The sequence below is a fragment of the Pristiophorus japonicus genome, chromosome 15, assembly GCF_044704955.1.
Source record: "Pristiophorus japonicus isolate sPriJap1 chromosome 15, sPriJap1.hap1, whole genome shotgun sequence".
Classification (NCBI taxonomy): Eukaryota; Metazoa; Chordata; class Chondrichthyes; family Pristiophoridae; genus Pristiophorus; species Pristiophorus japonicus.
Genome location: NC_091991.1, coordinates 25,461,194 through 25,605,372, shown reverse-complemented (window position 1 = coordinate 25,605,372; position 144,179 = coordinate 25,461,194). Strand labels below are relative to the sequence as shown.

The 144,179-nt window shown below is 44.7% G+C and overlaps 1 protein-coding gene across 8 annotated transcripts; it reads left to right on the top strand.

The window, feature by feature from the left end:
• Nucleotides 1-57,003: 57,003 nt before the first annotated feature.
• On the top strand, nt 57,004-137,871 carry slc38a4 (solute carrier family 38 member 4). Of its 8 annotated transcripts, none has more exons than XM_070900246.1 (18): nt 57,004-57,099; nt 73,697-73,778; nt 98,237-98,347; nt 103,788-104,024; nt 106,883-106,976; nt 107,130-107,245; nt 112,583-112,656; nt 112,946-113,038; nt 114,936-115,017; nt 117,587-117,669; nt 118,769-118,827; nt 119,664-119,948; nt 120,036-120,115; nt 120,447-120,547; nt 120,789-120,913; nt 132,223-132,367; nt 133,837-133,934; nt 136,163-137,871. In XM_070900246.1, the coding sequence occupies exons 4-18, from the start codon at nt 103,906-103,908 to the stop codon at nt 136,262-136,264; spliced, it is 1,656 nt and encodes a 551-aa protein (XP_070756347.1). In that variant the 5' UTR covers nt 57,004-57,099; nt 73,697-73,778; nt 98,237-98,347; nt 103,788-103,905; the 3' UTR covers nt 136,265-137,871. The 8 variants fall into 8 exon arrangements, with proteins under 8 accessions (XP_070756347.1, XP_070756351.1, XP_070756349.1 ...); XM_070900248.1 differs by lacking the exon at nt 57,004-57,099 and adding an exon at nt 64,197-64,263; XM_070900250.1 differs by lacking the exon at nt 73,697-73,778.
• Nucleotides 137,872-144,179: the final 6,308 nt, after the last annotated feature.

Genomic DNA, 144,179 nt, shown 5'->3' with positions numbered 1-144,179 from the left:
ACGTTGACCGCTTTTCCGCCCCGTAGGGGAAATTGCCCCGTGGGAGCGCGGCTGCCACCAGTCGGTGCCCCGACAGCTTTGCAAGGTGGGAAACTGCTAGTGGCTGGGCGGTGCGGCCACCCTTAGAGGGGAGGGTGCACCGCCGTGGCCACCATTTTGTTTTAATTGTCGGCTGGCTCTGCTGTCGGCCCGACAATGGTGGCGCTGGCCCGGTCGAACACCTCCCTGGTGGTGCAGTGGGCTCCATGGAGGCCTCACTCGGCCTCGCAGCGTCCCTCTCCTTTAAGTGAAGGAAAGGGACATTGCAACACGTCAACGCAACGTGGCATGTCCGCGTCGCGTTGACATCACCGCTGCGCTGACGTGGATATGTCTGAAATGGATATATTTGTTATGGTGCTTGCCGCTGTTGGAATGAGTGACACAGGATTGTGGGCGGTGCTTACTTGAGGCTGTATAATGTGTGTGAACACATTCTTCTCTCTTGCATACGGAGAAGCAGAAGAGGAACTTACTTTACAAAATTTGCAGGAAGACTTAGCTTGAAACATTACTGTGCATGCTAAGACATTGCAGTGCATTACGATGAATTGTTGGACTAAGAAGATCACATTAGCTGTGATATAGGCAGGTGCCTTTACTTTCCCTCTTCCCCAGTCCTTCTATTGTCTTCTCGCCAATAATCTTGATGGAGTGATTATTTGCACGAACAAGTTTTAAGTTGTTCTGCGCATGCGCACTGTATGCGGGCAGAGCCTAAACACCATCCCAGAGGGGGGAGAAGACAGGGAATCAGAGAGGAAGAGAGCAGAGGTGCTCGGCGAGTGGGAGAAAAAAGGTCAGGAGTTCGGGGGGACGGTGGGGAGAAGGTCAGCAGCCACTGTTCTGGCCACCTGAGCAGTACATTGACATCTTCCTGCAGTCTGCAGCTTTCTTCTTCATTATCAACTACTCAGCCTATTTTAGTGTCATTTGCAAACTTCTTAATCATACCCCCAACATTCAAGTCCAAGTAATTGATATATACCACAAAAAGCAAGGGACCCAGCAATGAGCTCTGCGGAACCCCACTGGATATAGCCTTCCGATCACAAAAACACTCATCATCTATTACCCTTTGCTTCCTGCCTCCAAGCCAATTTTGGATCCAACTTGCCACTTTGCCCTGGATCCCATGGGCTTTTACTTTCATGACCAGTCTGCCATGTGGGACCTTCTCAAAAGCTTTACTAAAATCCATATACATTTCATCATACACACTGCCCTCATCGACCCTCCTGGTTGCCTCCTCGAAAAATTCAATCAAGTTAGTCAGCCACAAACTTCCCTTAATAAATCTATGCTGACTGTCCTTGATTTATCCTGTCCCTCAGGATTTTTTCCAATAACGTTCCCAACACTGAGGTTAGGTTGACTGGCCTGTAATTACTCGGTCTATCCCTTTCTCTCTTTTTAAACAAAGATATAAAATTAGCAGTCCTCCAGTCCTCTGGCAGCACATCTGCAGCCAGAGAGGACTGGAAAATGATGATCAGCGCCTCTGCTATTTCCTCTTTTTCTTCTCTTAGCAACCTGGGATACATTTCATCCGGGCCTGGGGATTTATCCTCTTTCAAAGCTGCTAAGCCCCTTAATTCTTCCTCTCTCACTATGTTACTTCGTCTAATATTTCACACTCCTCCTCCCTCATTGCAAAGTCTGCATCGCCCCTCTCTTTTGAAAACATATGCAGAATATTCATTGAGAATCATACCCACATCTTCTGCCTCCACACACAGATTTCCTGTATAGTCTCTAATAGCCCCACTTTTTCTCTAGTTATCCTCTTGCTCAATGTACAGAGAGAACTGTGGGGATGGGGGAAGAACGTGATCCAGGTCTCTAAAGCGGGTGACGACAGCGAGAACACGATCCCGATGGGAAGACGGGGATGATCCAGATGGGATGATGGATCACGTACTCCCCCACTTTGTTGTACATAGACCTTCCAACTGTATCCCCACAGGTTTTACACCCACATCACGTTCTCCCTCTCCTCCCCCCAGACCTGGATCATGCTCTTGACCATGAACAGCAGTGAGTTGATTTCTCGGCATGACCGGCGTGTGTGCAGCAAGTGACATAATTGGACTGGACAAAAGTCGGAAGTCATGAAATTGTCACTATTCACTTTGTACCCAATAAACCTGATAACAATCGGTGACCCACACACAATCAGTCCTGACCCACTGTCAAATAAAAACATTTTCCCATCCGACCAAACGCGCCCACTGACCCATTGAAAAATTTCCCCTAGGAGCTGTAAAAGAGCAAAGGGATTTAGATGTGTATGTACACAAATCACTAAAAGCTAATGCACAGGTACAAAATTAATCCAAAAGGCTAATGAAATATCGGCCTTTATCTCAAGAGGGTTGGTATAGGAAGTAGCTTCATTTATCATAGCCCTTGGTAAGACCCCGATCTGTAATGCTGTGTCCACTTTCTTTCTTTCATTCTTTCTTTTCCTTTCTTTTTCTTTCTAGATTTCTTGCTTTTTTTCTTTCTTTCTTTCTTTCCTTACCTCCACATCCCTTACAAGCCAAGAGTGTAGCCTGCATCTGGGCCTTTGAGCATCTCAAGAGTCCTTTATTGGACCACAATAACAGGTGGCTAAAGGACTGGTGTGGGAAAGAGGGGTTCCTTTTCATGGGACACAGGCAAGCACCACTTCTGGGACAGGAAGGAGCTGTACCGACAGGCTCCACCTGAACCGCGATGGGACCGTGTCCGAGCAGAAATAATAAATAGGGAGGTGACAAAGGCTTTAAACTAGTAAGATGGGGAGAGGGATCTACAAGAAACATAACCAGCCAAAATATAAACAAAACAGGAAAAGAGAGCATAGGAAAGAATTTCTTAAGGGACGACACTGATGGCAAGTGAATAAATAGAGTTATAGAACAGGAGTCTAAAAAGATGGCTAAACAAAAAGTGAGAGGAAATCCTATTAAAAACGAGTTAAACTGCAATGTACACGGTGTCAGTAATAAAACAGAGGAGCTGCAGGCAATCATGCATTGCGAGGAACCAGACATAGTAGGGATAAGAAGATAAGAATTTGGAACAGGAGTAGGTCATCTAGCTCCTCGAGCCTGCTCCGCCATTCAACAAGATCATGGCCGTGGACTCAGCTCCACTTACCCGCCCGCTCCCCGTAACCCTTAATTCCCTTATTGGTTAAAAATTTAGCTATCTGTGATTTGAATACATTCAATGAGCTAGCCTCAACTGCTTCCTTGGGCATAGAATTCCACAGATTCACAACCCTCTGGGAGAAGAAATTCCTTCTCAACTCGGTTTTAAATTGGCTCCCCTGTATTTTGAGGCTGTGCCCCCTAGTTCTAGTCTCCCCGACCAGTGGAAACAACCTCTCTGCCTCTATCTTGTCTATCCCTTTCATTATTTTAAATGTTTTTATAAGATCACCCCTCATCTTTCTGAACTCCAACGAGTAAAGACCCAGTCTATTCAATCTATCATCATAAGGTAACCCCCTCATCTCCGGAATCAGCCTAGTGAATCGTCTCTGTACCCCATCCAAAGCTAGTATATCCTTCCTGAAGTAAGGTGACCAAAACTGCACGCAGTACTCCAGGTGTGGCCTCACCAATACCCTATACAGTTGCAGCAGGACCTCCCTGCTCTTGTACTCCATCCCTCTCGCAATGAAGGCCAACATTCCATTTGCCTTCCTGATTACCTGCTGCACCTGCAAACTAACTTTTTGGGATTCATGCACAAGGACCCTCAGGTCCCTCAGCACCCCGCAGCATGTTGTAATTTCTTCCCATTCAAATAATATTCCCTTTTACTGTTTTTTTTCCAAGGTGGATGACCTCACATTTTCCGACATTGTATTCCATCTGCGAAACCTTGGCCCATTCGCTTAACCTATCTAAATCTCTTTGCAGCCTCTCTGTGTCCTCTACACAACCTGCTTTCACACTAATCTTTGTGTTATCTGCAAATTTTGTTACACTACACTCTGTCCCTTCTTCCAGGTAATCTATGTATATTGTAAACAGTTGTGGTCCCAGCACCGATCCCTGTGGCACACCACTAACCACCGATTTCCAACCCGAAAAGGACCCATTTATCCCGACTCTCTGCTTTCTGTCCGCCAGCCAATTCTCTATCCATGCCAATTCTCTATACATTTCCTCTGACTCCGCGTACTTTTATCTTCTGCAGTAACCTTTTGTGTGGCACCTTATCGAATGCCTTTTGGAAATCTAAATACATCACATCCATCGGTACACCTCTATCCACCATGCTCGTTATATCCTCAAAGAATTCCAGTAAATTAGTTAAACATGATTTCCCCTTCATGAATCCATGCTGCGTCTGCTTGATTGCACTATTCCTATCTAGATGTCCTGCTATTTCTTCCTGAATGATAGTTTCAAGCATTTTCCCCACTACAGATGTTAAATTAACCGGCCTATAGTTACCTGCCTTTTGTCTGCCCCCTTTTTTAAACAGAGGCGGTACATTAGCTGCTTTCCAATCCGCTGGTACCTCTCCAGAGTCCAGAGAATTTTGGTAGATTATAACGAATGCATCTGCTATAATTTCCGCCATCTCTTTTAATACCCTGGGATGTATTTCATCAGGACCATGGGACTTGTCTACCTTGAGTCCCATTAGCCTGTCCAGCACTACCCCCCGAGTGATAGTGATTATCTCAAGGTCCTCCCTTCCCACATTCCCGTGACCAGCAATTTTTCACATGGTTTTTGTGTCTTCCACTTTGAAGACCGAAGCAAAATAATTGTTTAAGGTCTCAGTCATTTCCACATTTCCCATTATTAAATCCCTCTTCTCATCTTCTAAGGGACCAACATTTACTTTAGTCACTCTTTTCCGTTTTATATATCGGTAAAAGCTTTTACGATCTCTTTTTATGTTTTGTGCAAGTTTACTTTCGTAATCTATCTTTCCTTTCTTTATTGCTTTCTTAGTCATTCTTTGCTGTCATTTAAAATTTTCCCAATCTTCTAGTTTCCCACTAACCTTGGCCACATTATACGCGTTGGTTTTTATTTTGATACTCTCCTTTATTTCCTTGGTTATCCACAGCTGGTTATCCCTTCTCTTACCGCCCTTCTTTTTCACTGGAATATATTTTTGTTGAGCACTATGAAAGAGCTCCTTAAAAGTCCTCCACTGTTTCTCAATTGTGCCACCGTTTAGTCTGTGTTTCCAGTCTACTTTAGCCAACTCTGCCCTCATCCCACTGTAGTCCCTTTTGTTTAAGCATAGTATGCTCATTTGAGACACTACTTCCTCACCCTCAATCTGTATTACAAATTCAACCATATTATGATCACTCATTCCGAGAGGATCTTTTACTAGGAGATCGTTTATTATTCCTGTCTCATTACACAGGACTAGATCTAAGATAGCTTGCTCCTTTGTAGGTTCTGTAACATACTGTTCCAAGAAACAATCCCATATGCATTCTATGAATTCCTCCTCAAGGTTACCCCATGCGATTTGATTTGACCAATCGATATGTAGGTTAAAATCCCCCATGATTACTGCCATTCCTTTTTCACATGCCTCCATTATTCCCTTGATTATTGCCCGCCCCACCGTGAAGTTATTATTTGGGGGCCTATAAACGACGCCCACCAGTGACTTTTTCCCCTTACTATCTCTAATCTCCACCCACAATGATTCAACATTTTGTTCATTAGAGCCAATATCGTCTCTCACAACTGCCCTGATATCATCCTTTATTAACAGAGCTACCCCACCTCCTTTCCCTTCTTGTCTATCTTTCCCAATTGTCAGATACCCCCGTATGTTTAATTCCTAGTCTTGGCCACCCTGCAACCACGTTTCTGTAATGGCCACCAAATCATACCCATTTGTAATGATTTTTGCCGTCAACTCATTTACTTTATTTCGAATGCTGCGTGCGTTTAGGTAGAGTGTTTTAATACTAGTTTTTAAACCATGATTTTTAGTTTTGACCCCTCCTGCAGCCCCTTTATATTCATACATATTGTCCCTTCCTATCACCTTGTGGTTTACACTTGCCCCAGTGCTACTCTGCTCTGTTGCCTCCTGCCTTTTGCATTCTTTCTTGGGGTCCTGTTCATCTGAGCTCTCACCCACTCTAACTAGCTCAGAGACCTCTCCTGGGTTCCGAATACTCCTTGCATTGAGGCACTGAGCTTTCATGCTTGCCTTTTTATTACACTTTGACCCTTTAGAATTTTGCTGTACAGTGGCCCTTTTTGTTTTTTGCCTTGGGTTTCTCTGCCCTCCACTTTTACTCATCTCCTTTCTGTCTTTTGCTTTTGTCTCCATTTTGTTTCCCTCTGTCTCCCTGCATTGGTTCCCATCCCCCTGCCATATTAGTTTAACTCCTCCCAAACAGCACTAGCAAACACTCCCCCTAGGACATTGATTCCGATCCTGCCCAGGTGCAGACCGTCCGGTTTGTACTGGTCCCACCTCCCCCAGAACCAGTTCCAATGCCCCAGGAATTTGAATCCTTCCCTGCTGCACCATTGCTCAAGCCACGTATTCATCTGAGCTATCCTGCGATTCCTACTCTGACTAGCTCGTGGCACTGGTAGCAATCCTGAGATTACTACTTTTGAGGTCCTACGTTTTAATTTAGCTCCTAGCTCCTTAAATTCGTCTCGTAGGACCTCATCCCTTTTTTTTACCTATATCGTTGGTACCAATGTGCACCACGACAACTGGCTGTTCACCCTCCCTTTTCAAAATGTCCTGCACCCGCTCCGAGACATCCTTGACCCTTGCACCAGGGAGGCAACATACCATCCTGGAGTCTCGGTTGCGGCCGCAGAAACGCCTATCTATTCCCCTTACAATCGAATCCCCTATCACTATTGCTCTCCCATTCTTTTTCCTGCCCTCCTGTGCAGCAGAGCCAGCCACGGTGCCATGAACATGGCTGCTGCTGCCCTCCCCTGATGAGTCATCCTCCTCAACAGTACTCAAAGCGGTGTATCTGTTTTGCAGGGGGATGACTGCAGGGGACTCCTGCACTACCTTCCTTGCACTGCTCTTCCTGCTGGTCTTCCATTCCCTATCTGGCTGTGGACCCTTCACCTGCGGTAAGACCAACTCGCTACACGTGCTACTCATGTCATTCTCAGCATCATGGATGCTCCAGAGTAAATCCACCCTCAGCTCCAATTCAGCAATGCGGACCATCAGGAGCTGGAGGTGGATACATTTCCCGCACAGGTAGTTGTCAGGGACACCGGAAGTGTCCCTGAGTTCCCACATGGTACAGGAGGAGCATATCACGTGACCGAGCTCTCCTGCCATGACTTAACCCTTAGATGCACTTAAATTGGCAACAACAATGCTAAAGTTTACTCACTGTTATAGAAGAGAAAAAAGAAAAATTACTCACCAATCACCAGCCAATCACTTACCCCCTTGGCTGTGACATCACCTTTCTGTTTCTTTCTACTTCTTTTTTGCCTTCTCCCTGTAGCTGCACAAGCTCCGCCTCTCCACGCACCTCCCAACTGCCGCCACATTGGGCCTTTTATAGGCCTCTCGCCGACCCCGGACTCACGCCTCTCCACGCACCTCCCGACTGTCGCCACATTGGGCCTTTTATAGGCCTCTCGCCGACCCTGGACTCACGCCTCTCCACGCACCTCCTGACTGCCGCCGCGTTGGGCCTTTTATTGACCTCTCGCCGACCCCGGACTCACGTCTCTCCACGCACCTCCGACGCTTACTGAGACATGGCTACAGAAAAATTAGGACAGGGAATTAAACATTGCAGGATATAACATATTTAGAAAAGATAGAGCGGGGAAAAGGGGAGGTGGAATAGCTGCACTTATTAGGGATAACAATGGCAGTAGAAAAAAGAGAAGCAGCTATCAGCAAGAGAAAAATAGAATCCATATCGATAGAGATAAAAGATAATAAAGGATCAATCACATTGATACAGACCACCCAATAGTGGAAGGGAGGTGGAGGAAGAAATATGCAGAAAAATTAGGGAAATGAGTGAAAAACATAAAATAATAATCATGGGAGATTTCAACTACCCCGATATTAATTGGACAGAAGAAGTAGGTAAAGGGGATAAGGGAATTAAGTTCCTACAATGTGTATATGACTCTTTTCTAACCCAATATGTAAAAAGCCCAACAAGAGAGGATTCGCTATTGCATCTAATAATGGGGAATGAACCAGAGCAGATAAGAGAAGTAAAAGTAGTCAGAACATCTGGGCAATAGTGACCATAACATAATATACTTTAAGATGATAATTGAGAAGGATATAAGTATGACAAAAACTAGGGTAATAGATTGGAGTAAAGTTGATTTTGAGGGGCTGACAATAGAACTTGGGAAAATAAAATGGGCAACAATATTGGCAAACAACAATGTAGAACAGCAATGGGAAACATTTAAAATGGTTTCAATACAGTGCAGGAACAATATATTCTGCTAAAAGGAAAGACCAAACTAAACACTAATGAAACCCCATGGATAAATAAAGCCATAAGGGAACAATTGAGGGTAAGGAAAGATGCATACATTAAGTACATAGATAGCAGGGGAATGCCTGATAAGCAAGAATATGAAGGGCGGATTTTCCGCTCCGGTCCGCCTTAGTTTTTGCCCCGGAGGGGCAGCAATGGCGACAGTGAGCTCTTCTGGGTGGGCGACCAGCTTCCAGCGCTCCGCCGGGGTTTTCGGGAACGGTTTCAGTGGGGCATTGCGGCCCGGAAGAGGCGAGCCGGTGTGCAACGACCCTGGTTGTGACACCAGCTCAATTTTTGAGTCCCACCCGACCCATAGCGCTACTCAAGTAAGTGTGATTGGTTTTTCTTTTATTTATTTTGCAATTTATGTTGTGGGGGCGTGGGCTATGAATTGGGAATGTTTTTGGTCTTTTTTTTCAGGTTTTTTTCTCTCCTCGGGCCTCTCTTGGAGCGCTCCCAGGCTGGCTGTTTAGCTCGGAATTTTCGCTTGCTCAGCCGGCCTAGTGCCCTAAGAGAGGTGTGCAATGTCTCCCTTACCGCTCCACCTCACACTCAGGACCCAGCTGCCCAATTTTGCTGACTGAGGCATAAACTTTTTCCAGGTGGTATCAGGACTGCCCCACCGCCATTAACGCCCCGAAATCCTAAAAGCCGAAAATCCAGCCCAAAGACATTAGGAGAACAATTAGGAAGGCAAAGAGGAACTATGAAATTACATTTTCAAGAAACAAAAAACAAAATAGTAAAATATTTTACAGGCACATCAATAAAAAAGGACAGTTGGGATGGGAATAGGGCCATTAAGGGATAGACAGGATAATACCACAGGCAACGATAGAGAGATGGCAGAAATATTAACTAATTATTTTGCTTCAGTACAGGTGCAACATCCTGAATCCGGAACTCTGAAAACCGGAATTGTCAAAAAAAAGGGACGTTTTGTGCATAGCTGATGTAGTCGTCCAGAATCCAGAATTATTGTCTGAAAACCAGACATTTTTGAGGCAAAACACAAAATTCAGTATGGTTTCGGTCGAGGATTCTGGGTTTCAGACAAGAAAATCAAGTCTGAAATCCGTACGCCTCGACAGAATCTGTGCCGGATTTTGGGTTTTGCCAGATTTCGGACCTCGTTACTCAAAACCCGTCATGGATTCGGTCGAGTATTCCATATTTCAGACTGTTGATTTTCTTGTCTTAAATCCGGAATAACTCAAAATCTGGAATGGACTCGGTCCCGAAGATTCCAGATTTCAAACGTTGTACCTGTATTTATCAGGGAGATTGAACAGGCAGACATGACATTGGATGATAAGATTAGTAATGAGATAAGTACATTTAAAATAAAAACAGGAGATATATTAAAAAAACTAATCAAACTCAAAGAGGATAAAACCCCTGGTCCGGATGGACTGCATCCACGCATTTTAAAAGAAACTAGGGAAGAGATAATAGTGGCATTATTACACATATTTGATCATTTGATAGAAAAAGGTGTAGTGCCAGAGGATTTACGGATAGCGAATTTAATACCTATATTTAAGAAGGGGATAGAACATGTCCAAGGAATTGTAGACTGCAGCTTAACATTGGTGGTAGGAAATATAATGGAGTCCTACTAAAGGTCAAAGAACATCTAGAAACCAAAAATATAATAATGAATAGACTTTGGATCAGTTCCTATGGATTAGAGGGTAGCTAATGTAACCCCACTTTTTAAAAAAGAAGGGAGAGAGAAAACAGGGAATTATAGACCGGTTAGCCTGACATCAGTAGTGGGGAAAATGTTGGAATCAATTATTAAAGATGAAATAGCAGCGCATTTGGAAAGCAGTGACAGGATCAGTCCAAGTCAGCATGGATTTATGAAAGGGGAATCATGCTTGACAAATCTTCTAGAATTTTTTGAGGATGTAACTAGTAGAGTGGACAAGGGAGATCCAGTGGATGTGGTGTATTAGGACTTTCAAAAGGCTTTTGACAAGGTCCCATACAAGAGATTAGTGTGCAAAATTAAAGCACATGGTATTGGGGGTAATGTATTGACGTGGATAGAGAACTGGTTGGCAGACAGGAAGCAAAGAGTAGGAATAAACAGGTCCTTTTCAGAATGACAGGCAGTGACTAGTGGGGTACCGCAAGGTTCAGTGCTGACACCACAGCTATTTACAATATACATTAATGATTTAGACAAAGGAATTGAATGTAATATCTCCAAGTTTGCAGATGACAGTAAGCTGGGTGGCAGTGCGAGCTGTGAGGAGGATGCTAAGAGGCTGCAGGGTGACTTGGACAGGTAATTGAATGGGCAAATGCATGACAGATACAGTATAATGTAGATAAATGTGAGGTTATCCACTTTGGTGGCAAAAACAGGAAGGCAGAATATGATCTGAATGGTGACAGATTAGGAAAAAGGGAGGTGCAACAAGACCTGGGTGTCATGGTACATCAGTCATTGAAAGTTGGCATGCATATACAACAGGTGGTGAAGAAGGCAAATGGCATGTTGGCTTTCATAGCGAGAAGATTTGAGTATAGGAACAGGGAGGTCTTACTGCAGTTGTAGAGGGCCTTGGTGAGGCCACACCTTGAATATTGTGTACAGTTTTGGTCTCCTAATCTGAGGAAGGACATTCTTGCTATTCAGGGAGTACAGCAAAGATTCACCAGACTGATTCCCGGGATGGCAGGACTGACATATGAAGAAAGATTGGATCGACTAGGCTTATAGTCACTGGAATTTAGAAGAATGAGAGGGGATCTCATAGAAACATATAAAATTCTGACGGGATTGAACAGGTTAGATGCAGGAAGAATGTTCCCGATGTTGGGGAAGTCCAGAACCAGGGTCTAAGGATAAGGGGTAAGCCATTTAGGACCGAGATGAGGAGAAACTTCTTCACTCAGAGAATTGTGAACCTGTGGAATTCTCTACCACAGAAAGTTGTTGAGGCCAGTTCGTTAGATATATTCAAAAGGGAGTTAGATGTGGCCCTTAAGGCTAAAGGGATCAAGAGGTGTGGAGAGAAAGCAGGAATGGGGTACTGAAGTTGCATGAATGGTGGTGCAGGCTTGAAGGGCCGAATGGCCTACTCCTGCACCTATTTTCTATGTTTCTATGTTTCAGCATGGATTTCAAAAGGGAAAGTCTTGTTTCACTAACCTCATTGAATTTTTTGAAGAGGTAACAGAGAGAGTAGACAATGATAATGCAGTAGATGTAATTTATCTAGATTTTCAAAAGGCCTTCGAGAAGGTACTCTATAATAGACTGATGAACAAGGTCAGAGAATGCGGAGTCAGGGGACAAGTAGCAGGGGATAGCTAGTTGGCTTCAAGTCAGAAAACAGAGAGTAGGGGAGTAAAAGGTAGTTATTAACAGTGGCAGAAGGTAGGCTGTGTTGTTCCACAAGGATCAGTGATGGGACGACTGTTCACAATTTATATTAACAATTCTGGGCTGGATTTTCGGTCTTCTGCTGCCCCTGTTAGCACCGCAGAAGGGCGGCAATGGTGACGGTAAGCAATGGCGGGCGGCCAGCTTCCAGCGTCCTGCCGGTACATTCAGTGCCTGTTTCAAGGGGCACGGTGCAGTACCGCCCGGAAGTGGTGAGCCCCTAGTTGTAACACCAGCTCTATTTTTTGGCTGCCGCCCGACCTGTAGAGCTCCGTAGAACACCCTGTTGGGAACGCTTGTGGAAGCTGATGTTGCCAGCTGTAGTGGCCGCAGTGAGGTAAGTACTGCTGACCTCAGGTAAGTGTGATTTTTTTATTTTTGTGATTTATGTTGTGGTGATGTGAGTTATGTATTGGGATTGTTTTTGTTAAGTTTTTTTCAGGTTCCCCCACCCCGAGGCCTTTCTTATGTCGCTCCGAGGCCGGCTGTGTAGCTCAGGATTTCCGCTTGTTCAGCCAGCCTAGTGCCCTAAAAGAGGTGTGCAACGCCTCCCTTAATGCTCCGCTCCAAACCCTGGGCCCTGGCGCAAAATTTACCGCTCCGCCCGGGACAATACCGCGACCGAATTTAGAATCAAAAACACAATTTCTAAATTTGCAAATTGTTATATCTCGAATAAAGCAATGTAACTGAGTACTGTAGGTGTGAGTAAGTGTGACTTCTGTCTCTTTATTCTAACTCCAGAGTGCTTAAAAACAGTGCTCCCAAGTGATGCTGGGATCCCTTGAGACTCCAACAGATACACCCTCTGGTGGCAGTAGAATACTGGTTACATAGGGTTGCATACATAACACAAATGACACCAAATTGGGAGTGATAATCAATACTGAGGAGGAATGCAACAAATTACAGGATGTTAATAAACTTGCAGATTGGCCAAATTATTTGCAAATGAAGTTCAACACAGATAAATGTGAGGTATTACATTTTGGTCGGAAGAATAAAGAAGTCACTTATTACTTGGAGGGTGCGAGTCTAGGTGGGGTAGAAGAACAAAGGGATTTCAGAGTACAAATACACAAGTCACTAAAAGTTGCGACACAGGCTAGCAGCGTCATTAAAAAAAAGCAAACCAAGCACTAGGGTTTATTTCTAGAGGTATAAAATTGAAAAGTAGGGAAGTTATGCTAAACCTGTATCGAACCTTGGTTAGACTACACTTCGAGTACTGCGTACAGTTCTGGTCGTCATATTATAAAAAGGATATAGAGGCACTGGAGAGGATGCAGAGAAGAAATGCGAGGGTATACATATCAGAAAAGGATGAACAGGCTTGGTCTCTTTTCTCTTGAAGAAGACCTAATAGAGGTCTTAAAAATTATGAAAAGTTTTGATAGAGTGGATGCAGATAGAATTTTTCCACTTGTGGGGAAGAGCATAACTAGAGGCCATCAATATAAGATAGTCACCAAGAAATCCAGTCGGGAATTCAGAAGAAATTTCTTTACCCAAAGAGTGGTGAGAATGTGGAACTCACTACTATAGGGAATGGTTGAAGCGAATAGTCTAGAAGCATTTAAAGGGAGGCTAGACAAGCATATGAGGGAGAAGGAAATAGGGGGTTATGCTGATAGATTTAGATGAGGAAAGATGGGAGGAGGCTCGAGTGGAGCATAAATGCCAACTGGCATGGACTGGTTGAGCCGAAGGACCTGTTTCTGTGCCATATATCCGATATATCCTGTATAACAATAGCCACATAGCTCCTGATATTGCCCGTTTTACACAGTCAGAAGTACCCCCATTGATTTTAATAATATGCAGCTGATTAAAACAATCTGGAAAGATGATCATTTCTTTTAATGTCTACTCCCTTATTATATTATGTGGCTTTTAAGGAACAACAAAATTAATTAGGAAAGTAAATATCAATCACTTTTCTGTTGAATACTTGTTCTACAAATTGGCATGGAATACAACGTGGGTTTTATTGTCAAAGGATTCTATCATCTATAACTTAGATCTTTAGATCACATGGTTGGCAAAATGACAAGTGGTATGAGTCAACTGACAACTCCTTCAATCACTAGGGTCATTCCACGAATTGTTTGATGAGGCATCATGCCCCTTCTTGAAGACAGCTTGTCAACCACATCACAGGCATGTATTAATCCATGGATGACTATACAAGGTTCTCATTCACATTCTGCCAGGAATGTTTTGTTACTATGGACAAGTAGCTTAGTGCATAAGCATGTGCCAGACCACTGTTTCTTGGTTCCCATGGGATGGACTTTCCCCTTATGATCACTGGGCGATTGCCCATCTACCGCCCAAATAGGCAGGCTATTGCCCATTTTACCTTAAAAGTGGAAAGTTGGGCCGGAACATCGCCCAAAGATCGCAAACCCAACTTTCGGCACACAAGAATTTCACATCGCCGAGGTGATCACCCAGCACAATTTTCACCACATCGCCCACACATCACCATGCCGATCGCTCGCCGAGAAGGTCGCTGTAGATTGCTGGAGAAAAGCTGCTCCCGACTGGCACATTTCGGCAGGACCCGGCACTACAGACGCCATTTTGAACATCGGAGGAACTGAGAGGCTGCTTGAAAAAGGGGCTTATGAGGAGAATTACTTTATGAGTTATTTTAAGGGTCTTACTGACTCTTTCTCAGTGGATGGGTTGCGTACCAGGTACCAAATGGATCTGCACTTTCGACCCCAAGAAGCTTCCAATGCCTGGCTCGAATTAAGAAGGGAATTTGCTTAGAAGCTGGGTGCATGTGGTGTCGTCGACGGACGAAAGTGTTCGGATGTCGTCCCAGTTCCAACGGATTTTCCCCAGCTAGGTTCTGCCAAACAATGTGGGGCCATCCCCTGGCACAATCCACAGGGAATTCATGTACTGCTCCATCACAGGAGACTTTGACTTCAGCACTGCCAATTACAGGGATTAGTTCCTTTGTGTAAGTCCTTAGTTTAGTGTGAATGGGGCTGAGCTTGGGCCTATGTGCCTTCTTTCCCCACAATCTGTCGAAGGCCGTTTTACTCATTATGGACTGACTTGCCCCTGTGTCCAGCTCCATAGACACTGGAATACGATTCAGTTCAACTTTCAACATTATTGGCAGGCATTTCATCGTGAACGTGTGTAGCCCGTACACCTCTGCCTTCTCCGTACGAGTTTCCAATTCCGTCTGATCCACTGTGGATTGATCTTCCTCTGCAACGTGGTGGTTTGCAGGATTTGTAGGGTTTGCAGCTCGCCTGCACATTCATTGGAGGTGTCCCATTGTTCTGCAACCATTGCACACATAAGTGCTAAAACGGCATTGATGGGGCTGATGATCATCTCCACAGTGCCTCGCAATAACAGATGATGGCGGACTCTGGGTCAATTGAGGTCAGGCCACAGCAGCCGGCGTGTACGTTCTGCCCTGTACATTTCTACTCAAAACTGACATTACTTTATGCACAGTACTGGCTGAAACTTCTTTGTTCTGTGAAATCTACTTGGTGTTGTCGCTGGTGGACATCAATGCCTGGGCTATCGTTATGGCTTTACTCAGATTCGGAGTTTCTGCAGTCAACAGTTTGCGAAGGAATGTCTTATCTCCGATGCCCAGGACAAAAAAGTCTCTGAGCATTTGTTCTAGGAATCCCTCAAACTCACAATGTCCTGCAAGGCGCCTTAGTTCAGCGACATAGGTCACCACTTCCAGGCCCTCCGATCGTTGACACGTGTAGAACCGATGTCTCACCATCAAAACACTTTCCTTAGGATTTAGGTGCTCCCGGACTGGCGTACATAGTTCTTCGTAGGATTTCTCCGTTGGTTTTGCCGGGGCCAGGAGATTCTTTATGAGGTCATAGGTTGTTGTTCCACAGACAGTTAGGAGGATCGCCCTTCGTTTGGTCGCGTTCTCGTCCCCTTCCAGCTCGTTGGCCATGAAGTATTGGTCCAATCTCTCCATGAAGGCTTCCCAATCGTCCCCCTCTGAGAACTTCTCCAGGATGCCGACTGTTCTTTGCATTTCTGCGTGGTTGTTCATTTCCTCGTCGTCAATTGTTACAGTCATAATAAATGGTCAGACTGTATAATGAGCAAGTGTGACCTTAGCTCCTTTATTAAGGTTCCAGTGTGCAGGTATCTCGTGGGTGGCCTGCTTATATACTGTGCTCCAAAGGGATGCTGGGATCCCTTGGGACCAACAGGTAGGCCCTCTGGTGGTCAAGTGTGATGCAGGTTACAAGGGGTTAAATATGTTGTGTTCCCAACACAGATGAGACTGCACACAGGGAGGTTAAAGTAACAGTGACCTCAGTCTTTATTAAGACACTCCAGAGTGAGGAACATGCCGTGGGGCCGGCTTATATATAGTGCTCCCAAGCTGGGGTCCCTTGGGACTTCAAGGGATGCACTCCCTGTTGGCGGAACATGGGAGTGCATGCTTTACAGATACACAACATCACTCCCCGCCAAAAGTCAAAGTGAGAACTATTTACAAGGTGAGGCGGTCGGGTGCCTTTCTTTCCCTGGTGGACCGCCTCGGTAGAAATGTCTATTCTGGTGTGTTGGCTGTGCCCTCGCTGGGCTGGCATGTTGTTGGCCCTGCAGGGCTGCTGGGTGAGCCTGGCCTTGCTGGGCTGTTGGATGTGATGGGTTCGATTTCCTGGTCCGGGGTGGTGTTGTTGATCCTTTGGGTGTGTGTTGTGGGCTCGACAAAGGTGGTGTCTGCTGTGGGTTGTTCAGGGCAGTCTGTGAACCGCAGCCTTGTTGGTTCCAGGTGCTTTCTACAAATTTGTCCATTGTCTAGTTTGACTACAAACACCCTACTCCCTTCTTTAGCTATCACCGTGCCTGTGACCCACTTGGGACCATGTCCATAGTTTAGCACATACACAGGGTCATTCAGACCAATTTCCCGTGACACAGTGGCGCGACCATCGTTTACATTTCATTGCTGCCGCCTGTTCTCTACCTGATCATGCAGGTTGGGGTGAACCAGCAAGAGTCTGATTTTAAGTGTCCTTTTCATGAGTAGCTCAGCCGGGGGCACCCCTGTGAGCGAGTGGGGTCTCTTGCGGTAGCTGAGCAGTACTTGGGACAGGCGGGTTTGGAGTGAGCCTTCTGTGACTCGTTTAAGGCTCTGTTTGATTGTTTGTACTGCCTGCTCTGCCTGCCCATTGGAGGCTGGTTTAAAAGGACCGAGGTGACATGTTTGATCCCATTGCGGGTCATGAATTCTTTAAATTCGATACTGGTGAAACATGGCCCATTGTCACTGACCAGTATGTCAGGCAGGCCATGGGTGGCAAACATGGCCCTCAGGCTTTCAATGGTGGCGGTGGCGGTGCTTCCCGACATTATTTCACATTCAATCCATTTTGAAAAAGCATCCACCACCACCAGGAACATTTTACCGAGAAACGGGCCCGCATAGTCGACATGGATCCTTGACCATGATCTGGAGGGCCAGGACCACAAACTTAGTGGTGCCTCTCTGGGCGCGTTGCTCAACTGAGCACACACGCTGCATTGCCGTTCACAGGACTCTAAGTCAGAATCGATACCGGGCCACCACACGTGTGATCTGGCTATCGTTTTCATCATTACTATACCTGGGTGTGTGCTGTGGAGATCGGAGATGAACGTCTCCCTGCCCTTTTTGGGTAGCACTACGCAGTTACCCCACAACAGACAGTCTGCCTGAATGGACAGCTCGTCCTTTCGCCGCTGGAACGGCTTGATTAGCTCTTGCATTTCAACAGGGATGCTGGCCCAGTTCCCATGCAGTACACATTTTTTTACTAGGGACAGTAGCGGATCTTGGCTCGTCCAAGTCCTAATCTGGCAGGCCGTGACAGGTGATTTATCATTTTCAAACACTTCCATGATCATCAACAAGTCTGCGGACTGCGCCACCATCAACAAGTTTGCAGGCTGCGCCATTTCCGCCCCCGTGGTGGATAATGGTAGCCGACTGAGAGCAGCTGCACAGTTCTCGGTGCCTGGCCTCTGGCGGATGGTATAGTTATACGCTGATAGCGCGAGTGACCAACTTTGTATGCGGGCTGAGGCATTAGTATTTATCCCCTTGTTTTCAGCGAACAGGGATATGAGGGGATTGTGATCGGTTTCCAGCTCAAATTTGAGCCCAAACAGGTACTGATGCATTTTCTTTACCCTGAGCACACACGCAAATGCCTCTTTCTCAATCATGCTGTAGGCCCTCTCAGCCTTAGACAAGCTCCTGGAAGCATAGGCGACAGGTTGCAACTTCCCCGCAACATTAGCTTGTTGTAATACACACCCGACTCTGTACGACAATGCATCACATGCTAGCACGAGTCTTTTACACGGGTAAGACAATACAAGCAGCTTGTTGGAGCATAAAATGTTTCTGGCTTTCTCAAAAGCAATTACTTGTTTTTTTCCCCATACCCAGTTCTCACCTTTACGCAATAACACATGTACGGGCTCTAAGAGGGTGCTTAACCCCGATAGGAAGTTACCAAAATAGTTGAGGAGTCCCAGGAACGACCGCAGCTCCGTGACATTCTGTGGCCTGGGCGCATTCCTGATAGCCTCTGTCTTGGCGTCTGTGGGCCGAATGTCATCCGCCGCAATCTTTCTCCCCAAAAACCCCACTTCTGTTGCCATGAAGACGCATTTCGACCTCTTCAGGCGCAGCCCTACGCAATCCAGTCACTGGAGGACCTCTTCCAGGTTTTGTAGGTGCGCGACGATGTCCTGACCCGTGACCAATCTTGAAAAAACCACCATGCGTGGTACCGACTTGAGTAGGCTCTCCATGTTTCTCTGGAAGATTGCTGCAGCTAACCGAATTCCAAACGGATATCTGTTGTAGATGAACAGTCCCTTGTGCGTGTTGATGCAGGTGAGGCCCTTCAAAGACTCCTCCAGCTCCTGCGTCATGTAGGCCGAAATCAGGTCGAGCTTGGTGAACGTCTTGCCTCCTGCCAGCGTCGCAAATAGGGCGTCTGCCTTAGGTAGCGGGTATCGGTCCTGTAGCGAGAAACGATTAATAGTTACTTTCTAATCACCGCAAATCCTGACCGTGTCATCACTTTTGTGTACTGGAACAATTGGGCTGGCCCATTTGCTGAATTCCACTGGGGAGATGATGCCCTCGCGTTGCAGCCTGTCCAGCTCGATTTCCACTCTCTCCCTTATCATGTGAGGTACTGCTCACGCCTTGTGGTGAATGGGTTGTGCCTCTGGGACCAAGTGGATCTGCACCTTCGCCCCGGAAAAGTTTCCAATGCCGAGCTCAAAAAGGGAAGGAAATTTGTTAAGAACCTGGGTACATGAGGCCTCATTGACATGTGATAGTGTTCGGATGTCATCCCAGTTCCAGCGGATTTTGCCCAGCCAGTTTCTTCCAAGCAGTGTGGGGCCATCACCCGGGACAATCCAGAGTGGCAGTTCGTGCACTGTGCCCTCGTAGATGACCTTGATCATGGTGCTGCCCAAGACAGTGATAAGCTCTTTGGTGTACATTCTCAGTTTCTTGTGGATGGGGCTCAGGGCTGGTCTGAGTGCCTTGTTGCACCACAGTCTCTCAAACATCTTTTTACTCATGATGGATTGGCTAGTGCCAGTGTCCAGCTCCATGGCTATGGGTAAGACATTCAATTTTACATTTAGCATTATAGGTGGACATTTCATCAAAAATGTGTGCACAGCATGTACTTCAGCATCTGCCTCCTCTCTCTGAGGCTCGAAATTGCTTTGATCCACCATGGACCGATCTTCCTCTGCCACGTAGTGGTTAGCAGGTTTTGTTGGAGGTGCCCCATTGTTCCACAGCTCTTGCAAACATATCCTTTGAAGTGGCATAAATAGGCTGAATGGAAGCCTCCACAACGCCAACAAGGTGTGAATGCCTTGCATTCATCCTTTGTTGGGGACTCTGAGTCATCTGGGTCACCTGAGGCCTGCTGGCAGTTGCAGACTCGTGGTTTCTGCCCTGTACATTTCTGCTCGTAAACACAGTTCCAGTTAATTTATGAACATTGCTAGCACTTGTGTGCTGAGAAATTTTTTTGGTGTTATCACTGGTAGACATAAACGCCTGTGCTATCGCAATGGCCTTACTGAAGGTCGGTGTCTCTACAGTCAAAAGTTTTCGTAGGATGGTCTCGTGGCCAATGCCCAGTACAAAAAAGTCTCTGAGCATTTGCTCCAGGTAGCCATCAAACTCACATTGTCCTGCAAGTCGCCTTAGCTCGGCGACGTAGCTCGCCACTTCCTGACCTTCAGATCGCTGGCACGTGTAGAACCGATACCTCGCCATCAGCATGCTCTCCCTCGGGTTAAGATGCTCCCGAACCAGTGTACACAGCTCCTCATACGACTTATCTGTGGGTTTCACTGGGGCCAGAAGATTCTTCATGAGGCTGTAGGTCGGTGAGGAGGACCGCTCTCCTTTTTGCAGCGCTTCCTCCTCCGTCCAGCTCGTTGGCTACAAAGTACTGGTCTAGCCATTCGACATAGGCTTCCCAGTCCTCACCCTCCAAGAACTTCTCCGGATGCCCACAGTTTGCTGCATCTTTGCGTTGAATTCGTATACTCGTTGCCAGTTGTTGTGTTCCTAACACAGATGAGACTGCACACAGGGAGGTTAAAGTAACAGTGACCTCAGTCTTTATTCAGACACTCCAGAGTGAGGAACAGGCCTTAGGGGCCAGCTTATATACAGTGCTCCCAAGGGTTGCTGGGATCCCTTGGGACTTCAGGGGCTGCACTCCCGGTGGCGGAACATGGGATTTCATGCTTTATCGATGCACAACAAAACACATAACAGTTATAACAAAGATCGTGTTTCGAATCTAATGCTTGACACAAACATCGCGACTACAATCTCCATGAAGGTCCTACAGAAGTGGTGGGAATCAGGATAGCTGGTGAGCTCGGCAATGACAGGAGCTAATGTCCCAAAGTGTCCCAGAGCAGACACTGAGCCAAGGCAGCTCTTCCCCAGTCCAGGCTGGGTCACGGTGTAAGTGACAGCAGCCGGAGAGACTGACACAGTCCGGTTAAAGGTGACCGGACCCCTCAGTGCTCAGTTGTGCCCAACCACCAATGTAATCCAAAAGGAGACGGTGCCAAAATTAGACTTAAAGGGCGCAGGTTCAGAATCCTGTCCAGATCTTAGCAGAAAATCTATGCAAGAATAGCCAGCTTACTTTCAATCCGGCAGATTTACACATTCTGTTGATTATTCCAATTTAAAATCTATTTTTTACTTTCTCTTGCCAAAGCAACCAGGCTGTTCCAGTACTTGAGGCATTGGTCGGATCCACTCGCCTCGTGGGATGACAAGGACACCACATCGGCGATCTCAGACATTTTCCTGTATGCCCGGGGTGGAAGTTTCCCACACCCACCCCGGGTTAATTGGCCCCACCTCGAGGGGGGGGTGCACCACCTAGACGAGGGCCTCATTCGCTTCGTCCGAAAAGGGCTTTGCCCTCCTTCTCCCCTCCACATCCTGTCTACTCTCTGGCGACACGATGTCGGACATTTTCTGCTTTATATTTCTCTCTCTTTCATTCTTTCTCTCTCCTCTCTGTCTCTCCTCTCCTCTCTCTCTCTTTCTCCCTCCCCTTGCCTTCTGCACATGCCTGAATGACCCCTGACCTCGCGAATCACGGGAAACCTTCTTTGCATAAAAAAAACACACACGCAGAAAGGCCATTGCTAGGGACGCCTTGCCTTCCACATTGCTGGGGCCCATTTCACATCGCTAAGGCCCAATCCACATCGCTGAACTGTCGCTGAGCTATCGACGGTAAAAAAAGCCGAAAGTTGGGATCCGAAAAATGGACGATCTTCCAGCGATCCTGAGAGCTGAAATATCGCTAAGGCTGGAACATCGCCCATTTTTTGGGCCCTAGCGATCAAAGTGGAAAGTCGAGCCCCGTATCTTAATCAAGTGCACTAGAATAAATACCCTTAACATGGTGACAAGCTAATATACATCATAGCTTCCCTTTTTATAGATAATTACAACACTGCCAACATGACCCAAGATGTGGCAAAATTCATAATGAGTGCTATGTTATGGCTATATAGCAATGATAAAAAGAAAGTAAGACTTGGATTTATATAGTGCCTTTCATGACCACCGGACATCTCAAAGCACTTTACAGCCAATGAAGTACTTTTGGAGTGTAGTCACTGTTGTAATGTAGGACATTTCACTGTACCATTTCACTGAAGCATTTAACCAGCTAAAAATCAGTGACAGTGGAGATGTTGAACATATTTCTGCCAGTTGATTATTGACTCCCAGCCTGGATTAGGTCTCGCACTAGGACCTCAACCCCCGGAGAGATGACACCTGAGTTTGCATAGCCCCATCACCATGCTGCAGCCCGCTAGGCCCCGGTGCAACACCCAGTGCAGACCCCTGTCCTACCTCAGCTAGATCAGACCACGCACTCCCAGTATCTGAGCTGGCGCATGTGGGTGGAAGCAGTGACGCGTTGGTGCTAATAGTGTCCTCCTCTTACCCTTCCTCATCAGTCAGTTCCCCAAAAGGTGGAGTGCACTCCACATTATCACCAGGCCTTCACCCCTCATTGTCATCACTGCTCTCATTTGACATCTGTGTTATGTTGTCAAGGGTCTCATTGAGGCCTGGCACTGTGTGCTTGGTGTTGCATCACTCCCCACTGTGCCGGGTGTGCTGACACTCGGTCTCTCTTTTGCAAGCATAAATGGGAGAATGGCTGCCATGAGGGAGTGGTAGGAGATTGACACATGGAGGCTGCAACTAGCAGACTTCCAGAAGGAAAGGCACAGTAGGCGCTGGTGCATTCAGGGAGAGAGAGCATTAAAGGAGGGCCTTCACTTACCTACATCGGCATCAGCAGTACCATGGTCCACAGGGAAGGCACCGTGTCCCCCCACAAGCGCCTTGACCCTTTCCTCCTAGAGTATGAGGACCTGGATCTCTGCCTCGCCACTACCAGTCATCCTCTGCTCCATGCGATTGTGAGCCAGATTGGCCTGCAAAACAAAGAATGGTTGGTGAGTACCACTGTGTTGATGCTTCAGAAATGAATGCATAAGTGTTTGTCCCTGACATGCAGTTGTAAGTGTGAGATGAAAGGGAGCCTCCATTGCGAGAACACACACATGGAAGCGTCAATAATGAAATGCCGCTTCAGTGACTAAACAGTGAAGATGGGAAATAAGAGAATGTTGAAGGAGAGGCTCGCAGATGCAAGGTCAGCAGTTGGTGGAACAAGTGCTCACTTTCATAAGACGGATTATATCACGCAAACGTTTTCTGCACTGCATCGCAGTCTGGTTATGAATGGAGGTCCCTGAAACCTCCCTAGCAATCTCCATCCATGCATTGGTGAAGACTGCATGAGTGGATCTCCCCATGTCCGGATAAATGAGTCTCCTCCTGCCCTCAACAGCCTGCATAAAGGTCTCCAGCTCTGCATCCCTTAATCTGCTTGCCTTCCTTGGTCCATGAGCGCCAGCCATCCTGCAACCCAACTCCTTCCCTCCTCAGGGCCTAGCTGCAAACCCTGGCCTTTAAGAAAGCCAGGGAACAGCTGGCTCATTATCTACACATTAGCACAATGATGAATTTCTCCGTGGGGATCCCGCTTCAATCAAGGCACACACACCACCACAAACTGCCGATTCCAGCTGCTCCTTACCGCCATTATTTTCATTTTTTTCGGTGAATTTCGATGGGGGGGGGGCACCGCAAAAATTGCGGCGGTAATGGCATGAAAAGTCAGGAGGTGTACCCGGTTTGTGACGGCCCTGAATATCAGCCCCTTGGTCTCCTTATTTAAGGAGGGATATACTTGCATTGGAAACAGTTCAGAGAAGGTTCACAAGGTTGATTCCTGAGATGAAGGGGTTGCCTTATGAAGAAAGGTTGAGCAGGTTGGGCCTATACTCATTGGAGTTTAGAAGAATGAGAGGTGATCTTATTGAAACATATAAGATTCTGAGGGGACTTGACAGGGTAGGTGCAGAGAGGATGTTTCCCCTCGTGGGGGACTCTAGAACTAGCGGGCATAGTTTCAGAATAAGGGGTGGCCCATTTAAAACGGAAATGAGAAGGAATTCCTTCTCTCAGTGTCTTGAATCTTTGGAATTCTCTATCCCATGGCACTGTGGAGGGTGGGTCATTGAATATATTTAAGGTGGAGATAGACAGATTTTTGAATGATAAGGGAGTCACGGGTTATGGGGAACGAGCAGGGAAGTGAACTTGAAGCCAAGATCAGATCAGCCATGATCCTACTGAATGGGAGAGCAGGCTCGAGGGGCCAAATGCTGCTCTTATTTCTTATGTTCTTATGTTATTACGCACTGCAAATTCCGACCCTGTAGCTTTAAATGACAGAGCAGCTTGTACAATCTGTCTGTTTTATTCTTCATGTTTCTGTTGTCCATAACACTTATGCAATAACAAAAAACATTTTCTCTCTGTCTCGTTAGGCTTCAGGAAATGAGATTATTTCTTTCTCGTGCGGACTAAGAGTTATGAATGTCTTGTGTTATGCAGCTCCAGCAGATATTCACTGAGGGTTCAAGAAATATTTTAAAATAAAGGCCATTAAGGAGGCAAATTCAGTTAAAGCACCTAACATCTCAGTGAAACCACTTCTGTTGACTTTGTAAACATCGCACAGTACCAGTGTCATACTGACTATGCTTATCGCTATTGTTTGAACGGTAGAATATCACCATTGTTTGTGGAGCAGAATTCTTTCAACACAGAAGCATTTCATTGCTTCAGAAAACCTACAAAGTCTATTGTTTGCCATTAGATGTCTGTGCATATATGTGCAACTTAGCCATTTAATTGTGTCAGCTGTGGCTCAGCGGGTAGCAATCTTGCCTCTGAGTTAGAAGGTTGTGGGTTCAGGGTCCAGTCCAGTGCTGAGGGAACACTGCACTGTCGGAGGCACTGCCTTTCTTACATTACAACAATGACTACACTCCAAAAGTACTTCATTGGCTGTAAAGTGCTTTGAGCTGTCTGGTGGGTGTGAAAGGCACTATATAAATCCAAATCTTTCTTTCTTTAGCATGCTTAACTGTACTTTGTGACCTTTTGAGGATTGCAGTAGCATTTTTGTGTCAAATAAAAATATAAGATTGCAATTTTTAGTTAAGCCTGAAGCTATCTCCTCTCCCACTCACACCAGGGATTTTCCTGCAACCCTTCCCAATCACCATGGGAACTCTCACTATAAATATAAGTCTTTCAAGTCATTCTTTCTTTCTCCTTCCCCAAGGTCTGTAACCCCCTTTTCCCTCAACAGGTTCCATTTCAGAACCCTCCTACACCATGGTAATTATCCTTCTCTGTACTTGCCCCCACCTCACTAAGAATGCTCTTTCTCTCTTCCTTATCCTTAAATAGGATTTCCCTCTACCTCTATCTCTAGCCACCCTCCAAGTGTCTCTCTCACTTTCGCTTCCTCCTCCCCTGAACAGGGTCACTTTACCTTTCCATTACCCCACACCACCTCTTCTTCCCTTGGTCAGCACTGCTGGAAAGAAAGAAAAGAAAGAAAGAAAGAAAGCAAGCAAGAAAGCAAGAAAGAAAGAAAGAAAGAAAACTTACATTTATATAGCGCCTTTCACAACCACCGGACATCGCAAAGCGCTTTACAACCAATGAAGTACTTTTGAAGTGTAGTCACTGTTGTAATGTAAGAAACATGTAAATTGTAATATGTTGGACTCCGGACATGCACATATGACTTTTCTTGCCTTTTTCTCCTTCACTTCTCCTTCACTTTCTGTGCACGTTTACATTTTCTATATTTCTTTTTTTTACCTTCCCCCTTTCTTGCTCTTCTATTTACCTCTTTATTCGAATTGTACCTGCAACATTGTTCCCCTACCTTCTGCAGAATTACATTACCAAATGGCAGGTGGGGGGAAGTTTGGCAAAAAAAGACAAGCAAAGACATAAATGGTACAAATCACTGAAGGATTTGGAGAAAATGGTAGCTCAGTGGGAGATGTTCCTAGGGATTGCAGTCCTCAGGATCAGGGTGAATAATCAGACAAATTCCAGCAGATGAACTTGTGCGTATGATTGGGGCGAGATGGTCACAAGGTGACTTCTGGGAATTCCTTTGGTTAAGAAAGTTATGGAAGTTCCTAGGAATTGTAATCCTGGGGCACCAATGTGCAAACTTGGTATTAATTAAGCCTGGGTGTTTTCCATTTGACTGGAAGGAGCGTGTACCTAAAATCCAGGATATTCACAGATCCAGCAGTATGCATGATCCTGTTTGTGGAGTGGCGGAGAGAAAGTTTTTGGATCCATGTTTAGGGGTAAATTTGTCGTGTTTTATTTATTTGTTTTGTGGTAACATTCATTTTTTAGTAACATAGATTGGAATGGTTGAGGAACTGTCTTGGTGACTATATCTCACAGACCATTTTTTCATAGAATGTGATTGGAGAGGGATGTGAGCTGGAGGAGAAAGTTTTGTGTTATATAATCAGTGAATATCAAAAGTATAATAATGGTAAAAAATATTTCCCATTAGAAAAAAGAAAAACACAAAGACCAACACTTAACCAATGGGGAAGAAGGATTTGGACAGACAGATTCAATAGTTATGATGTAGATAATGCTCACAACAGACACAAGAAATTCTATTATAAAGATTTCCATGTTTTTTTTTTAATTGACTTGAAAGGTTAGCTTAAGGACTGCCGTTTGGTTCAGTGGATAAATGCACCATGTGAGGTGACACTGAACGATATAGAGCACGAAGCTCCTGGGTTCAATGCTCTCAACCATGGGAGCGCTGATTGGTCTCTATGTCCTTAGGTTAGGAGGAGATAAATTAGCAAGAGTTCCCATTCCTGAGCACTACTTAGTGATGCCTAGCTAGCAAACATATTTTGGAAGTTAGGTTAAGACAGATTTTGAGGTAGCTGCAATGTCTTCTATGAACAAATAAACTGCCAACTCACTGTATCGGTTTCCAAATGAAGGATGACTGCTTGGGAAAGGTACAGGAGGACCTCCCTGGGACTTGGTCTGTGATTCCTTATTCAGTGTCTTTAGGAGATGACTTTGGGGAAACAAAAAAGCAGTGTAAGTATTTCAATTCATTATATAGGTTGAACTTCCCTTATCCGGAACTCTCGGGAACGGGCCTGTTCTGGATAAGGGATTTTTCTGGGCCAGGGTTAGTCATATTAAATTGAATGGTACAGGTACTGAGCAAGGAGATATTGGGGCTGGCTGGCTTGGGGCTGGGAGTGCAGCAGAGAGATTATGGTGGGGGGAGGGGGCGATGGATCACGGGGTCAGGCCAGCGATTGCGGGAGTTGGCAGCGAGGAAGGACATCAATTTGTTCAATTTATTCATGTCGGAGTTCTGCGCGTGCGCCACCCGGTGGCTGGAAATGGTCCCGGACCAGGGGTGGTTCCAGATAAGGGAGTTCTGGATAAGGGAGGTTCAATCTGTATCATTTTTTTGTGGTGCAGTTATTTCCAACATTATATATATAATACATTAAAAATTTTATATTTGCATGCATTTCTTACATCACCATTTTTCCATTATAAATTCTAATATCCACATTTATAATGGAAACTGTTTTTAGGATTTAAAATATTAACCAAGGCCTCGTCTAACCACTCAGGTGGGCATAAAAGATCGCATGGCACTAATTCGAATAAGAGCAGGAAAGCTCTCCCAATGTTGTAGCCAATATTAATCCTTCAACCAACATCACTAAAATAAATTATCTGGTTGTTTATCTCATTGCTGGTTGTGGGACCTTACTGTGCACAAATTGACTACACGACAAAAGTAAGTAATTCACAGTGAAGTGCTTTGGGACAGCCTGAGGATCAGAGGTGGAGCAACTATAATTATAACCCAGTGCTAGAAATGTACAAAATCATTTATCAAATCACTGCTGATTACTATATTAGTTTGATGAAGAAGGAAATTATTATTTCAATTTTGGATTTTCCCAATGCTCTGAGCGCACTTCATTCTGCCCACATAACCACACATGTTCTGCTGTGAATTTTAGGTCCTCTCTGACATACATCCTATCAACGTCTAGGTGACACTTGATGTAAGGAATATCATGACGGATGTTTGTGCCATGTAGTTAGAAGCATTTGTCGCTTTATTATCATTGTCAATTCAGGACTAACTAAAGAAACTGAGTAACGGATGGGTACCAGAAAAGATCTATTGATCTATCTATGTCATTTTTAATACATCTCTTTTTGGCAAGTGCTATACTCTTGAATCAATTACAAAGTTCCAAAGCTGTACACACGATAAGAATAATGGAGCATGCAGATAATAACAGATCACACAGATAAAAAACTGCATTTTAATATTTAGATTTCAAATGAGCATAATCGAGTCATTGGAACTTATGTTTTGTTTGATGTATCCTGAACTATATGTGAATACTGCATGGAATTAATCTTGATCTGCCTGAGGGTTGATGAATGATGGAATTAGATGAACACAATTATAAACAGCAACAAGATTATGTAACTTACAGTAATGTACATTATGAATCCTCTGTAATAGACAAAAAACATTTGTCAATGGATGGTCTCATTTTCATGTATTTTTTGGAGAAATGCCATTGTTACCTCTAGGCTTGACTATTCCAACACACTCCTAGCTGGTCTTCCACATTCTACCCTACATAAGCTTGAGGTGATCCAAACCTCGGCAGCCCATGTCCTAACTCGCACCAAGTCTCGCTGACCTACATTGGCTCCTGGTTAAGCAACGCATCAATTTCAAAATTCTCATCCTTGTTTTCAAATCCCTCCGTGGCCTCGCCCCTTCCTATCTCTGTAATCTCCTCCTGCCCCACAACCCTCCGAGATATCTGCGCTTCTCTAATACTGCCCTCTCAAGCACCGCTGATTATAAATGCTCAACCATTGGAGGCTGTGTCTTCATCTTTCCTGTAACTCTTGGGGAAATGCCACTGTTACCTCTAGACTTGACTGTTCCAACACACTCCTGGCTGGCCTCCCATGTTCCACCCTACATAAACTTAAGGTGATCCAAAACCCAGCAGCCCATGTCTTAACTCGCACCAAGTCCCGTTCATCCATCAACCCTGTGCTCACTGACCTACATTGGCTCCTGGTTAAGCAACGACTCAATTTCAAAATTCACATCCTTGTTTTCAAATTCCTTCAGGGCCTTGCCCCTCCCTATCTCTGTAATCTCCTCCAGTCTTCAGCTGTCTAGGACCTAAGCTCTAGAATTCACTCCCTAAACCTCTCTTTCCTCCTTTAAGACGCCCCTTAAAACCTATCTCTTTGTCCAAGCTTTTGTTTGTCTGCCCTTATTGCTCCTTATGTGGCTCAGTGTCAAATTGTTTTCTTGTAATACTCCTGTGAAGTGCCTTGGGATATTTTACTACATTAAAGGCATTATATAAATACAACGTTATTGTTGACGTTGAAATACCAAGCACCCTCAGTAAACTTGAGCTCATCCAAAACTCTGCTGCCCATATCCCAACTCGCACCAAGTCCCGTTCACCCATCACCACTGTGTTCGCTGACCTACAATGGCTGTTGGTCCGGCAACATCTTCATTTTAAAATCCTGATCCATGTTTTCAAAACCCTCCTGGCCTTGCTCTTCCCTATCTCTGTAACCTCCTCCCGCTCTACAATCCTCCTAGATATCTGCATCCTCTAGTTCTGGCCTCTTGTGCACCACTGATTTTAATTGCTCCACTATTAGTGGTCCTCCCTTCAGCTGCCTAGGCCCTAAGCTCTGGAATTCCATCACTAAATTTCTCCGCCTCGCTCCCTCACTCTTCTTTAAGACGCTCCTTAAAGCCTATGGGGGCGAAACTGTCGCTTTTTATAGTCCCGTTAGCGCTTCCGGGGGGTGGGGGGGCGTTAACATTGCGGAGGAAACATTTTGCCCTGGGGTGGGAGGGGTACTACCATCTCCCTGGAAATTGCCCGTGAGTTTGCAGAGGCACTGTCATGGCAGCGCCGCGCCTCGCAGTTAGCGCCCCAGGCCGCCGCGCAACCGGAAATGATGTAATCACTGTTATGTATGTAAACATTACCAATGTGTAAGACTTGCCACCAGGGGGCGCACCTGTGAGAGACCTAAGGGTCAGCTGCAACCCTGGGCAAGCAGGTATAAAAGGCAGTCTACCATGCTGCTTCTGGAGTTACATTAATGTAACTCTGGAGTTACAGTAAAGAGACCAAGGTCACAACAGTTTGAGCTTGCAATATACAGTCTTGTGGAGTTATTCTGAACATAACAATTGGCGACAAGTAACAGATCACGAACTTTCACGCGATTATGGCTGCTGTTGGCATTCTTGAGAGATTTGTTGAGGGTGATGATTGGGAAGCCTTTGTTGAGCGTCTTGACCAGTATTTCGAGGCCAACGAGCTGGATAAAGAAGAAACCGCAGGGCGATTCTCCTCACCGTTTGCGGGTCCACGATTTATGGCCTCATCAAGAATCTGCTAGCACCAATGAAACCAACGGAGAAGACATATGAAGAGTTGTGAACGCTGGTTCGGGAACACTCAAGCCGAAGGAGAGCATTGTGATGGCCAGGTATCGCTTTTATACACACCATCGCTCTGAGGGCCAGGACGTGGCGAGCTATGTCGCCGACCTAAGATGCCTTGCGGGACAAAGCATATTTGCTGGATTTTTGGGGGAAGTGTTGCAGGACTTTTTCTTGCTTGGAATCCCTAGATCTGAGCAAGGCCATCACGATAGCCCAGGCTTTCATGTCCACGAACGATAACACTAAACAGATATCATTGCAGCATCGAAGCTCACTGACAAGTACTGTGCATAAAATTATGCCTTCAGTAGGCAGAACTGTACATGGCAGGGCCTACATGCCCGCAGAGGTCAGACTAGGATGACTCAGAGTCCGCCGTGGGCGTGAATGCGAATCCATTAACACCATGTTGGCGCTACGGGGGTAATCATCGAGCCCATCAATGTCGATTCAAGCACTATGTGTGCAAGGACTGTGGAACAATGGGGCACCTCCAGCGAATGTGCAGACGTGCTGCGACTCACCATGTGGCAGAGTCGGCAGAAGATGACCGATCCAGAGCGGATCATGCTGAATGAGTAAAAGAGGCAAGTCAACCCGAGGCTGAAGAGGAAGTGTATGGGGTACACATCTTCCTCACCAAAAGCCCTCCGATAATGTTAAAAATAAAATTAAATGGCATTCCAGTTTCCGTGGAATTGGACACGGGGGCAAGTCAGTCAATTATGAGCCAGAGAAACTGTGGGGCAACAAGGCACAAAGGCCAAAACTAAGCCCGATCCACACCAAGCTGCGCACTTACACCAAAGAGCTCATACCAGTCATTGGCAGTGCGGCAATGAAAGTATCGTTTGATGGAGCTGTGCATGATTTACCATTATGAATTGTACCAGGCGATGGCCCAATGCTGTTCAGCAGAAGCTGGCTTGGAAAGATCTGATGGCACTGGTACGACATCAAAGCACTGTCTTCGGTGGATGATGCCTCGTGCACCCAAGTGCTAAACAAATTCCTGTCATAATTCGAGCCAGGCATCGGCAACTTCACAGGCGCCAAAATGCAGATCCCTGATGCACGACCCGTTCATCACAAGGCACGAGCGGTTCCATACATTATGCGAGAAGAGAAAGTCAAGATCAAGCTGGACAGAGGAGATCATATCGCCAGTCGCGTTCAACGAGTGGGCCAGTCCAGTTGTTCCAGTGTTGAAAAGCAATGGGACGGTCAGAATCTGCGGGGACTACAAGGTAACGATCAACCGAGTCTCGTTATAGGACTAGTATCCACAACCCAAAGCGGATGACCTTTTCGCCACGCTAGCGGGGGGGAAGTCATTCACCAAGCTGGATCTAACCTCTGTTTACATGACACAGGAGCTGGCTGAACCTTCGAAAAAATTGACATGCATCAACACGCACAGAGGACTGTTCATATACCACAGATGCCCCTTTGGGATTTGCTTGGCTGCAGCCATCTTCCAGAGGAACATGGAGAGTCTGCTGAAATCGGTTCCGCGCACCGTGGTGTTTCAAGACGACATCTTGATCACTGGCGCAACACCACCGAACACTTGCAAAACCTAGAAGAAGTTCTCAAGTGACTGGACAGTGTGGGACTCAGGCTGAAATGCTCCAAGTGTGTTTTCCTGGCACCAGAGGTCGAATTTCTGGGGAGAAAGATTGCGGCGGACGGCATCAGACCCATGAACTCCAAGACGGAGGCCATCAAGAACGCACCCAGACCACAGAATGTGACGGAGCTGCATTCGTTCCTGGGACTCCTCAACTATTTTGATAACTTTCTACCAGCACTTTGCTGGAGCCTTTGCATTTATTGCTACACTAGGGTGACGACTGAGTTTGGGGTAAATCTCAAGAGACAGCCTTTAACGAAGCCAGAAACCTGCTATGTTCGAACAAGTTACTTGTATTGTATGACCCGTGTAAACGTTTAGTACTAGCTTGTGATGCATCTTCGTACGGGGTCGGTTATGTGTTACAGCAAGCCAATGTGTCAGGCAAACTGCAACCGGTTGCATATGCGTCCAGAAGCTTACCTAAGGCTGAAAGAGCCTACAGTATGGTTGAGAAAGAAGCATTAGCATGCGTTTACGGGGTTAAGAAAATGCACCAATACCTATTTGGACTCCGGTTTGAGCTCGATACCGCCCACAAGCCACTCATTTCGCTGTTCTCAGAAAGCAAAGGTATTAACAACAATGCTTGTCTCGCATCCAAAGATGGGCACTAACGTTATCTGCGTATGACTAAGCCGCCACTGAGAACTGTGCTGATGCCCTCAGTCGGCTACCAATGCCCACCACCGGGGTGGAAATGGCGCAACCCGCAGACTTGCTTCTTGTTAATGGATGCTTTTGAGAGCGAGGGGTCTCCCGTCACAGCTCGCCAGATCGGACCTGGACTAGCCTGGACCCTGTGCTATCACTAGTAAAAAGCTGCCTCCTCAATGGGAACTTGTCAGCAGTCCCAGGGGAAATGCAAGACAAAATTAAGCCATTCCACCGACGCAAGGATGAAATGTCCATCCATTCGAACTGTCTCCAAAAGGGGAATCGGGTAGTTTTGCCAAAAAAAGGCAGGGAAACATTTATACATGACCTTCACAATACCCACCCAGGCATAGTCACGTTTGGCGGCCCGGTATAGACTCGGAATTGGAGTCATGCGTACACCAATGTAACACTTGCTCACAGTTGAGCAATGCACCACTGAGTCTGTGGTCATGGCCGTCCAAACCGTGGTCCAGGGTCCACGTCGATTTCGCTGGCCCCTTTCTAGTAAATATGTTCCTTGTAGCAGTGGACGCTACTCTAAATGGATTGAATGTATAATAATGTCGTCATGTATGCACACTGCCACCATTGAAAGCCTCCGGGCCATGTTCGCCACCCATGGTTTGCCCGATATCCTTCTTAGTGACAATAGACCGTGCTTCACCAGCTCGGAATTTAACGAGTTCATGACCCGCAATGGCATCAAGTATGTCAGGTCTGCGCCGTTTCAGCCCGCATCCAATGGTCAAGCAGAACGGGCAGTCCAAACCATCAAGCAGAGCATGAAATGCATGATTGGCGGTTCCCTGCAGACCCAGTTATCTCGGATCTTGCTCAGCTACCGCACGCGACCCCACTCGCTTACCGGGATTCCCCCTGCAGAATTGCTAATGAAGAGAGCACTCAAAATCAGGCTCTCCTTAGTCCACCTGGATCTCAATGATCATATAGAAACCTGGCGTCACCGGCATAACATGTACCATGATCGCGCAGCTGTATCGCGTGACATTGAGGTTAATGACCCTGTGGTTGTTCTTAATTACGGTCATGGTCCCAAATGGGTTGCTGGCACTGTGTTAGCCAAGGAGGGAATACAGTGTTTGTTGTCAAACTTTTGAATGGTCAAACATGCAGAAAGCACTTGAATCAGACCAAACTGCAGTTCACTGACAACCAAGAACAGTTTGAAGAGGACATTACCATCAATGATCCACCCACACACACCCAACCAGCAATCGACCTCACGGTCAACCACGAGGATGAACCCATCATGCCCGACAGTCCGATCAGACCAGCCACACCACAGTGCAGCAATGATCCGACCGACTCACCCATGCCAGGACTTCAACTCAGGCGATCAACCCGGGAACGCAGAGTCCCGGATCGCCTCAACGTGTAAATAACTTGTATCTAAGACTTTGGGGGGGGAATGATGTTATGTATGTAAGTATTACCAATGAGTAAGACTTGCCACCAGGGGCCACACATGTGGGAGACCCAAGGGTCACCTGCACACGCTGGGCAAGCAGGTATAAAAGGCGGACTACCATGCTGCTTCCTCACTTTGGAGTTACATTAAAGAGACCAATATCACAACAGTTTGAGCTTACAATACACAGTCTTGTGAAGTTATTCTGAACATAACAATCGGCGTGCATGGTGATCCCTCACCAACCCTAGCAACCCTTAATGTCCCGTGGAGGAAATTGCCCTGCGGGCCATGAGACTAGCGCAGGCAGATGTCAACCTAGCTTTGCGGGTCGCAAAGCTGGCCAACATCTGCTCTCGGGGCACTCCTTAAAGGGGAGGGCGCCGGGCGCAGAAAGTCCCAGCCCCCCCCCAAAAGATTAGCACCCCCAATCGGAACGCAGGGCAATTTCGACCCCTATCTCTTTGACCAAACTTTTTGTAACCTGTCCTAATATCTCCTTATATCCCCTGACGAAGGGTCGTCGACCTGAAACGTTAACTCTGCTTTTCCCTCCAAAGATGCTGCCTGATCCACTGAAATTTCCAGCATTTTCTGTTTTTATTTTAGATTCCAGCATCCACGGTATTTTGCTTTTCTAATATCTCCTTATATGGCTCGGTGTCAAATTTTGTCTGACAACACTCCTATGTAATTTATGTTTTACAATGTTAAAGGCACTATATAAATGCAATTTGTTGTTATTGTTGAAATAAACACAACCCTTTGGCAACCAAGAGCAGCTACAGGAAACAAGAGTTGTTTAAAAGACTGCAAAGAAAGGAGGTAACAACCATGAAGAACATGAGCGTAATCATGGCATCATTATGTTATGTCAAAAGCTCAATAATACTGTGCCATTCTTGTCGTCACAATTTAGTTTTATATTATTTAAATTCCCTGCAAAATAACTTTTGATCCGGTCCCTGTGATTAAATCATAAATACTTTACCCCACCCTTCTCGAATTGCATGGTATTACTCTAAAGCATGCAATATTAAACACGTTGGTTCCTGCTCAGTGATCCAGAATAATGTGCCATTATGGAAATGAAAGGGAGGATTGAAAGCAAGTTTTCATGTTGGCAACACTGATGTGGGAAAATGGAAGTATAAAAGTCTAAAATATAGTACAGGACATAAACATCTTTTGCACTGAAAAAGATATAAAACAAACTAATGCCAATGCATTTTTGTTAACATAGGTCCATGTTGCTCATCTAAAAACAAAATTCCTACATGCTGGCAATCTATGAAACTATTGAGGAAATAAATTTCAAAAATTGTGAGGCAATTTTAACCCTACTCACTCAGCAGAAACCTAGCAGGTGAGCAATTAAAATCACCCAGGCTTTTTTTTTAATTTCAAAATATACTTTATTCATAAAACAAATCTGTACAGTACATTCAAAGGCAGTTCAATACTGTTAGCTGCGGTCAGCATTCCCATACACTATTATTTGAGTGCTGACGGCAGTTCCGTTCATTACATTTCCTTGTTTTCCAGTTCAAGTGCAACTCGGTCGAATACAGGATACCTTGTAGTACATGCAAACAAATTACATTTCATGTGTCACTAAACAGTACACAGAATGGGTGACGGTACATTTACATTTTTTTTTCCTTTTCAACATGCATTTTGCAACAGACCTTGCATTATACATGGCACTACATAGGTGTTTACAGATCATGGTGCTCCATGTACACAAAAAGTAAATTACAAATACAGCCAGAGGGGGGTTTTGTACTGATTCCTGCAGAAGGGGGGGGGGATGTTTTTTTTTTTTGAAATTCGTAGCCAATCGTTCCAATTCTTTGTCAAATCACAAACGCCAGAGGTCACCTTGCACACGCCAAGGATCACTCTGCGCCAATGCTCTTAGCCAAAAGGCCTAGAGCCACTGCACCGTTCCTGGAAGTACTGCAATACCAGGTTCGTGCCATGGAGGTGGATGGGTCAGGTCCCCCACACACCTCCGTGGGCTTTAAACTGTGGCACAATATTTGCAATTTTAAGCTACTCCCCTAACAGGCAGCAAGGACACGAGCCTGGAGCCAACAGCGTCCTTCTTTACATATGCATGTTGTGGCCCAATGACTTCATTGAGACCCAATTGTAATTTTAACTCAGGCCTAAGTAGAGAATGTACCTGGATTTAAAATTGGGGCCAATTTTTCAGTGACTGGGTTTTTATAAAATCACTAAACTAGGTGCTTATTCAGATGAAAGGATGGTTTGGCCAATCAGAGCTCCAAACTTTTAGATTTCTGTTAGATTGTTAATTCAGAGCCTGTTGACTGCCTATTGCATAATATTGCAAGGCACAAAGCAAGATCAGCTTAAGTCGGCTATGCCTTGTCTTGAGAGCTATAATAACATTAACAGAATAGGAAATGTCAAACTAAAAAAAAATGCAAACAGTCATAAATTAAGTAATTGCATTGTAATTTGTTTTTCACAATCCTTACCCAAAGAAGCTAAACTAATGATTAAATTGCTAACTTATAAGAAAATAAAGTGAGCTTCATATCTTTGTTAACTCTTAAAGTTCTGAGTGTGACATTTGCTGCATGAAGGAGATGGAGTATCACATTTAACAACCGGTGAGGTGCTAAGTAGTCCTTTGGCTATGGTCAGCCTTAACTCAATGGAACCAATAATGCAGTCCTGACACAACATTGCTGCTGTGTGCTTATCATGCATTAGGAGCAACAGGCTTGCCTCACCTGATAATACTAATCAGCTAATTTAACTATATTGATGGCACTCCCAGTGCTTTAACGTAAGAGCCATTGGGATCACGCAGAGAGCGAGGTTGGGATTTCCTGTGAAAGTAACTCTTCTAGGCCTGCTCGCATCCCTCAAATTGTGCTTCTGCTTGGTGTCGCAAATGGCTGGGGCAGAACAATTCTATTCAGTGATGTGGCATTGGAGACCCTACGACAGGAGATCCAGCAGTGAAGGGTGGCCCTATTTCGAAGCAGAGGGAGACAAAGGGTTTAATTAAGAGGGGGGAAAATAGAGTACGAGAGGAAGCTTGCCGGAAACATAAAAAATGACTGCGAAAGCTTCTATAGATATGTGAAGAGAAAAAGATTAGTGAAGACAAACGTAGGTATCTTGCAGTCGGATTCGGGTGAATTTATAATGGGGAACAAAGAAATGGCAGACCAATTGAACAAGTACTTTGGTTCTGTCTTCACAAAGGAAGACACAAATAACCTTCCGGATGTACTAGGGGTCAGAAAGTCAAGTGAGAAGGAGGAACTGAAGGATATCCTTATTAGGCGGGAAGTTGTGTTCGGGAAATTGACGGGATTGAAGGCCGATAAATCCCCAGGGCCTGATAGTCTGCATCCCAGAGTACTTAAGAAAGTGGCCCTAGAAATAGTGGATCCATTGGTGATCATTTACCAACAGTCGATAGACTCTGGATCAGTTCCTATGGACTGGAGGGTTGCTAATGTAACACCACTTTTTAAAAAAGGAGGGAGAGAGAAAACGGGTAATTATAGACCAGTTAGCCTGACATCAATAGTGGGGAAAATGTTGGAATCAATCATTAAGGATGAAATAGCAGCACATTTGGAAAGCAGCGATAGGATTGGTCCAAGTCAGCATAGATTTATGAAGGGGAAATCATGCTTGTCAAATCTTCTGGAATTTTTTGAGGATGAAACTAGTAGAGTGGACTCGGGAGAACCAGTGGATGTGGTGCATTTGGACTTTCAAACGGCTTTTGACAAGGTCCCACACAAGAGATTGGTGTGCAAAATAAAAGCACATGGTATTGGGGGTAATGTACTGATGTGGATAGAGAACTGGTTGGCAGACAGGAAGCAGAGAGTCAGGATTAACGGGTTCTTTTCAGAATGGCAGGCAGTGACTCCAGTAGATTGCCGCAGGGCTCAGTGCTGGGACCCCAGCTCTTTACAATATATATTAATAATTTAGGTTATGGAATTGAGTGTAATACCTCCAAGCTTGCAGATGACACTAAACTGGGTGGCGGTGTGAGCTGTGAGGGGGACGCTAAGAGGCTGCAGGGTGATTTGGACACATTAGGCGAGTGGGCAAATATATGGCAGATGCAGTATAATGTGGATAAATGTGAAGTTATCCAGTTTGGGGGCAAAAACACGAAGGCAGAATATTATCTGAATGGCATCAGATTAGGGAAAGGGGAGGTGCAGCGAGACCTGGGTGTCATAGTTCATCAATCATTGAAGGTTGGCATGCAGGTACAGCAGGCGGTGAAGAAGGCAAATGGTATGTTGGCCTTCATAGCTAGGGGATTTGAGTATAGGAGCAGGGAAGTCTAATTGCAGTTGTACAGGGCCTTGGTGAGGCCCCACCTGGAATATTGTGTTCAGTTTTGGTCTCCGAATCTGAGGAAGGACGTTCTTGCTATTGAGGGAGTGCAGCAAAGGTTCAACGGACTGATTCCCAGGATGGCAGGGCTGACATATGAGGAGAGACTGGATCGACTGGGCCTGTATTCATGGGAGTCTAGAAGCATGAGAGGAGATCTCATAGAAACATATAAAATTCTAACGGGACTGGACAGGTTAGATGCAGGAAGAATGTTCCCGATGTTGGGGAATTCCAGAGCCAGGGGACACAGTCTAAGAATAAGCGGTAAGCCATTTAGGACTGATTGACGAGGAACTTCTTCACTCAAAGAGTTGTTAACCTGTGGAATTCCCTACTGCAGAGAGCTGTTGATGCCAGTTCATTGGATATATTCAAGAGGGAGTTAGATATGGCCCTTATGGCTAAAGGGATCAAGGGGTATGGAGAGAAAGCAGGATAGGGGTACTGAAGGAATGATCAGCCATGATCTTATTGAATGGTGGTGCAGGCTCGAAGGGCCGGATGGCCTACTCCTGCACCTATTTTCTATGTTTTTATGTTTCTATTCGGCCCTTCAAGCCTGCACCACCACTCAATATGATCATGGCTGATCATTCACGTCAGTTCCCCTTTCCTGCTTTCTCTCCATACCTCTTGACCCCTTTAGCCATAAGGGCCATATCTAACTCCCTCTTGAATATATCCAATGAACTGACATCAACAATTCTTTGCGGTAGAGAATTCCACAGGTTAACAACTCTCTGAGTGAAGAAGTTTCTCCTCATCTCAGCCCTAAATGGCTTACCCCTTATCCTTAAACTCTGTCCCCTGGTTCTGGACTTCCCCAACATCGGAAACATTCTTCCTACATCTAACCTGTCCAGTCCCGCCAGAATTTTATATGTTTCTATTAGAGCCCCTCTCATCCTTCTAAACTCCAGTGAATACAGGCACAGACGACCCAGTCTCTCCTCATATGTCAGTCGTGCCATCCCGGGAATCAGTCTGGTGAACCTTCGCTGCACTCCCTCAATAGCAAGAACGTCCTTCCTCAGATTAGGAGACCAAAACTGAACACAATATTCCAGGTGAGGCCTCACCAAGGCCCTGTACAACTGCAGTAAGATCTCCTTGTTCCGATACTCAAATCCCCTAGATATGAAGGCCATCATCCCATTTGCCTTCTTCACCACCTGCTGTACCTGCACGCCAACTTTCAATGACTGATGTACCATGACACCCAGGTCCCGTTGCACCTCCCCTTTTCATAATATGCTGCCATTCAGATAATATTCTGCCTTCATGTTTTTGCCACCAAAGTGGATAACCTCACATTTATCCATATTATATTGCATCTGCCATGCATTTGCCCACTCATCTAACCTGTCCAAATCACCCTGCAGCCTCTTAGCATCCTCCACACAGCTCACACCACCACCCAGTTTAGTGTCATCTGCAAACTTGGAGATATTACACTCAACTCCTTCATCTAAATCATTGATGTATATTGTAAATAGCTGGGGTCCCAGCACTGAGCCCTGCGGCACCCCACTAGCCAGTGCCTGCCATTCTGAAAAGGATCCGTTATCCCGACTCTCTGCTTCCTGTCTGCCAACCAGTTCTCTATCCACATCAGTACATTACCACCAATACCATGTGCTTTAATGTTGCACACCAATCTCTTGTGTGGGACCTTGTCAAAAGCCTTTTGAAAATTCAAATACATCACATCCACTGGTTCTCCCTTGTCCACTCTACTAGTTACATCCTCAAAAAATTCTAGAAGATTTCTCAAGAAAGATTTCCCCTTCATAAATCCATGCTGACTTGAACCAATCCTGTTACTGCTTTCCAAATGCGCTGCTATTTCATCTGTAATAATTGATTCCAACATTTTCCCCACTACTGATGTCAGGCTGACCGGTCTATAGTTACCCGTTTTCTCTCTCCCTCCTTTTTTAAAAAGTGGTGTTACATTAGCTATCCTCCAGTCCATAGGAACTGATCCAGAGTCGATAGACTGTTGGGAAATGATCACCAATGCATCCACTATTTCTAGGGCCACTTCCTTAAGTACTCTGGGATGCAGACTATCAGGCCCTGGGGATTTATCGGCCTTCAATCCCATCAATTTCCCTAACACAATTTCCCGCCTAATAAGGGTTTCCTTCAGTTCCTCCTTCTCACTAAACCCTCGGTCCCCTAGTATTTCTGGAAGGTTATTTGTGTCTTCCTTCGTGAAGACAGAACCAAAATATTTGTTCAACTGGTCTGCCATTTCTTTGTTCGCCATTATAAATTCACCTGATTATGACTGTAAGGGACCTACATTTGTTTTCATTCATCTTTTTCTCTTCACATATCTATAGAAGCTCTTGCAGTCAGTTTTTATGTTCCCAGCAAGCTTCCTCTCATACTCTATTTTCCCCCTCATAATTAAACCCTTTGTCCTCCTCTGCTGATTTTTAAATTTCTCCTAGTCCTCAGGTTTGCTGCTTTTTCTGGCCAATTTATATGCCTCTTCCTTGGATTTAACACTATCCTTAATTTATCTTGTTCGCCACGGTTGAGCCACCTTTCCCGTTTTAGTTTTACTCCAGACAGGGATGTACAATTGTTGAAGTTCATCCATGTGATCTTTAAATGTTTGCCATTGCCTATCCACCGTCAACCCTTTAAGTATCATTCGCCAGTCTACTCTAGCCAATTCACATCTCATATCATCTTTTATCTTTCCTTAAGTTCAGGACCCTAGTCTCTGAATTAACTGTGTCACTCTCCATCCTAATAAAGAATTCTACCATATTATGGTCACTCTTCCCCAAGGGGCCTCGTACAACAAGATTGCTAATTAGTCCTTTCTCATTACACATCAGCCAGTCTTGGATGGCCAGGTACCTCTAGTTGGTTCCTCGATATATTGGTCTAGAAAACCATCCCTAATACACTCCAGGAAATCCTCCTCCACCGTACTGCTACCAGTTTGGTTAGCCCAATCTATATGTAGATTAAAGTCGCCCATGATAACTGCTGTACCTTTATTGCATGCATCCCTAATTTCTTGTTTGATGGTGTCCTCAACCTCACTACTACTGTTTGGTGGTCTGTACACAACTCCCACTAGCAGTTCCACCCATATAGATTCCACATCATCCAAGCTTGTCTTTCCTTACTATTGTGTTAATTTCCTCTTTAACCAGCAATGCTACCCCACCTCCTTTTCCTTTCTGTCTTACCTTCCTGAATGCTGAAAACCCCTGGATGTTGAGTTCCCAGCCTCGGTCACCCTGGAGCCATGTCTCCGTGATGTCAATTATATCATATTCTTTCATTGCTGCCTGCGCAGTTAATTCATCCACCTTATTACGAATATTCCTCGCATTGAGTTCAGGTAAGTGTGCTAACATGTGGTAACATTTTAATATGGTGTTTTGCAATGCATCTTTATTGCTTTTCACTGTAAGTTTGGTGAATCATCACCAAGGGAGAATCCAATAGACTTTTATTTTCATAAATGCATAGTCATGCTTACATTTTTCCATGCCATAATGTTGCCATTACTAATTGATAAACAAGTGACAAATACATTACCAGCACAAGGTTCTTAATTGCTGCACATTTACAAACTTGCACAAGGTGGCTAGTGTTCCGGGAACCCGAGTGGCACAAGTCTTCTCTCACATTCCTCTTTCCAACATATACCCCTTATATCCGCTCGCGGAAAAGAGCAGCAATTACAGGAGACAGTGCATGCAGACCAGGGGAGAATCACCAAAGCTGTCAGCTTTGACTCCTTTTGAGGAGTGGCATTCATGGAGATTCTGGGTATTGAAGCAATAAAACAAGTATTGGAGAGTTGGGTTGGAGTCTCAAACCCAATGGAAGAATTTATTTATTTTTCATTCTTGTCTCCTTATTTACTAACGTTCATTCACTCACTCTCCCATACACAGGTCGATATTATAAGAACAGGAGGAGGCCATTCAGCCGCTCGAGCCTGTTCCGCCATTCAATGAGATCAAGGCTGATCTGCGGCCTGACTCTATGGGCCCAAGTTTCCACAAGAAACAAAACGGGCGCCCCTCTGAGCTGGGCACCCATTTTTCGCGCCTAAAACGGCGCCTAAAAAAATCCTCGGTATTCTCCACCTACTTACAGGTCCTCTGGCCCTCGGCGCAGTCAGCAGAGCTGTGGGGGGGGGGGCGGAGCCAGGTCCCGGCGCTGAAAACAGTGCCGGGAACTCTGCACATGCGCGCTACAGTCGGCACGTAAGTGCAGTAGCTCCAGGCACCGAACTGTGTGGGAGGGGCGCGAAGCACGCAGCCCCTAGCCCTGGCTGAATGGCCTCACTGGGGCTGCGTGAATAAGGCTCCTCCCACGGCCAGCTCCTGCTCCCCGCCCCTGACAAGACCCGACACCGCTCCCCTCGCCCCCCCCCCCGCCGACCAGACCCGACCCGACCCCCGCTTCCCCCCCCCCCCCCGCCGACCAGACACCCGGTCCCCCCCCTCCCCTCCCCGCCGACCAGACCCGACCCAACACCCGCTCCCCCCGCCCTGACCCGACACCCGCTCCCCCCCCGCCCCGCCCCGACCCGACCCGAGACCCGACACCCGCTCCCCCCCCCGACTGACCCGACCCGCGCTCCTGTTCCCGACCCCCCCCTCTCTCTCCCCCCCCCCACCGCCCCCCGCCCCGACCCGAGACCCGCTCCCCCCCCCCCCGCCCCGACCCGAGACCCGCTCCCCCCCCCCCCCCGGACTGACCCGACCCGACCCGCACTCCTGTTCCCCGACCCAACCCGCCGCCCCCCCCCCTCTCTCTCCCCCTCACCCCCCCGCTCTCTCTCTCTCCCTCCCTCCCCTCTCTCTCTCTCCCTCCCTCCCCTCTCTCTCTCCCTCCCTCCCCTCTCTCTCCCTCCCTCCCCCCTCTCTCTCTCTCCCTCCCGCTCTCTCTCTCTCTCTCTCTCTCCCTCCCTCTCTGTCTCTCCCTCCCTCTCTGTCTCTCCCTCCCTCTCTCTCTCTCTCTCTCTCTCCCCCTCCCTCCCCCCCCTCTCTCCCTCCCTCCCCTCTCTCTCTCTCCCTCCCCCCCCTCTCTCTCTCTCTCCCTCCCCCCCCCCCCTCTCTCTCTCCCTCCCTCTATCTCTCTCTCTCTCTCTCTCTCTCTCTCCCCCTCCCGCTCAGCGGCACGAACGGCTGCAGAATTCTCCCTGGCTGAAGCACTTTCACACAGGTAGGAAGATGGTTTATTTAATCTTTTCTTGGCTTATAAATGTTTATTCAGGTTGGATTTATTTGTGTAATATATGTAGAAGTATAAATAAGGATTTATTGTCGAATTTAATGAGTTCCCTTCCCCCCCCTCCCCCCCACCTCGTTCTGGACGCCTAATTTGTAACCTGCGCCTGATTTTTTAATGTGTAGAACAGGTTTTTTCAGTTCTACAAAAAATCTTCACTGGCTCCATTCTACTTTAGTTTGGAGTACATTTTCACTGTGGAAACTTTCAAATCAGGCGTCAGTGGCCGGACACGCCCCCTTTTGAAGAAAAAAATTCTGTTCTAAACTAGAACTGTTCTACCTAACTCGAACTGCAGAAAAAAAAATGTGGAGAATTGCGATTTCTAAAATAGTCCGTTCTCCACCAGTTGCTCCTAAAAATCAGGCGCGAATCATGTGGAAACTTGGGCCCTATATACCTGCCTTTAGCCCAAAATACCTTTGGTTAACAAAAAGCTATCAATCTCAGATTTCAAATTAACATTTAATCTTGCACTAATTGACATTTGTGGAAGAGAGTTCCAAACTTCTACCACCCTTTGTGTGTAGAAGTGTTTCCTAATTTCACTCCTGAAAGGTCTGGCTCTAATTTTTAGACTATGCCCCCTAGTTCTAATATCCCCAACCAGCAGAAATAGTTTCTCTCTATCTACTCTATCTGTCCCCCTTAATATCCTGAAAACTTCGATCAGATCACCCCTCGGGAATACAACCCTAATTTGTATAATCTCTCTTTGTAACTTAACCCTTGAATTACGGGTATCATCCTGGTAAATCAACACTGCACTCCCTCCATAACATATCAATAATGGCCTGGATTTTGCAATGGTAATGATGGTGAAACTGTTAGCGTTCTTCATCATTATCCCTCTGAAACTGAACGTAACTTCAGGAATTAGCACATGCACAGATCAATGCGAAAATCCTGAAGTTGCGGTCAGTCATTCCCTGCTTCTCCACAGGCTGTACTGCAGAACACCCCAGAGCCGGCAATCACTGAAATCAGTTGAACTGATGAAAACTTCCCCTTTTCCGCTCTAATATTGCTGTTAAAACAAAACTTAAAAAGTTACGTCTCGTTGAATGAATTTAAAGGGTTATGGGGAGCGGGCAGGGAAGTGAAGCTGAGTCCACGATCAGATCAGCCATGATCTTATTGAATGGCGGAGCAGACTCGAGGGGCCAAATGGCCTACATCTGTTCATATCTCTTATGTTCTTATGAAATAGGTGTAACTAGGGTTTTAATGATGTATTGGCTGCTGAACAACCATTTTGGCCTTGAAAAACCAATTTTAGATTTGTGTACAATGTTCCCTTTGATTATTTTTGTGCGTGGTCCATTTAACTGGCTGCACAGCCAGTTTACATTTTTGTGCATGAGCGGTTTCTTCCATTGATAAGCCGGCGATCAGCCTGTGTTGGACCTCCAGACCGGTATGCGGCTGCGCAGCTTAGCGGGAACATTTTTTGTGGACTGTCAAATTTCTCCAATATGATAAAAATTACTAGATATTTTAAAGTTTGTCTATAGCTCAGCTTCTACCTTAACCCCATGTCTATGTCCCAATCTTTATTTTGCTCCTTGTTAAAAAAAAAATTAAAGTTAATGATAAAAGCTGCTTTTTATTTTTTGGTTTGCTGCCTGTAAGAATTCTGCAATGGAATTGGCTGCTTAGACAGCTTGATGGCATCACTGCTGTTGTACACTGGAGATTCTCTATAGACAGCGCTATAACCAAATTAACATTGCGAAAGCTAAAGATTTCACCACAGAGTTTGTAAGATCTTTGTGAGCAGCTTTCTTCGAGGTCAGTGGCAACCGCCGTCGCCTCGTCACTGACTACAAATTCCGGGCCAGTGTAAAATATTGCAATGTGTTGTCATATAAACTATGTACCTAGGGGAATCTCATTGCAAATGTGGTAAAGTATGTTCTCCTTCATCACTACATGCCTGACTGAGTCCTATGTTGCTTCCTACAAAAGCAAGCATCATCACAGATGTATGCACTCTGTTGGGGTGAGTTATTGAATTCCCAGAGGGAGTGCTTAGTGAGGAGAAAGTGCAGGTGGAATTACAGAAGAACCAGTTCAGGTTTCTGTAAAGCCTAGGGACCCTGATCTTGCAGCGTCTGTGTACAAACATAATTTGGTAGCTCAACATCAGCACGTCATGGAGTCATTCACAAGTATGTCATGCAGCCTCTACAGTATGGTGCATCCACATAAGACTCCACAACCCATACCAGTGATGTACTGCACCACTGCCTGACAAGTTGCAGACTATCAACGGTGTTGTGTCCTTAGATGCTCTAATAATGATGCCATGAGGCAATATGTTGTACTTGAACTGTAGTGACCTTAGTCCTTTATTTGTTAACTCCAGAATGAGGATCACACCTAGGCCAGGCACACCTGTACAGGTAACCTACAAGTCTCCCACTGCTGTGCCCTCTGGTGGCACACCTTGTGATAGTACCAACAGTAGCCATGTAGGATACATGACACAAAGAAAACATGGCCACTCCAGGGTCCTCTTTAACAGAGTACCCACTGGCCAATGTCACATCTAAACCAGGAATACTCTGACTGGTACTCTACATATCTTTGGTTCCAACTTACAGCAGTCTGTCTTTTCTGGATATGATAAAGATGGGAGGAAGATTGCCAAGAAAAGTGTGAATAGGTGGCTGGCAAGCTGCTGTGAAAATAATGATGCTACTTTCATTGACAACTATGAATGTTTCCAGAATAAAAGTACTGGTGCAAAATTGATGGATCAAACCTTAAGACAGCTGGAACAATGAGGCTTGTAAGGAACATTGAGACAGCTATCAAAAATTATTTAAATTGGATGGGTGGGAGGAGGAAAATGACTGCCGAATAAGACTAATTATAGTATGGAAGACAGACATCAGGCAAGTATTGTAGTGTCCTTACACACGACTATAAATTCACACGAGGCATATTCTGCAGACAAGGTCACTCTGTAGCGGCTCCAACAATGTGCTTACGTTCAGCAGAAAGTTCCCGAAGTAGTTCAAGAGTCCCAGAAATGAACGCAACTCCGATGTGTTGCCGGGCCTGGGCGCATGACGAATCGCCTCCGTTTTGGATTCAGTCGGCCGGATCCCGTCTGCGGCAACCCTCCTGCCCAAAAACTCAACCTCTGGGGCCAAAAACACACACTTGGACTTCTTTAGTCGCAGGCCTACCCGGTCCAGTCGGCGTAGCACCTCCTCCAGGTTGTGGAGGTGTTCCTCGGTGTCTCGACCCGTGATAAGGATATCGTCCTGAAATACGATTGTTCCAGGGATGGATTTGAGCAGGCTTTCCATGTTCCTTTGAAAGATAGCGGCCGCTGAACGAATGCCAAATGGACACCTGTTGTAGACAAGCAGCCCCTTGTGCGTGGTGATGGTGGTCAGTAGCTTGGATTCTTCAGCCATGTAGGCTGAAGTGAGGTCCAACTTGGTGAACAGCTTGCCGCCTGCCAGCGTGGCAAAAAGATCCTCCGCTCTCGGAAGTGGGTATTGGTTTTGTAGTGACACTCGGTTGATAGTGGCCTTGTAGTCGCCACAGATCCTGACCGAGCCATCTGTTTTCGGGACAGGGACGATGGGGCTTGCCCAGTGACTGAATTCAATGGGCGAAATTATGCCCTCTTTTAGCAACCTGTCCAACTCACTCTTAATTTTCTCCCGCATCACATACGGCACAGCTCTGGCTTTGTAGTGCACTGCTCTGGCGTCCGGGGTGATGCGTATCACTACTTTGGTACCTTTGAAAGTCCCGACACCAGGTTGAAATAGTGACTCAAATTTCTGTAGGACCTGTGAGCATGAACTTCGCTCCACAGATGAAATGGCGTGCACATCCCCCCATTTCCAGTTCATCTCGGCTAGCCAGCTCCTCCCAAAAAGCGCGGGACCATTTCCCGGGACAATCCAGAGTGGCAGCTGGTTCTCTGATCCATTATGTGTGACCACCAACATTGCACTGCCTAGCACTGGGATGATCTCTTTGGTGTACATCCGTAATTGTGTGTCAATGTGTTCTAGTTTGGGTTTGCTAGCTCTGAGTGGCCATAGTTTCTCGAATTGTTGGACATCATATGTGACTGGCTGGCCCCTGTGTCCAGCTCCATGCGTACCGGGATGCCATTTAATAGGACTTTCATCATCATAGGTGGCGTTTTGGTATATGAGCTGTGGATGTTTGCCAAATGAACCCGCTGGACTTCAGCGTCCATTGCTTTGTCCCAAGCATCAACCAACCTTGCAGACCCCTCTTGTGGTTCATCTGCCTCGTAAATTAGCCTCGCTGTGGGCTTCCTGCACATTCTGGCTAAATGACCACTGAAGTTACAATTTCTACAGATAAATTGTTGAAACCTACAGGTTTTTGCGGCATGTCTGCCCCCGCACCTCCAGCATGAGCTGAGATTGTTGTGAACAAAGGAGCTGTTACCAGGCATTCCTCTCTGATTGTCTCTTTGATTACTCTTGAGCACTCTGTTAGTGGGTGTCAATGGCCACATCCCAGGATGCATTGTCCACTGTGATGGTGCAAATGTCCGTTCAACCTGCCATTGTCTCTGTTGAGGACCCACTCTAGAGTCTGTTGCTGCCTGGGTGGTGTCGAATTGCCCTTGCCTGCCTGCAGGGTTCTGAGTCACATTTACAATGTTAACTCCCTGATCCATCACCACGTTGGAAGCAGAGTTACGTGTGTATATTATCTTAGTTTCCTCCTCCCTCACCATGAAGGTCTGAGCCATCAACGCCGCCGCTTCCAAGGTCAAGTCCTTGGTCTCAATTAGCTTTCTGAAAATCCCGGCATGACCAATGAAGAAATCCCTTAACATTACCCCCCTGCAGGCGTCTGTGAACTTACAGAGGCTGGCCAAGTGCCGAAGGTCCACAATGAAATCCGGTATGCCCTGTCCTTCCCGACGTCGGTGTGTATAGAATCGGTGTCGGGCCATGTGTGTACTGCTCGCCGGTTTGAGGTGCTCACCGATCAGTTTGCTGAGTTCTTCAAAGGTTTTGTCTGCCGACTTCTCGGGTGCGAGCAGGTCTTTCATCAGCGTGTACGTCTTAGGTCCACAGCTGGTCAGTAGATGCGCCCTTCGCTTGTCAGCCGCTGCATCTCCCAGCCAGTCCTTCGTGACAAAGCTCTGCTGGAGCCTCTCAACGAAATCGTCCCAGTCCTCACCAACACAGTACCGTTCCTCTGTTCTACCAGTGGCCATTCTCGTGAGTCATTGATTCCCGTTTCTTGTCGCCAAATGTAGTGTCCTTACACACTACTATAAATTCACACGAGGCACATTCTGCAGAGCAGGTCACTCTCTGACCCGAAACTTTATTCACAGGACCAAGAAGAAGTGACCCTGCGTGGGACTCCCTTTATATACCTGGATGACCAGGTGGGGAGTGTCTCCCACAAGTTCACTCCCTGTGGTCAAGGTGTGTATTTCTTAAGTGTATACAGTATGCAGTGTTGTTACATGAAGGTTACAGGTTACAGTTACATGAAGGTTACATACATGACAAGTATGAACACAATAACTCAGGTAGAACTACAGTAGCCAGATACAACAAGAACAACAATAGTTTGTATTCATATAGCACCTTTAATGTAGTAAAATATCCTGAGGCGCTTCACAGGAACGTAATCAAACAAAAATTTGACACCGAGCCACACAAGGAGATATTAGGGCCGATGACCAAAACCTTGCTCAAAGAGATAGGTTTTAAGGAATGTCTTAAAGGAGGAAAGAGAGGTAGTTCAGCTGGAGGAGATTACAGAGATAGGGAGGGGTGAACCATGGTGGGATTTGAAAACACAGATGAGAATTTTAAAATCGAGGCGCTGCTTAACCAGGAGCCAATGTAGGTCAGTGAGCACAGAGGTGATGGGTGAATGAGACTTGGTGCGAGTTAGGACACATGCATCAGAGTTTTGGATCACCTTAAGTTTATGAGGTTAGAACATGGGAAGCCAGGAGTGTGTTGGAATAGTCAAGTCTAGAGGTAACAAAGGCATTTCCGCAAGAAATACAAGAAAATGAGACCATCCATTGACATGTATGTTTTTTGTCTATTACAGGGGCGGAGTTGGGCGATGTTATGGAGGTGGAAATAGGCAGTCTTAGACATGGTGTGGATATGTGGTTGGAAGCTCATTTTAGGATCAAATATGACACCTGAGGAGTGAAATTGCCCTGTGCCCCGATTGGGAACCAGTGGATGTGGTGTACAGGGTATTTGGATTTTCAGAAAGCATTCGATAAGGTGCCACACAATAGGTTATTAAACAAAATTAGGGCTCATGGGATTGGGAGTAATATACTAGCATGGATTAAGGATTGGTTAACGGACAGAAAACAGAGAGTGGAATAAACGGGTCATTTTCGGGTTGGCAGGCTATAACTAGTGGGGTGCCGCAAGGATCGTGCTTGGGCCTCAGCTATTCACAATCTATATCAATGATTTGGATGAGGGGACCAAATGTAATACATCCAAGTTTGCAAATGATGCAAAGTTAGGTGGGAATGTACGTTGTGAGGAGGATGCAAAGAGGCTTCCAGGGGATAAAGACATGCTAATTGAGTGGGCAAGAACATGGCAAATGGAATATAATGTAGAGAAATGTGAAGTTATCCACTTTGGTAGGAAAAATAGAAAAGCAGAGCATTTTCTAAATGGTGAGAGATTGGGAAATTCAAAGGGACCTGGGTGTACATGAATCACTGAAAGTTAACATGCAGGTACAGTAAGCAATTAAGAAAGCAAATGGTATGTTGTCATTTATTACAAGAGGATTTGAGTATGAGTAAAGATGTCTTACCGCAATTATATAGGGCCCTGGTGAGATCACTCCTGGAATATTGTGTACTCCTTACCTAAGGAAGGATATACTTGCCATAGAGGGAGTGCATCAAAGATTCACCAGACTGATTCCTGGGATGAGGTCATTGTCCTACGAGGAAAGATTGAGTAGACTAGGCCTACATTCTCCAGGGTTCAGAAGAATGCGAGGTGGTCTCATTGAAACATACAAAAGTCTTACAGGGATTGACAGGGTAGATGCAGGAAGGATGTTTCCCCTGGCAGAGGAGTCTACAAATAGGGGTCAAAATCTCAGAATAAGGGGTCAGCATTTAGGACTGAGAGGAAGAGAAATTTCTTCACTCAGAGAGTTGTGAATCTTTGGAATTCTCTACCCCGGAAGGCTGTGGAAGCTCAGTCATTGAGTATATTCAAGACAGAGAGCGATAGATTTTTGGATATTAGGGGAATAAAGGGATATTGGGGATAGTGCAAGAAAGTGGAGTTGAGGTAGAAGATCAGCCATGATCCCATTGAATGGCAAAGCAGGCTCAATGGGCCAAATGGCCTATTCCTGCTCCTATTTCTTATGTTCTTATGAGACAAAAGGCAATGTGAAAACAAGGAAGTTATCTTAATGAGACTTGAATCAACCAAATATAAATTGGGCAAAACTAAAGCAAAATACTGCGGATGCTGGAATCTGAATTAAAAACAGAGAATGCTGGAAATCTCAGCGGGTCAGGCAGCATCTGTGGAGAGAAAAACAGAGTTACTCAAGAACTGCCGAATATTCGAAAAGAGCACATTTTTAAGCACTGAAATATAAATTGGGAATACTGATGGTTTAGTTCAGATTGCTAAATATAATTCATTCATGTAATTAATGGCCCAGTCAGTTAGCAAAGCTATGAGAGGCAATTCTCATCTTGACAGTGTAATGATCCAGTTAGCAAGCAGGAAATGGAAGTTTAGCATTTTTGAGATAATGACCTGGAATTTGCGGTAGTAATGACGGTAAAACTGACAGCAACTTTTGCCATCCGCATATGTGCAGTTTCCCACATTACAACAGTGATTTCACGCCAAATGTACTTCATTGGCTGTAAAGCACTTTTGAGACGTCCGGTGGTCGTGAAAGACACTATATAAATCCAAATCTTTCTTTTTTTAAATGCGGAAATTTTGAAGTTGCTGTCAGTGGTAACCTGCTCCTCCACAGGGGGCTCTGTTGCAATCTTCACAGATGCAAACAACACAGAATCAGTGATTTGATGGGCACACCAACTTTTTACACACTATTCTTGCTGTAAAAACCAATGACAAAGTTAGGTGTTGTTGAATGAGGCATAACTGAGTTTTTAACAGCATACTAAGTCCTAATTACTGCTGAACAAACTCTTTGGTCCTGAAAAACTAAGGGCTAGAAATTCGATTAATTTGCACTTTCCGTTAGCAGCCCCAGGGGGCGCTAACAGGGCGCAAATGCCTTACCACCTGGGCGCGACGCTGCCAACGACTCCCACCATATTCAGCAGTTTAGCAGTGGCGCTAAGGCGTTGCGCCTCGATCTCTGCCATGCGCATCGCATCGTTAGCGCCTCGGCCCCAAAACTGGCTTTTGCCCCCTGAAGCAGCGCAGGGCAAGAACAGCGGCAGCTTCAGGGGATGCGTATCAGGTGGCCGGCCACTACCGGGGTAAAAATTAAAGGGGAGGTGGCTGGGTGCAAAAGGAAAAACTTACCTTTCTGTTGGCACTCCTCATGCAGTTTCTTTACGGGGTTGTGGCCACGATCACTCAGCCCGGCACTCTGCTCCCCAGTGGTCCAGGTAGGTGCCTTTTTCTTTTGCAGAGTCGGCAGCATGGGCCCTTCCTTTTCATTGAGGGAAGAGCCCCTCGGACACAGTAGCGCTACGCAGCCAAATACATAGCGCTGCTGAGGCATCTGCCCTGTTAGCACCCCAGGAAGGAAGTAGAGCACTTGATTTTGCACTCCCCTTTCTTCTTGGGGCGGTAACCTGAATTTACCGAGCGGGGCGGGACTTCCACACCTGCTGCTAAGTTTCACGGCTCCCGGATGTTACCACCCCAAAACAGGACGATAATGAATTTCACTCCTTAATTTTATAAGTGTGGTGTGTCATTCCTTAATTTTTTTAAAGTTTGTTTATGATATTTCAGCTTCTATCTTAATCCCATGTCTATGTCCCAATCTTTATTTTGTTTTCTGTAAAATGATTAAAAAGTAATGATAATTAGTGCTTTTTACTTCCTGGTTTGCTGGCTGTAATATTTCTTCAATCTGAGTGGCTGCTCAGTGTGCTTGATCACCTCACTGTTCCTGGTCAATGGTAGATTCCCTATAGATGGCGCCAGATAGAAAGTCAGGCCGGAAAAAGGGAAACCGATGCCACAGAGCTCGCTAAAGCTTTCTAGGCAGCATTCTTCGAGGTCTGACTGCCACTGACCGCAAAATACGGGCCAATTATAATACATTGCAATGTTATGCCATATAAGCTATGTATCTAGGGGAGTCTTATTGCCACAGTTGTAAAGTATGTTACCCTTCATCCCCTACAAGCCGGACCATAGTGACCACAAGATTATTAAGCTTCACATGATCTGGGATTCAGAGTTAGCAAAAGCCTGCAGCCAAGTATATAATTTCAGAAGGACTTAAACGAGGAGCAACTTGATCAAATTGTTTGGGGAAGAGACATTCAAGAACACCTTTTCATATTTCCATGTTCAATTTTTCAGTTATATTGCAACAATTTTCATTTCAACATAAACATATCCTAGATCTTTTTGAAGCACCTATTTAGAACCCTACAGCAGCTTTGAGTATCGGCATTGCACACACTAATCCAAGCTCCGTATATCTTTGTGCTAGTTGTATGCCTAATGGTAGAATTGCCCACCTTGTTTGTTCACATGTTTGTGACTAGTTAACAAGTTTGAGTGCAGGACATCAGTACTATTTAAATGTTGTTCATTGGCAAGTAGACATGTTGCCCTTGCTACATGCAATTGGTTGTGGTCTACAGATGCATTTTCAAGGCACATTTTTATGCAGGGGTAAATCAAAAATTGCTTCAACTCCATGCTAACAAGCCTGGTATAACTATTATCTGCACTTTGGTACAATAAAGAGGTAGAATTACATTTGTGATTAATAATAGAAAAGAAATATACTTGTTTTTGAAAACAATGAAATATTTATAGCTCTTTGAATTAACATTTCTAAGAATAAATGCTGAACTCTCAGTTTAAAAATAAATCCCCTTCATGTTTTTATAACCTAGGCAAAGGAAATCCGAAAGTTACTGTCGAGCTATATAAATCCAAGTGTGTAAATGTAAATGGATAAAGTGTTATATTATGTGCTTCTGTCAGTGGAGAAAGTCTTTTTTTTATTTTAGAACCATACTTTGGGAACTAACTACTCAGTAGCTGTTAAACAAGAATCGTAACATAAAAAGGCTGAACAATTCCTGAACTGATCCTTAAAAAGGGATACGCAGGGTTGGGGATCCCTATATATCAAATGCCGTTCACATTATTAAATAACTACATCATAGTATAATTCTGTCTCTAGATCTCAAAGGATGGACAGAAAATTAAAATACATTTTCAGCAGATATTTAAGCTGTACAGTCCAAGTATATCTTATCATACGGTTTAATATTAAAAGCACCTCAAACACATTTTTTCAAATACAATATTGCATTTGTACAAAAATTAACCAAAAAATTAAAAGAAACACTTCTGAAGGTTTACACTCTCGCTGATATGTTTCTATTTATTGGTTATCACTAAATCATTGATATTCAAAACTATCCATCAAATTGTTCTTTTTACATATACTATTGGTCTACAACAATACTTAGGCAGTTGAAGATCAGTCACCAAGACATTGGTATTAAATGTTCATACAAGTTATTAAATGCAATATTTGTGCAATTCAAAAATGTTCACTATTACCTTCAGAGTCTTCTCTGCCAGCATTGTGCACTGAGTAATAGTATCTAGCTAGCATAAAGTGCACTGAACCTGCCACAATTTGGTTGCACTATCTATTCTCATTGCATATTGAAGGACAGCGCAATCCATTGGCGTGCCAATGTACACCACCACACAGTGCAGGAATGCAGTTTCATTCCCCTTTTCTCTGATTTCCCAACCTTAGTTAAGACTTATAGCGAGGCACAGAGTAGAGGTCAGCTGTTTCTTCATCGGAGAAAAAAAGTGAGGGTGAGTTGACACTGCATCATTCTCATAAACTTCCCAGCAGCTGGTTCCAGAGCAGCATTGACTCAAGTCTGAAGTCTGGTTGAATGCTGTCTATGGTTGGTGCATAGCCTGGAGAAACCTGAATAAGAGGGGAAATCATTAGAAAAAACAAATACATAGAAGTTACAACAAAGCTATTCAGCCCAAATAGTCTGTTTTTACCCTCCGTGCGAGCAAATAGTCCTACTTGCATTAACCCATGCTGTTCCTGTTTCCCTCTGGTGCCTTTTCCTTCATTGTCCTATCCAATCTAATCTTGAAGGTTGACATTGGGCCGGAATTTGCTGCCCCTACAGGTTTTCGCATTCGCAGTGCATGCGCGAAAACCCAGAACTTGTGATCTGACAAACTGTAGACATCTCTGGGAAAAGGGCATCCACGGGCTATTTGTCCACTCCTGCCTGGCAAATGCCCATGAAATTCTTATGCCTGATACCATAAGGCCTTCCTTTACCATTGTAAGAGTTTAAAAAATCATAAGAATAAAATGTTATCAATCATTTATACATTACAAACCTGTGCAATAGTGTAAGTTTATTTTTAGCTCCATTGAAACATGTACATTTATTTTTCAAAAAATTAAACTTTTGTTTTAAATATTTAATTGCCATTTTAATTCATTTTACATGATCCCATGGTACATGGGCCTCTACCCGCAGATACCCAGAGAGGCCTAGGACCGCGAATCTCCGTACCTCCCGGACCGTCGGGTACATGGGCATTTTATTTGCGGATCGGAAGCATTTCCCGCGGGAAGCCTCCGACCTCAAATTTAGACCCGTAGTTTTTGCCTCAGCCACTAACCCTGGTAGGGAGTTCCACAGCCACCCAGCTCTGTGTGTGAAGAAGATTCTCTCGCGCTCTGTTCCAAATCTCTATGGTCCCTCGATTTAGACTCCTCGGGGTTGATTTTAATTTTTGGGCGTCCGACCGGCTGGATGTGCCGGCGGCCTGCCTGTTCCAGGCAATAAAAGCCTTAGAGCCATTTTGAGACCCCGGCCTCATTCCAGTGGAACTGGCGAGCTACGGTCTCCAAATGGGCATCCTGATGCAGCTCGCCAGATTCAGGCCGGACCGACAGCAAGGTAAGTCCGGGGACTGGGACTGTCACAGTTGCGGAGGGGTGTTGAGCCAGGGGCAGCAGTGGTCCAGATTATCTGTCGAGGGGCCTGCCTGCTTTTCGCATCCTAATCATTCTCTCGGCACTTACACTCTTTAGAAAGTTAAGCTGCACCCCATAATCTCTGGGTTCAACAGCATTATAGACGAATTAAAAAGTAGATGTTTATTAAAACTATAGGATTAAGGGAACTGGTTTTAGTCACATATAAGGAGAGTTTTTTTTGCACTTTTACTATCTATGAGCATCTTTATAAAAGCGGAGCCTGGAACAGTTCCCCAGTCTACATGTAAAAGCAGAAAAAGCACAAAGAAGTTGCTCTCCCAAAACAAAATGGAGTGATAACAAAAAATGTGAAAGTGCTTCTTCTCTGGTTGTCAGGAGGAAGGGAAGCTGCGTTCAGAGCAATGAGATTGAGACAGACAAGAGGCTGGGAGGCAGTTTCAAAGGCAAAGATTCAGAGGGAGATAGCAGGCGATACCAAACCCATGATGTAGGTACATATTGTGTGCCTAATCACGTACACTCGACTAGCAATCTGATGGCTAAATCTGTTTCTTTTTATAATCCGCAATGACATGAATTGCATCTCTGAAAAGGTTTGCCAAAACACTTCAGGGAAGGCAGTACTCCTTTAAGAATGTCACACCAATTAAGATTGCATTTGAAGCGTGGATGGTGCGCCTGGCCCTTTGTGTATAGTTTGCCTTGGATTGCTCCGTCCTGATTGGCGGCTCCCGAGGTCGGGGCGTGGCCTGTCATTCATGAAACATGAAACTGTTTGCATGCTTGGTTCACATGGTGGAAATTTCCACTATCTCCCCTTTACTGTTAAATGCAGAGGATCCCCCTCTGAAATTACAATTCACTGTTGCTCCCGCTTTGTTACTTGATTCACGTTGCAATTTAAAGGTGGGTTTGTTAAAAAAAAACAGCTTATTAATAAAAAACAGTAAATAACATTTAAATTGCGTTTGTCGGTGTATTGTAATAAAACTTAAATGGTTTCAAACTACGTTTTATATTTTAAGCGGCAAGATGGGTTTGGCTTTTTGTTGTTTTAAATGCACCCGCTGCTTGCTTTAGCGGATAGGTTCTTATTATAGTAAAAATATATGTAAGTGGGTACTTAAAGATTGCAAATATCTGGAAATATGAACGGTTGGTGAAATAAATGCGGAAATATGTGCGGGAATATTAAGTCAACACTGTATTTGCATTGGGTATAACCTTGTAGGGAGGGGGCAATGGAAATTATCTTTGTACAATCAGACTGCTTTAAAAGTTCATTCACTTTATAGTTTCTGTTTTATTCCGTGTGTGTGTAAAGAGCGATTGAACGGTGTTTTTATTAACCGTGGCAAGCCTTTTGTATTGATTTCTGCCAAAGCCGTTTTATTTGCTAAAATGTTGCTTTACTGTAATTGCTGCTACAATATTTCCTTTTTAACTGCACGGTGCCTGAGTTTTTACCAATTTACTGGCCTCGTGTGCCCAAGTGGGAATTGTTTATTGTTGTATCAGGTTAAAAGTGTGTATGTGTGTGTGGGGTGGGGTGGAAGGAAGGCTGTGAATTGTGGATTTTTTAAAAAACTGTAATGGAATGTCTTGAGTCTGGAAATGAACGGGATTGTGCGCGTTGTTTTGTTGCATATTGCATCCTGATTAAGTGAATGTATCTGGCTGCAGATACCGCTGCATCTTGCAAGGCGCTGCGATGTGATGTTTTGAGTCCTCTCGCCGGTTTATGGGTAGCCGTTGGCCACCAAGCAACCCACATTCTACCCGGAGGGTCCCGGGCCTCTCTATCCGGGTGCAGGAGGCAGCGGGTTAAACCGCAGCGCTCAGCACATCCCACCTCCTCCCCCTCGAAAGGCTCTGGCCAGCTCCGCAGTGGTTACATTGGGGAGGGAGAGGGAATTTGCATCCTCCCCTTCTGGGATAGGCTGGACGATGGTAAGGGATTGAACCCTCTTTCCCCCCCCCCCCCCACTTCCAAGATCCCTTAACCTGGGGGGGGGGGGGGTGTTCAATCCCTTACCGTTGTGGGCACCATAGACACCGCCTCGCCACAGAAGGTGGGAGAGGAGATGCAGAGGCTGCGAGGAAGGAAGGGGGGGATCCTTGTCCTGCTTTAAGAACATAAGAATTAGAATAAGACTCCTCGAGCCTGCTCCCCTACTCATTAAGATCATGGCTGATCTTGTACCTCAACTCCACTTTTCCGCCCGATCCCCATATCCTTCAGTCCAAAAATCTATCGATCTCAGCCTTGAATATACCCAACGACTGAGCATCCACAGCCCTTTGGGGTAGAGAATTCCAAAGATTCACAGCCCTCTGAGTGAAGAAACTTCTCAACTCAGTCTTGAATGGCCGACCCTTTATCCTGAGACTGTGACCCCCCTGGTTCTAGACTCTCCAGCCAGGGGAAACAACCTCTCGGCGTCTACCCTGTCAATCCACCTCAGAATCTTATTCTGTTTCAATGAGATCACTTCTCATTCTTCTGAACTCCAGAGCGTATTGGCCCAATCTACTCAATCTCTCCTCATAGGACAACCCTCTCATCCCAGGGCTCAATCTAGTGAACCTTCGCTGCACCGCTTCTAAGGCAAGTATGTCCTCCTTCAGATAAGGAGACCAGGACTTTCCTAGCCCCTCCCCCTCCTTCATGTTCCAGCCTTTTAATTGGAGTTCCTCCCGCCTCACCCCCCACCTGAGGCCAGATGACAGTCCAGGCTCATGTTCCCTGTCCTCGGCAGTCCCCTTCTTGTTTAGCATCCCCTGGTTGCAGGTACCCATTGTATGTTCACCAGGCACTGCGGTGTAAATTCAGTCCTTCTGTAACCTTTTACTGATGGAGTATTGACCCTTTTCTCCCCTCATGCTTCAAGACGGATTTTCTTCCAGACAGAAAGATTACAAATTGAACCAGGTTATAGGTTTCAACTCAAGATTTGCTAAATTTAGGGAGGGCAAGGGGAGACATTCCTATCCAGTGATTTCCCCCCACTCCACGATTTGAGCACATAATCTAGGCTGACATTTCAGTATATTAATGGGGAAGTGCTGCATTGTTGCTGTTGCTGGCTTTCAGATGAGACATACCAAAAGCTGTCTACTAGTTCAGGTGGATGTAAAAGATCTTATGGCACGATTCATACAAGAGCAGGAGAATTCTCCTTTCCTGGCCAACATATATCTCCCGACCAAAACAGATTAAATTGGTTATTTATCTCATTGCTGTTTGTCAGACCTTGCTGTGTGAAAATTGGCTGCCGTATTTTGTCTAGATAATGACACTTCGAAAATAATTAATTGGCTGTGAAGTAATTTAGGGCGCCCTTAGAATTTGAACAGTGCTATATAAATGCAAGTTCTGTTAGTCTGCTGAAAAGTGCATGTGTGTGGATGTTGGGTGAGAACAGCTTAGGCTTGGCTGTGAACCACCTATCCCCCCCTCTCCCCACACCCCCACTCCCCTGCCCCCCTTTCCTCACCCTCACATTAAGCACCGTGTTGACACTGCCTAATAGACTTTATAAGCTGCCAGGAGGATCCTGCATTAGCTGCCCTTGCAAGGACCTCTAGGAATCTTCATGGCCCCTCCTCCCAACCGCAACACTCCAGATGTGACAGCAGAAACATCAAGCTTGCGATTGGCACCAGTGATTGTAACTTGGAATCCTTTTGGAAAGATGAGAATTGCATGGTATCCATTGGCCTAAAAATGAAGGCCATCCACTTGGGTAAAATACTGGAGTGCCTGTAGAACTATAACTCAGTAAGATTCAGTGCCTTTGTTGTGGGGAGTGGAGAAGTGAATTAATAGTTTGAATTGTATTTCAATTTAACTGTAGATGAAAATAACAGTTACTATATGCTTCAGTTTAGAGGTCGATGTTGTCTTTATGTATGGGTAAAGTTGTCCGAGTACAATAGGTCAAATGTAGGATTAATATAAGCATGTGTGAAATGCTGTTGAAGTGTAACTACCCTCTCCATCACACAGACTGCCAACTTCCACCTCCGTAACATCAACCGCCTTTGCCCCAACTCAGTTTGTCTGCCACTAAAACCCTGCTAGATGCCTTTGTCTCCGACAGACTCGATTACTTCAATGCTCTCATTGATGGCCTCCCACCCTACACCTTTCACTGCAGTTCAATGAAAACTCTGCTGCTCGTAAATTATCCTACACCACGTCCTGTTTACCTATCCACCCCCCATCCTCACTGACTTACATTGGCTCCCATTCCTTAAATTTAAAATGACCGCACTTGTTAAATTTGTTTATGGCCTTGCTTCTCTCTATCTCTGTAACCTCCTCCAGCCCCTACCTTCACCTTATCTTTGGCATAATTATCTGAGCTGCAGAAGTCCCACTCTCTGAAATTCTCTCTCTAAACCACTCCACCTCACCATCTCCCTTTTCTTTAAGCCTCCTTAAAGCCCATCTCTTTGAACAAAGTGCTTGGCCATTGAATTTATTGAACTTCTTAATCTCTGCTTATTTGGCTGGGCATTCATTCACTCTACTTCTCTGTGAAGTGCATTTGGACATTTTCTTCCCCATTAAAGGCACTGTATAAATACAAGTTGTTATTGTATGCTCTTACAATTGCTGCAAACAATTCTGTGACATTTGTCGTTCTGAAATATGAAAATGTATTTTCAGTGGTGCAGCAAGTTGATTCCCCAATGTGCTGCACTGCTGAATATTAAGACATGAGTCTGGCACACTGAGTTGCGAGTTATGCACTTGGTTGGAGGTGCAGACCAGAGGCCAGACACTGCCAGCTGGAGAAAGGGAAAATTGGAGGGTGCGTTACCCTGCTCACTGTTGCACCACTGTCTAGTTGGCTTAAGAATAACATTGGCACAAGATAAGTCAAACCTGTTATCAATGTGAATAACTTAAAAAAAAATGCACTTGGCAAAATAAGGTATTTTCAATCCTTTCCTATTCTGTATCACTTTTTATCGGTTATGCATGCTGATTTAAAAAAAATGACACCTGTTATATTCCAACTTTGAATCTAGCTGCTGCTGAGAATTGAGTAATTGTGCCATGTTGCCAGAGGGCCATGCATTTTATTTTATTTTTTGTAAGGTTCACAGTCCTAAAATTAGTTAATGCTTTACATTTAAAAAAAAATTAAATCATATGTAATTTTTAAGCCCCAATTTTAACACGGGGAGTTGTGGTGAGCGCTGGGCTTGCCCTGACTTGCCAATGTTTGGTACAACCCATTTCATCTCCAGGACACCATTTAAATAAACCAGGCCCAATGTCCACCCAAACAGTGACATGAGGTGGCCACTGGCAGGAGTGGTCCTCAGCACTAAAGTAGTTGAGTCGGAGCGAGGCCAGAAGCACTTGCAGCCAGGGGCGAGGAGGAGAATCCTTCCGCCTCATGAGGACACCTGAAAAGAAAATAAATTCACTTTCTCGGCACTCTTCTGGACCTGCTGCTCCTTAGCGCCAGCCTCACTGAAGACTAGCTAAAATGGCATTGGAGGTCTGAATGACATCAGCAGATGTTACCTGTTGCATTTCAATGAGGCTCCGCCTGCCTCTCACATTGCGTAAAATGCATCTCTGACAAGCGGGGTGGGGGAGGGCGGAGGTGCAACATGGACTTGGTTCTTGCCACGCTGCCAATATTTTAACCCTTCGCAAGTCCTTTTCTCGATGGGTGCAGGGGTTTAAAATCAGGGCTTCAGTCAATTACAAGGACCAGATGATGTGCTGCGCATTTAAAGCCAAATGGGCCACAATGTTTTTCATCAAACTTATTCACACTTTACCAAGAAATGTACAGCCTGAACATTGTGTGATAAAATGGGCCAATTAATGATTTGTTCTTGTATATAAACAGTTGTAAAATGTAGCGAACATAAACCAAATTCAATGTGTCCTATCCATGTACATATTGTTGGAAAAATGGTGGTACGTGAGATTCAGCATTAAACAAACCCCTCATCTGCCTTTCCCGGTGATTCAGGAGGAGATGAAAGAACCCATGGCACTATTGAAGAAGAGCAGGTGATTCCCCAAGTGTCATGGCCAAAATTCCTTCCTCAACCAGAACATCAAAATTAAATTAACTGATTGATGTTCATCAAATTTTATTTCTAATTTAAAAAAGAGCTCACTAGTATTTAATTAACACCTTTATTTGAGCAATAATCCAATGGGCTAATAAACAAATGAAGCTAGAGTTTTTGATTTGCATTTTATTTAAAGTTTGTACTTCAAAAGTGAGTGATGCATTGCAGTCCGAGAAAATATCTGAAAATTTATTCTAACGTAACATTTGTGTGTAACGTTCTCCAAACCATAGTGAGACAAATGGGTAAATAAAGTCATTGATTTCCTTTAATAGGAAAGCTGTTTAAGGTCAGTCATGAGATGGTTTATTGAATGTGCATATTGGTTACAAATGAGGCGATCAGCTACAACATTTGTGTGCTGGATCTCAACCTGATTCCCGGGATGGCGGGACTGACCTATCAAGAAAGACTGGATCAACTGGGCTTGTATTCACTGGAGTTCAGAAGAATGAGAGGGGACCTCATAGAAACATATAAAATTCTGACGGGGTTAGACAGGTTAGATGCAGGAAGAATGTTCCCAATGTTGGGGAAGTCCAGAACCAGAGGTCACAGTCTAAGGATAAGGGGTAAGCCATTTAGGACCGAGATGCGGAGGAACTTCTTCACCCAGAGAGTGATGAACCTGTGGAATTCTCTACCACAGAAAGTTGTTGAGGCCAATTCACTAAATATATTCAAAAAGGAGTTAGATGAGGTCCTTACTACTAGGGGGATCAAGGGGTATGGCGAGAAAGCAGGAATGGGGTACTGAAGTTGAATGTTCAGCCATGAACTCATTGAATGGCGGTGCAGGCTAGAAGGGCCGAATGGCCTACTCCTGCACCTATTTTCTATGTTTCTAATGCTGGGAGTAGATAGGTGCACACGTTAATGGAATTCACTGTATTAAAAATAAATCAAAATATAAGTTGCAGTACAAATATTCTACAGTGACTTCCAGAAATGACAGGAAAAACGTCATTCAACCCATCAGGCCTGTGCCAGTGACAGTTCTTACTGGTCCTCCAAGCTCCACAGTACTCCTGACAGCCACTGATGGCTTCGATCAGATGCCCTGCTGTCCTCCACACCCCCCGCCCCACCCTTACACCAATGGATTTACCCTGAGGGCTACTGTCAGCGAGGCAGGTGTCCCAAAATTGCACGCATCCATTGGGCGAGCTGCCTGAGTAGGCCTGATTTTTGGATGAGGTCCAAGGCAATCCTCGGACCTCCCATCTTCAGTTTAAAAATGGCCTACAGGAATTTCTAGACCTAAAATTGAATAGATTTTAAAAGTGCACATGAAATAATCTCATTGTTTTGGTTGAATTAGGATAAGATCGAGCAATAATTCCAACAACAACAACAACTTGTATTTATATAGTGCCTTTACCATAGTGAAATGTCTCAAGGCACTTCACAGGAGTATTGTGAGACAACAACAAAAAATTTGACACTGAGCCACATAAGGAGAAATTAGGGTGGTGACCAAAACAACCAAAAATATAAATAAAATATATACAGATCTCTTCCCAAGATTACCAGGACAGCCATTTGAGTTTGGTTTCTAAATAGTAGACAATTGGCATTGCGCTACAATGGCTATTTTTAAAAATGTTAAAAAAATGTCACTAAGTTGTACACCTTTAGTTTTAAAGGGCCGTGGCCAATTTTTATGCACACTGCTCATTTTAATTGTGGGAATTCTTTTTGCAGATCATGCTATAAATATTCACAAATGCTCGCTACAGTATGTCACTTTGGGAAATAGAATTACATTTTATAGAGCAAACTCTTCTGATATATCTATTATTGAAAAGCTGTTTGGACGTGTATGTGTTGACAGACAACAGTGACTTTGATTGCAAGGCAAGATGCACAAAGTAAATCAATGTTCCCTGTCTTTTTTTGAGGGGCTGTGCAGCTCATTCAAATTTTCGCATATGCACAACTTCTTGCTTTGAAAAGCTGGTGAGTAGCCTGCACGGGACCTCCAGACCGCTGTGCAGTTTAGCGGGAATGTTGCTTGCAATGATGGTGGGGGTGGGGTTTGCATTGCCTAGGCAACAATCATTATGTGCAAATTGTGAAGCTTTACATTTAAAATACTCTTCTGTTTGTTTTTTCCTTTTGTGTAAATAGCAAAGTGAACAGCAGAGACTTTTAGTAAGTTGTCAAACAAGTTTCAACGTGTGAAAGTAAGAAATGATTGTAGGAAATGCCCCTGTCAAACACCAAACATTTCCAGCTTTGAATTTAAAAATCTAATACTGTACAAGAGATGCAGTTTTTGCTGCAATCTTTATCCTTCGAGAGACATTAAAATTATTCTTTACGAGGAAAGAAACAACTCGGAGAAGCTCCTAATGTTCCTATCATTGTTCTGTGAGAGGTTGCCAGACATGGTGCTTGTTAGATGCTGATAACTGAATGCTGGGACAAAATATACAAAGTTATTTACTATCAGAATGTTTGGAAATTGAGTCAAAGGTGATTGGAATGCATGGAATTTGTAACCAGCTTGTAAAAGGTTTAATGGTGATTGATACTTAGTTTTCCTAACTACCTGTTCAAGCGACTAAGCTAGTTTGAAGCAGTAACCTCGTTAGGTTGCATGTAAAAATTGGCTAAGTGAAAATAATATACAGCAGAAAATTGCATTTGAGGTTAAAGGTGTCTTACTTTTTTAACTAGAGAATCAAAATAGACAAGGTATCTGGAAAAGTCGTGGAAGTTAAGGCTGCTTTGGCGAGTGCAGATTGTGGATGAGTAGAGATAAGTGATACAGTGGGTAGAATGTGTGTTCGAGTTGTCTGCACAACCCCTCGACCAGTGGGAAGGCAAAACCAAATAGGGAAGGTGAACCTGATCTATAGAAATGCAGAAAACTGAGAAGTGGAGCCAGTGGTATGCTATCTAAAATGTGCACATGTAATCAGGAGATGGTATGAGTGTGTGATTGCTTGAGGAGAGCACTAGGGAAAGGCAGATGGAAGTTGTAACTATGCACATTCCCCAGCAGCAGCACACTCGTTTATCAGCATCGAAGCACTGACCACACTTGACCAGTTCCGTTGGGCGGGCCACATCGTCCGCATGCCCGACACAAGACTCCCAAAGCAAACGCTCGACTCTGAACTCCTACATGGCAAGCGAGCCCCAGGTGGGCAGAGGAAACGTTTCAAGGACACCCTCAAAGCCTCCTTGATAAAGTGCAACATCCCTATCGGCACCGGGAAATCCCTGGCCCAAGACCCGCCCTAAGTGGAGAAAGAGCACCCGGGAGGGCGCTGAGTGCCTCGAGTCTCTTCGCCGAGAGCATGCAGAAAACAAGCAGAGACAGCGGAAAGTGTGTGCGGCAAACCAGTCCCACCCACCCTTTCCTTCAACCACTGTCTGCCCCACCTGTGACAGAGACTGTAATTCCCGTATTGGACTGTAGTCACCTGAGAACTCACTTAGAGTGGAAGCAAGTCTGCCTCGATTTCGAGGGACTGCCTATGACGATGATGATGACGGAAGTAAAGTTTACCAAATGTTCTACATTTATCACAACAGTATGCTCCTTTTACAATTTTTTTTACGTTCCTTCCTATTTTATTGGGAAAAAAAACTAGAGGAAAGAATCAAACTCACTACCCTAATTTTATGTTGCAGCACAGATCCCACCCAAACATAGGATTTAACTGTTAAAATAACGTAAATTCTGACGGAAATTTGTATAAAGAAAGAAAGACTTGGATTTATATAGCGCCTTTCATGACCACCAGACATCCCAAAGCTCTTTACAGCCAATGAAGTCCTTTTGGAGTGTAATCACTGTTGTAATGTAGGAAACGTGGCAGCCAACTTATACACAGACAACTTCCACAAACAGCAATGTGATAATGACCAGATAATCATTTTTTGTTATGCTGATTGAGGGATAAATATTGGCCAGGACACTGGGGATAACTTCCCTGCTCTTCTTTGAAATAGTGCCATGGGACTTTATACGTCCATGTGATAGAGCAGACATAGAAACATACAAAATAGGCGCAGGAGCAGGCTATTTGGCCCTTCGAGTCTGCACCGCCATTGAATTTTATCATGGCTGATCATGCAACTTCAGTACCCCACTCCCGCCTTCTCTCCATACTCCCTGATCCCCTTAGCTGTAAGGGCCACATCTAACTCCCTCTTGAATATATCCAACGAACTGGACTCAACAACTTTCTGTGGTAGAGAATTTCACAGGTTCACCACTCTCTGGGTGAAAAGTTTTCGCCTCATCTCGGTCCTAATATGACTTACTCATTATCCTTAGACTGTGACCTCTGGTTCTGGACTTCCCCAACATCGAGAACATTCTTCCTGCATCTAACCTGTCCAGTCCCATCATAATTTTATATGTTTCTATGAGATCCCCTCTCATTCTTCTAAATTCCAATGAGTATAAGCCTAGCCGATCCAGTCTTTCTTCATATGTCAGTCCTGCCATCCCGGGAATTAGTCTGGTGAACCTTCACTGCACTCCCTCAATAGCAAGAATGTCCTTCCTCAAATTAGGAGACCAAAACTGTATGCAATATTCAAGGTGTGGTCTCACCAAGGCCCTGTACAACTGCAGTAAGACCTCCCTGCTCCTATACTCAAATCTTCTCGCTATGAATGCCAGCATACCTTTAGTGACTGATGTACCATGACACCCAGGTATAGTTGCACCTCCCCTTTTCCTAATCTGTCACCATTCAGATAATAATCTGCCTTCTGTTTTTGCCACCAAAGTGGATAACCTCATATTTATCCACATTATGCTGCATCTGCCATGCATTTGCCCATTCACCTAACCTGTCCAAGTCACCCTGCAGCCTCTTAGCATCCTCCTCACAGCTCACACTGCCACCCAGCTTAGTGTCATCTGCAAACTTGGAGATATTACATTCAATTCCTTCGTCTAAATCATTAACGTATATTGTAAATAGCTAGGGTCCCAGCACTGAACCTTGCGGCACCCCACTAGTCACTGCCTGCCACTCTGAAAAGGACACGTTTATTTCTACTCTTTGCTTCCTGTCTGCCAACCAGTTCTCTTTCCACGTCAGTACATTACCCCCAATACCATGTGCCTTAATTTTGCACACTAATCTCTTGTGTGGGACCTTGTCAAAAGCCTTTTGAAAGTCCAAATACACCACATCCACTGGTTCTCCCTTATCCATTCTACATCCTCAAAACGTTTCCTCCAAAAGACAGAAAGGGATATGTTTTTCAAAACATTTTACAATGGTCATATACATTTACTCTTGATCCCCTCCTATTCCTCAGCTACCTGCTACTCCTCAACTACATCAATCGAAGGCATGGTGTCAGGTTCTACATGTATGCTGACCCAGCTCCACCTCTCCACCATCCCTCTCGACCCCTCTATTGCCTCTGTGTTGTCAGCATTCTTGTATGGTCTTGGATGAACCAAAGTTATCACCATTTAAACACTGGCCACTGTCTTAGGCCGAACCTATCCGTTCATAATCTCTGCGTCCTATTTGACCCCAAAACTGAGTATCCAATCCCATCACAAAGACTGTCTAGCTCTACTTTTGTAACATCGCCCTTCTCTGCTCCTGCCTCAACCCATCTGCTGCTGAAACCCTCATTCATGCTTCTGTCATCTCCAGATTTGACTATTGCAATGCTCTCCTGGTCGGCTCTCCCACCCTCCAAAAACTTGAGCTCATTGAAAACCCTGCTGCCCGTATCTAAGCCTGCAACAAGCCCCATCACCCCTGTGCTCACTGACCTAGATTGGCTTGTGGTTCCCCCAGTGCCTCCAATATAAAATTCTCATCCTCGTGCTCAAATCCCTTCATGACCTCACCCTTCCCTATCTCTGAAACCTCCACCAGCTCTACAAACCTCGGAGAACTCCTCATTCCTCCAAATCTGGCCTCATTGGCCCACCGTTTGTGGCCGTGCCTTCAGCTGTCTCGGCCCTAAGCTCTGAAATCCCTTCCCTAAACCTCGCCACCTCTCTTCCTTTTAAGATGCTCCTTAAAACATAACTCTCACCTGTCCTAATATTTCCTTATGTGGCTCAGTGACAAATTTTGTCTGATAACGCTCCTGTGAAGCACCTTGGGACATTTTACCAGGTTAGAATCACGTTGCTGTTATTGTACCATTCATTCCAAAAGTAGTTGTTCTAATCTACTGAGTCTCGGTTCAGCTTGTAGAACCCATTCAACTTGCCCATAATAGGATCCCAGAACTATCACTCCTACAAAGCAGATGGGTTTGAATTTCCACTATGAAGGGACGAGCTTGAACTTCCACTGCAACAACTGCATGTTTAGATATTGAAATGGGCTCCATGGCTGACCTCGCCACAAAATAAATATCAGAAGTGTGATAAGCAAGAAGAATGGCTAGTTTCATTGCTTGATGGTCAGGAACTGTTGAATAAATACCAGGCCGGTCTTCAGCTTTCATAATTTTAACAGGGGTGGCACCCAGGCCACAAACTACCCCGATGGTAATCTAATTGCCCTCATCAAATTCACGTCATTGAGATACTCAGTGAAATTAAAAATATGGGTAAAGATGAGTTTGATCAGTATTATGCATGTAGTTGTGAGTAGATAGTATATGTAGAAGGCTGCTTGCAGCAACACTATCATTTATATAATATGGATTCATCAATTTAAAATTGTAGCTGAGAGTGAGGAGAGGATAAGAGAAATGTCTTTGCTCCGAGTTGTTTGGAGCATGGAGTGTATTCCAGCAGGGAGTAGTTGAGGCAAAGATTATTGTATCTTTTAAGGGCGACGTTCGAATCAGAGGGAGATGCAGAGCAGTGGAATTAGTTTTGGATTGGTCTAGCAAAGAGCTGGCATAGACTCAAATGGGCTGAATGGTGTCCGTCTGTGCTGTGTAATAATATATCTTCCCCTCCATCAATCTGAGTATTTACATAGAAATATATTACGTAGCATTTGTAACAAGATAGATGAGTTGACGGTACAAATTGAGACAAATGGGTATGATCTGATAGCCATTACAGAGTCGTGGTTGCAAGATGACCATGACTGGGAATTAAATATTCAGGGGTACTTGACAATCTGGAAGGACAGACAGAAAGGAAAAGGAGGTGGGGTAGCTCTATTGATAAAGGATGGAATCACTGCAATAGTAAGAAACAATATTGGTTCAAATGATAAGGGTGTTGAAACAGTTTGGGTGAAGATAAGGAACAATAAGGGGAACAAGTCACTGGTGGGCGTAGTCTATAGGCCCCCTAACAGTAGCGCCTCTGTTGGTCGGAGAATAAAACAGGAAATAGTGGGGGTTTGTAAAAAGGGAACAGCAATAATCATGGGTGATTTTAACCTCCATATTGATTGGACAAATCAAATTGGTCAGGGTAGCCTCGAGGAGGAGTTCATAGCGTGCGTAAGGGACGGGTTCCTTGAGCAGTATGTAACGGAACCAACCAGGAGGCAGGCTATCTTAGATCTGGTCCTGTGTAATGAGACAGGATTAATAAACAATCTCCTAGTAAAGGATCCCCTCAGAATGAGTGATCATAGCATGATTGAATTTCAAATTTAGATGGAGGATGAGAAAGTTGGATCTCCAACCAGCGTACCAAGCTTAAATAAAGGAGACTATGAAGGTATGAGGGCAGTGTTGGGTAAAGTGGACTGGGAAAATAGATTAAAGTGTAGGATGGTTGATGAACAGTGGTGCAGATTTAAGGAGATATTTCACAACTCAAGAAAAATATATTCCAGTGAGGAGGAAAGGGTGTAAGAGAAAAGATAGCCATCCGTGGCTAACTAAAGAAATAAAGGATGGTATCCAATTAAAAACAAGGGCATACAAAGTGGCCAAAAGTAGTGGGAGGACAAAAGACTGGGAAGCTTTTAAAAACCAGCAAAGAACGACTAAAAAAGTGATTAAGAAAGGGAAGATAGATGATGAAAGTAAACTAGCACAGAATATAAAAACAGATGGCGTGTTTCTACAGGTATATAAAAAGGAAAAGGGTGGTTAAAATAAATGTTGGTCCCTTAAGAGGTTGAGACCGGGGAATTAGTAATGTGGAACATGGAGATGGCAGAAACTCTGAACAAATATTTTGTATCAGTCTTTACGGTAGAGGACACTAACAATATTCCGACAGTGGATATCTAGGGGCTATAGAGGGGGAGGAACTTATTAACACAATCACAATCACTAAGGAGGTGGTATTCAGTAAGATAATGGGACTAAAGGCAGAAAAATCCCCTGGACCTGATGGCTTGCAAGCTAGGGTCTTAAGAGAAGTAGCAGCAGGGATTGTGGATGCATTGGCTGTAATTTACCAAAATTCCCTGGATTCTGGGGAGGTCCCAGCAGATTGGAAAACTGCAAATGTAACAGCCTTATTTAAAAAAGGAGGCAGACCAAAAGCAGGAAACTATAGACCAGTTAGCCTAACATCTGTGGTTGGGAAAATGTTGGAGTCCATTATTAAAGAAGCAGTAGCAGGACATTTGGATGAGCAAAATTCGGTCAGGCAGAGTCAGCATGGATTTCTGAAGGGGAAGTCCTGTTTGGCAAATTTGCTCGAGTTTTTTGAGGATGTAACGAACAGGGTGGATAAAGGGGAACCAGTGGATATGATGTATTTGAACTTCCAAAATGCATTTGACAAGGTGCCATATAAAAGGTTACTGCACAAGATAAAAGTTCACGGGGTGGGGGGTAATATATTAGCATGGATAGAGGATTGGCTAACTAACAGAGAACAGAAAGTCAGGATAAATGGTTCATGCTCTGGTTGGCAACCTTAACTAGTGGGGTGCCGCAGGGATCAGTGCTGGGACCCCAACTATTTACAATCTATATTAATGACTTGGAAGAAGGGACTGAGTGTAACGTAGTCAAGTTTGCTGATGATACAAAGATGGGAGGAAAAGCAATGTGTGAGGAGGACACACAAAATCTGCAAAAGGACATACAGGCTAAGGTGAGTGGGCAAAAATTTGGCAGATGGAGTATAATGTTGGAAAGCGTGAGGTCATGCACTTTGCAAGAAAAAAAATCAAAGAGCAAGTTATTATTTAAATGGAGAAAGATTGCAAAGTGCCGCAATACAGCGGGACCTGGGGGTACTTGTGCATGAAACAAAAAAGGATAGTATGCAGGCACAGCAAGTGATCAGGAAGGCCAATGGTATCTTGGCCTTTATTGCAAAGGGGATGGAGTATAAAAGCAGGGAAGTTTTACTACAGCTATATAAGGTATCGGTGAGGCCACACCTGGAATACTGCGTGCAGTTTTGGTTTCTATATTTACGAAAGGAAGTACTTGCTTTGGAGGCAGTTCAGAGAAGGTTCACTAGGTTGATTCCGGGGATGAGGGGGTTGACTTATGGGGAAAGGTTGAGTAGGTTGGGCCTCTACTCATTGGAATTCAGAAGAATGAGAGGTGATCTTATCGAAACATATAAGATTATGAGGGGGCTTGACAAGGTGAATGCAGAGAGGATGTTTCCACTAATGGGGGAGACTAGAACTAGAGGGCACGATCTTAGAATAAGGGGCCGCCCATTTAAAACAGAGATGAGGAGAAATTTCTTAGAGGGTTGTAAATCTGGAATTCGCTGCCCAGAGAGCTGTGGAAGCTGGGAAATTTAAGACAGAAATATACAGTTTCTTAAACAATAAGGGGTTATGGGGAGCGGGCGGGGAAGTGGAGTTGAGTCCATGATCAGATCAGCCATGATCTTATTGAATGGCGGAGCAGGCTGGAGCGGCCGTATGGCCTACTCCTGTTCCTATTTTCTTATGTTCTTATAATATACAGCACAGAAATAAAGAAAAAAATAAGAAAGACATGCATTTATGTAGTGCCTTTCATGACCACCAGACGTCTCAATGCTTTACAGCCAATTAAGTACTTTTGGAGTGTAGTCACTGTTGTAATGTGGGAAACACGGCAGGCATTTTCCACACAGCAAACTCCCACAAACAGCAATGTGATAATGGCCAGATAATCTGCTTTTATTATGGGATTGAGGGATAAATATTGGCCAGGTAACCGAGGATATCTCCTCTGCTCTTCTTTGAATTATTGCCATGAGAGAGCAGACGGGGCCTCGGTTTAACGTCTCATCTGAAAGACGGCATCTCCGACAGTGCAGCACTCCCTCAGCACTGCACTGGAGTGTCAGCCTAGATATATGTGCTCATGTCCCTGGAGTGTGACTTGAACCCATAACCTTCTGACTCAGAGGCAAGTGTGCCACAGCTGACAGTAATGGACTATTCGGCCCAATAGGTTCATACCGATGTTTGTGCTCCACACGAGCCTCCTCTCACCCCTTTTCATCTAACCCTATCAGCATAACCCTCTATTCCTTTCTCCCTCTTGTGTTTATCTAGCTTCCCGTTATCTTATATTAGTCAGATTAACATTCAGATTCTCCTGGAATAGTACAGCAACCCCCTAATCTTTAATGCTTTGAAATGACACTTTGCAAACACAAACGTAAATGGGTTAATGTGTTGGTTAAAATAGTAAAAGTATTTCATATGCCTTAGCGTTACAAAACATCCAACACCTGCTTCATCCAGTCATCTCTGAATTTAGCAGGTTCCTTACACCCATGAGCAACTCAAGTTAAAACATTTAAAGGAGATTTTCCATTTTATTAACCAATTGAGTCTAGGAAACAAACCACACCGGCCTTCTCGTCATTTCGATAAGCATCTGCCCACAGAGGGTATCTATCACTTCTGAAGCTAATGCCCTGCGAATGTGTCAAAATCGGCACCCTTTCCTCCAGCCCCCCTCACACACTCAGGGGTTTCAGAAGCCTGCTTCATCGTTCCTATATTCCCTTATTCAGAACTACTAATACTGTTACCAAATCAGCAGACGAATGCCAATATAATATACACACTCCGTATAAAGTCAAACTGCAAACATTGGCTAAAGGGAGAGCTAAAAGTCCCAAACATGTCAGCCCATGCATCTCGGAAAACTACAAAAGAAACAGGAAAATCAAGAAAACGAACCTGCCATAAAATACTCTAAAGCATCAAGAACATCCCCAGCTAGGACTTAAGGCAAATCCTCCTGTTTATAACTAACACTCTAATTCAGACGTCCCCTTAACACTTATCTTAGCATTCCAAGAAATAAGCAGAACTTTCTGGACTTACGTAGCCCCTTGCTATACGAGTAAACATTTGAGAGTGAGGAAAGACAGCTGTGTGTCTTATATTCCCACCCAGGTGCCATTCCCCCTGCAATAAGCTGGTAAACCGACACCTTCAGCAAATCTTTAGGTTAGAAGGCAGTACTGCTCCAACGGCACCAACGTACAGAAAGTAACCCCGGTCTCATATCAGTCTCTCTGTTTCTTCATCTTCTCCAGCTTCCACGTGTGGTTTATTAGCGACGGCCGTAGTCTTTCATGGATAACTGACGGTGTGAGATTAGACCCAATAGATGCACAGGTGAGCCAGTTAAAACTGTTCTTTTCCAAATTGAATACTTTAGAAAAGCCTGGTGAGAGAAAGGCTTTCTTCCTTTCGTGTATATGAGCTGCCCCTTATCCCTGGCAGCTTCTTTCAAGGGACACGCAGAATCTTTGTAATCGGAGACTCCATTGTTCCCACATGATCAGGGCCACTTTTGCTCAGCGCTTTCCTGCTACCTTTTGACAACTTTTCTTCGCCACCCAGCCTGTGGTCCTGTTTGATCTCTTTCGGGGGCAGGGGGGGGTGGAGGGGCAGGAGCAAATTGCTTTTTGAACACAAAGAGGGGAGTCCCAAGGTTTTTCAAATAGCTCGGAAGTCATTAGCTTTTTAAGATTAGAGGTCTAAAACTCATCCTCCTGCTTTTGTACAAATTTACCACCGCAGATATAAACCGAGCCGAGTCAAACTTGTTGCTAACTAGCTGGAAGTAGTCCTCCCCCCTTGGTGCCAATTTAGTTGGGAGGCACCACTCGAGTCCTGAGTTTTATATTTTTTAATTAAGGAAAATACAGTTAGCAAAATAGCTTGTCAACTAAAAACAGAAAGAGTCAGTCAACATTACAGGTCTAAGACACTTCCTCAGTGATCACCGCAATAAAAAGACTTATTTTCAGTTGGTTACTGAGAAACCTAACCTATTTATAAATTAAACTACACAACTCCATTTTCCAAATATAAACTTACTGTTCATTTTTTATTTTTGAAATAGATCTACTCTGTGTGCTGAGCCTAAGAAATGAGAGGAACTGTTAGCTTATAAATGGCCCTTTGAATTTGCTATTCAAAGAAATAACAACAATAAGTTGCATTTATAAAGCACCTTTAACGTAGTGAAACATTGCAAGGCACTTCACAGGAGTATTATGAGATAAAAATTTGACATCGAGCTGCATAAGTAGAAATTAGCGCAGGTGACCCTTGGTCAAAGAGGTATGCTTTAAGGAGCATCTTGAAGGAGGAAAGCGAGGCGGAGAGGTTTAGGCAGGGAGTTCTAGAGCTTGGGGCCGAGGCAACAGAAACTCTTTTGAGTTTATCTGTGGAAACATAAAACATTAAACGGTGCCACCCGACCTGGGTGACACTCCAGACATTTACAAGGCCCTTTTTTTTTCCCCCTTTTTTGTGTTTTTTTTTTTGTGTTTTTTCTTTTTTTTTTGGTTTTTTTTTTGGGCACGAAAATCACAATTTTTCCCCAGTGCCCCCTATAAAAGGGAAGGGGACACTAAAAGCACCGGCAATTAAAACAAATTAACTTTAAAACGTAAAATCAAATTAAAATTTGGTTGCCGGGCGTGATGATGCACTCCAGTCCCTCCGGTGCCCACCTCTCGCGGAAGGCCGCGAGCGTAACGGTGGACACCGCGTGCTCCATCTCCAAGGACACCCTGGACCGGATGTAAGAGCGGAAGAGAGGCAGGCAGTCAGGTTGAACGACCCCCTCGACCGCCCGCTGCCTGGACCGGCTGATGGCACCCTTGGCCGTGCCCAGGAGCAGTCCTACGAGGAGGCCTTCGGACCGACCCGCTCCCCTCCGCACAGGGTGCCCAAAGATCAGGAGAGTGGGACTGAAGTGCAGCCAGAATTTCAGGAGCAGCCCCTTCAAATAGTGGAACAGGGGCTGCAACCTCGTGCATTCAATAAAAACATGGAACACGGACTCCTCCAGACCGCAGAAATTGCAGGCGGCCTGGGAGTCCGTGAACCGGCTTAAAAATTTATTGCACGGCACTGCTCCGTGCACCACCCTCCAGGCCAAGTCCCCGATGAATAGTGGGAGGACCCCTGCGTAGAGTGCCCTCCATCGGGGACCCCCGCCTCCTCCGGACGGCAAGATGGTACGCCATGGCGTGTCCGGACGGCCGGCGAGGATGGCAAAGTTGAGGGTGTGCAGGAGCAGCCCGTACAGGAAACCCCTCCGCGCGGAACTGAAAGGCACGGAGGGGATTTCCCCGAGGCGGCTCAAGTTGTGAGGCGCCGGCCCCCGAGGGAGGTTCCGGGGTTTGGCGCCGATGAGGAATTCCGTCCGGACGGGGGTCAGTTCGGACGGGATCTCCCCACGTGCTTGAGCCTCCTCGATACACCTAACGGAGTCAGGGCCCAGAGCTGTTTTTAGCGACTCGATGGCTTCGGCCGCGCGGCGGACGTTGGCAGAATTTAGGCGCCGCGCCAGCGTGACTGGCGCCATCCAGCCCGCTCCTCCGCCATCGAGCAGGTCCCTGACCCTGGTCACCTCACCAGCCACAGCCCTCTCTTCCGACCGCCACATAAAACCTCGGCCGTGGAGGTACGGATTCCCGAGCAGCGGCTCCTGCAGGACGGCCGCCACTCCAGCCGGTGGAGAGCTGCGCTTGGTGGAGACTTTGTTCCAGACCCTGATGAGTTCCCTGTAAAAGACAGGCAGCTCCCGGAGGGCGGTCCTGGCACCCCCCAAGTTCACAAACAGGAGCTGCGTGTCATAATTGAGGTCGAGCTGCTGGCGGAAGAAATACCTCGCCAGAGCACACCACCTAGGAGGGGGCTCGACGTAAAGGTATCTCTGCAGGGTCTGAAGACGGAAAGTCGCGAGCTGGGCGCTGACGCACACCAACGACTGACCGCCCTCCTCAAGCGGGAGACTCAAGACCGCGACAGAGACCCAGTGCTTCCTGTTGTTCCAGAAGAAGTCCACCAGCTTCTTCTGTATCTTGGCGACAAACGCAGGGGGAGGGGTCAAAGTGACCAGCCGGTACCACAGCATTGCGGCCACCAGCTGGTTTATGACTAGCGCTCGACCCCTGTAGGACAGCACTCGGAGCAGTCCTGTCCAGCGCCCTAGGCGAGCGGCGACCTTGGCCTCCAGCTCCTGCCAGTTCGCCGGCCAGGCTTCCTCGTCGGGGCTAAGGTAGACTCCCAGATAGAGGAGATGGGTCGTGCTCCAGGCAAAAGGCCTGAGCTCCTCCGGCAGGGAGTCCACCCGCCACTGACCCACCAGGAGTCCGGAACATTTCTCCCAGTTGATCCTGGCGGAGGACGCGGCCGAGTAAATCTCCTGGCACTCACGCATCCTCCGCAGGTCAGCGGGATCCTCTACCGCGAGGAGCACGTCATCGGCGTAAGCCGAGAGGACGACCTCCACGCCCGGCCCTTGCAGAGCCAGTCCCGTCAACCTCGTCCGCAAGAGGCGCAGGAAAGGCTCCACGCAAACGGCGTATAACTGGCCGGACATGGGGCATCCCTGGCGCACCCCTCTCCTAAAGCGAAGGGGCGCCGTCAAGGACCCGTTAACCTTAATCAGACACTCCGCGGCGGCGTACAAAAGTCGGATCCGGGCGACGAAATGCGTCCCGAACCCGAAAGCGCGCAGAGTTCCGAGCAGATAGTCGTGATCCACCCTGTCGAACGCCTTCTCTTGGTCGAGGGATAGGAAGGCGACCGACAGACCAGCCTCCTGGGAACAATGGATGAGGTCCCGGACCAGATGGATGTTGTCGTGGATTGTCCGGCCCGGGACCGTGTATGACTGGTCGGGGTGGATCATGTGGTCCAGCACGGCACCAAGGCGAGCAGACATCGCCCTGGCGAAGATTTTGTAGTCCGTGCTGAGGAGGGAGACCGGGCGCCAGTTCTTAAGGAGGCGGAGATCGCCCTTCTTAGGCAGCAGGACGATGACTGCCCTGCGCCAAGAGAGGGGCATCTCCCCGGTCGCCAGACTTTCCCCCAGGACCCGCGCGTAGTCGCTCCCCAGGACGTCCCAGAACGCCCTGTGGAACTCCACGGTCAGCCCGTCCAGCCCCGGGGATTTTCCCCTCGAGAGCCGGGCGAGGGCACCGGTCAGCTCCGCCAGGCTTAGCGGAGCTTCCAGATTTTCGGCGCCCTCCGGGCCGACCTTCGGCAGGTCCTCCCACAAAACTCTACGCGCTTCCTCGCTGGACGGATCCGGAGAGAACAGAGCCCCGTAATATTCACGGACCCTGTTGTTGACGCCCTCCGGATCCGAGACGAGAGAGCCGTCGTCGGCCAGCAGCGTCAAGAGCTGCTTACGGACACTCTGCCTTTTTTCCAGCGAGTAGAAGAAGGGGGAGCCGCGGTCCAGATCCCGCAGGAACCGGATCCGCGACCTCACGAACGCGCCTCGGGACCCGACGAGCTGCAGGTCCTTCAGCGCGGCCTTCTTCGCTTCGTACACCGTCCGCAGGGCCGGGTCCTGGACGACTTGACCGAGACGGGCTTCCAGGTCGAGCACCTCTTTTTCTAGGCGCCCGACTCTGGCCGCCCGCCTCTTGGTCGACCCCCTCGCGTACTCTTGACAGAAGACGCGGACGTGAGCCTTGCCCACGTCCCACCATAGCCTCAAGGAGGGGAAGCCCCCCTGCTTCCTTCTCCAGTCGGACCAGAATCGACGGAACGAGTCCTGGAACCGCACGTCCTCCAGCAGCCGGTTGTTAAAGTGCCAGTACGCGGACCCCGTCCTCGCGCGGAGCGAAGCGAGCTCCGCCCACACCAGGTGGTGGTCCGAGCACGGCACCGGCCGCATGGAGGCCGCCGGGACGCAGGAAACGTACGCCCGAGACACGTAAAGGCGGTCGACTCTAGACCATCCAACTCCAGGCCTCACCCAAGTAAAGGCGCTGGAGTCGGGGTGGAGATTTCGCCAGACGTCCACCAAGTCGAAGGACCCGACCAGGTCCCTCAACTTCTCCATCGCCGTCATGCACTGCGGGGCACCGGAGCGGTCCCTCGCCTCGAGGGTGCAGTTAAAATCCCCCCCGAGGACAATGCAGTCGCCGACGTCGACGGAGCCAAGAAGAGCGGACACCTCTTCAAAGAAGCGCGTCTGCTGCGGGCCGGGATGAGGGGCGTACACGTTCACGAGATGGAGCGGCACGTCCCCCAGGCGAACCGTTACGTGCAGCAAGCGGCCTGGCACGGGCTCCTCGACCCCCAAGATCTCCGGCTGAAAATGCGGGCCCAGCAAGATGGCCACCCCACTTGAAATGGCGGTGAGGTGGCTCATGCGGACCTCTCCTTGCCATTCCAGGAGCCACGTGGCTTCGTCTCCCGGAACGGTGTGGGTTTCTTGCAGGAAGCACACCGCATATTTCCCCTCCCGCAGGAGCGAAAAATTGTCAAATCTACGGCGTGCCCCTCTGCCGCCGTTGATGTTGAGGCTGGCTATGGTTATCTTCATGGCAAAAGCATAGTGCAACCTCTACCTTAACCTATTGTGGGGGAGGGAGCGAAGTCTTTTGTTGAACTCCGCTCCCTCCGCAGCCCAGCGAGGAGTCCCTCGAGCTCGCGCAGCTCAAGGTGCTGCTCCTTTGTCAAGGGCCCGCCCGCGGCCAAGGTTTTAACGGCGGCGCGGACGGACCCCTTGATCAGCTCCGGCTCGGACCATTTTTCCAGGGCCAGTCGGGCTTGGTCGCGGCGACCCCGGCTCTGGGCCAAAAAGTCCCGGAGTTCCTTTGCAGGAACGAGGAGGGCCTCAGCGGCGGCCGCGAGCAGATCCACCGCCTCCCTGGCGGTGGTCTCTAGGTCTTCACCCGCGTCCCCCACCGAGTCCCCGTCCTCCTCCGGGAGGTGGCCGCCAGCAGCCGGCCCATCGACCGCACAAGGTACGGCAAATGAACCGGCCGCTCCAACCGGCCCTGGCACTGCCCCGATCCCACCCCCAGGATCGTCGGCAGAGGAGTCCCCACTGGGCTCTTTTAAAAATGGTGCCGGGTCGGGAAATGACAGCGGAAGGGGTTCCCCCTCCGCCCCAGGAACCGGAGAACAAGGAGAGACCCGGCCATAGGAAATCCCCAGGCCCTCCAAGTGCTCCAGCTCCAAAGTAAGGGGCGAGGGTGGGTGTTCCTCCCCCTCCCCGCTGCCACCCCCCGGCCCAGCATCTACAGTGTCATAATTATTTGTTTCATTCTCTGCCGGGTCGAGCGTCTCCCGGGGGAAGTTGGGTAATAGCTGGGCGGGCTCAGGTTCGGCCTTTTCGGCCTCGCCCGCCTCAGTCCCCGGGACGCCCGGCCCGGCGGCCCGAGGCAACAGAAAGCACGGCCACCAATGGTTGAGTGATTATAATCAGGGATGCTCAGGAGGACAGAATGAGAGGAGTGCAGACATCTCGGGGGCGGGGGTGGGGTTGTGGGGCTGGAGGAAATTACAGAGATAGGGAGGGGTTTTGAAAATAAGGATGTGAATTTTGGATTTAGAAAGAGTCTATATAAATTTGTCAGAGTCCTATTACTTTGTTACAAATGTAGCTGTACCAATGTTTTTTGCCAAAGAATATTAGTAAAACCACTGCTCAGAGCACAAACTCATTCAATGTGCCTTCAGCATATTACTGGCTCAGGGTTTGGTTGGGAAATACCAGCAATCAGGCACTAGAAGCAAACTGCAGTTCAGTTTTCAAATTGTACAAATGTAATTTGCTCAGCAGACTAAAAGGTGACAAATGCACTTTGGTGTCTGTTCGTGGCAATGTAACAATATTAAGTCTTTTCTGATTGTATTTCACTGAGTACTCGGAGAAAATGTGTATACCTTACCAAGGCAACCCTAGATGCACTTAAAATATAATTACATTCATTGTGTGACACTTTATATTGGAGCCTGGAAATAATCTAGATGCTTAACACCTTTGTATCAAATTCTTCTCTCTGCTATTTCAACAGAGGCGTTACCCTATTTAGGTTGCCAGTATTAGGTCTGCAAGAGGCTGAGTAAGAATGATGGTGCATTTTTAAAGTATTGCGAAACTGGTTAGCAGATATTTTTCAGTTTCCTGAAGCATTGGTTAATGGGCACTAGGAAAAGCCCATACTCTGAGACAATGTAAGTTTGAAGGTGGCACAGCGAGTTGTCATACTTTAATTGTAAGTATATGACATGCAGGAGAGTGCAGCACAGCCAGATTACAATATTTCTCGAATATATAGGGGCCGAAATTCATCACGTCGCCGCCCGCTGCCACCGACTGCCGTCGACATTCCTCATCAAGATCCGCCCAGTGCTACTTTGGAGGTGGCCTGGAGCGGGCTGGAGTGGGCGGGAGGGGAGAGCCGCTGGGAACCGTCCGCTGACATCAGCGGACGGCCGAGTGGCGCAACTGCCGAGCTCCCAGATTTCTGCGAGCGGTTGTCGGCAGGACGCGGTGGCAGAACAGGGGTGGACCGCTGTGAGGAGGCTGGTCTGTCCCCAGCGATAAGTCTGAAGAACCTAAAACAAAGGTAAATGAACATTTTTTTTAAAATTTGCAACAGCGGCTTATCTGCATGGGGTCCCCTGAAGGTCTTTGGATAGTTTAAAAACATTTTTATTGGTGATTTTTTTTTTTCAGGTCTTTGACCCTCCGTGGGCCCAACTCCATCCTCGGCGGCACTTGGGCGACAAGCGCCTCTGCCACCGAGAATGAGACCTCCCGCCCGCTGCCACCCAGGTTGGCGGCGTACGTCATCCATTTGCCACCTGCCAACCTTCGAGGGACCTCGGCGATGAATATCCCGCCCAAAGTACCGTCCGGTACCTCGGCGGCTATCGCCGCCACTTGGGCAGGCGGAGGCCTTGATGAAACTCGGCCCCTATAATCTATTGGTAAGAGGCAGTAGTTGGGCAGTAACATAAACGAGGAGCTCAGATACATTCATGAACTCAGACAAGGAAACCTAAGTGGTTTGTAAACATTATCTGAATTTTCAATTAGATCTCTACTTAGCTCACACACACACATACTTTTTTCTTACGTTAAAAATAATGTAACGAATAAATATGAGCAGTGTCATTTCATGAGTGCAGCGATCTATAGGACTAATAATTTAACAGTAACCATGCCTTAGTGAGAATTGATAGCATAAGAGGAATCAATGAAGGATGCAGTCTGCCACACTGAGCAGTCTGTAGGCTATTGTGTACTCTGTCCTGTACCCTGCATGCAACTTCTCCTACTGGTCACTGAACCTTGGTGTGTGAAACGTGACTAGTTAGATGTTGATCAATTCGTGTTCTGATTAAAAAAAAACATTGCCTCGGATCACCTTATGTTCACGTCAGTGATCAGTTAAAGCTCTGCAACCTGGCTCTCTACTTACATGCGCCGTGCCTTGTTGCAAGGATCTGTTTGTTCAAAGCTACCTCTGGAGATGTACGTTGTTTACAAGTTAAACTGGATCATAAGTATCCATAAATAATTCATATTTTGGTCCCCCATTAGGCCCTCCATGCCCTCGCCACCAATGCCATTCCCCTACCCAGCCACTGTGTCAGGTTGAACCCGACTGTTTGCAATCTCTGCATCCTATTCGACCCTGAGCTGAGCTTCTGACCCTCTGTCCTCTCCGTCACAAACACTGCCAACTTCCTCCTCCATAACATTTCCCGCCTCAGTCCCTTCTGCAGTTTGTCTGCTACTGAAACCCTCATCCATGTATTTGTCACTGCCAGACTCAACTATTTTGATGCTCTACTGGCAGGCCTCCCATTCCCCACTCTGTAAAAATTCAGCTCATTCAAAACTCTGCTGCCTGTATCCTATCCCACACCAAGTTCCACTTGCCAGTCCTCACTGACCAAGGTTAGCTCCCAATCCTCCAGTAACTCAAATGTAAAATTTCCATCCTCATTTCTAAATCTTTCCATGGCCTCACCCCTCCCTATCTCGGTAACATCCTCCAGCCCTACAACCACCTCCCAAACTCTCCATTTCTCGGACTCTGGTCTCTTATGCTTCCCGCATCATCGACATCCCCCTCCCCGTGTCCTCCGCACTGTAAATCGTGCCTTTAGCTGCCTCAGCCCCATGCTTTGGTATCAGTGCCTGAAACTCATCTGTCTCTCCACATCCCTTTAAGACGTTCCTTAAGACCAAACCCTTGGTCAGCCCTCCTAATATCTCTAGCATCAATTTATTTTCCTTATGCCTCTGTGAAGCACCTTCAGACATTATTGTATGTTAACGGCGCAATATAAATCCAGGTTATTGCAATAACTATACATTTGTAGGTAAAAATTGCGTCTGGGATGTATCCTTCACATATCACACTTCGCAATATCACACGTTGCAGATGCAAAACAGCCATTTGCTTGGAACCCGAGTTAACAACGGCCTCTGGTTAACAGGAGCACTTTATAAAGTAATTGCAATTACTGGAATCTGCTCATTTTTACCGTCTTCCCACTATACTTGAGCCATAGCCTGAAGGCAACAGGTCAGGTTAGCAGCTAAACATTACTGTGATCCAGACACGAGACTGCCCATACATATTATTGTATGTGTTCTGCTTACATGACAAGTAAACATATAAATCTATCACAAGCCAACATATACTTAAGCAAATAAAATCATCTTTATAAAGCTTGGAAGAATATGGACATTATATTCAAAGTGAGGAACAAGTGTCATAGAAAAGGGATCACTTCATAAGGTGGGGGGTCAAGCAAATAGACTGTGAGGTAGCCAAGTAAATAAGTTACGGAGCTACTACTTGAGGGGTTGTGATAATTCTTTTTTAAATATTGTGTATAATATCAGTTATTAACCACACATAAGTATGGCTAACTTAACTTTAATATGAAACCTGAGTGAACTAATTTCCTTTGACTGTGTCACTCCAACCAAAAATAAATGTACTTACATTTAGTTATTTGATCTTCCCCACTTGCACTTTTCATGCCTCAGACCTCAAATGTGTAATTAGAAATGCAGTATCATTTTTCAAGTAATAATTCATCACGAGAGCTAGGTGGATTTCCAGCTGTTCTGACGTCAATAAATTTGCATCGGGTTCAAGTCCCACTCCACGGACTTGAGCATGTAAAGCTAGGCTAACACTCCAGTGCAGTGCTGAGAGAGTGCTGCACTGTCAGAGGTGCCATCTCTCGGATAAGATGTTAAACCGAGGCCCCCTCTGCTGTCACGGTGGACGTAAAAGATCCCATGGCACTATTTCAAAGAAGAGCAGGGGCGTTATCCCCGTTGTCCTGGCCAATATTTACTCCTCCATCAATATTACAAAAACAGTTTATATGGTCTTTATCACATTGCTTTTTGTGGGAGCTTGCTGTGTGCAAATTAGCTGCCACATGTCCTTCTTTTCCTTCCTTCCTTCCCCCTTCCCTTCCCCTACCTATTAGAGAGAGGTCCCTGTAAAGCACAGGAAATGTTTTAACACACTAAAGCCTCTTATGTTTTCATCTTAGTGGTGTTCTAACAAGTGTCATGACTGTTCCTTGCCATAAGTTTTTCGCCAACGTGCCCATATCCTACCTCGCACCGAGTCCCGTTCGCACTCACCCCTGTGCTCGCTGACCTGCATTGGCTGCTGCTTCACCAACGTCTCGATTTTAAAATTCTCATCTTCGTGTTCAAATACCTCCAGGGCCTCGCCCCTCACTATCTCTGTAACCTGTTCCAGCCATACAACCCTCCAAAAAATCTACATTCCTCTAACTCTGGTCTCTTGTGCATCCCCCAGTTCCTTCACATCACCTTTGGCAGCCATGTCTTCAACCATCCAGGCCCTAAGCTCTGGAATTCCCACCCCAAACCTCTCCACCATCGCTCTCCTTCTCTACTAAACCCTGCTTAAATCCTACCTCTTCTCCAAGCCTTTGGTCACCTGTCCTAACATCTCCTTCTTTGGCTTGGTGCCAATTTTTGTCTGATTTATGCTCCTTTTGAAGTGCCTCAGGATGTTTTATTACACTATAAAGACTATTTAAATGCAAGTTGTTGATATTTCTCTAATATTAACAAAAATATGCTTATGTGTGAATGTTGCTCATAAACCCATTTGTTTCTGTTACTTTATTCTTGTTCTATAAAAGAGAAAGAACTTGCATTTATATAGCACCTTTCACAACCTCAGGACGTCCCAAAGCGCTTTACAGCCAATGAAGTACTTTTGAAGTGTAGTGACTGTTGTAATGTAGGAAACGTGGCAGCCAACTTGCGCACAGCAAGCTCCCACAAACAGCAATGTGATAATAACCAGATAATCTGTTTTATTAATAGTGTTTAAGGGATAAATATTAGCCAGGACACCGGGGATAACTCCCCAGCTCTTCTTTGAAATAGTGTCATGGGATCATTTACGTTCACCTGAGAGGGCAGACGGACCCTCGGTTTAACGCTTCATCTATTGTATTGTCATAGAAATGATATGTTCGAACAATTTCATTTGATAAAATTGTAGAAAAATACTTCTGCAATAGTAATTTAGTGTTCCAATGGCTCAGTATCTACGACACTAGTAATGGACTCACGACTTAAATCACCATCATGGCTGATATGACAGTTGAATCATCTCTAGAAGCTGAGTTTTGGATGTGTCTCCAGCAATAAGATATCACTTCTCACACTGTTAAAGCGCCCATAGCAGGTTGACTAAAGAATGTCACAGACACCCAGAGAGAGGTGCTTATGCTGAGTGAGTCCTTCCAACCAAAGGCGATAACATAGATGTGGGAGACTAACTTTTGGAAGGGAAGATTGAATTTACAGGGTTAATCAGGCTTCCCACATTTTTTTGTTGATCTTACATTCTTAATTTTTGTCAAAGTGTCAAATTAGTATGTTATCCCAGGTACATAATGATTTGCAATTTGTTTAAATGAAAGATGTTAAGAGATTCTGTTCATTTGAAAGTGACTTGGTTCTTAGCAAGCTGAGACATTGCTACTTGCATTCTTACTAATTTGACCCCTTCACAATAAATGTGTTATCTATCCCAGGTAAATAATGATTTGCAGTTTGCTTTAAATGAAAGATGTTGAGATTCTGTTCCAGTGTTCAGCTTTCATTTGAAAGGCACATGTGGGAGATGAATTGTAAACGACATTGAAAAGTAGGTTGGCATCTGTCAAGATAATAGTCATTGAAGGTGCATTTTTCTACCTTGAGAAAGCACTGCTGTTGCCCTGTAGCGAGAAACAACAGCAAAAGTCATCAAAATATTTGATGTGCAAACATTTCCAGTTATTAAATGTCAAACCTGGTGATTTGACTTTATTTTTAATTGCCGCAATGGTTATTAATTAACCTGCAGATTAATATTAATTGCTTATCTGCGCAGCGGTTGTTAACCTTCTGATAGCAGAAATATCATTGAAATTGATAAGGCACAAAGCAATTGCCAGCAATAATAACACTGCACAGGAATATATTAACTTTTTAAACATTTTTCGTCGTCATATTTGGACCATTTGTTGAGTGCTGCCCAAATCTATCTCTGTCGTCTTGGCTCAATGGTGCCATTTTTGTCTCGGAGTCAGAAAGTAATAGGTTGAAATCCCAGCCCAGGAACTCGAGCACATAACTTAAGCTGACTTCTTCAGTGTAGTACTGAAGGAGTGCTGCTTTGTTGGAGGTGCCGTCTTTCGGATGAGATGTTAAATTGAAGTTCTCCTACAGTCCTGCCTGACATTTATCTCTCAACCAACACTACTAAAACAGCTTAACTGATCATTTATCCCATTGATATTTGCGGGACTTTGCTGTGTCTAAATTGGAAGCCAGATTTGCCGACATAACAACAGTGACTACAGTGCATTCTATAAAATCCACTGGCCGTGGAGCCCTATGGGTCATCCTCCAGATGTGAAAGATTCTATGTGAATGTAATTGTTTTCTACCATTAATATTTGTCATGGAATGATTTCTGGGAGCATTGTTTACCAATTTGTGAAATTCAGGTATTTACAAAAAAAAAACTTTGGGGAGAAGAAGGAGAATTTTTCCTTTCATTTCCCCCCCCCCCCTCTCCTGAAGGCAGTGGTTCGTGCTCCTGAAGTATGGTTCCAAGCAATGTTCCTGCTCATTTTTTTTGGGTGCACGTCCCCTTCAAATTTCTGCGCATGCACGGTTTTTCCATTATAAAGCCGCGGAGAGGCCTGCACGGGATGCCCAGAGCTCTGTGCGGTCACGCAGCTTAACAGGAACACTGGTTCCTCGGCCCTTTGATGCTGACTCTCCCATGTGGCTATTCTCAATGTGTGAACATGGAGAATGAATATTGGCAGTCTGTTTAACCAGAACAAATTTATCACAGCCTAGTCCAATTCTTTCCTCATGTGATGTGCACATTTTTCCAGCCGGGTTCACTGCCTAATGATCAAGAGTGGGAACCCAGGCTGATTCATCCCCTCTCCCTAATTCAGGACCACCAAGGCACTCAAACCTACTGGTAGCCAGAAAGAAGTGTCAGCCTTTGCCTCCAGCAGTTCTAGTTTGGCGATGGTACTTCTGGAGGCACTGGTAGAAATTACTTCTGCATCATAGGCAGGGCATTACCAACATTTCTTGAGCCCTTTTATTTGCTGGCTGGCCTCCCACATTCTACCCTACGTAAACTAGAGGTGATCCAAAAATTGGCTGCCCATATTTTAACTCCCACCAAGTCCCGCTTACTCATCACCCCTGTGCTCGCTGACCTACATTGGCTCCCGGTTAAGCAACACCTCGATTTCAAAATTCTCATCCTTGTTTTCAAATCCCTCCATGGCCTCGCCCCTCCCTATCTCTGTAATCTCCTCCAGCCCCACAACCCCCTCCCCCCGAGATGTCTGCCCTCCTCTAATTCTGCCCTCTTGAGCATCCTTACATAAGAACATAAGAATTAGGAATAGGAGTAGGCCATCTAGCCCCTCGAGCCTGCTCTGCCATTTAACAAGCTCCACTTACCCACCCGCTCCCCGTAACCCTTAATTCCCTTATTGGTTAAAAATCTATCTATCTGTGATTTGAATACATTCAATGAGCTAGCCTCAACAGCTTCCTTGGGCAGAGAATTCCACAGATTCACAAGCCTCTGGAAAAAGAAATTCCTTCTCAACTCAGTTTTAAATTGGCTCCCCCGTATTTTGAGGCTGTGCCCCCTAGTTCTAGTCTCCCCGACCAGTGGTAATCCTTGATTACAATCGCTCAACCATTGGTGGCTGTGCCTTCTGTTGCCTAAGTCCTAAGCTTTGTAATTCCCTGCCTAAACCTCTCCACCTCTCTACCTCTCTTTCTGCCTTCAACATCACAAAATAACAGATTATCTGCTCATTATTACATTGCTGTTGGTGGGAGCTTGCTTGTGCACAAATTGGCTGCTGCGTTTCCTACATTATAACAGTGACTACACTCCAAAAGTACTGTTGGCTGTAAAGTGCTTTGAGACGTCCAGTGGTCGTGAAAGGCACTATATAAATCCAAATCTTTCTTTTTTCAAGACGCTCCTTAAAACCTCCCTCTTTGACCAAGCTTTTGGTCACCTGCCCTAATTTCTCCTTATGTGGCTCGGTGTCAAATTTTTTGTCTCATAATACTCCTGTGAAGCGCCTTGGGACGTCTCACTATGTTAAAGGTGCTATATAAATACAAGTTTTTGTTGTTGTTATGGCACCTAATAGTTTTACTTGTTAATTATGTCATATAAATGGAGAACCTGCCACGTTGTTGCAGTACCTTAAAACTATCATTGCAATTGGGATTAATTTTACCGCAGTTAGTAGTAAGTCTATTTTATTGAAGTATAGATAAAAATTAAAGGTGGTACTTTCTGAAATGCAGGAGCCAGCAGCTGACATGACAAGTGGCATATTTAGAACTGACACTGACACGTAATGCTGGATCATTAGTAAACTTAAACGTATAGTTCAGTGTCATAACTTGGGTGGGTTTTGCTTGCAGCAGGCAGATTATCATGTCTGAATTTCTGCAGATAGCTACAGAAGGGTGAAGAAAAGTACTGGTGCATGTAAGCAGAATATTCTCTAATTTTTTTCATAGTGAATATTAGATATGACTAACTTGAAATGTTGTTACTACTATTTTGCAAGCTTGTCAGTCTATATATTTATATATTTTTCAAAATACTGTTGGGAAGGTAGTAAGATTGCACATGTATATTTCTAGCCAGATAGTTTGCTGTTAAAAAAAAATTAAACCAGACAGCGAAAGGAAATTCCGTTTTAAGCTTGTTCCTTGTTTTAGGTCAATCATAGAGATTCCAGCTTGCTATAGTTAGCTTCAGGACTCAAAGGTCTGGAAATTGAGACATGTTACGCCTGGAAAAAAGAGGTGCAATTTAGGGGCCGACCTCCCATGTTGTAAACATATCTGATGCCATATTGGATTGGGCAACATAAAGAATTCCCTGGTGGCCATCGAAAACAGGCGTGAGGCCCATTTGAATATGACATAGTTTAAGAATAAGGGGTCGTTCATTTAGAACTGAGATGAGGAGGAATTTCTTCTCTCAGAGGGCTGTAAATCTGTGGAATTCTCTGCACCAGAGAACTGTGGAGGCTGGGTCATTGAATATATTTAAGGTGGAGATAGGCAGATTTTTGAACGATAAGGGAGTGAAGGGTTATGGGAAGTGGGCAGGGAAGTGGAGTTGAGCCCAAGATCAGATCAGCCATGATCTTATTAAATGGCAGAGCAGGCTCGAGGGGTCTAATGGCCTACTCCTGCTCCTCGTTCTTATGTTTTTATGCTTAATGCAGCTTATTCAAGGGTGCCTGTTTAAGAAGCCACACCAGAAATTGAATGCAGCAGGCATCGGGTCTGCTGGTCTGCTCTGTTCAGGTTGGCCAGGTCTGCATGCGGCCTAACTAACAGTCCTTAAAGGAATCGCTGGAAGCCGGCAACAAAAATGCAAGTTGAAAAAAAAATACTCGCCTGAATGTGGAGCTGGGACGAGCATTTGTGTTCCTCCTCGCCACACGTTAAAGGTATGGGCTGCTTCCAGCCACAACTCTTCCCCCCCCCCCCCCTCCATCATCTCGGACTGTCCTAAAAACCACATCCAGTGTCCCAGCCGACCCATCCTGCTGCCCCCACCACCAGCGAGCTGCCCTGGGGCCGAGGCTGCTGCCTGCAGCTCACCGGGAATAAACAAGCGAGGCCAGTGGACCATTTTGTGGTGGTCCTGCCGCAGTGAAGAATTGTGCACTGTACCCGGATCATGTCTTGATTTGGGCGTGATCCAGTTGCTCGGCCAGAGTCCTTAAAGAAACCTTCTTGTCCTCTGAAGCCTTTTTTATATTAGCTGGCTCGTGCTGCCGGCAAGCAGATCCCACAAGCTGAGGCCGACACCTGAGATAAAGTTGGCAGATTTGCGGAGGGAGGTCGCTGGGAAGGTCCGGTTTTTAGTGGGTCTGCCGAGCAACCGACCTGAGTGAGTCTGCCAACTTTATCTTTAGGGGTAGAAATAGCCCCGCTGTCAGAAACGGGGAGCACCAACTGTTTTTTTTTTAGTTTTTTTTTTCTCTGTGGTGCGGTGTTCCGGTCGGGTGCAGGGCACGTGACCTCGCAGCAGGTCTGCCGCCGCGTCACAACGTCTCCCCCCCCTTCAGTTAAAGGGGAGGGCCGCTGCGAGCTCTGCCGCCACTTCACTCGCGTCTACTGGTCCACCTGGGAGGGTTTCGGTCTGTGGCTGGCCTGGCCGCACCCGGGGGTATAATTGTCGGGCCGACCTGGTAGTCGGCCAACAAAAAAAAGTAACATGGCAGCTACGGCAGTGCGCCCTCCCCTTTAAGGGCGACCGCGCCGCCATTTCACACAGAGTGCACCAACAGCAAAAGCTGCCGCCGGCACCGGTCAGCGGTGGGGCCGCTCCCGCTGGACAATTTTAGTTAAGGGGCAATTTCGCAAGGTCATATTTGCGAGGGGGTCCCCGCCAGACGGTAAAGGGTCGGCGCGTGCACGCCGCGGCAGGAAACAGGCGGAGAGGTCCTGGACACCACCCGGCTCCTGAGGAAGGGCAATTTACAAAATGGCGACCCCTCCACGGAGAGTCGGTAGCCATTCCGCGCCGCCCCGTGACCGCTGCTTTCAGGCGGTCAGAGGCCTTATCGGGAGGGGCAATTTGGGCCTCTTAGTGTTGTCGCTCGGTACATGAGACCATCATAATACAGTCTAAAAGTGGCAGGTATTTCTCCGTCCTCACTCATTTGAAATCCTGGACACGTGTGGAAGGAGGTTCATAACGCACAATTCCCCACCTCATTGTGCAGCCTATCGGACTGACTCCCCATTCCATTTGATGCTTCTTGGCCGTTTGCCACCCTCTATATCTCCCGGCCTGGCTTGCCGTTCAGTAGCCCTGCATCATAAACAGACAGTCATGTCAAGAGGTTGAGGTAAGAAGGTAGAGCCTCATATTTGCAAACGCTGTGAAACTGTGGGAGAGAAAGATCAGGGACCACTAAATGCCTGAAAACTAAAGTACCACTGGATTAGTGGCAATATGGGCTGTATACCTAGTCCCTCACAAATTGAATGGGAGATTAATTCCATTGTACGGCCATAATATCCTGAGCGAAGCTAGGTACGCAAGTAAATTTTAAAACATACTTTCTCATACATTATATATAAGGAACGTTTAAAAGGTGTTGAGTAACTGCAAATATTAGCAGGACTTGGATTACTGGTATGAGTGGTTGTGAAAGCTTCATGTGTATCGGTTTATAGATTAACAGCAATCTGAGTGAAATCATTAGGATTGAACTGTCGGACTAAAATTGCTTACTTGATAACTAGAGGCATCACATATATAAAGTATAAAATGCAAGCTATTTAATACCCAGAGCATCATTCTTTATTAACGTCGTAGGCATGTGCATTTTATTTGTTTTGTAGAGAAACTAAGGTAGTTAGAGTAATGCAGAGACACGGGGCGGTCTGAAGAGAAAAAGTGCGCAGGATAAATGTGAGTTAATTCCATTCCTAACTCCTGCCACTGTCCAGTTTTCAACTGTGCAACACATGCCAACCTGATACTGTGGTGGCACGGCAGTATGGGATCTTGGTTTGGTTTTTCCTCATGTTGCTGTGAGGAGGCACCAAAGTAGAATTTGCCAAATCGGAGAGCGACGTATCGTTTTGGTTGCCCTCGTGCGTTCCTGGCTGCTGATGGAGGGGGCATTTGCAGAGGTCCGGGAGCAGGCCAGCCTTTCAGCTGCGAGGAACTCTGGGCACTTGGACTGACTGGTGGGCCAGTAGGATGATTCCCATACCTCCACATAATGTAAATTGTGTGGGAAAAGATACTTATTCTTGTGGAGCATTGTATCTCTGTAGAACTGACGAATAAAAAATATAATCAAATCAAAATTGTATACTGAAGTAAGCCATAAACAAAATGATTAATCAGATGTAGCGTCACATTGGGGGGAATTTTAACCCCATTTCCCCCCCCCCCCCCCAGCTGGGTGGGAGCAGTCAGTGAGTAAGTTGCTCCATTTCTGCCTGGCGCCATTTTCTCTTTGCCAACTTTCAAGTCAACCGAGGCTCTGACAGCTGGGGGCCTAATTAAAATGGAAAGGCTGTGACCCAATGACACCGCGATACAGTTTTGTGCCACAACTCGTGGGGGAGGCCTGCCCAGAGGCAAACCCGCCAGAGAAAGCTGGTGGGAATCAGCAGAGTGGCCAGAAGAGGTCAAGGTAAGCTTTGTTCTTTAATCTTTGGGCAGATTCCTTGAGGGACCAGTGCCTGATGGGCCCTGGAAGAAATCCTTGGGCCTAGGACTAGGGGGCATGGTCTATAAATTAGAGGCAGACCTTTCAGGAGTGAAATTAGGAAACACTTCTACACGCAAAGGGTGGTAGAAGTTTGGGGAACTCTTCCGCAAACGGCAATTGATGCCAGATCAGTTGTTAACTTTAAATTTGAGATTGATAGATTTTTGTTAACCAAACGTATTATGGGATATGGGGCAAAGGAGGGTATATGGAGCTAGGTCACCGATCAGCCATGATCTCATTGAATGGCGGAACAGGCTCGAGGGCTGAATAGTCTACTCCTGTACCTATGTTCCTCCCCTTGCACTGCCCTCGCTTTCCCTTCCTACACCAGCATCTATTTTGGACCCCCGGCACTTAGCTTACGCTATGGACCGTCACCTTGGGTCCCTGGCAGCGTCTGGCTCCCGCCTCAATTCCCGTTCCCACCCGCTGGCCTTGACGTCATTCCCGCCGGATGTCAAACAGTGAAACGTGGCATGGCCATTAACATTGGCTGCACCTTGCTTTGTTCTTGTCCTCTGGGTGCGTCACCCGTTTTGGGTGCTGCCACGCACCAACCCTGCGGCGAGTTAAAATCGGCACCAATATGACACTATACTAACACTGCCAGTGTGTCAATCAATATCAAAAGGTGTCAATAAAGGGAAAAAATATAGGGATCTTAATATCTTTCTGAGAGTTGTAGACCAGTTATACCACACATTTGAACTGCAAAGTGGTTTTCACTTTGTATCGGAAGAGGTGTACCTCAGGTGTGAAGTCGCTGGTAGGAATTTTCAGTTGAGGAAATGGCATGAGACTGAGCTTAGGAGGCGATGCATCTGCTCTAGTATAACTGCAATCAATGTCAAGTGAATGTTAAAGAGTGACAGCCTTCAAACTTTATAAAGTTCATTTTGAAAGTTCCTGAGTTGGTAAAGAGGCAACTTTCCACTGACAAAATGTGACTATTTTTGGCGTGTGTGCGCAATGCTACGCTGTCCTTGACTGGAGCATTTGTGGTGTTTGCAGCATAATCTGTGTCTGCTGACCTTTGTATTGATTTCAAATCTATTTGTTTCCCAGAGGTACCAATTTTTTTGGCTAAAGGCTAACTGAATCCAAACTAGAACCGGTCACATTACAGAAAGGTTATTTGCCAGAATACGAACAAACGAACAATGACAGACAGGAAAAAACCCACTGGTCAATGCACACGCGAGTCTCACACACGAGTGATGCCTTGTGCATCACAGCGCATATACTTTCCACCCATCCTGCACCATGTAATCTCCCGAGAGAAGCAACAGAACATAGAAAAACCCAAGCCAGTTAGCGGGGGAAAAATCGGAAAAATTCCTCTCCGACCCCATTAGATGATCAAAACTAATCCAGGAGACCAGTCTGGCCCCGATTAGTGTTATACGGTACAGGTTGTACCTCTCCAGTCCGGCACCCTTGGGACCTGCCCAGTGCAGGAACAGAGAATTTTCCAAACCACAGGAGGTCAACTGGTGACAACGACCCGGACATGTTCTGCGCATGCGCTGCGCAGAAGCCTACTGCGCAGCATTTAGTCGTCCAGAAGTCGAGAGAAGCAGCGGGGCGGGGAGAGAGCGAGCTGAGCCGCAAGCCGGCAAGCCCCGAGCTTCACGCTGAGCCGTGACAGAGAGGCGGGGGAGAGAGAGAGAGAGAGTGAGCCTGGGGTCAGGCCCAGCTTCTGCACCTCAGATAGCCGCCTGCCCTTTTCTTCCCTTTCCTTGCCCGGCCTACTTCCCTCAACGAACAGCATGCCACCCACACTGGGACTAATGCTGGACCAGGAATGTTTCCGGACTAAAGAGTCCCGGATTGGAGAGGTACAACCTGTACCTAGATTTTATACAAGGTAATTTCTGTTCCAGCCAGAAACTAGTCTGGCTCTTCTTTGAAGGAATTAAGTGTTCACCGCAAGAGCCGGCAGCCTGTTCTACACGTCCACTCATCTTTGGGAAAGGAACCACCTCCAAACATCTAACCTAGTTCTGGCCTTATAACACTTGGCGTTGTGACCCCTGGTCCTCCTGAACTTATTTAGTTGCAACAAACTGTCTACATCATGATCTGATTATATTTGTGTACAGGTACTGGCACCAGATATAAACATGATCAAATCAGCAGATATTATTTCTTAACTGTGATGGTTTCACTCTTAGTGCTTCTTCATCTGTCAGCTGTGGATCATCATCATCATCATCATAGGCGGTCCCTCGCAATGAGGATGACTTGCTTCCACGCCAAAAAAAGGACGAATTCACAGGTGTTTCAATGAAGGACCGAACTACATCCTGAAGGGTAGCACACTCCCCTCTGAGTCAGAAGGTTGTGGGTTCACGTCCACTCCAGGAACTTGAGCAAATAATCTAGGCTGACACTCCAGTGCAGTGCTGAGGGAGTGCTGCACTGTCGGAGGTGCCATGATTCAGATGAGACGTTAAATGGAGGCACAGTCTGCCCTCTCAGGTGGACATAAAAGATCCCATTGCACTATTTCGAAGAACAGTAGTAGAATTATCCCTGGTGTCCTGGCCAATATTTATCCCTCAATCAACATAACAAAAACAGATTATCTGGTCATTATCACATTGCTGTTTGTGGGAGCTTGCTGTACGCAAGTTAATTGCTGCGTTTCCCACATTACAACAGTGACTACACTTCAAAAAGTACTTCATTGGCTGTAAAGCGCTTTGAGATGTCCGGTGGTTGTGAAAGGCGCTCTACAAATACACATCTTTCATTCCTTTATCAATAATTTTGGTCTCCCTTTCTCTTCTGGCCTTGAATAGAATTTCCACGTCTCCATTGGTTTCCTTTGTTATGCCAAACACTTAATTCTTCTCAACAATGCTTAACATTCTATAAAGCTCAACTCTATCCAAGACTTGAGTTCTGCTCCCATACCATAACGAGGGGGTATCTCTCCATTTCTCTCACCTCCTTGGACAGGATACAAGATTAAACTCTGATAGGGGAGCCCTCTAAGTTCTCTGTTCACCACTCTACTCTTTCTGCTGCAACTATTTTGTTACAACCTTCTGTCATTTTATTGCTACTTCAATAATTAGCATTTTCTTCGCTTGTTCCTTCTCGCAATGCTCTTCTCTATATCCTCAAGGCATTGGAATCCAAACTTACCGTACTGTCTCTCACTCTAACTAATTTTGTCCCAGGACCATAAATCTGTGGATCGCTTCAGTCTTTCCTTTTTCCTACAATCTCAGGTGTTTAAAACCAAACTTGTTTTCAATTAATCACTACTTCTTGAGTCACCTCATGTTCTCTTTAATGTTTTCAAGCCTGGTGTCTTCTGTTGTGGGCCTCAGCCTTTCTCTGGTAAAAGCAAAATTTGTGCTAGCAGTAAAAATTATGCCAATGACAATGAGATAATTTCTGATCGTTGGCTTGTACTAGTGTCCAGAAGATGCTTTTTTTAAAAGTCAGACCATTGCCTGAACGATATGTCAGTTGTAGAATTCTGCTTTCATGCAGATTGATAAGATAAACAGTTTAATCTTGATTTTGGATAAGATATCGGCCTTTCGTATTGCTGACGTAAGCAGTCTTTAAATGGAGGTGTTGGGTTTAGTGCATTTGATGATTGGCTCTCGTAGTGTACTCCCCCTGCCCCCCTCTTTAGTCATCTGTTCATCTGTCTATGATGCAAACAGCCCAAGGTCTTATGTGCAACAGTACAAATGTTGCTTTGCAGAGTTAACCCAGGCAACAGTTTGCGAAATAATTTTTATTTATGTATTAAGGTAATATCGGTTTTCATGACTGAATGAGTGTAATGATTATACTTTGGTTTACTTACATATTTTGACTGTTACACTTTTCTTATTGTTATTTAAACAAGATTATGGAATTATGGTTGAATCTATTTTTCAATGATTTCATCTGTAGCAGTGGGATGTAGTTAATCAATATTAAAATTAGAAGCGTTGTTAAATCCATTTTTGTGACATGAAATTGAATGTTAACCAATTTATTTCTGGTGGTACTTTTGGAAATCTGACTTGTTTTCTTGTAATGTGGTAATTTTAGAACAGAATATTCTGTCAGCTATTAAGTAATGCAGCATAATAATACTTTAAGGTACCATGTTCTGTTGGTCTAAGTTATCCTTACCATATTTATAGTTTTGGTTGTTTTCACGTAGCAGCCCATTGGCTGTTATTATCAAACATATCAAATATATTACCATGTCATTTCCTTTTCTTTATTGTTAGATAAAAGGGGTAAAGATTGGGAACGGTTAAAATGAATCAGGTGATTTTTATTTCTTGTGTCAGTAATTTATGTTAAAATGGATACTGAAAACATGTACAGTGTAATGCATTTTGAAACATTTTATATATTCGAGAAATATAAATTTGCATTCTTCAAAACCAAAAGCAAATGTAGTTTTGCAGCCAAATAGTTTAAAAGGAAAATGACTGGTACTATTTTATACTAGGAAACAGCAGTAGATGCTCATTATAGTATAGTACAATGCATGGGATTTGGAGCCTGCGAAGGTACCTCGAGTGGGCACAGATTTATAAAGGTGGACTTGTTATTTTGAACTGCATGTGTATGTACGTTGATCTTTCCCACTCAGACAATAGATTTTTTACTGGAACAACTGTGGTATACCATGGTGACAGCTGTTGCTCAGTTGATAACAATCTTGCCCCAAAGTCAGAAGGTTGTGGGTTCAAGTCCCACTCCAGAGACTTGTGCACAAAAAGTCTAGGCTGCCACTCCACTGCAGTACTGAGGGAATGCTGCACTGGATACGCCGTTAAACCGAGGCCCCGTCTGCTCTCTTGGATGATCGTGAAAGATCACATGGCACTATTTCGAAGAAGAGCAGGAAAGTTATCCCCAGTATCCTGGTCAATGTGTATCACTCAATTGACATACAAAAATGGATTATCTGGTCATTATCACATTGCTGGTTGTGGGAGCTTGTTGTGCGCAAATTGGCTGCTGCGTTTCCCCCATTATAACCAGTGACTACACTCCAAAAGTAATTAATTGGCTGTAAAGCATTTCTGGACGTCCTGTGGTCTTGAAAGGCGCTATATAAATCCAAGTCTTTTACAGTATTTGTTGTGACTTGTTTTAAACAGAGCAACATGGTTTATGTGAAACCAATTGAGCAGGGCTGCCTGTGAAACTGTACTTTGTCAAGAGTCAGAGCTTTCAGAATAGGAGTAGGCAAAGAGGAAAGAAAGAACTTGCATTTATATAGAGCCTTTCACAACATCAGGGCAGCCCAAAGCTTTTTACAGCGAGTTAATCACTTTTGAAGTGTAGTCTCTGTTGTAATGTAGGGAAATGCGGCAGCCAATTTGCACACGGCAAGTTTCCACAAACAGCAATGTGATAAATGGCCAATTAAACAGTTTTGACGGTTTTGGTTGAAGGACAAATGTTGGCCAGGAAACCGGGAGAATTCTTCGAATAGTGCCATGGGGTCTTTTACATTGATCCGCAGCACTCCCTCAGCACAGCACTGGAGTGTCAGCTGAGATTATGTGCTTAAGTCCTGGAGGGGGCTTTGGACCCACATCATTCTGACAGAGGTGAGAGTGCTACCACTGAGCAGAGGCGGACATCTTAAGGAGAGCCTGTTAATTGAAAGTAATTTTTTAATCAAATTATCCCGCACCATGAATGAAGCAATTTTAATTAAAATAAACAAATAATTGAAATACATCAACTAAGTTCAGAGTAGATTATTAACTTTTAAGCATCTACTTCAGGAATATTTGTGGATACATGAAATTGTTTTTAAAATCTATTTTTAATTAAACATCTGTAAATTCAGTAAAGATTGTGAGTTAAATGGAGATCTTAACCTAGTTTGGATTTGTTTAATTGGCCCATGTGTTCCAACTGCTCATTCATATTGCTTAATCTATGATTTTTTTTGTGGTTTCTAACAGGTAACATTCCCAAGAAAAATTAATTTTCGAATTATTGAGACTGAATTTCAAAAAAGTTAAAGAAGTAGCACCTTTAAGATTCACTTGAAGGAACTTGATTATTTGAGTTGGGTAAGTACACCTGAGTAGTTCTTAAAGTATTTTTATTATATAAGTGTTATTATAATTTTGCAGATATTGCAGTGTTTTAATACAAATTCAATCCAGAGTGATTTCAGTTTGATATCTCCATATCTAATGATTGCAGTTTTATGTTCATGTTTTATCCATGCATGTACAAAATACTTCATTACATAGACTTGTTGTATAATGCTTACTTTATGTATACCTGTGGGTGAAGTACCTTCACACAGTGAGTTAATAACGTTTCTGCTTCACACTTTCACCTCAGCACGACTAATAGCTTCTAAAGATTGTTCCCACTGTGACAAGGGGAGCCCCATGGTTTCTGCATTCATGCATTCTTCATTATTGTGATTTATTTAAGATCTGTATTCAGCTCAGCTGTGTAAATATTTTCAAGACGAGTGATTTAAAAAAAATAGCTGTAATATACTGCATCTGCACACATTATTTTACGTTAAAGAGAGTTTGTTCTTTAGCATGTGTTCTACTGGTTACCAGATAATAATATGTCTGTCGATATTTTAATTGGCAAGTTACTGCTAGCTCGATCAACCCCCTACAGTATTAGGGTAGGAATCTGGCTTTAATGATAAGAGTCCTGATTTTGCCAGAACGGTAAGAATGGGGTTGAGCAGGCCATAGCACGGGCTTTCCTGAGCCAGTAGGGCAGATGAGCACCAAATTTTGAGATGCTAGTCCCTCCCCTTGTTTAGACAGGATACCCAGAAAGGAAAAGCTTGCTCAGAGAGATTGTCCGACAGTAGTCTTGTCTGGAGGGGGGTGGGGGGGGTCTAAAATTAGTAGAGGGAACAGTCCCTGAATTGGCAGCAGTTCATCATTACAAAGGAAGTTCTTGATGGCAGAAATGTAGACTAATTGGTTGACTGCAGCACAGCATCAAAGGTGAGCAACACTGCCCCCTATGATGCTGAAGTATTGGAGGTCCTATTGCAGGAGGGACACCAAAGGAGGCTTCCCTTATTTGGAGCTGTAGGATTCCCCGTCCATTAAAAATACAGGTGCATTCTTACTAATTTATATGGTGCAGTTCAAATGGCAACTGCATCAGAGAATAACGCAGGAAAATACCCAAAACAAGAAATAGAAAAAACTTACATTTATATCGTGCCTTTCATGACCTCAGGATGTCCCAAAGCTCTTTACAGCCAATGAGATACTTCAGAAGCTTAGTCACTATAGGAAACACACCAGCCAATTTGCACACAGCAAGATCCCACAAACAGCAGTGTGATAATGACCAGAGAATCTATTTTAGTGATGTTGATTTGAGCAATAAATATTGGCAAGGACATCAAGGAGAATTCCCCTGCTTTTTTCAAAATAGCGCAGTGCGATCTTTAATTCCATCTGACAGAGCAGACAGGACCTCGGCTTAACATCTCATCCAAAATGCTGCACCTCCGACTCCCTCAGTGCTGCACTGAAGTGGCAGCCTGGATTGTGTTCAAGTTTCTGGAGTGGGATTTGAACCCACAACCTTCTAACTCAGGGATGAGAGTGCTACCACTGAGTCACGACCGACACAAATATAAAAAAGGCAGGCTACCCAGCAATGAGGACTAAAGCACTGTGCAAAGTGTAATTGCAAATGCAAAAATACAAGTGAACATCTGTGGAGCAATACATAGTATTACATAGGATATACGGCATAGAAACAGGCCATTCAGCCCAACCAGTCCATGCCAGTGTTTATGCTCCACTCAAGCCTCTTCTCATCTTTCCTCATCTAAATCTATCAGCATAACCCTCTATTCCCTTCTCCCTCATATGCTTGTCTAGCCGCCCCTTAGATGCATCTATACTATTCAGCTCAACCATTTCCTGTGGTAGCGGGTTCCACATTCTCACCACTCTTTGGGTAAAGAAGTTTCTTTTGAATTCCCGATTGGATTGCTTGGTGACTATCATATTGATGGCCTCCAATTATGCTCTTCCCCACAAGTGGAAACATTCTCTCTGTATCCACTCTATCAAAACCTTTCATAATTTTAACGACCTCTATTAGGTCACCCCTCAGCCTTCTATTTTCAAGAGAAAAGAAACCCAGCCTGTTCATCCTTTCCTGGTATGTATACCCTCGCATAATCTCTCCTTCAGCTGTCTGCTTGAGCAAAGCAGTTCCCAGGATTGCCCAGATGTGGATTTCATGTGGAATTGCTCATTGCTGGGGGCTAAGCACCCTGAACACCACCCGCTCCTGTCCTGGCGCACAATGCCAGGAAATTCTACAGCACAAAGTGTGGCACGCTTTTGATTCTGGTGTATGGGGTTCTGGCCTGATCTTCAATTGGTCCTAGCCCCCAGCCAAGACCTACCATTAGGAGTGTCAACTGTTGCTTCAAACCACGTTATCCACATTGGCAAATAGTGCAGTGTGGTTATCAGCAAGGTTTCTGCTTACCTTCCTCACCTCCTTGCACAATTCCGAAAGCAGCTAATATAGTGGCATCACCGAATTGTTACTACTGGTTGTTAACAGTAAATTTTTGGGGAGTTTTTATTCATTGATACGAGGAATGTGTTGTATGAGTACTTGTGGGCTGTGTGTTCTGGGAACAAGAGGACTGAGTTGGGACAGAGCTAAATCAGCGCTGCAGAGGAAAACGTGCACGAGGGCTGATTTTAACTCCCGGCAGTAGTGGAAAATGGGTGGTAGCAGATAGGCCGCCTGTTGTACACCCAGCACATGGAGAGGACAATGGGTTGTGGTGTATGACGGGGGGCCCATCCACCACCGCTGAGATCCCTATTTATTAAAAACACTCTCCGGCATCGTGTACAGGGAGGTTGGATTTGTCATGGCTTTTACAGGTTCCACACAGTGAGTTCTGGACCACATCAGAGAAGACACAGAATGCGGGGGGTTGGGGGGCGGGGTGGGGGGGGCGGTTAGAAAGGGAAATCAAAGACTATCCTTGTGAATCTCCGAACAACCAGTAACTGGGAGGGCCACCTAACTGGCTAGCTGTTAGTGAGACCACTGGGCAGGGAAACAAAAATAAAACTACTGTTTGTGAACATAAACTGATGATTTTTAAATGAGTAAATTCAGCAAGGTTCAAATTATTGGCCGTGATTTTATTTTAACAGTGCAATCCACATTCTTTTTACCACATTTCATTCAATCAGAATCATACAGCACAAAAGGAGAGCATTTGGCCCATTGTGCCTGTGCTGGCTCTTTCATCAAGCTATCTAATTACTCCCACTCCCCTGCTCTTTCCCCATAGTTCTGTAAATTGTTTCCTTTCAAGTATATATCCAATTCACTTTTGAATGTTACCTTCCACCACCCTTTCATAAGAACATAAGAACTAGGAGCAGGACTAGGCCATACAGCCCCTCGAGCCTGCTCCGCCATTTAATACGATCATGGCTGATCCGATCATGGACTCAGGTCCACTTCCCTGCCCACTCCTCATAACCTCTTATTCCCTTATCAGTTAAGAAACTGTCTATCTCTGTCTTAAATTTATTCAATGACCCAGCTTCCACAGCTCTCTGTGGCAGCGAATTCCATAGATTTACAGCCTTCTGAGAGAAGAAATTCCTCCTCATCTCAGTTTTAAATGGGCGGCCCCTTATTCTAAGATTATGCCCCCTAGTTCTAGTCTCCACCATCAGTAGAAACATCCACCTTGTCAAGCCCCCTCATAATCTTATATGTTTCGATAAGATCACCTCTCAATCTTCTGAATTCCAATGAGTAGAGGCTCAACATGCTCAACCTTTCCTCATAAGTCAACTCCCTCATCTCCGGAATCAACCTAGTGAACCTTCCCTGAACTGCCTCCAAAGCAAGTAGAACCTTTCGTAAATATGGACACCAAATCTGCATGCGGTATTCCAGGTGTGGCCTCACCAATACCTTATATAGCTGTAGCAAGACTTCCCTGCTTTTATACTCCATCCCCTTTGCAATAAAGGCCAAGATTCCATTGGCCTTCCTGATCACTTGCTGTACCTGTATACTATCCTTTTGTGTTTCATGTACAGGCACGCTCAGATCCCGCTGTACTGCAGCACTTTGCAATCTTTCCCCATTTAACTAATAACTTGCTCTTTGATTTTTTTCTGCCAAAGTGCATGACCTCACACTTTCCAACATTATACGCCATCTGCCAAATTTCTGCATACTCACTTAGCTTGTATGTCCTTTTGCAGATTTTTTGTGTCCTCCTCACACATTGCTTTTCTCCCATCTTTGTATCATCAGCAAACTTGGCTACGTTACACTCAGTCCCTTCTTCCAAGTCGTTAATATAGATTGTAAATAGTTGGGGTCCCAGCACTGATCCCTGCGGCACCCCACTAGTTACGGATTGCCAACCCAAGAATGAGCCATTTATCCCAGTCCGTTTTCTGTTTGTTAGCCAAACCTCTATCCATGCTAATATATTACCCCCAGGCAATGCATTCCAGATCATAACTACTCGCTGTATAAAAGGATCTATCCCCTCCTCCTGTTTATTTTTGTTGCCAATTACTTTAAATCTATGTCCCTGGTTACCAACATCTCCTGCCAGTTTTCCCTTATCAAATATATCTTATCAAAACCCTTCAGAATTTTGAACACCTCTATTAAATCTCCCCTTAACCTTTCTTGCTCTAAGGAGAACAACCCCAGCTTCTCCAGTCTATCCGCATAGCTGAAGTCCATCATCCGTGGAACCATTCTTGTAAATCTTATTAAGACCATCGAATGCTTTACCAGTAGTCATCATCATAGGCAGATAGAGAGAAACTGTTCCCATTGGCGGAGGAGTTGAGAACCAGAGGGCACAGATTTAAGGTGATTGGCAAAAGAACCAAAGGCGACATGAGGAAAAACATTTTTACGCAACGAGTGGTTAGGATCTGGAATGCATTGCCTGATAGGGTGGTGGAGGCAGACTCAACCGTGGCTTTCAAAAGGGAATTGTATAAGTACCTGAAGGAAAAAGATTGCAGGGCTACGGGGAAAGGGTGGGGGAGTGGGACTAGCTGAAGTGCTCTTGCAGAGAGACGGCACGGGCTCAACGGGCCGAACGGCCTCCTGTGCTTAACCATTCTATGATTCTATTCTATGAGTAGTCTCTGTGAGAAAAAAACTCCTTTGACTTGCATTTGGAGATGTATATTTTATTGGTTTGTGTACTCATTAATTGTTTAAGTTTCTGTTTTTATCGTCTTAATAGTATATTCTCACTACATCACGTTTGTAGCCTACTTTCTAACTTGGTTACATAGTGACATTATTGACGTCAATGGAGAGAACAAGTGTCCTGACAAATATATGACAGCCCCTCTTTTAATATTTTACAGAAGAGTAAATATGAAAGGGCTAATGCATGGAACAGGTATATTAGCTATTATGCCGAGCATGTTGACCCAATGTAATAGCTTTCTTTCTTTTATTCAACAGAACACTCTGTCCAGGAAAGCAATACAGAAGTTGAAGACAAATATCAAACATCCTAACAGATTTAAAAGGATCGCTGTACCAGTTTCTTTTTCTTACTGGCTTTGTTTTGGCAAAATAAATGGATCGCATGGAACTCAAGAAAGTTAGTACTGAGGCTGATGATGACAGTAACAGCGGAGACAGTATGGATGACAGCTACACTAAAATGACAGAATCAGAAAAAGCTACCATCAGCAGGTAAGAGTGAAAACACTAGCTTAAAAGATGACTGAAATCAATATTTTACAAGGGTAAACCAGAACAAGTTTAAATAAAAATATTTGAGCTTGAGCTCTGTACTTTGATGTTTCACCTGAAGCTTGTACATTTTAACTGTTGCTGTGGAAGAGACGTTAAGCTTCAAAAAGTCACACAACTCACAAATGAGACTCATTTTAATTGATAACTAAATTGATGTCTAAAACAAAAGCACAGTGTTTTATTTGTATATGTTCACGCTACCGTTAGTGCAGTTAATTATGAATTGGCAGCTCTGAAACTAAACAATCAGTTAGACAAAACATGTAATAGGGTGGAACAAATGTAATTTAATATGGAAAACCGTAAAAAACTGCATAAAGGATAAAATTACTATTCCACGTAAGAACATAAGAATTAGGAGCAGGAGTAGGCCATTTGGCCCCTCGAGCTTGCTCCGCCATTCACTAAGATCATGGCTGATCTTCTACTTCAACGCCACTTTCCTGCACTATCCCCACATCCCTTGATACCCTTAATATCCAAAAATCTACGTATCTCTGTCTTGAATATACTCAATGACTAAGCATCCACAGCCCTCTGGGGTGGAGAATTCCGAAGATTCACCACCCTCTGAGCGAAGAAGTTTCTCCTCATCGCAGTCTTAAATGGCCAACCCCTTATTCTGAGACTGTGACTCTTGGTTCTAGACTCCCCAGCCAGGGATCTACCCTGTCTAGCCCTGTAAGAATTTTGTTTTCAATGAGATCACCTCTCATTCTTCTAAACTCTAGAGAATATGGGCCTAGTCTGCTCAATCTCTCCTCATAGGACAGTCACCCTATCCCAGGAATCAGTCTGGTGAACCTTCGTTGCACTCCTTCTATGGCAAGTATATCCTTCCTTAGGTAAGGAGACCAAAACTATAAGCAATACTCCAGGGGCCCGAAATTGTTGGACATACCGCTGCATACCCCCCAAAATTGTGAAATTGATTGAAAAATACCAACATACCACCCGGCAGGAAATTCATCAGCGACGGGCGGTATGTATACCGTCCGCCCATGCACACCGCCAATATACTGCCCAAAATTGCCAAATTGATGACTTACCACCAACATACTGCTGACCCTGCAGACAGTCCTGGAAAAGGTGGTTTTAAGTCGATCTTCAGTCGGTGGTATCCATCTTTACCTGTGAAATTTTTTAAAAATCTGTCACCGCCTCCCCCCCCCCCCAGTCTCTCCCACCCCCCCCTCCACAGTGATCTGTTCCCCCCTCCCACAGTGGTTTCCCCCGCCGCTCCCCCCCCAAGTAACGATCTCAACCCAAATAGCGATCTCTCTCTCCCCCCCCCCCCCCCCCCCCCCCCCACAAGCAGCGATCTCCCCGCAAGGAGCAATCTCCGCCTGCCGCTCCCCCCACCCCGCCCCCCCCAAGAAGCGATCCTTCCCCACTTACCTGCACACTGCTCTCAGGCCGGCAGTCTCTGTCGATTCTGGTCTGTGTTTCTCGGGGCGAGGAACTTCGCAGCAGCACGCGCGTGCGCAGAATTCGGGACCCGAAAATTCCCAAAGGATTCACCGCCCACACACCGCCGGCTGTACTCCGCTCAGCATACCGCCAAGAAAAAACTGATATAAATTGCCCACACTCCCCCCAGCGGTACCCGGTGGTATGAAATGACATACCACCGGCATACCGCCGAGAAATGGGCGGATGACCAATTTCAGCCCCTCGTTGTGGTCTCACCAGGGCCCTGTATAATTGCAGTAAGACGTCTTTACTCTTCTACTCAAATCCTCTGGTAATAAAGGCCAACATACCATTTGCTTTAATTGCTTGCTGTACCAGCATATTAACTTTCAGTAATTTGTGTACAAGGACACCCAGGTCCCTCTGAACACCAACATTTCCCAATCTCTCACTGTTTAAAAAAATAGTCTGTTTTTCTATTTTTCCTACCAAAGTGGATAACTTCACATTCCTCCACATTATATTCCTTTTGCCATGTTCTTGCCCACTCACTTAGCTTGTCTATATTCCCTTGAAGTCTCTTTGCATCCTCCTCACAACTTACATTGCCACCTAGCTTTGTATCATCAGCAAACTTGGATAACATTTGGTCCCCTCATCCAAATCATTGATCTAGATTGTGAATAGCTGAGTCCTAGGCACTGATCCTTGCGGTACCCCACTGGTTACAACCAATATACGGCAGAAATCAGAAATCAAATAGAATGCTGAACTATGTAGTTAAAGCAGTAGAGTAGAAGTTAGAAAACGTCATGCTGAAAACTCTATAGTGCCCTGGTCTAGCCTTGCCTTGAATATTGAGTCCAGATCTATTGCTGCCTGCAGCGGAAGTGAGCACAGCATGTTGCATTTGTGACATTCAAGCCCTGGAGACAATTCAGGGAAGAACTACAAGGATTCTCCCTAAAGTCAGATGACTGACATATGAGGAAAACCTGGGGAAACTGAGCTTTGAAAGGAGACCTTATAGAGCTATACTGGATAGTAAATGATGTGGAAAACGCAGTCAGGAAACTAAACTGAACAGTGAGAGTAGAATATGGGGGCCACGGGTTCAGACTAGTAAAAGGAACACTTAGGGCTGATGTTGGGAAGCTTGTCTTCACATAAATTGATGAACATGTGGAAGGGTCTTCTGGGTATTCGAGTGAAGAAAAATTAATAATGACAAGGAGAAACAAGATGGGCCAAATGGCCATCTTCATCCATAGTTATCTGAAGAGGTGCTACATTTAAGGAGAAGAAGATTAGTTTTGCCTCATGCCTTGTGGCTGAAATTCCAGCAAGCTTTTGCCTGACTTTGATTTGTTTTCCTTCCCTAGTCAATTTGTTGACGAAGATGATGCCGAAAGTCAGAAGTTTTTAACAAGTGGATTTTTAGGAAAAAAGAAATATGAAGAATATCACGAAGAATATGTGAGTAATCCTGTCTATCCATTATTTTTCATCAGTTTTAGTTGTTGATTTACTTCCTGCATTAGATTCCTCATTTTATACTTAATGTAAAATTAATAGTAATGGAAATGATAACATGGAATTGTAGTGACTTGTGTATTCGATTATGTGCAGCATCCTGGAATGATATCATTTGGAATGTCAGCATTTAATCTCAGTAACGCTATCATGGGCAGTGGCATTCTCGGCCTGTCCTATGCCATGGCCAATACTGGAATCATACTATTTGTGTGAGTATTGAAAAATGATTTACCTCATAAGATATATTGGAAATAAGATTTTACTGACTGGAAACTAAAATAATAGCAAAGAAGAGGGAACTCGTAAAAGCATCTGAGATGCAGTACTAGTACAGTTGCCCAAAGAGAAAAAAGGAAAACTTGAATTTATATAGTGCCTTTCACGACCTCAGGATGTCCCAAAGCACTTTACAGCTAATGAAGTGTAGTCACTGTTGTAAGGTAGGAAATGTAACAGCCAAAACTACACGCAGCAAGCTCCCACAAATAGCAGATAATGATCAGATAATGTTTTTTAGTGATGGTGATTGAGGGATAAATATTGATCCAGGATACCGGGAAAGCCCCCGTGTTCTTCAAAATAGTGCCAGGGTTGTTTTATGTCCACCAGAGAGAGCAGACGGGGCCTCGGTTTAATGTCTCTGAAAGACATTGCAGATCTGTGCCATTTTTTTCACAAGGTTTTTTTGTACAATGAAAGTGAACACAACAGAAGGGCATTTGTGAGATTGCAGCCAAGGGCCAAAATTGCAAAGATCCGCTCCCACCTTGTAGCCTTTCGAGACGCAATCCTGAGTTGAAGATAAAGCTGGCACAATAGCCCCAATTCGCTGAGCTGCATTCATCGCAGTGAGGTTTCCCCCTTTCCCCGGCAGTGGAGCCTCACCGTTTCAGCCCTTTACAATAATCGAAAATGCCATTTTATCCATAAAGAGCAGAAGTATCATAGATTCGCACAACACAGGAGGAGGCCATTTGGCCCATCGGGCCTGTGCCGGCTCTTTGAAAGAGCTATCCAAACAGTCCCACTCCCCTGCTCTTTCCCCGCAGCACTGCAAAAGGTAGCTTTTTTTTTTCTAATAGGTATCAGGGGAATCTCTGAGTCATCCACTTAAGTCTACAAAATGTAGACATATCCACAGGGAAAATGTTTCTGATTATATGTACTGTAACAGGATATGCACATCATCATTTCAAATTAATTTAACTATAGAGGAGGAGAAAGTTCATATAAATCATCTAAACAGATTCCCTGTCGACCTCTTCTCTTTCTTGGAGTTGGTGGACTCTCTGTGTTTTCTCACCACCTTGTATTTCAGTTTCAAACCTGTTTTTTTTTAATCCACATCTGACCCTCAGCTTTTCCATTTCTTTCATCCCATGGTCTTGTTATGCCCCTCACTACCGTAGCTATTCACATGTCCTGCGGTTTTTAAAGTCTACTATTTCTTCATTGCTACCATCTATTACTTGACTGAGATGATCTGTCGCATCATTCCACTGATGCTTCTTCCTTTCCTACATTACAACAGTGACTACACTCCAAAAGTACTTAGTTGGCTGTAAAGCACTTTGAGACGTCCGGTGGTCATGAAAGGCACTATATAAATCCAAGTCTTCTATGCTAGTTTTAAAATGCCTGTCCAGCTCCTATTTATCCTGAAGGGTATGCGCACAGTCTGTTCTCTCCACAGATGCAGATTGACCTGCTGTTTGTTTACAGCTTTATGGGCTCCAGTTTCGGGCCGTGCCTAGAATGGCGCAGCCCCGACCTGGACGCCCATTTTTCGCGCCACAAAGTGCGCCTAAAAAATACTTAGCGATTCTCCGGCTCCCTGCAGGTCCTCTGGAGCTGGGCACGGCGCAGCACGAGCTGTGGGGGGCGGAGCCAGGTCCCTACGCTGAAAACAGTGCCGGGACCTCTGCACAGGCGCGCTAAAGTGGGCGCGCATGTGCTGTAGCTCCAGGCGCCCAAAACTGTGTGGGAGGGGCCCGAAGCACGCAGCCCCTAGACTTGGCTGAATGGCCTCACTGGGGCTGCGTGGATCAGGCTGCACCTCCCACGACCAGCTCCTGCTTCCAACCGACCCCGGACCCGACTCCCTCACCCCACCCGGCCCCCGGACCGGACCGGACCCCCGTTCCCGCCCCCGGACCTGACCCGACCCGACTCCCATTCCCCCCCCGGCCCCCGGACCGAACCTGACCCGACCCGACTCGCGCCCCCCCCTCCCGCCCACGGACCCGACCCGCCCCCAGGCCGACCCGACCCGACCCGACCCGTCTCGCGATCCCCCCCCCCCCCACCGGACCCGACCCCGGACCCGACCCAACCCGACCCCCGGCCACCTACCTGTAAATCCGGTGCTGCGGCGGGCCCTGCCCGAAGTCTTGGGCCCGGCCGGGCCCAGCCCATTCAGCTCCCTCTCCTTTCTCCCCTCCCTCCTCCCCTCCCCTCCCCTCTCCTCTCCTCCCTTCCCCTCCCTCCCTTCCTCCCTTCTCCCCCTCCCTCCCTTCTCTCCCTCCCTCCCATCACTCCGCAACCCCTCCCTCCCTTTTCTCCGCCCCCCCCTCCCTTCTCTCCGCCCCCCCCTCTCCCCCTTCTCTCCCCCCCCTTCTCTTCCCCCCCTTCCTCCCTTCTCTTCCCCCCCTTCCTCCCTTCTCTTCCTCCCCCTTCCTCCCTTCTCTCCCCCCCTCCCTTCTCTCCACCCCTTCCTCCCTTCTCTTCCCCCCTCCCTCCCTTCTCTTCCCCCCCCTTCCTCCCTTCTCTTCCCCCCCTTCCTCCCTTCTCTTCCCCCCCCTTCCTCCCTTCTCTCCCCCCCAACCCCTCCCTTCTCTCCCTCTCTCCCCTCCCTTCTCTTCAGCCCCCTCCCTTCTCCTCCCCTTCTCTTCCCCCTCCACCCCCTCCTCCTCCCCCTCCCCACCTCCCCCTCCCCACCTCCCCTTCCCCTCTCCTCGCTGTCAGAAACACAGGCACTGACAGACAGAGAGTGAGAGACACACAGACAGAGAGATAGAGACACACTGTGGGTGGGGGGGAGGGGGGCGTCCCAGCACGCTGTTGGAGGGCTCCGGTGCTGCAGTCAGTAAGTAGAAAATGTTTTATTTGTTGATTTTTTTAAATTTTTAAAATTTTTTATCAATTTTTTATGATTGATTTATTGGTTGATTTATTGATGTATTTATCATTTATTATTGATGATGGCTCTTTATTTGTAAAACTGAAGTGTTTAATGTTTGTAAACTTCCCTTTAAACCCCCCCGCCCACCCCATTCCCTACGCCTGATTTGTAACCTACGCCTGATTTTCTAAGTGTAGACAAGGTTTTTCTGAGCGTACAAAAATCTACACTTACTCCATTCTAAGTTAGTTTGGAGTAAGTTTTCACTGCCTAAACTTTCAAAACGGGCGTAAGTGGCCGGACACGCCCCCTTTTGAAAAAAAAATCTGTTCCAAACTGAATCTGTTCTAACTGACTAGAATTGGAGCAAACTAAATGCTGAGAATTGCAATTTCTAAGATACTCCATTCTAAACCAGTTGCTCCAAAAAAACAGGAGCAACTCAGGATGAAACTTGGCCCCTATATTTCTAACATATAGAGTCATTGCTAAAGACACTTAAAAAAAGAAATGTTGCACTAGCATTGAAGTAAAATGTTCACTACTGCACAACTGTGCTTGAAACTTAAAACTAACATTAAATGGGGTGGACTGAATTACTGTTGGGGGAAGTTTGCACCTCGCGCCTATAATTGCTTGAAGAGTTATTGAGGGCGAGTCTCCTCCTTCTGATAATTAGTGAGCTGTTGCTAAGCTGGACAAGCAAGGGAGGAAATAGAGGAATGGCACAGTATGCAATCCTGTAGTATATAGGATAACAACTCTTGACAAACAGTGGCAACTGTTGGTTATTTCTGTAAAGAGAGTCACGATTATATTACTGTGTACCAGAGCACTCCAGGATCAGTCAATATCTGATTGGCTGGACTTGTAAATATATGTGAAAGTAAAATGAAGCATTGCTGTTTCTGTATCCACAAAATTATCTGTGATCAGGGTACATTGGCACACACAATTACTTTAGGATTTAGAGCTAAATGTCAATTATGATTAGATATACAATCATTTAAGAACAATTCTTTAAGCGGAGTCTAATGCTTTGGCACAAAATCAGTACGTTCTCAAATAACTTTTGTGGTCTCGTTTTTAAACAACTCTCCCCCGAAACATAATCTAGTCTTCAATTTTTTTTTGTTTGTTTTCAAACTTATACTTTGTGTTCATAAACTTACTGGAAGACCAATAGTTCTCATGACTTATGAGTATAGCTTTAGAGCTATATTAAATTGGTCAACGTCTACCATCTGTTTAAAATATAGTTGAATGCAAGAACACAGAAAGGACCCAAGATAAGATGGCGATCTGAAGACACCTACATCACAACAATAATAAACAATCAGTGAAATCAAAGTCATTTGTTACATTTTATAGCAATCTGCTTATTTTTAGGAATAATAAACTAAAATACAGTTACTAATCCGATTGCCGTCTAAAATATTGATCCAAAGTAATTTAATAGCCCCGCGCGCTCAGAGACTTATCGAAAGGAATGTCTGGAACCTTCATGAAGTGATTGCAAACGTGAGACCATGGTATCAATTTACTCATTGCTGTGAGCTGTAATATTGAACTGAGGCTCTTGTGCTCATTTCTGACCTGGATTGATAAATGAATTAACACACATCAGAGCATGCGACGACCAAGCTCCTAATGGTATTTACAGATCCTGAGCAACCTTGAGCTCCTTAAAAAAGCAAAAAAAGAACAGACAATGTTTCAGCTGCAGACACTTCAACTCTCCACAATTCATGACTTAGCACTGAGTGGTACTGCCATTTTCTGTTTTCATTTCAAATTTTCAGCATCTGCATTTTTTGTGCTATTTGTCTACCTAGGTAGAACTGGACAAGGTAGATTTCACAAATAACTAAACATTCAAAACCAGAGGGGTAATAAAAATGAACAAGTTGAAGCATTAAACCGAGCACTTTTGTTCAATGTTAAAAACTTTATAGAGAACTGTTTGATACAAACAAATATAATGCCAGCTCATTATGCTCAGAGATATGAAGGGGCTTGACAAGGTGGATACAGAGAGGATGTTTCCACTGATAGGGGAGACTAGAACTAGGGGGCATAATCTTAGAATAAGGGGCCGCCCATTTAAAACTGAGATGAGAAGGAATTTCTTCTCTGAGGGTTGTAAATCTGTGGAATTTGCTGCCTCAGAGAGCTGTGGAAGCTGGGTCATTGAGTAGATTTAAGACAGAGATAGGCAGTTTCTTAACCAATAAAGGAATAAGGGGTTATGGGGAGATGGCGGGAAAGTGGACCTGAGTCCATGATCGGATCAGCCATGATTGTATTAAATGGCAGAGCAGTCTCGAGGGGCTGTATGGCCCACTCCTGCTCCTATTTTCTTGTGTTCTTATATACCGAGTTACTTTTCACATCTTTTTGTAAACCACCTTTTGTTCTCTTACAGGATCCTGTTATTTGCAGTGGCAATATTATCCTTGTATTCAGTTCACCTCTTACTAAAGACTGCAAAGGAAGGAGGTATGACCAAAGCTTTTCTTGAGATGTTGCAGATACCGTTCAGTAGTATATGGGGGTGGAAATTCACCTTGAGTGGCAGCACTAAACGAACTAATTGCACCTCGCCTCCTGTATGGCCCGCTCCTATTAAAGTCAATGGGCTGAATATTGGGCGGGGAGCATAAACGGGCAACTGATTTGATATTGCCCATTTTGTGCAACTGTCCCAAGACGGATCTCTATCCCTTAATATCTCTGCAAGTAATGTCACCATTTTGTTTAACGAAAGTCATTGTTTTTTTTGAATCAGGCTCTTTGGTTTACGAGAAATTAGGAGAGCGAGCATTTGGGTGGCCTGGGAAAATCGCAGCTTTTGGCTCTATTACAATGCAAAATATTGGAGGTAATGAGTTTTTAATAAAATCTATGTTTAAGTTTGGTATTTTTTTAATGATTTTCCGATCCAGGTACCTCCTGTTACTATTGTTGTATTTTTTTTTGCTAAATATTGACCATTAGATTTCATCCTGGGTTTAACGTCAGTGGTGGGGAAGCGTTTAGAAATGATAATCTGGGAGAAAATTAACAGCCACTTGGACAAACATGGATTAATAAATGAGAGCCAGCATGGATTTGTGAAGCGCTAGTCGTGTTTGACTAACTTGATTGATTTTTTAATGAGACGGGTAATATAAATTAACAAATTGAAGCATTAAACCGAGCACTTCAATTCAATGTTAAAAACTTTTATAAAGAACGGAGGGGTTGGATGAGGACAGTGTAGTTCAATGGCTGTTTTTCAGACTGAAGGGAGTGATGTTCCTCAGGGTTCAGTACTAGGCCCACTGCTGTTTTTGATATACATTACTGACTTAGACTTGGGGGTACAAGGTACAATTTCAAAATTTGCAGATGACACGAAACTTGGAAGTGTACTAAACAATGAGGAAGATAGTGATAAACTTCAAGAGGACATAGGCAGTCTGGTGGAATGGGCGGACACGTAGCAGATGAAATTCAACGCAGAAAAGTGAGAGCTGATACATTTTGGCAGGAAGAACGAAGAGAGACCATACACACTAAAGGGTACAGTTTTAAAGGGAGTGCAAGAACAGAGAGATCTGAAGGTATTTGTGCACAAACCTTTGAAGGTGGCGGGACAGGTTAACAAAGCTGTTAATGAAGCAAATGGAATCCTGGGCTTTATAAATAGAGGCATAGAATACAAAAGCCAGGAAATTATGCTAAACCTATATAAAACACTAGTTTGCCCCAACTGGAGTACTGTATCCAATTTTGTGCACTACACTTTAGGAAGGATTTGAAGGCTTTGATGAGGGTATAGAAGAGAATTACGAGAAGGGTTCCAGGAATACAGGATTACAGTTCCATGGATAGACCGGAGAAGCTGTGGTTGTTCTCCTTGGAGCAGAGAAAGCTAAGGGGAGATTTGATAGAGGCATTTAAAATCATGAAGGGTTTAGATAGAGTAAATAAAGAGAAATTGGGCAAAATTCTCCAGCGCCCCGATTTCCATGACGCCTGTGATTTTCACAAAACTGTCGAGTACGAACAGGCATCAGAACTCGAATTGCTGGGGACCTCAGCTCAATCAATGGGTAGGTTTTCCTCGTACAGGCATTTTGGAATGCTGTCTTATTTAACTGAATAGATGGAACATTTAGCAAGTTCCCTTACGTACATGCATGCATTCATCCATGCCCGATTCTCATTTTTCACTGCCCAGACAGTCCAATACAGCCAGGCCCAGTTCCAGGAAAATCATCTGTCCCAGTATTTCAGAGTACTTAAAATTCCATTACACCATTCAACGGGGAACTCTTTTATTTTAACTGGCAATGCAATCCTGCCCTTAGTGTTCTGAACCTTGTGGATAGGTTGTGGCATGATTATCCAGTGCATTAAACATTGCCTTGTCCTCTGGAGATCCCCCGAGTAACTTTTATTTTCCCTTTATTATCCATGTTTTCCACTCTCTCATCTCCTGAAGGAGTTGTCTTCTTGCTGGGGTACGGGACAATGAATGATGGTCAACCTCCATTCGCTCATACCCAGCCTGTTAGAAAAATAGTGTCGCAAGCTAAATATTTCCGCAAAGCAACAGAACATGCTAGTTGGAGGGTATGGTTGGCGAGCATACTATATACATGCACAATCCTTTTCCAACCCTCCTCAAAATAGAGCAAAATTATCCTGTAAATTTCCTTAACCTTAAGTTTTGCTAAAACTGACTTAAATTTATAACGGCATTGCATTCTAATAAAATGTTCCTGTTGCAGCGATGTCAAGCTACCTATTTATAGTCAAATACGAACTACCAGAAGTAATTCGGGCATTTATGGGACTTGACGAGGTCAATGGGTATGTATCTTGGCTTTAAAAGATGTAACCTTTTTTTTACTGTATTTCATGGCTCATTACAAATGTATAAAGTAATAGTTGAGTTGAAGAGTGAATAAAGGTCCCTTCCTCACCCTCTTAAGTTTTCTTTCTAAAATGAGGATACAAGTCTCTCCCCTAATCTCAGTCACAAATGAAGTTTCTCAGCTCAGCTGCCTTCTGATTGGACTCTCCCACTGGAAATTTCCTCCGTGGTTCCCCCGACGTAACTTGAGTGCAAGGTCGGCAGAAATCTTGTTTAGGCTTCTATCCGTGGTTTCCTCCCTAATTACGCCAGGTGATCTGGAAAAATCACCTTTCCTGCCCCGGAAATTCCTGGTTCTCTGTCTCCATCCTGAATGTGGATTTACAGCCAGTCTAGCTCCAGGAGAATCATCTATCCCAGTGTTTCAGTGTACTTACAATTCCATTACACCATTCAACGGGGAACTTTTTTTTTACTGGCAATGCAGTCCTGCCCTTGGTGTTCTGAACCGTGTGGATATTGCCAGTTTGCGGCACCATTATCCAGTGCATTAAACATTACCTTGTCCTCTGGAGATCCCCCGTGTAACTTTATTCATTCAATGAGAATCCCATACTCAGAATTAGTGGAACAGCTCCCTCCAGTGTATGGAGACCAAAACAGCAGCTCTCCAAAAAAATTCTATCAATAATAACTTTGGGGGAGAAATTGGCCTCCTTTGCGCTTCTTGTTTGCGCCTCCGGGGGGAAGGGGGGTGGTGGCGATAACGAGGCTCTAACGGCTTTCCGACTGGGCGCAGCGAAAGTACCGACGCCCACGAACTTCCCTTGCAGGTTAGCGCTGGTGGTAAACCTTAACGCCTCGATCTCCTGTGCCCCAGAGATCCTGACGTGATCCGGTGCGCAGCGTCCCATTACCGTCCCAGATCCTAAATTGCCTCCCGCCCCCTGCAGCATCACCAGGCATCAGCAACGGCAGCTGCAGGAGGCGTTGTGAGCTCGGCCAGCCACTTGGGGAGCGCTAATTAAAGGCATTGGTGGTCAGGTCGGCCAAAAAAAAATATTCACCCCACTGTGCTGCTTTTGAATTTTTCCAATGCTGCGATTGATCAGCTCTGCGCTCTGTTAGAGTGCTTGGGGCTGATCATCGCGGAGTGCAGGTGCTGTCGCCGACCAGTCGAATCCTTACCTTGCAACATCCTCAGCATTGGCCCTTCCCTGTGATTCCAGCAGTGCTGCACGGGACATTGTGCAGCACTCTGCTGCTCCCGCCCCTTTTGCATCCTTTAGCGCTCCCAAAGGAAGTGGCAGCACTTGATTTAGCACTCCACTTCTCTCCTAGAGCGCTAAACCGGAATTTCGCGTCCGCTGGAATTGGGTAGTGCCCAGCGTATACTTTTGCGCTCCCATAAAAGTTATCGCCCTAAATGGAGCGCTATGCAATTTCAAGCCCTTTATTTTAAAAATTATTTTTCACTTTTATTTCAGTAACATCAGAGTTAATGGGCTTTTCAAACATACGCACCATTTTATTTCAGTAAGGTGATGACTCATAGTTCCACCAATGTCTTTAGCTTCCGGTACTTTATCCTCTAATATCTTACCTATTGGCCATTCTTTCTTTATCACCCCAATCAGTGAGCATCAGCAGGCGAGTCAGTGGTGGGAGGTCTTCACAGCCAAGCCTCATCTGACATCCCCACCTGAGGGCTTTTCATCATTGATTAGCTATTAGGAATGACAATCCTGGCCAATTTTAAATGAATACATCTGCATCCATGGTGGAAAGAAAATCCATCTATATTCAAAATATGGCCCAGGTCCTGAAACAAATTGTGCTGTGGAGGGCAATATTGCAATATGAATATGATGCCTTTATGGCCAATATGAGCTAGATATTTACAACAGTTTAATCATTACAAGATAAAAATTATTTGTGATAAGTGTTGTGAAAATTTATTATTGTCCAGCGTGTAATGGTTCTGTATCAGTTAGAATACTGTTCTCTTTCACAAACACGATGTTTGATAAATCATAATACTTTAATGTGTTTCAAAAGACTACTCTCCAATTAAAAAAAACCTGTTTGGGGGGAGCTGTGGTAGAGGAGAAGTGCAACTATGACACGCCTCATATGCGTGGAGAGCAGGAAATTTCATTGTAATGCATGTTGAAAGTTCCATATGCTTCCACTGGGTGGCGAGCTGGAGATTGGGAAACAGAGGAGTAAATGGGAGACTGGGAGCTCAGAGATGTGAGCAGTGCTGTAGAGTCCAGAATAGCTTGAAGAACACGAAGATCATGCTAGTCGCAAGGGAGTGTGCAGCCCAGGGTAAGGTGCAGTACCATGCACTACAATAACTTGTGCATTTTCAACCCGCAAACAGTGACCTAAGTTTATATGGTAGTTACCTAAATATTTATTGTCACGGGATCTGGGGAGTTTTATTATGTTGGCCTTTGAAGCAACATTCCTGGTGGAAAAGTATAAAGCAATTTGGATTTGAAGAATGCACAAGTTATTTTATTTGTAGCTTTTATAATGAAATGAAAATTTCTCTTTCAGAGAATGGTATATGAATGGCAACTACCTTGTTGTAATTGTATCGCTGTGTATTATCCTGCCTCTGACATTTCTGAAGAATTTAGGTAAGCTATTTCTCCTATACATAATACTTCTGTAGTCTAGGAGCAAGATTTTACTTCTGCTGCTTGTGCCAGTAGTATTAGAACACGAAACAGAGTGTTAAAATTGAATTGTAAGCACCGTGTGAAATGGAGTTTAATGTTGTCTATCGGAAACTAATTGAAGTGTCTTTCTGGTATGTCACAGTTAATCTAGAGCCTCAGAAAGGATTGGCCTCATAGATTTTAGAGGTCCTCTTTCCCGATCACAGGACTCCAAAATTACTGCTTCACAGCTGTAAATGCATGTGTATCTCACTTGTTATCTCATTGGTATCTTACTGATGATATCGCCTTAACAAACTGCTAGTGGAATGGTTAACCACAACAGAGGGGCAGAAATTGAAGCGTTTAAATATCTATGTTTTGTCCCAATTGAAATGAAGCATAAAAATATATATTTTGTTTCAGGTCAGTTTTCATAAAATTACAGAAATTATCATCAGCATGGGTAATAGGATGAACAGGCCGGCTCTCTTTTCTCTTGAAAAGAGAAGGCTGAGGGGTGACCTAATAGAAGTCTTTAAAGTTATGATAGGTTTTGATAGAGTAGACACATGTTTCCACTTGTGGGGAAGAGGAAAATTAGAGGCCATCAGTATAAGATAGTCACCAAGAAATCAAATGGGGAATTCAGAAGAAACTTCTTCATCCAGAGAGTGTGAGAATGTGGAACTCGGGAGTGGTCGAGGCGAATAGCATAGATGCATTTAAGGGAGGCTAGATAAGCACACGAGAGAGAAGGGAATAAAGGGTTATGCTGATAGAGTTAGTTGAGGATGGATGGGGAGAGGCTTGAGCGGAGCATAAAAGCCGGCATGGACTAGTTGGGCTGAATGGCCTGTTTCTGTGCTGTATATTCTATGTAATTCTATGTAATGTGACCCATTGAAATCACTCAGAAACAACTGATCTTTTATTATGATATATCACAATTGATCACTGACCGTATACACAGATATTTTGCATATTAAGAAAACTTAATTAAATATATGCTTAGTATTGACATGGAAGCAAAAAATATATAATTTAAATCACTAATATTTCCTTTCTCCCTGCACAGGGTACCTTGGTTACACAAGTGGATTTTCTCTTTCTTGTATGGTCTTCTTTGTTGGCGTTGTAAGTATGGGCTGACGACATTGAACAGTAAAACAGGGCTAGTGTTAGAGTGGGCAGATTCTGCACTGGAATGCAGACTGGCAATCGACCCATCAGTTTATGTCAGTTTGAGATCGTTGCTCCAGACCCAATGAGAAAGAATACGTGACATAATAGCAGGAATTTATAATCACATCTGAGCATCAATGGTGGAGAAATGTAAAGGCTCCCATAAATAGTGACCATAAGAAACCATTTACTCTTTGTGTAGTAACATTAGAGCATGACGGCATAGGTTCAATTCTATCTGTCGCTAATTTCTAATCTGAACCATGCCAAGCAGGGAGCTGCTGGGCTGAAGTCTTCCTCAAGGGGTGGGAAAATTGGATTGGGATCTTCTCACCACATTTAAAAAATACTTGGATGTGCATTTAAAGTGCCGTAACCTACAGGGCTACGGACCAAGAGCTGGAAAATGGGATTAGGCTGGATAGCTCTTGGTCGGCCGGCGCGGACACGATGGGCCGAAATGGCCTCCTTCTGTGCTGTAAATTTCTATGATTCTATGATTCTGCCTGGATGAAACCTTGTGCCTTGTGACACCCATCCCTTGAGGGCATCTGCAGAAAGCACATTGCTTGCTGCCCTCTCTGGTTAAAGGTGCTATATAAATGAAAGTTATTGTTCTGTCTACCTATAATATACATTCAATCTGTTTGAGAAAATTGCTGCTCCCTCATATAAAGTTTTCTTTTGTAGTGTGGAGGATTGTGCTGCAGCTTAGCCATCTTTTTACTGTATATTTTCCATAAAATATTCATATTTTAAAAATAAATCTACTAAAAATATTCTTGCAGGTAATATATAAGAAATCTCAGATCCCCTGCCCGTTGCCTGCTCTCAGTCATTATTCAGGAAATCTGACAGCGCTGGCCAACACTACAGGGCACGTGGTAACAATGTATCCAACGGTACACAACAAAACCGCTGATCACGATGTTAGCCTCATGATGCCCTATGTTAATGGTCACGCAGCAACACGTGATGAAGATGATTCCCACATCCACACGAACGGTGTCAGTTATGAAGCCCATCACGACGATGAGATGTGCAAAGCAAAATACTTTGTGTTCAACTCGCAGGTATGCCAGACTTCAAAAGCCTTTAGGAAACAGTTCCCTTGGACGCTAGCTCAGTATTTCAGGAAGCTCTTTTTCTTTTTTTTTTAGACAGCCTACACCATTCCCATTATGGCCTTTGCGTTTGTGTGTCATCCTGAGGTACTCCCAATCTACAGCGAACTTAAAGAGTAAGGACTTCATGCAGAATCTTTTAGCTTTACAATAAGTTGTGTTTATGAACGTTCCACATAAAAAAGCGCAAGAATATGAAAGGAAGATAAAAGTCGAAGGGGAGTATTTTCCCATGAGCTTTTAAAAAAAAATTTAAGTTATTTCCTCTTGTAGTCAATTTATTTCACCTCTAACGGGGAGCTATCGCTTCAGGCTTTCATTCACATCTGGAGATCAGCAACATCTGTTATGCAGGTGGCAGGTGTTCCGAGAATGGAATAAGAAAATCTTTCATTGTTGGCAAAGTATTGTGCGGAACATTAAAAAAAAAATCTGCTTGCTTTTCAGCCGATCTCAAAGGAAAATGCAGCATGTCTCCAATGTCTCCATTACTGCGATGTTCATCATGTACCTGCTGGCTGCTCTTTTTGGCTACCTGACCTTTTACGGTGAGTCAAAATGCTGAGACAAAATCCACCGTACTGCGTTTGATAATCCAAACGTGTGTTTCTCTCTTCGAATCACATACTGCAAAAGTGCACCGTCCGTCAGCGGTGAGGGTTTTTGTTTGTGTTCCCATTAATATAACTCCCAAAATGTCAAGTGGAAGAGTAACAAAGTGCCAACGTTTGCTTCTAGACAAGGCTAATTGTGATCGTATGTTTTTCCTTTTCTTTTTTCTCAACACAGGACAAGTTGAAACAGAATTGCTTCATACCTTTTCAAAAGTGTACAAGTTTGACACTCTGCTGTTGTGCGTTCGCCTGGCTGTGCTGGTGGCTGTCACACTGACTGTGCCCATTGTGCTTTTCCCGGTATGTAAGAACGTGGCTCAAGGTGACCCCTAAACTTTCAAACACAAATAGTTTCTTTTTTGTTACTTCTGAAGATTTTCCATGTTGAGCGTTTATGGAAAAATCCACAATCCATTCATCACCACCAATCGCACTCAACAGCATGGTGCCCAGATCTAGTCGAGCTTGTCAGATTTCTAATTCAGGTGTCCTTTTGCACTGAGCAATGATGGTGAGGGGAGTTGGAGTTGGCAGATTCATACAAAGTGTCCATCAAAGCAGCACTTGTGCTTCTAAAAATGTGAACTTGCCCTGTTGCTGTGGGAGCTAGAACACCATCCTTTCACCCCTGAGACCCCAGTTCAAATCTAACCCAGATTGGTAGGGTAAATGTCTCTGTCAGATGCAAGGACCCAGAAAATAATTTGGGCAATCACAACCCAGTTCCTAGTAGATATTGAAGATAGATAGACGGCGGGAGTGTTAAGTGGAAACATACACCTTGGCACCTTCAGAGTATTGGTCAGAAACATAGAAACATAGAAAATAGGTGCAGGAGTAGGCCATTCGGCCCTTCGAGCCTGCACCGCCATTTAATGAGTTTATGGCTGAACATGCAACTTCAGTACCCCATTCCTGCTTTCTCGCCATACCCCTTGATCTCTCTAGTAAGGACTACATCTAACTCCTTTTTGAATATATTTAGTGAATTGGCCTCAACAACTTTCTGTGGTAGAGAATTCCACAGGTTCACCACTCTCTGGGTGAAGAAGTTTCTCCTCATCTCGGTTCTAAATGGCTTACCCCTTATCCTTAGACTGTGACCCCTGATTCCGGACTTCCCCAACATTGGGAACATTCTTCCTGCATCTAACCTGTCTAAACACATCAGAATTTTAAACGTTTCTATGAGATCCCCTCTCATTCTTCTGAACTCCAGTCAATACAAGCCCAGTTGATCCAGTCTTTCTTGATATGTCAGTCCCGCCATCCCGGGAATCAGTCTGGTGAACCTTCGCTGCACTCCCTCAATAGCAAGAATGTCCTTCCTCAAGTTAGGAGACCAAAACTGTACACAATACTCCAGGTGTGGCCTCACCAAGGCCCTGTACAACTGTAGCAACACCTCCCTGCCCCTGTACTCAAATCCCCTCGCTATGAAGGCCAACATGCCATTTGCTTTCTTAACCGCCTGCTGTACCTGCATGCCAACTTTCAATGACTGATGTACCATGACACCCAGGTCTCGTTGCACCTCCCCTTTTCCTAATCTGTCACCATTCAGATAATAGTCTGTCTCTCTGTTTTTACCACCAAAGTGGATAACCTCACATTTATCCACATTATACTTCATCTGCCAGGCATTTGCCCACTCACCTAACCTATCCAAGTCACTCTGCAGCCTCATAGCATCCTCCTCGCAGCTCACACTGCCACCCAACTTAGTGTCATCCGCAAATTTGGAGATACTACATTTAATCCCCTCGTCTAACCCTGTTAGGTTGTCTATCCCTGACCTCGTAGTGCCTCATATTGATACTTGGGAGAGAATTTTTACTCCTCCGGGCACCACAAAGAAATCTCGGGCCTCCTCTGCCCCGGGCTTTCCCCTCTTCCCCCACCGCGATTCCCCTCCTGAACCCATCCGATCCACTTGCCTTGTGCCAGGGACCGTCCCCTGGGTCCCCTGCATCTTCCAAGCCACTCGATTTTAGTGGCCAGGCAGTCGCTTCCCACTCCGGATGGGCCAGCCGCTCACTAGGCCCCATTTCTGCCTGGGAGTTAAAATCAGGCCCCCAGTGTCTTGGACTAGAATCATTTTCAATGTTGGCACCAATATCATCACCTTGATTATTGTTCTAGAATGAAATTTTCATGAAAAAGCATCGAATAAAGTCTGTATTTACAGGCAGCAATAAGTAGGTTGGATGCACTTGTATGAACTGTTATAGTTAGCACTATGAGAAAAGAACTGGCATGTGTTCAGTAAGCTGTGTTGTATAAACAAAAGTCATTGAAGGCCCTGCTATCTAAAGTTGTGCATCACCTTATAGTTACGAAGTAAAATAAACACTTTAAAATACGCAGTGTAAAATGTTTGCTTAAATAACAATAAGAGTGATCAGGCTTTTGTTGCTGGAAATAAACTGATGTTTAAAGGTGAAGGAAAGTTTAGGAGGTGGAATTCTTTTCAATGTATTCTCCCATTATGGACTTATAAAAATATGCCTTCACAGTTTTTTTTATTGAAGTCCGTTTGCTGTTGCATTTCCTTGCCTCCAGTCCTTCCTGGTGACATTGAGGAGCCCTGCGAATTCCAGAGCAGGTCCATTCAATGAAGTCCATTCTGGGAGGTGATCCAGAGCTGGCCAACCCTCGAAAAACTCACTAGTGCTACGCACTCCACCAGCAATATGTTTTCCTCGGGTTGGGTAGTGCTGGATCAGACCTCAATAACATGGTCTAAAGTTGTGACTGTCGCTGTCATTAATGGTGCTGCTCTGAGTCACATTGTCCTCTCCTTTCAACCAAAGTGGCCGGAGCACAAGGAAATCCAGCGTGGTGGGCTCTCTCTGCACATAAAACATTTGGGGCTGGATTTTCGGTTGTCTAACGCCTCAGTTAGCATCCAGAGGGAGCGTTAATGGGAGCATAAGAGGTTGCTGACCAGGAGCGCGGCTTTTAGCACCCCGACCAAAAATTAATTAAAGGCTCACTGGGCATGCAAACCAGTAGCGCCTGGCTGCTGATGATCAGCGCAATCCTGACGTATTCCTGATGCAAAGCCCACGCATGCGCCCTGGTCGGTAAATTAGGTCGGCTGCCTCATTTAGTGGTCGCCAAGAACAATGTCTGGAAAAACAGTCGGTACAGGCTTGCAGAGTCGTTAACTGGTGGCTACTTAAAGGGATGAGGAAGCGCTTCCCTCAGAGGTCACAGTCAGTGCAACGTTTACACACAGCGCGGTGCGTGAGCCTCCGAGTTTGCAGCGGCAGACAGAAATAAGAATTCAGTTTGAGAAAAAGTGATTTTGAAAACTTTAATGGGTGCATTACTATGCCGCATCATTAAGACTCGGGATTTGAGTATCGGAGCAAGGAAGTCTTACTGCAGTTGTACATGGCCTTGGTGAGGCCACACCAAAATTGTGTACAGTTTTGGTCTCCTAATCTGAGGAAGAACATTCTTGCTATTGACAGAGTGCAGCGAAGGTTCACCAGACTGATTCCCGGAATGGCAGGACTGACATATGAAGAAAGACTGGATCGACTCGGCTTATGTTCACTGGAATTTAGAAGCATGAGAGGGGATCTCATAGAAACATATAAAATTCTGACGGGATTGGACAGGTTAGATGCAGAAGAATGTTCCCGATGTTGGGGAAGTCCAGAACCAGGGGTCACCGTCTAAGCATAAGGGTTAAGCCATTTAGGACCGAGATGAGGAGAAACTTCTTCACTCAGAGAATTGTGAACCTGTGGAATTCTCTACTACAGAAAGTTGTTGAGGCCAGTTCGTTAGATATATTCAAAAGAGAGTTAGATGTGGCCCTTATGGCTAAAGGGATGAAGGGGTATGGAGAGAAAGCAGGAGTGGGATACTGAAGTTGCATGATCAGCCATGATCATATTGAATGGTGGTGCAGGCTCGAAGGGCCGAATGGCCTACTGCACCTATTTTCTATGTTTCTATGTTCCCGGGATCTGACTCAGAGTTCTGCACATGCGCAATGGGTCTGCTAAATTTACTGACCAAACTTTCGTTATGGCTCCCCCCACCCCCAGCTGTATTGTGCAACGGCTGATTTAGCGCCCCTGTCAGTTCTTCGACCGAATCTGACGAATTTCTGGGCAGAGGGCACAAACTTTTTCAAGGCGCTAAAATTACTGCTCCGTCTGGGTTACCGCCCCAAATGAGGTGCAACCGAATTTCTCCCCCCTGATATTTTTAAAATAACGTCAAGCATATTTTTATAAACTTCATTAAAGAGATAATGAGGAGCTACGTTGAACAGTATTTCCCTTGACGGCAGAGCAGATAAATTGGGTAAAATTGTACCATTCATTTTCTAATCCGAAACTATTCGCGGCGGACTGCTTACGTTGCTTGTTTTCTGGAAGCTGAATGTTTAAGGGAAGGAGCACCATAGCGAGCAAGCTCTTGTTATTACCGAATGAATCTGGGTGTTTGGGCCTGTCCTAACGGGTGTTTATGTGAGTTTTCACTCTGGTTTGATCCAACAGGTTGAAGGGCAATGACTCTTCAAATCTCTTTCTTGCACTTCTTGCCAGATCAGCCACAGTGGTGGCTCGTGTTTTGCACGCTGGCAGCTTCAACTTTCTGCTTTAGGCCTGCAGGCCTGCTCTCTTCAGCTTGGGAATTTCGGGTAAGCCAATTCAGGCAGCACACTAGCCCTAGTTCTAGCAATTCAGGTTTTCATATTGATGACAAGACTATTTCACGGCTCACTCCATCTTTTGATAAAAATAAATTTGAACTATTAAAAAATAATTTACTGCAGTATATCTTACTTTTAAATGTATGTCAATGCTGCTAAACTACAGCATAATGAAAATCTCCTATTGATACATATCCTGGTTAGGCCGAACACATTTGATTTTAGGATTTCTGACTTTCGACTTTGCTCTTGGCATGCAAATAACTTCTGCCATTGTAGGTGTGTTCGGGTAAAGGTTTAGTGTAAAGAATGAACTTGCATTTTTACATGTGCCATATCACATCATCAGGATGTCCCAACGTGCTTTACAATCAATGGATTACTTTTGAATTGCATTCTTTTGTTGTGTGTGTTAAGCAGGGAGTTAAATGTGACACACATATGTAATAATATGAATAAGGCTTAGAAAAAAGTTGCAAATCATACATTTGGGCTAGCTGAGGAGGTAAAGCCTTTGAGTGCAGGAATTATACTTCAAGGATAAAAGATGTATGGTGATTTCATTAGAAAATGCAATCTGTACATTCAGGCAGAATGAAGTAGTTCAGTATTCATAAACCATCATTTTCAGAGGTGTCTAGAAGGCAGGGCATTTGGAGAGTTCTTGGGTAGTCCTCCCCTATTTGGGTTCATGAAGCAAACCACTTTTAGAAAGGGCACTGCTAACTGTGCAGCCATTGATAATATTCTATCTTAGTTGTCTCAGACTGAATTAAATTAATATATGCGAGAAGAGGGGCTAATTGGTATGGCAATGAAGCAGTATTTTTAAAACCATGTTTATTTGGGGACTGGGCAGAAGTAGCACTTTGTACTGCATCCTGGATTAAAATCTTGCGTCGACAGATGGGATGGAAGTAGCTCTGGGTAGCTAGGAGCTTCCTGTATGAAATTGGTTTGAGCCATCATGGGCTGTGGCTTTGTACAAATTGGAACAAAGCTGTCATGTCACTCTGAGGACAGAAGGATGACTAGTGTGGGAAATGGAGAAATTCATGCTGGGGCAAGTCGTGGGTGCTCTTCTGATCTTGAATGTAACAGATGGATTGCACAGTGGTGCTGTACATAACCTGAGAGTGCGTGATGCTGATGCTAGGTGCTCAGGAAAGAAAATTACTTGATTTTCTCACTGCTGACAATCTTTTCCTTGAATTAATATAAAGGTGTTTTTGATTAACTAACCTTCATTGATAATTTGTTTTAATTTACTTGTCAAATTCATTAATAATCCTAGAAATAAATGTGTTCAGCCTAATGGGAAAGACGTCTGGATAATCTTTCTAATCTTAATTCTTGGAAGACCTTTGATGAAACAAATTAAAATGAGATTGGTGTCTTATTAATGATCAATGTTGCATGAACAAAATCAACCTGTTTTGAGTTCATTTGAAATAGGGAGAGACGAGCATCTGATTAGGGTCTTGTCACGGGCCTAGTTTAAGATTTAAAAATGACTGTAATCCAGTTTTATGTGACAGCACTACCACAAGGTGAAGCGTTTGACGAATCTGGACGATAGCAGAATTGTTTTGTAATGCAGAGTTTAATTATTAGCAGAAAGCTCCTTCATGATCAATTGTGTCACGTTATTTGCAAAGACAATGCTGTAGTTCTTTTCGCCATAGGATCTGATCATTTTAGTAGTGAGAGGCGGCTCTTCCAATCGAGGCATATAAGGCAGAATGTGGGGTGAGTTTAAGTGCAATGTATCTCAGAACTTTTACAGTTCTATCACAAAAATATGTTACCTTTCGAGTGCACTAATCATTGAAATGGAGCCTCCGAACACATTAGCACAATTTTGGGTTATCTGGCAAGTACTTATTTTTTGTCTGGTCTCTGCTTGACTCATTTTAATTACACAATCTTTCCAGCATTTAGCAAATGCTAGAAACAAGCATTTGATCTGGCTGTCTGGTACTGCATGGAAGCACTTGTTTCATATTATATGGCTTCCTGCAATTGCTTTTTAAATGTAATTCAGGCCCCAGTTAAATGTTCCTTTATGAAATACCCCGTTACTTTATCTGCATCGCAAAAAAAATCTGCAATGTGACGCATCTAGAGCTTGTCCACTGTTTGTGTTGATGAAAGTCCCGAGGCCCAGGACTAATTGTTGCTGTTGAATCCTGATTGATCCAAATTGAGTGGAGGCAGATTCAGATTTTCCCAAGTTCTATCTGGATTGATTGCCACCTCAGTTTATTCCCTATAAGTGAAATGGGAGATGTTAGAAGAGAAGATAAGAACATACTTGCATACTTACATGTGTGGGGGAATTCTCTGCCCCAGAGAGCTGTGGAGGCTGGGTCATTGAATATATTTAAGGTGGAGATAGACGGATTTTTGAATGATAAGGGAGTGAAGGGTTATGGGAAACGGGCAGGGAAGTGGAGCTCAAGATCTGATCATCCATGATCTTATTGAATGGCGGAGCAGGCTGAAAGGGCCATAGGGCCTACTTCTGCTCCTATTTCTTATGTTCTTATTTTAAAAAAAAGAGGAGCAGGAGTAGCCCTATCACCCCTTGAGCCTGCTCTGCCATTCAATGATTCAAAAAGGTAACTCCTGAAGCTGTACAAGAGACCTGATCTGGAGATCTTCGAATGAGACATCAGCAAGGTGCTGTGTCAAATGCAAACTTTGGTTTTGACCAACATTTTGTGGCTGAAGAGTTTAGTTCACCTGCAGTGTCCTACATGAAATGAATTTGGGTGGTCTTAATTCAGTTCCTAATGTGCAAGAGTCGACAGCACAAGACAACCCCTAATTTGGCACCAAATTGGCTATCTCAGTCAGGCCACAGCTGGCTGATCTGGGAAATGGAAAAAATGTTCTGTTGATACAGCAAGGGGTCCTTCTTTTGAAGTTCGGGCTGAAGCACAGTATTGGGCAGAGTTTAAAGAGCTCTACTCTGCATCTAACCATGTACAACTAGCCTGGGAGTACTTGATGCTGACATCACGGAAAATATTCTATTTCTCGCCTTGCTTAAACAGAAAATCATGACAAAAAGTGCATTTTGTTGCATTATAAAAGGATACTTTGGTGAAAAAATGTGCATGCATGTCACTCATTTTTTCTCCTCATCTGGAAAGCTGCTATTCATTTGTTTGTTTATTCAAAACTAGATAGTGGAATATCTGTCATGCTCAATTCTCCTCATTACTGTGACTAATACGTAAAAGCATGTTTGCTGCATTGCAAAGACTAGAGGTGGCACACTATTGCTTACTAAGCTATCCTTTAATTTAAAAAAAATAAAGATTATCTTTAGAACAGTTTCTGCTATAAATGAAAGAGCTTACAACCATGCCATTGCATGCTGAAAGTTACGATTTCATAAGATGATTCTTCAAAGAGCATTACACTGACTCAGTAAATGACTACGTGTTATAGTGATCTAGATACTGTTTAAGGATTTTAAAATATAAGACTTGAGAAACTGTGGTATTTTGTAGCTTGTTGTCTGTTAAATCAGCTGCAATAACTGAATCAGTGTTTTAATGCAACCCTCTTTATTTAAGAATAAGTTTACAGTATTCCAGGGAAAATTGTCTCCGTTTTCCTTCAATTCCACTTGTTCTCCATTGCCTGAAGGGCAATGTCCCTAAACCATATCACATGATTCACAAGCGTGACCAATTCTGAAGGACTGTCCACGTCAATATAATCAAGAACAAACACAGACTTCATAAAGCAACCCCCCCACCCAAGTTAAATTAATACTTTTGCCAACTAATTTATTTATATAACAAAGCAATTTGTACCAAGTGCCCATAAAGGATACCAAGTAGAAATGGCAGAGTTAAGAGAGATAACTGAAAGCATGTTTGATGAGGCTTTTAAAGTTGGGGAAAATGGATCTAAATGGTGCTGAGGTTTTGAGAGAGAGCCCTGGAGGTTAAGGTCAATGGCTAAAGGCCTTTCCATGGTAATGGGGGATGCACAGGAGAAATCAAGCCAGGATGTAAGGTTGGAGGAGCTTTCACAGGTTAGATGGAGTGAAGCCATGGAGGGTTTTATAAAGGACACAAATTTTAAATTTGATGCCATGGGGAACAAGGAACCAATGAAGGGTGGTGGTGTTGCGGTTAACTGGACTGAGTGTAGGTTACAGAGTTTTGGACAAATTCTAAAGGGTAGAGCTCAAGAGGCTGACAAGCAGATCATTGAAAAGATAACAAAAGCATGGATAAGGATTTTAGTAGGAGTAAGGTAAAAACAAATGTGAGTAATATTACAGGGATAGAAATGGATGGCATGGGATTTGGATCCCAGTCCTGGGTTGGAGAAGACACTGAGATTGTACACCATCTAGTTTGGCTTGCATAAGAAGCCATGGATGGGGTCGAGTCGGTGACAAAGGTATACTTTTTGACAGGGTGCTGACTTCAGTCTTCTCATCCTTTGCGACTGCTGCTGCAGAGTGGCAATTGCTTGAAGGTAGTTCTGTCCCATCCACAAGTTGATGTTGGACAGACAGCACAGAGGTGATGGTGGAGTTGAGGGAGATGATGGAGAGGACAAGCTGGATGTCGGCAGCTTGGAACCATATGGAAACTGACTCCATGACTATGAATATTACCACCACAGAGCAATATGTAAATGAGGAAAAGAAGGCGACCAAGGTTGGAACTTTGGGCACTCCAGAGGACGGGTGAAGAGCAATTGCTGGTTCTGCCATGGATGCAATGGGACAGGTAGTCGCAGAACACATTAAAAAAAAAGTCCTACAGAGGCGGACTATGCAGTAGAAGTGGTGAAGCAGGATGGAGTGGGTAAACACCATGGAGAGGTCAAGGAGTGGTATTGAAATGTGATAGCACTCACAAAGGATGTTGTGGTACCTTTGACCAGATCTATCTTGATTCAAACAGGGAATTGTCAGAGAGGTGAGCATGTAGCTGGGAGGAGGCGATACATTTGAAGATATTAGAGAGAAAAAGGAGGATTCTAATCTATTATAGCTGTCACTTTTTTCACACTTTCTTCTACAGTTTTCAACTATATACCATTTTTCTAACTTGATTGTATTTAAATATGATGGACAATTTTTTGAGTTTGTAGCTGTAATACAATTGCATTGAAATTATATCGGGGCATATTAGAACATAACTACTTAATGCATTTGAATGAAGTTCAGTTTTGAGCTCCTTTAACAGCGGAGTTAACCGGCTTAAAACAAGCAAGTTAGCACTTCTGTTTAAATAGCACTTCTGTTTAAACAGATAAATATCAGACAATGGTGTTAAGCCCTCCCAAACCCGCGTCCTCTACCGACTAGAAGGACACAGCACATGTGAGCACCATCACCTGCAAGTTCCCCTCCAAGTCACACACTATCCTGACTTGGAAATATATCGGCGTTCCTTCATCGTTGCTGGGACAAAATCCTGGAACTCTCTCCCTAACAGCACTGTGGGAGTACCTTCACCTCATGGACTGCAGTGGTCCAAGAAGGCAGCTTGCCACTATCTTCTCAAGGGCAATTAGGGATGGGCAATAAATGCTGGTCTTGCACATCCCATGAATGAATAAAAAAAGAGCCATCACATTAATATTTACATAGTTTAGTTTCAAGGTCTATTAGATTGAAGAAAGAGTTAGTGTACCCTGCATAATCTATCCTTGTAGGATTCAAAAATATTTTATAACCATTTTCTTGAGCTAGCAAATATACAGAAAGAGGAAACTTAGCTATCGAACCTTTATTCTCAAATAGAAGTTGGTTTCATTTTACCCCCACGGCCTTCAACAGACAAAAAGTCTTGTCAGTCTGCAATGAAATATTTTCCTTTGCACCTCATCTATTCTGTGCTTGAACATTTGTGCGGTGTATTGCCATGTATTCATTACAACTGATCCGCTGCTCAAGATTTACATAGGATTACACAGGATATACGGCACAGAACAGGCCATTCGGCTCAACCAGTCCATGCCGGCCTTTATGCTCCTCCTGTCTTTCCTCAACTTCACCTTGGTATTCCTGTTAGGTGGTTCGAATAAAGTGCAGTGCACCCAGTAAGCAACATTATCCTTTTTCCTACAGAAATGAGGAAGTATGTCACACATGATTTTTACTCCCTGCTTTTATAAACGTAAAGGTATATATTCTGTCAAATCTCTGTGTCTCATTCCAGTTCATTAAGCATTAATGAGCTGTGAAACCTTTGAACAATGAAAGGATAAAGTAAACCTTCAAAGTAAACCCTACCCCTCAAATGTAGGCCCCTGAAGTTTGATGGGCGTTCTCCAATTCTCCCGCTGCAGCTCTCGCGAGAGACCCGGAGAGTCCCGCAGAATTTCAGGGGTCATAATACTCGATAACACTTAATATATTCTAATGCTTATTAGAAATAATAGTTCAAAACCAATTATTAATTTTAAATAGCCCTTGAATAAACTATGAAAGAGAGATTGTTGTACGGGTGTTCATTTCGGACTGTGCCTGCAGCACTAAAAGGATGAATTATTTTTCCGTGTGCTTTCACTAATATGATCTTTTTATAAAAGGTGTAGAATGTGAGTGTTGATATTAGGTTGCAGTTGATATTGCAGTGTCCTATTCTAAGGGCCCACATCAGCTGAAAAGCATCAGGTCAACTTTTCATTCATTTCAGCAGATCTTAACCTTTAGCAAAACCTTCCCTTTGGACAGTTTGAAATATTAAAATCAAGGAATTTTGCATCACGTGGTTTTGACACTGACAATGAGCCCGTGTAGGTCAGAAATGGGATGCTATAGAATTTCTAATGTTCTGTTGACGGGGCATTATTTGACATGCAATTTTACTTGTAGGTATGGGGGGAAAATAATATTGTTTGCAAAATTTTTGGAAGATTTTCTAATAATATTTCACCTCTACAGATCCGAGCATCGATTCAAGAACTGATATTTCCAAAGAGGTCGTTCAACTGGATACGACATATTGTAATTGCAGGGATCCTGCTGATTTTAAACAACCTTCTTGTGATATTCGTTCCAAATATTAGAGATATTTTCGGCTTTATAGGTAAGATAAAGTGTGACCAACACTGCGTATATTGGAATTTGCAGTCAGTGGTGAAACAAAGGTGTTGAGAAGTTTGGGTTTCCCGACGCGTAATTTAGATCAATGGTGTATAATGGGATTCCCTAGTGCGAGCTGCTGTGATGTCAGCAAACTGTCTTAGTAGCCAATCAAAAGGCAGAATTCTCACAGATAGCGAACAAGGAAGTGAGTACACGCTTAGAGGGCGAAATTTCCCTGCTGTGTGCCTCCTGTCAGTGCCTATGGGGGAGCGCTAACGGGATGCAAAAGTGTGTTAGCCTGAGGGATGGGAGGGGCGCGACCGGCTCCTGTGAAAATGCGCAGGAATTAGTGGAGGCGCGAAGCTACTTGCACTGGATCCCCGCCAGTAGCACCCCGTGCCGCTGCGCTTCCGGCGATGACGTCATTACCGTGCACGGCAACCCCTTTTAACCCCGCGGCGGCCCGTTTTGGTCCTGTGGTAGAAATTAGGCAGTGCCCCGTGAGGCTGCCACAGGCGATCTCAGCACCAGCCTCACGGGTCCTGAACCGGGCCGCACTCTGCAGGCAGGACTAAATTTAAAGGGGAGGTGCGCAATGGCATTTTGCACTGCCCTCTAACTTACCGGCTTCCGTGTCAATTTTCCCGGCTCCCCGGTGACCTAGTGTAGGCCCCTGAAAACCTTGCCAAGCTCGCAGCGTGCCCTCTACTTTAACGGAAGGCCCTTGGAAACGCGTCAGCGCTATGTGGAGAGGCCGCATAGCACTCCAACTTTTGCCTGGGTAGTGCCCCCGAGCCAGCCCCGGCAGGAAGTGGAGCACCCGACATTGCTCGTGGGGCGGTAGGCCCAATTTCGCTTCTGGGGCGGGACTTTGTGCTCCGGGCGCAGAATGTCCGGCCTCACAAAGGTTACCGCTCCCAGATGGAGCGATACGCAATTTCGGCCCCTTAAAATTCTAACTTTTTAAAAATGTTAGAGAGAGAAAAACAAGGGGAAAAGGCAAACCTGAAATAAAGATGAACAAATTTAAAAAACAATTTTTTAAAAACATTTTTTAAAAAATTTTAAATCGATAAATTTGACACAGCACAAAATTCCAATTCATTTTTCAGGGCCATAACCTTTGTTTAGCAGTCAGTATGCTGTGAAACCCCCAGTTACACCTAATCCCTTTGGGTCTAACTTTTAGTGGTGTATTTCAGAGTGTAATTACTGCGGAAGAGTCAAAGTTTTTGTCAGTTTCCCTGATTTGAGAGATTTCACTGATTGCTGGCTCAGTTTTGTGGGGGGGGGGGGTTTGCTAGGGGCTCAGTATAATGAATGACAAACCACAACTTCAAGATTTCCCTAGCATGCCATGCACTAAATCCACAAATTGCGGTCATTTTCAAAGGCGAAATGACGGCAAATGCAAATTATTAATCAGATGTGAAACATTAATACCATTTTGTTTTTTCTTCTGTGTTGCAGGTGCATCGGCTGCTACAATGCTTATCTTCATACTCCCCTCAGCATGTTACATTAGACTTGTAAAGAAAGAATCAATGAGATCGATGCAGAAGATCGGGGTCAGTAAATGATGCTCTGGCAGAGCGCACCAAAGTAGTTTATGTTACTTTGTTAGGAAAACTTTAAAAAGCTGCAATCCCACTCTGAACAAAAATTTGTGCGTTGCATGCCCCTGAATGTTGAAGGCTCTGTTCATAGGAGCACGATTTTGCAAACTTACCAATATAATGTAACACAGCACTTTGTCACTGTCTTACAGCAGCAGGCCATTCAGCCTCTCGAGTCTGTTCTTCCTTTCAATTAGATCATGGCTGATCTGTACTTCAACTCCATTTATCTTTCTTTGTTCCATATCCCTTGATACCCTTATCGAACAAAAATCTATCAATTTCTGTCTTGAAAGTTTCACTTGACCCCCCCCCTAGCATCCACAGCCTTTATGGGAGAGAGAGTTCCAGATTTCCACGGCCCCATGTGTGAAGAAGTGCCTTCTTGTTCTGAATTCTCCCACCAGAGGAAATCGTTTTTCTGTATCTACAATCACTCAATCATTTTAAATGCCTCTATTAGATCTCTAGTTTTCTAAAACAAGGGAATACAAGCCATCTTTATGCAACTTATCATCGTAATGTAACCCTTCGAGCCCTGATACAATTCTGGTGAATTTGCACTTTACCGCAATCCAGGGCCAATGCTTCCTGAGGTTTGGTGCCCAAAATCTGCATTACTTCCTCACTTTTGAAATCCAGTCCCCTTGAGATAAAGTCCAACATTCCATTAACTTTTTGATCACTGTTTGTACCTGCGCACTAACTTTGCGATTTGCGTATGTGGACACCTAAATCCCTTTGCTCTTCCACAACTCCTAGTCTCTCACCATTGAGAAAATATTCTGATTTGTCTTTCTCAGATGCAAAGTGGATAACCTCCGACTTCACTCCATTGAACATCATTTGCCATAGTTCTGCCCACTCACTTAGTCTATCTAAGTGAGCGGGCACCAAAAGCAAAACTGCCCAGTAGTCCCACAAATTGGCCAGCTTGTGTTCCTTTAATCCAAAAACTTCAAAATGGGTATGAAGAAATATTAATTGACATTGCATTGTTTATTCAGCAACACTAAAACATAAGTTATCTTGTTCTCTCTTGCTCTCCATTCTTCAACCTCTATTTTCTTCTAAATCATTAATAGTAACAATTTTTCCAATACCATGCTTTCCCTCTGGGCACCCAGTTTTAACCTGAATGCTAAATTCTAGCCTCAAAACTCCCGGTTGGGCTATTGCATCACCAAAGTTTGGCAGACGTCTGCCCTAGTTCCCATCCCAAAACCTGGGGAAAGTAAAGGGGACAGACATCTATGCTATTTTCCGTGCTTCCTGGGCATCCATCGAGCAGAGATGTGAGGAATTTGGGAACAGCACCTTAGCGTTCCATGAGAGGCCAGGCGGTTCCAGCCAAATGTCTGGATTTGTTTGGGTGACGATAATTGCCATTCAGAAACTGGCAATATAATTTCAGCCAATCGCTCTGTAATTGATTGCCTTCCATAAATCAATAATGTTCACGTCATCTCCACCAATGTTAACCCCCATCTCCACCAATGTTAAGCCCCATCTCCACCAATGTTAACCCCCATCTCCACCAATGTTAACCCCCATCTCCACCAATGTTAACCCCCATCTCCACCGGCATGTAATGCCAGCGAGGAAAGCATGCCTGTATCATCCGCATGTACTTTCTGTTGAGGGCAAAGAGGTGGAACTAGCGGGATTTCTGGTGATGACATAAGCCTCGCCTCCTCTTTTGACTCGAGCGAGGGGGGGAGGGGCAGCATGTGGGGGGTGGGAAAGAGGCTGTCCCCTCCCATCGGAAGTTGGCAAGAGGTTAAAAAGGGACAGAGCCGGGATGTAACTAGGTCCGTCCCAAATTCCTCCTCCGCTCACCTAGATAACGATGACTTGACATCCCAAAAACATTGAGCTCCCCGAGTCTAGCATGATCTGAAGACAATGCCTCTATTTTGTTCCCGCTGTTCATCAGACAGTGTACTGCTAAGTAATGAAGCCACTATTATCATGCAGGTTGCCCATTCCGAGTGTTGATTCCAAGTCTTGCACCAGTACCTGAAATGTTTATTGGTTAGGAGTTCCATAATAGTTTCTAATTTTGCATTGAAATGTACAATTACTAATTGTACTTTTAGGAATGGATAGTTTTTTTTTCAGATAAAGGCAGTAAAAAAAATTATGAAACGTAAAACATTTTTGGACCTCTTTTTTTCCAGGCTACGATTTTCCTTGTAATTGGAATCATTTTTATGATTGGAAGCATGACGCTTATTATCAATGATTGGATTCACAACCCTCCAGGTTCAGGTGGCCATTAACCTGAAGATCAGTGTTACTGAATGGAACCATCGGTTTGCATCTTTTAAACAGCCCTGGCAAACCCTGACAACGGGAGTGAGATGCCATTCCTCAGTTTTTTTTTTAAACAGCAAGATTCCAGAGACTTGAGCATACCTAGTGCTGAGACTAGATGTTGCCTGTAGATAACTGAAGATCTGTTCTTACAAGGGCTTGTTTTAGTTATGCTTAACAAAAAATTCTTTGGACTTCAGAATTTAAAAAAATCCAGATTCAGGATAGAAAGCATGTGCTGTGAACAAACGCATAATAGAGCAAGACTACAGATGTAGTGTAACTTAACTGCTGTATGTAGTTAACTTAGGGTAATGTGTGCCTGTTGCTGGAATACTGGAAACCTTTTATCTCGGAGGTTGACACAGTGTGTACATAGTTTTCAAATATTAAACCAAGCATGCATTTTCTAACTTACAAGACATGTCAGGTGTCTGTTGAACTTACCCTCTGTCTTTTAAGGTATAGAAAGGGCTGGTGCAGCCCACTGGGCCAGTAAAGAGACCTCGCCCCCACCTGCTAGAGTTTCTTTATTTTTCAGTTAAAGATTATAATTGAATACAATGTGCTTGGCAGAATTGTTTTCCCATGTCTGTAGTTAAGGTCCAGATCCTGTATCACAAGTCACCATTATCCCTACTCCCCCCTCGCCCACTCTGTGCCACAGGTTCCAGCCAATAACGGAGCCTGGAACTAGTAGTCTAGACTGATGATTTGCTCCATTTATTACAAATGAAAGGATCATAAGATTGGGTACACAATTATGCCTCTCATATTACCTGATTTGCAAAGTAAACTTATTTCATTCTAATCTTTAATCTGCAAAAATAAGTCTGGTAGGGCATCTTTAACTTCTCTAGGATATTAGCATCATTTCTGCATTATTTATTACTTTTCTTAGAAAGATAGAGGTTCACTTCAGTCTGAACTTTTTATCCATTTCACAAGATCCATTCAAGTAGATAAGCTATAGCTCCCTTCTCTGGCAATAGTGCAAATGTATATATTACTGTTTTATAGCTAGGGAAAATCTATCTTGTGAATGGTGCTTTGTAACTACTTTACAAAAGTCACAGAACAAGTATGAGTTTAATTAATGGCCTTGTCTTCCACTCATAAACAGAAAGATGTTAAAGGACGAAGTGGTCTAGTAAAAAAAACTACTTTGTTTAGTTAAACCTGTGCTAGCTGTTGAGGATGTTATGCTGCAGGCAACTATGATTTTATCAATGTATATAATTCACATTTTTTATTATGAGTTGATATTTTTGGAATTAAAATGTATAGTACTTTTTCGGTTCAGTTATTTTTTTTTAAATCTCTAGATAGATCAATAATTCAGATTTATTTTTAAACTAGTCTTTGCTCGGTCCTCCAATGTTTGTTGTTTTAATTGTTGGGTTGTATCCCAGCTTAACCATGAGCTACATTTCAACACAAACCCTTATTCAGCTGCACCGTATACTTTGACATCTGAATGAGCTGCTCAGAGGTTACTCTGGTTTACCCTGTTTTAACATTTAGTGCTCAACAAATGTTCTGGAAATAATTTTTTTTTTTAAATGGAGCGTAACGCAAACTCGTACTTCATTCGTTTGGCGATATTGCTCAGAAGTTTTGATGTCCTAACAGATTTTTAAGGCTTTTTGATACCATGGAACTTCAAAACTAGTTTGTTTCCCTTCCTAGTTGACATATTGATCATTTTTCTGCATTACTTTACTAGCAAGTTCTCATGAAAAAGATCTGTGGCCATTATAATGGACAAGAAATGCCCAACAGAGGCATTTTTATTTAACGAACCAAAGTGGAAGTTTATTTATAGATTCTTTTGTGGATCTAAGTATGTGTGACAAGTGAATATTTCCAACGATGTGATTTATTCTTGTGTGCATGTTTTTGATTACTCAAATGGTTTCTTCATCTTGAGTAATTTATGTATTGTAAATAGGGATCCCCATAGTAAACTTGTGTAAGTGTTGTCTGGTAAAACGCAACAGTCAATCTCTACATTGTGAGAGATTTTTTTGCACCAATTTTTAGTCAGTTGGTTTCTGATGGCTACAGTGTCACCTCAGCTGGTGCCAAGGGAGAAAATGCCACAGGTAGAAAGGGGAGAAGCCAAGATGACCCTATGAAGGTGATGGGCCCCCCGTGGGCACAGAAGATCTACAATGCTTGGAGCCAGATACCTGGAGATGGTCCTCGGGCCAGTGTCACCTCAGACAAAATGCCTCTCTTAGCCCAAATGGTGCTTCACCCCTCCGTGAGAGATCGGACCTCTTGGATGCTAGTATTTAGGGCTCAGTGGCACTGAGTCACCTGACACTGACTAAGACTCACTCCGATAATGAATCTTGTCTTGTAGGATGGCCTCCCACCATGTAGATTTGCCCTTGATGGATCCTTGTGCTGGGTCCTAGGGAAATCAGACATCATGCCATATCATGCTTGGATGATAAGCACTTGAGCTAGTGTCATGTCCATGCATAAAAGGCCCAGGAATATTTCAAGCAATGTTTAGAAAGCCTGATGAGGAATTTATCCTGAAGATCTTTTAAGGATATTCTTCAATTCAGCGTTAGTAAATTAGCCACAAAAAAAAACTAACCTTTTTCTTTGTTGATGTTTTATCAAGTGCTTTTTTAGAAAAAATATTTCAGCACCTATCCTTTTCGATAAAGCTACACCTGAATGTCCATGACCTCTCAAATGCCTTACCAGTGTTCTTTCGGAGCAGTGATCAGTTCTTTTTTGTTTGTCTTGTTTTGTGATATAAATTATGCACAGTATTCATAAAGTGACTAATGTTTATGTATAGGCAGGTGAAATTACTGCAGCAAGATACAAATTGCATATTGCGTTCCAGTTTACTTATAAAATTGGTATAACCTTTCTAACTTACCATTACTGGAAACACGGGCTTTTTTTGTATCGGAAAATATTGTGGAAAAACGTATAATGCTCAATAAAACTTTTTAAAGACATTTTTTTCTCATTTTGTTACATTGAATTTGTGCAAGCCATCTTTCTGAACTGTGGATAACAAACTGAAGGTAAATTAAAATGCAACTTGACAAAATGTTGTTCGGCTTGCATTAGGTGAAACAAATGCAATATCTCAGCCCATTTTAGCAGAGTCATCTAACAAGAGATCCTGACAAAGGAGGGAATGGATGGCGCAGTGGGTCAGATTTGGGTTGTCAGATCCAGTTGGACGTATTCCTAGAGGGTTCATCACACGACCTCCTGCCTCCAATCGTCCCACCCAATCAAACAGCCTTTCTTCCCAACTCCCAATATTTTTATAACTAATAAACACGTGTGTTCATTGAAAAAAAAATTTCCCCATTTTGTTTTTTAAAGCGCCTTTAATTTTTCTGCCGTGTTGCTCACAGCAGTGTCCAGGAAATTAATCTTTTATTCCTGGGGAATCCAAGGCAATCCTGGCGTTTTGGCAACCTTAGAAAGACTTGCATTTATATAGTGCCTTTCATGACCACCGGACATCGCAAAGCATTTTACAGTCAATGAAGTACTTTTAGAGTGGAGTCCCTGTTGTAATGTGGGAAACGCAGCAGCCAAAGTGTGCACAGCAAGCTCCCACAAACAGCAATGTTATACTGAGCAGATAATCTGTTTTTGTTATGTTGATTGAGAGATAAATATTGGCCCGGACACCTGCTCTTCTTCAAATTAGTGCAATGGGATTTTTACGTCCACCTGAGAGGGCAGACGAGGCCTCAGATTAACGTCTCATCTGAAAGATGGCATCTCTGACAGTGCAGCACAACCTCAGCACTGCACTGGAGTGTCAGACTAGATTTATGTGCTCAAATCCCTGGAGTGGGACTTGAACCCACAGCCTTCGTACTCAGAGGCGAGTGCGCTACCCACTGAGCCACAGCTGACACTCCTAGGGAAGATACGGATCTTTTCTATTCTGGGACCTGGTTTCAAATGCAGCCCAGTCTGATGGATTGAAAGTCTCCTCAGTCTGTTGGCTCTAAGGGTTACTCCTATGTGCAATAAGCATTCTCAATCCCGTTCCTAGTCAGCATGGGGCTAAAGATCAAAACTTTCTCTTAATTGGCACTATCACACAGAAGGGTCTAAGGATCATAGGGCCCAAACTTGGTCGAAGCCAAAGCCCTCTCAAGTGCCGCTCAAGGACTGCCGAGAGACCGGGCGGTACTGGTGGCAGTACCACGCGGCGGCAAAATAACAGCTTATGCCATCAATCTGGCCGGCAGTGGGCGGGAGCTCTCAATCTCGGCGGCAAATGCGCTTGCTGCCCAAGTGCCACCGCGGATGGAGTCAGGCCCAGAGAGGGTGGTGGAGGAGCTGAAAATAAAAACCATGACCAAAAAAAAATAAACACCGGAACATCGTCGGGGGACCCTATCCAGGTAAGACGGTGTAAAAAAAAATGTTTTAAAAATGTTCACTAACCTTTTTATTCCGCTCTTCGTACTTACCGTCGGGGTTAGACCAGCCTCCTTGCAGCGGTCCTTCCCCCTGCTGGCGCTGACTCCCGCCCGCACCAATCTGGCAGCTCAGCGGGCGGGAGGCCACTTGCGCTACCTGGCCGTTAGCAGGCGGATCCCGGCGGGACTCCCCTCCCGCTCGCTGCAGTTCGAGTGGAAACTGACACAAAGGAAGGCCGGCGGCAAAACTCGGCGGCAGTGGGCGGTAAGGCCACCAATATCGGGGCCATAGAATCTAACAACACAGTTGGCCTTTTTGGCCCATCGTGCCTGTGCCGGCTCTTTGAAAGAGCTATCCAGTTAGTCCCATTCCCCATAGCCCTGCAATTCTTTCTTTTCGGGTGTACATTTCCAATTCCCTACTGAATCTGCTCCCACCACCCTTTCCGGCAGTGCAGTCCAGATCATAACGACTCACTGCGTTTAAAAAAAATCCCCTCGTCTCCACTCTGGTTCTTTTGCCAATTTCATTTTTGGTTTATAATCTTTTGTGTGAAACCTTATCAAATGCCTTCTGGAAGTCCACGTAGAGAACATCCATAGACATTCCCCTGTCCTCACAGCTGAACATTCACATTGTAAAGTATCCCACCTGCCATTAGCTGAAGGAAAGGGAAGATTCTTTGCAGTGCTGCCACCGAAGTGAATAATAGAGAGTTTCTGCCCAAAAGCAGAGGTGTAGCAGCCACTGGTGATAAAAGACGATGGGATTGGTGGAGGAGGAGAGGGAATATGAAGGCGTATAACTCACAGCAGCTATCCCAGGCAGTGCTCCACAGCAATGGTCAGCTACCTAACGATGGCAAAGGAGCAATATATGAGATGGCTTGAACTTACCAGGAATGCTGTGACTAAGGTATGCCACCTCCTGTTTTTAATATGTCCCTGGGATGTGGGCTTCATTGGCAACGCCAGCATTTATTGCCCATTCCTAATTATCCTTGAGAAGGTGGTGGTGAACGGCTGCAGTCCATGTGGTGAAGGTACTCCCACAGTGCTGTCAGGAAGGGGGTTGCAGGATATTGACCCAGTGACGATGAAGGAAGGATGATATATTTCCAAGTCAGAATGGTGTGTGACTTGGAGGGGAACTTGGAGGTGGTGGTTTCCCCATGCACCTGCTACCCTTGTCCTTCTAGGTGGTAAAGGTCGCGGGTTTGAACATAAGAATTAGGAACAGGAGTAGGCCATCTAGTCCCTCGAGCCTGCTCCACCATTCAATAAGATCATGGCTGATCTGGTCGTGGACTCAGCTCCACTTACCCGCCCTCTCCCCGTAACCCTTAATTCCCTTATTGGTTAAAAATCTATCTATCTTTGACTGGAAAACATTCAATGAGCTAGCCTCAACTGCTTCCTCGGGCAGAGAATTCCACAGATTCACAACCCTCTGGGAGAAGAAATTCTTCCTCAACTCGGTTTTAAATTGGCTCCTCCGTATTTTGAGGCTGTGCCCCCTAGTTCTAGTCTCTCCTACCAATGGAAACAACCTCTCTGCCTTTATCTTGTCTATCCCTTTCATGATTTTAAATGTTTCTATAAGATCACCCCTCATCCTTCTGAACTCCAACGAGTAAAGACCCAGTCTACTCAATCTATCGTCATAAGGTAACCCCCTCATTTCTGGAATCAGCCTAGTGAATCGTCTCTGTACCCCTTCCAAAGCTAGTATATCCTTCCTTAAGTAAGGTGACCAAAACTGCATGCAGTACTCCAGGTGCGGCCTTACCAATACCTTATACAGTTGCAGCAAGACCTCCCTGCTTTTGTACTCCATCCCTCTCGCAATGAAGGCCAACATTCCATTTGCCTTCCTGATTACCTGCTGCACCTGCAAACTAACCTTTTGGGATTCATGCACAAGGACCCCCAGGTCCCTCTGCACCACAGCATGTTGTAATTTCTCCCCATTCAAATAATATTCCCTTTTACTGTTTTTTTTTCCCAAGGTGGATGACCTCACACTTTCCGACATTGTATTCCATCTGCCAAACCTTAGCCCATTCGCTTAACCTATCCAAATCTCCTTGCAGCCTCTCTGAGTCCTCTACATAACCCACTTTCCCACTAATTTTAGTGTCATCTGCAAATTTTGTTGCATTACACTCTGTCCCCTCTTCTAGGTCATCTATGTATATTGTAAACAGTTGTGGTCCCAGCACTGATCCCTGTGGCACACCACTAACCACTGATTTCCAACCCGAAAAGGACCCATTTATCCCGACTCTCTGCTTTCTGTTCGCCAGCCAATTCTCTATCCATGCTAATACATTTCCTCTGACTCCGCGTACCTTTATCTTCTGCAGTAACCTTTTGTGTGGCACCTTATCGAATGCCTTTTGGAAATCTAAATACACCACATCCATCGGTACACCTCTATCCACCATGCTCGTTATATCCTCAAAGAATTCCAGTAAGTTAGTTAAACATGATTTCCCTTTCATGAATCCATGCTGCGTCTGCTTGATTGCACTATTCCTATCTAGATGTCCCGCTATTTCTTCCTTAATGATAGTTTCAAGCATTTTCCCCACTACAGATGTTAAACTAACCGGCCTATAGTTACCTGCCCCCTTTTTTAAACAAAGGCGTTACATTAGCTGCTTTCCAATCCGCTGGTACCTCCCAGAGTTCAGAGAATTTTGGTAGATTATAACGAATGCATCTGCTATAACTTCCGCCATCTCTTTTAATACCCTGGGATGCATTTCATCAGGACCAGGGGACTTGTCTACCTTCAGTCCCATTAGCCTGTCCAGCACCACCCCCCTAGTGATAGTGATTGTCTCCAGGTCCTCCCTTCCCACATTCCTGTGGCCTGCTAATTTTGGCATGGTTTTTGTGTCTTCCACTGTGAAGACGGAAGCAAAATAATTGTTTAAGGTCTCAGCCATTTCCACATTTCCCATTATTAAATCCCCCTTTTCATCATCTAAGGGACCAACATTTACTTTGGTCACTCTTTTCCGTTTTATATATCTGTAGAAGCTTTTACTATCTGTTTTTATGTTTTGCGCAAGTTTACCTTCGTAATCTATCTTCCCTTTCTTTATTGCTTTTTTAGTCATTCTTTGTTGTTGCTTAAAATGTTCCCAATCCTCTAGTTTCCCACTAACCTTGGCCACCTTATACGCATTGATCTTTGATTTGATACTTTCCTTTATTTCCTTGGTTATCCACGGCTGGTTATCCCTTCTCTTGCCGCCCTTCTTTTTCACTGGAATATATTTTTGTTGCGCACTATGAAAGAGCTCCTTAAAAGTCCTCCACTGTTCCTCAATTGTGCCACCGTTTAGTCCTTGTTTCCAGTCTACTTTAGCCAACTCTGCCCTCATCCCACTGTAGTCCCCTTTGTTTAAGCATAGTACGCTCGTTTCTGACACAACTTCCTCAT

Coding starts and splice junctions, on each gene's coding strand:
- slc38a4 (XM_070900250.1), top strand. CDS start 103,906: ATGGATCGCATGGAACTCAAGAAAGTTAGTACTGAGGCTGATGATGAC. Junction 113,039..114,935: donor TACAATGCAAAATATTGGAG/GTAATGAGTTTT, acceptor TTCCTGTTGCAG/CGATGTCAAGCTACCTATTT. Junction 120,116..120,446: donor ATCTACAGCGAACTTAAAGA/GTAAGGACTTCA, acceptor CTTGCTTTTCAG/CCGATCTCAAAGGAAAATGC.